This window comes from Girardinichthys multiradiatus, chromosome 4, assembly GCF_021462225.1.
Source record: "Girardinichthys multiradiatus isolate DD_20200921_A chromosome 4, DD_fGirMul_XY1, whole genome shotgun sequence".
Lineage (NCBI taxonomy): Eukaryota > Metazoa > Chordata > Actinopteri > Cyprinodontiformes > Goodeidae > Girardinichthys > Girardinichthys multiradiatus.
In genome coordinates this window covers 46,713,678-46,857,856 of record NC_061797.1, presented here as the reverse complement: position 1 = coordinate 46,857,856, position 144,179 = coordinate 46,713,678, and the positions used below count along the sequence as shown (strand labels likewise).

At 40.2% G+C, this 144,179-nt stretch overlaps 4 protein-coding genes and 1 long non-coding RNA gene across 12 annotated transcripts in view; 2 read left to right on the top strand and 3 right to left on the bottom strand.

The window, feature by feature from the left end:
• Positions 1 to 1,473, top strand: part of tspan4a (tetraspanin 4a) — a 228,052-nt gene extending 226,579 nt beyond the window's left edge. For all 6 annotated transcript variants that reach the window (XM_047364104.1, XM_047364106.1, XM_047364103.1 and 3 more), the window contains one exon: positions 976 to 1,473. In XM_047364104.1, coding sequence (XP_047220060.1) covers positions 976 to 1,044 — 69 coding nt within the window. In that variant the 3' untranslated portion in view covers positions 1,045 to 1,473. The remainder of the gene's footprint in view (positions 1 to 975) is intronic.
• A 26,430-nt stretch (positions 1,474 to 27,903) lies between these two features.
• LOC124867381 lies at positions 27,904 to 31,295 on the bottom strand. Its single transcript, XR_007038035.1, has 3 exons — positions 31,159 to 31,295; positions 29,539 to 29,689; positions 27,904 to 28,861 (listed from the first exon to the last, which is right to left on the bottom strand). It is a non-coding gene; the product is annotated as an uncharacterized LOC124867381 (long non-coding RNA).
• Positions 31,296 to 38,854: 7,559 nt separating this feature from the next.
• ddb1 (damage-specific DNA binding protein 1) lies at positions 38,855 to 105,165 on the bottom strand. Its single transcript, XM_047362891.1, has 27 exons — positions 105,000 to 105,165; positions 103,310 to 103,458; positions 97,567 to 97,683; positions 97,155 to 97,376; positions 94,980 to 95,094; positions 94,184 to 94,281; positions 88,902 to 89,060; positions 87,659 to 87,742; positions 86,240 to 86,356; positions 83,030 to 83,132; positions 82,318 to 82,393; positions 82,117 to 82,225; positions 77,211 to 77,389; positions 73,416 to 73,579; positions 62,903 to 63,010; positions 60,500 to 60,707; positions 60,192 to 60,287; positions 59,856 to 59,967; positions 57,027 to 57,150; positions 55,341 to 55,505; positions 54,742 to 54,836; positions 50,979 to 51,149; positions 50,118 to 50,227; positions 49,264 to 49,433; positions 43,436 to 43,538; positions 42,791 to 42,914; positions 38,855 to 39,411 (listed from the first exon to the last, which is right to left on the bottom strand). The coding sequence occupies exons 1-27, from the start codon at positions 105,058 to 105,060 to the stop codon at positions 39,328 to 39,330; spliced, it is 3,423 nt and encodes a 1,140-aa protein (XP_047218847.1). The 5' UTR covers positions 105,061 to 105,165; the 3' UTR covers positions 38,855 to 39,327.
• Positions 105,166 to 106,598: 1,433 nt separating this feature from the next.
• On the top strand, positions 106,599 to 123,962 carry cfap70 (cilia and flagella associated protein 70). Of its 2 annotated transcripts, none has more exons than XM_047362328.1 (26): positions 106,599 to 106,746; positions 108,776 to 108,959; positions 109,138 to 109,233; positions 109,391 to 109,476; positions 109,881 to 110,072; positions 110,206 to 110,388; positions 110,617 to 110,711; positions 110,850 to 110,922; positions 111,058 to 111,195; positions 111,357 to 111,515; positions 111,620 to 111,709; positions 111,919 to 112,010; positions 116,038 to 116,098; positions 116,213 to 116,395; positions 116,490 to 116,621; positions 116,695 to 116,823; positions 116,981 to 117,114; positions 117,381 to 117,496; positions 118,519 to 118,692; positions 118,902 to 119,041; positions 119,300 to 119,452; positions 121,371 to 121,532; positions 121,821 to 121,910; positions 122,133 to 122,234; positions 122,616 to 122,663; positions 123,219 to 123,962. In XM_047362328.1, the coding sequence occupies exons 1-26, from the start codon at positions 106,666 to 106,668 to the stop codon at positions 123,336 to 123,338; spliced, it is 3,213 nt and encodes a 1,070-aa protein (XP_047218284.1). In that variant the 5' UTR covers positions 106,599 to 106,665; the 3' UTR covers positions 123,339 to 123,962. The 2 variants fall into 2 exon arrangements, with proteins under 2 accessions (XP_047218284.1, XP_047218283.1); XM_047362327.1 differs by having other exon boundaries at positions 118,519 to 118,725.
• Positions 123,380 to 129,096, bottom strand: LOC124866513 (transmembrane protein 138-like). Of its 2 annotated transcripts, XM_047362330.1 has the most exons (5): positions 128,162 to 129,096; positions 126,547 to 127,100; positions 126,272 to 126,443; positions 125,989 to 126,064; positions 123,380 to 124,282 (listed from the first exon to the last, which is right to left on the bottom strand). In XM_047362330.1, the coding sequence occupies exons 2-5, from the start codon at positions 126,672 to 126,674 to the stop codon at positions 124,170 to 124,172; spliced, it is 489 nt and encodes a 162-aa protein (XP_047218286.1). In that variant the 5' UTR covers positions 126,675 to 127,100; positions 128,162 to 129,096; the 3' UTR covers positions 123,380 to 124,169. The 2 variants fall into 2 exon arrangements, with proteins under 2 accessions (XP_047218286.1, XP_047218287.1); XM_047362331.1 differs by lacking the exon at positions 128,162 to 129,096 and having other exon boundaries at positions 126,547 to 128,155.
• Positions 129,097 to 144,179: the final 15,083 nt, after the last annotated feature.

Sequence of the window (144,179 nt, the reverse complement as noted above, 5' to 3'; positions counted from 1 at the left end):
AGACAAACAGCCACAAACACACTCATTCACACCTAAAGGCAATTTACAGAGACCAACTATCTTAACAGTCATGTTTTTGGACTGTGGGAGGAAGCCAGAGTAACCAGAGAGAACCCACACATGCACAGGGAGAACATGCAGAAAGACCCCCAGCCAGGAGTTGAACCAAGAACCTTTTTGCTGCAAGGTAGCAATGCTACCAACTGCCCCACCGTGCAGCCCTCATTGAAGACATTTAAAATTTAATATACAAAAGAGCAAATGAAAATATGTTTTTCTTGTATCTGTCTTAGAAAACAGGGTTGAATTAATAAAAATGTGCAACGTATCGATTAAATGAACATCCATTTCCTATTCTCACTTCCCAGCCTGGACAGGTCATCAGCCTATCACAGGGCAACATGGAGAAACACATGACAAACACTCACACCTAAGGGCTATTTTAGAGAGACCAATTAACCTAACAGTCATGTTTTTGGACTGTGGGAGGAAATCTGAGTACCAGGAGAGAACCCACTCATGCACGGGGAGAATGTGTGAACTCCATACAAAAACACCTCAGGCTGGGATTTGAACCCTGGAACTCCTTTCTTCAAGAAAATAGTGCTAGGACCTGTACCACTGTGCAGCCCAAGAAATAACACAAAAAACATACAAAAAAAATAAAAAAATTGAGAATGACAAAGGTTCTCTGGAAATACTGGACCAAACATTTGTTGTGATGAAAATCTGTATGATATACAATAAGTGAATACTTCAGAGATTTGTGTGGATGGATTGGCCTTTTATTGTTATCAAAGTAATGGGTTTTTGGATGCAGCACTTTCAGAAAATGATTTTGTTTTGTCATTTATGGCCAATCAGCAACATTATGAAATAGAAAATGATTCGAAGAACTCCTTTTATTTCTACTGCTGCCGTCTTTGGGGACATGTTATTCCATTATTCTCTGTTTTTTTGTGTGTGTTTCTGCAGATCCTCGGTCTGGTCTTCTCTATGACAATGTTCTGCCAGGCAGTGAAAGTAGAGACCTTTTACGCCTAGCAATCGACCCCCCTGCCCTTCAGCGTGCTTGGATTGTTTCTCATCTGAGAGGGACTCATGACCCTCCGCAACCTCACATCCTTCTTCTTCATTGAAAAACGTTTTTTGTTAACCTTGTCTTCTCTATGACATTTGCTCTCAGATGTCACCAGTATTCCTGCTAACTATCAACCAACACAGTGTCGGTGTTATCACTCAGTCATGTTTTGCTCTGTGTTAAAAGCTAATTTTTTGTGAAATATTTTATCAAATAGTATTACGAACAAGTATAAAACAATGTAACCATTTTTTTAATATGCGTTTTGTTTAAATTATTTTAAGGTTTTTATGTGTTTTGAAAATAGGAGTTCCAGCTGAGAAAAGCGCACTGGGTTTAGTGCTGCAAGTGCATGTCTCCTGCGATGATGTGAATTAAATGTTTTGACTCAACGGATCGGCACACATCATGTTTTCATTCCTAAAGCAGGAAAAGCTGAAGGTCTTTAATGAGCAGTTCTGTTGTACCCACAGCTGACAAACAACAATAACTGAAAATTCTCAGGTAGCATCTCTTAAAATAGTTAATTCAGTCCCTTCTGCTGAGACACTCTGCATTCATTAAAACACTTTGTAATTACCAGACTAATCAGGCATTAATTCAATACGTTTAGCACACTTAATCTGAATCCTGTGGCTTATTTATTAGCTGCACTTACATGGAACATTAGGGTTGCACCCAGATTTAGTCAAAGAATTTCAATGATCTGTGCAGTGGCAGGAACCTTGAGACTGGCCTGGGGCAATTTTCTCCCCAGCACCAATCAGAGTCAAAATGACAAAGACTCATCTGCAGTCTTTGAAGTCTCCTCTGGCTATTTTAGTGACTTCTTAAGTTTCTTTTTTTTTATTTCCTATCTTGGGCCGTCAAGGATAATCCAGCCAGTGACTACCCCAGAGATGCAGTCTGATGGCCCACAGGAGAGAAAACCCTTTAGTGTTTTCTGCTGCAGTTAGAAGTCCAAGTACAGCAGGTGCTGGAAATCTTTCTGCATTTCTTGAAGGTTTCCTTCAGTTGATTCTATCCTTTCATGCCTCTAAACTATATGGACCTCAAAGAACAGAAGTTCAAATGCAATCAAACTGTGCAAACTTTTTAAATTTCACCCTAAAGTCAAGCTGAGTATTTCTAGTCTTTTGGCAGAAATGAAACAAGGAACATTCCAGGACTTTTTCTTACTTTAAAAAAGCAAAGGGAAAAGCAGGGAGTTGATGGTGGGGGACTAATAAACCAGAACAGAGGCGAACAAAAACACAGAGAAGTATTTAACAGAAATCTTACTGGGGGCACTAGTGGCTCGGCTGGTGGAGTGCGGTCACCTTGTGTAGAGGCTGTAGTCCTTGACGTGGTTGTCCTGGGTTTCATTCCTGGTCTTGGGCTTTGCTGCATTTCTTCCCCTTCTCTCTCCCCCCTCTTTCCTGTCTGATTACTGTACAATAAACGCCACCTGTGCCAAATAAGGAAAATATAACTAGAATGTACAGTACACGAAAAACTAGAATAAACAACGAAGCTAAACATAAAAATGAACTAATATGGAAACTCCTAACAACAATGAGCACAAGGAAATGATCAGAAAAGGGCAAGACCTAAGAGAACATAAACAACAGGGCATGAAGAAAACAGGGACACAAAAGAAACCCAAAAGCCTAAACACTTAAAGATCATGACACTGCCATGACTTCTATGTGTATCAGTGAATGCTTGAGCAAAATATGAGACCATTTCAAAAAGAATCTGGAGCAACTCTTCCTTTCGAGATGACAATACCCCAAAAAATTCAACAAGGACCGACTGAATTAAAACATTCAGAAAGGAAAAGCATGGTCAAAGCCCAGATCTTGACCTTACCGAGAAGATATATTAGCTGTAGGGTAAACACTAGCTTTTAGGAGGTAGGGTGTCTTAACTTTCCCTTAGTTAGAAATTGTATTTTTGTTTATCTGTTGTTTTAGTAAAAAGAGGTTGATTTTTTATATTATTAAAATGCAATTACGTATATGTATTTTCCAGAGATGAATTATTGGGGCGACTGTGGCTCGGGTGGTAGAAGTTTGTCCTGTAACCATTTGGTTGCTGGTCTCAGTCGTTGTGTCCTTGGGCAAGGCACTTCACCCACCTTGCCTGCTGTTGGTGGTCAGAGGGCTCTGTGGCGCTGATTGTATGGCAGCTTCACTTCTGTCAGTCTGCCCCAGGGCAGCTGTGGCTACAATGTAGCTCACCACTGTCAGTGTATGAATGGGTGAATGAATGATTGTAGTGTAAAGGGCTCTGGGGTCTCTGGGAACTTGATAAAGCGCTGTACAAGTGCAGGCCATTTACCATTTCTCAAAAGGACCGACATACATAATGGGATGTTCTAAACATCTGAGTCTGTTTTTATTATTGTTAACCTGTGTGAATTCTAAGAAAACCACAGTAAATTTAAAGAGTGTGATTCTGGATTTTTAAAAGTCCTATTTATAAAGTAACTAGTAAGTTATCACAATCAATCAACCCTGGAAAAAAGCAGGTAAAATGCATTTTTAAAATCCAAAAATTAAGATTAATATAATTGACATGATGAGTGGATTAAACCTCTGAGCAGGACTGTAACATTGATGTTGGAGGATGGAGTCTTGCATTATCTTTATCAATCTCAACGCATATTGTTCACCAAGCACAGGCATGTATTTAGAGACTTTCCCCTCTGAGCCAATATGGCTTCCTGCTGGTTACCAGTTTACAAGAATGACCCAAAAACACTGGAGCTCCTGCTGCTTTTGCTTTAGGGAGTTTCCATTGCGCCCTATGATCAATCTGTGATTATGCAGACTATTAATATCACTGATAAAAAAAATCCTACAGCATTATGATACGTGTTAATGTCTTCTTTGTTATTTGTTTCTGGAGGAGTAAATTATCCTGCAAAAGAGATTATTACCATTATGTCAAACTCCAGTTTTTCCACAATGTCTCCAACAGGCTTGAGAATAATTTATCCTATTTTTAAGCAAGTCTACGGTACATTGCAAATTACTCATACTCTCATTTTGTCACATTAAAACTATTTCAGTGTTATTTTACTTCACAGTTAATTATTGTGATTTTATGTGACAGACCAATGCAAAGTAGCACCTAATATTGGAGGGAAGAAAGAAGACACAGATTTTACATATTTTTACCAGTAAAAATCTAAAAAGTGGGGCATGTGTTTTAAGCTTCTCTAAGTCAACACCGTGTGCTGTAGTTACAGTTGCCAGAGATCTTTAACCATTTTTGTTCGCAAAATAGCTAAATTGTAGTCAGATTTAATGGAGCATCTGTGCACAGTAATTTTCATGTCTTGCCACTAACTGGATTTAGGTCTGGACTTTGACTGGACCATTGGTATGAGTCATTCCATTGTAGTTCTATGTTTAAAGTTGTCCTACTGGAAGATAAACCTCCATCCCAGTCTTTAGTGTTTTGCCGACAATTTTCCAGGATATTTCTGTGTTTAGCTTTATTTATCTGTCCATCAACTCTGGCCAGCTTTCCTGTCACTACTGATGAAAAGTATTCCCATATCATGATGCTGCTACCACTATGTTTTACTGAGAAGATGATGTGTGTAGTGCAGTATTGGTTTCCACTATAAATGGCATATATACAGTACAGACCAAACGTTTGGACACACCTTCTCATTCAAAGAGTTTTCTTTATTTTCATGACTATGAATATTGTAACTTCACACTGAAGGCATCAAAACTATGAATTAACACATGTGGAATTATATACTGAACAAAAAAGTGTGAAACAACTGAAAATATGTCTTATATTTTAGGTTCTTCAAAGTAGCCACCTTTTGCTTTGATTACTGCTTCGCACACTCTTGGCATTCTGTGGTAGCCATGCTGGTTCAGTATGCCTCCAATTTTGAATACATCCCAACAGTGTCACCAGCAAAGCTCCCTCACACCATCACACCTCCTCCTCCATGCTTCACGGTGGGAACCAGGCATGTAGAGTCCATCCGTTCACTTCTTCTGTGCCGCACAAAGACACGGTGGTTGGAACAAAAGATCTCAAACTTGGACTCATCAGACCAAAGCACAGATTTCCACTGGTCTAATGTCCATTCCTTGTGTTCTTTAGTCCAAACAAGTCTCTTCTGCTTGTTGCCTGTCCTCAGCAGTGGTTTCCTAGCAGCTATTTTACCATGAAGGCCTGATTCACACAGTCTCCTCTTAACAGTTGTTCTAGAGATGTGTCTGCTGCTAGAACTCTGTGTGGCATTGACCTGTTCTCTAATCTGAGCTGCTGTTAACCTGCGATTTCTGAGGCTGGTGACTTGGATGAACTTATCGTCCGCAGCAGAGGTGACTCTTGGTCTTCCTTTCCTGGGGCGGTCCTCATGTTAGCTAGTTTCTTTGTAGCGCTTGATAGTTTTTGCGACTGCACTTGGGGACACTTTCAAAGTCTTCCCAATTGTTCGGACTGACTGACCTTCATTTCTTAAAGTAATGATGGCCACTCGTTTTTCTTTATTTAGCTGCTTTTTTCTTGCCATAATACACATTCTAACAGTCTATTCAATAGGACTATCAGCTGTGTACTGTATCCACCTCCTGCACAACACAACTGATGGTCCCAACCCCATTTATAAGGCTTGAAATTCCACTTATTAAACCTGACAGGGCACACCTGTGAAGTGAAAACCATTTCAGGTGACGACCTCTTGAAGCTCATCAACAGAATGCCAAGAGTGTGTGGAGCAGTAATCAAAGCCAAAGGTGGCTACTTTGAAGAACCTAGAATATAAGACATATTTTCAGTTGTTTCACACTTTTTTGTTCAGTATATAATTCCACATGTGTTAATTCATAGTTTTGATGCCTTCAGTGTGAAGCTACAATATTCATAGTCATGAAAATAAAGACAACTCTTTGAATGAGAACGTGTGTCCAAACCTTTGGTCTGTACTGTATATATACATATACATATATACAGGGGTTGGACAATGAAACTGAAACACCTGTCATTTTAGTGTGGGAGGTTTCATGGCTAAATTGGACCAGCCTGGTAGCCAGTCTTCATTGATTGCACATTGCACCAGTAAGAGCAGAGTGTGAAGGTTCAATTAGCAGGGTAAGAGCACAGTTTTGCTCAAAATATTGAAATGCACACAACATAATGGGTGACATACCAGAGTTCAAAAGAGGACAAATTGTTGGTGCACATCTTGCTGGCACATCTGTGACCAAGACAGCAAGTCTTTGTGATGTATCAAGAGCCACAGTATCCAGGGTAATGTCAGCATACCACCAAGAAGGACGAACCACATCCAACAGGATTAACTGTGAACGCAAGAGGAAGCTGTCTGAAAGGGATGTTCGGGTGCTAACCCGGATTGTATCCAAAAAACATAAAACCACGGCTGCCCAAATAACAGCAGAATTAAATGTGCACCTCAACTCTCCTGTTTCCACCAGAACTGTCCGTCGGGAGCTCCACAGGGTCAATATAGACGGCCGGGCTGCTATAGCCAAACCTTTGGTCACTCATGCCAATGCCAAACGTCAGTTTCAATGGTGCAAGGAGCGCAAATCTTGGGCTGTGGACAATGTGAAACATGTATTGTTCTCTGATGAGTCCACCTTTACTGTTTTCCCCACATTCGGGAGAGTTACGGTGTGGAGAAGCCCCAAAGAAGCGTACCACCCAGACTGTTGGATGCCCAGAGTGAAGCATGGGGGTGGATCAGTGATGGTTTGGGCTGCCATATCATGGCATTCCCTTGGCCCAATACTTGTGCTAGATGGGCGTGTCACTGTCAAGGACTACCGAACCATTCTTGAGGACCATGTGCATCCAATGGTTCAAACATTGTATCCTGAAGGCGGTGCCATGTATCAGGATGACAATGCACTAATACATACAGCAAGACTGGTGAAAGATTGGTTTGATGAACATGAAAGTGAAGTTGAACATCTCCCATGGCCTGCACAGTCACCAGATCTAAATATTATTGAGCCACTTTGGGGTGTTTTGGAGGAGCGAGTCAGGAAACGTTTTCCTCCACCAGTATCACGTAGTGACCTGACCACTATCCTGCAAGAAGAACGTCTTAAAATCCCTCTGACCACTGTGCAGGACTTGTATATGTCATTCCCAAGACAAATTGACGCTGTATTGGCCGCAAAGGAGGCCCTACACCATACTAATAAATTATTGTGGTCTAAAACCAGGTGTTTCAGTTTCATTGTCCAACCCCTGTATATATATATATTGTTTTAGGGGTATCTGAGTAAAGATGGCTGAATAATAAACACACTTTTCAGCTTTTAGTCATAAAAAACTTTGAAGACCAGGCATCATTCTCTGTCCACTTTATGGTTATATACTTCTTTGTATTTGCCTATTACATAAAATCACAGTAAAAAACACTGAAGTTTGTAGTTGTAACTTATTACTGCGCGGCACAATACACGTTTTTACTAAAGCAATAACCCAACTAATGCTTTTTTGCTTTAAATGTCATATTGACCACACATCTCCTGAATCTCAGATGCACATCTTCGGTCTTTACTGCAGAGCAAAGCATAGTCTCTGTAGGAATCTGGCATCCATGTATTAATCAAGTCCTGCCTCATGCCCCACCGTTTTATCTATCAGAAATGCACTACACACATGCACACATTTGTCATGTACACATGTTTACTCCAATGGAGCCACAAAATCTTACAACATATGTCAGCCTCAATTTTTACACACCATATGATCAAAAGAAGGCAGGAAAGACACCAGCATCGCTGACAGAAAGTCAAAGAAATGCAAATGTAACATGTCAATAACAAATTCACATAGCAGTAGAAAAGAGACCCATGATTAGTCAAGATCACAGCTGGATGTATTTTGTTTAACACAAGAAATGTATGCTTTAGAAACAAAGAAATGTGAGAGGGTGAGGAATCATAGCAATCATTAGGTTTGCTGTAGTGCAACTATAAAAACTCTTCGCATTGCTGTTGCTTTGTGTCACAGAGCAAGACAAATCCCTCATGTTGCAATCTGTACTGAATACCAAGGCAGCTCACTCACATTGACTGCCAGTTTGCACACATAGATTTTAGACATTTCATTAGACATACACTTTACACCCTTGCTTCCTCAGCTCTGTCTCAGTTGTTCTTATTAAGAGATAGGGTTGGTTATGTTAAAGCTGCAGTGCAGGGTTTCACAGAGTCAACATTAGGAAACAATCCAAAATATGTCATCTATAGGATTAACGTGGAGGATAAGAAATGCCCCACAAAAGTTGATAACAGAAAACTAACTACAGCTTGGTTTGTGCTATCTGTCACTGTGTCCCCTTCTTGTAAATGATAACTCAGTTACTGTGATCTGACAGAGGAAAGAAAAATAAACCATTTTGGTGGTGAGAATCATCCTTGAATGCCCAAGAAATGGATAACAGAGTAAAAAAAATGATAAGAAAGGTACACGCTGGCCTCAGTTAGGGTTTCAAGACAATACAATCTGAGGATGAATGGATTTTTGAATGTCTCTAATGGACACATGCTTTTATTATGTTTTCTGTGCAGTCAGAGCTCCTTTGAGGAGACACAATGTGAGCAAACTTAGGTGCAAAATGATTGCTGAGAAGGGAAAAATTGCACAAAGATATGAAAAGGAATCACAAAATGCACACTGACTACTGCAAAAAGATGAAAGATGACCACAGAGCAAAAACATTCTCATTTAAAAAAGATCAATTAAATACAACAAGATATAAACATGTTAAAAGAAAGAATATGATTGTTTTGACATTGTTGCAAACATAAAGACATTAAACACTAGGAATATGTATTAATCCAAAAGAGGCACCAAAACTGTTGACCCCATTCATGCATGTTTGATTCTCGGTATGGTGTTCTTTATCTAAAATGCTGTGTTAGTTTTAAGCCAGCTGTAACAAGACACACATCTTCCAAAAACGTCCCCTTTTGTCCTGTAAGTCCACAACATATTTTCTCAAAAGCCTCAGGGATCTGTAAGATGTTTTTGGCACATGTGAGATGGGCTTTTGTGTTAATTTTGATTAGAAGTGGTTTTGACAATGGAACCCTCCCATGGCAGCAAGTGGAGCCTGAAGTGCTTTAGATGTTGTTCTGGGCTCCTTTGTGACCCCTTGGAATAGGGACACACTGTGTTGCATTTAGAGATCTTTTACTACTTCATGTTGTCAGATAATTTCTGTTTAGGTGATTCCTTGATTCTACAGGTCTTGCAGGAATCAAGCCTGAGTTTAAATACAGAACCTGAGAAAAACATTTATTTTTATTTTTATTGATTAATCACAGTCAGTCAGTCATCAGTCATTTTCTACCACTTATTCCATAGTGGGTCGCAGGGAAGCTGGTGCCTATCTCCAGCAGTCTATGGGCAAGAGGCGGGGTCACCCTGGATAGGTCGCCAGTCCATCGCAGGGCAACACACAAACAACCATGCACACACTCATTCATACACCTAAGGGCAATTTAGAGAGACCAATTAACCTAACAGGCATGTTTTTGGACTGTGGGAGGAAGCCAGAGTACCCGGTGAGAACCCACGCATGCACAGGGAGAACATGCAAACTCCATGCAGAAAGACCCCTGGCCGGGAATCAAACCCAGGACCTTCTTGCTGCAAGGCAACAATGCTACCAACTGCGCCACCGTGCAGCGTGTGATTAATCACAGTTAATGTTAAATAGACAGAATGTACATAGTGATTTTCTAGTCATACCAAGCACTCAAAGCATTTTATATTGGAGCCACATTCACCCAGACACACGTGCACACATTCATATACCAATTCGGGGATTGGTAGGCATCTTGAGGTTTTCTGCCTTGCCCAGGGGCACCTGTACATGTGGCAGGAGGACTACTTTTTTCCAATAATCACAGCCACCCCAGTTAATTAATGATTTAATAATGGAGAGATCACCCTTTACACTGGGCCAGGTATGTTTGGATAGTGGTTTCCCTTAATAAGAAATCTGTAACTGGCCAATACTTTTCACAACACTTCACAAAAATGGGTTATGAATAGCTTTTTGCTGTAATGAATCCCTATTCATGATAGGTTTAATGATGTGATTTGACAAAGGTCTCTTTATCCATCCGTGTACAGGCTCCTTTTGAGTCACAGCAGTTTCACAGACAGTGGAAACCAAAACATTGCATTCTTCAAATCACCTCAACAACTGGAAAATAGCAGCCCACCTCTCAAATGTGTGCATCAATCATGAAACAAGCATAAAACGTCTCGCAGAGGCCACTGGCTTATGAACCGCAACTGCTTACATCACAACAAACTCCTTTCCAAACATTGGGCTCCTACTCCCATCCCTCTGTTGCTTCTCAAATTCACCTCACTGCTTCAGCAGATCTCTGTTTCCTTTCCACAACGCCCTATGCATTATTCACAGGCGTGTTTGAAGGCTTTCTCCCTGTCTTGTGCTTGATCGATAAAACATACCTACGTACTTGCTCCCTCACCTCTCCATCCTCATATCGCTCTCCAACCCAAACCGGGAGCCTGTGCCAGAGGGATTAAGTGCTTAGATGGATGGGCTTTTCAAACTGGGAGAAATGGATTTAATACAAGTCATCATATGTCAGCGTGAGGTGTGTTTTTAATTCGGAGAGACAGGGAGTCCCTGTATTTCCCACTTTGGTTGATGTTTTCCCTGAAAAGAAACTTCCAAAAAAGTGTAAAAAACCTCTAAAAGATATGCTTTTTTGTGACCCAATGTGAGGTGGAAGCACTGCATAGAATATTAAATCAGCCAGAAGAGAACTAACAGTATCAGGTTCGACAAATGTTTTGGAAATGGCAGAACAAATTGAGCCCTTAAAAGATTTTCTACAGACCTGTAAGGTATTTCATCAGATCCAACAGACTTGGCTAAATTAAACGACATATTCTTTCACCTTTGCTGTCGATATCATGTGGTTAATGGACCATTTGCATTCATATTATGATCTTTGTTCATGGAAGAAATGTAAACCTGGCAAACCTGTTCATTTCTTGAACTTTATATGCTGGTAATGAAATCCCCCTGGGGGGTGTTCTGTAACTAATAAAAATGGCCATCTATCACCAGAGAGTCTGGCATTTTAAATTCCTTCAATCAAAATGAGTAGAAACTGAGAAAATCTCTGTTAAGAGTCAATTTGTAGTAATGGGATGCCTTATTCGGTAGGATTCAAAGTAGGATAATAATGACAGATTAATGTACAAGTAGTCACTTGAGCTGAATTTACATAAACTTTACTGGTTTATGCAGGTTCAGATGAGTCAGATTCCTCCCACATGGATCTCTGAGAACTTCAGTCTCTAATTACAAATTATTTATCTATTATCTGCTGATCATAATTAGGGACACAGAACTTTCTACTTAATTCTAAAGTATAAAGGTCCTGGTTTCATGTGAAGTCCACTTCCTCACAGCTAAACATTGTTTATTAGGTGCATCCTGTTCTTCGAGCACTTCCATCAGCTTTTTTAGTCTGTAATTTCTTTTTTTAGCAAATGCCTTGGCAGGAAGAGCACTGCTGGAGCAGATAGGTTTCAAAAAATGACTGCTCTCTATTTAAAAGTGGCAGTTCATCTGTTAGTACTGTGTTAAATCTTTCACAGCTCGCTGGGATGGAAATGATCCAGGCTACATGTTTCTTTTTCGTATTTCTGCCTTTATATGCAACTGTCTGAGTATAAAAAAAAGGTCAGTCCTTAAACGGTAGATAGTGAAATAAATCCACCGATAAAACTTGATTTATTCAGAGTTTTTCTTAACCTCCATCAGATGCTTTCTCAAAGATGTGTTGTAGCAGATGTGAGTGGAAGGCAGAAAAAAAAAGGTAGACATATTTAAACCACCAAAGAGTAGTTTGGACTTTACAGCTGCACAAGGAAGGTTTTGTCCTCACTAGTGCAATGGACTATTGTTGGACCATTATTAGTCAGCACTGTATCTGAGCATGTGATTACGCTCACCAAAACAATAACATGACAGTTTATGTCTGTATTTATAGCGTTAATTTGGCAGACCTTCACAATAAAAGCTTTATCAAGCCCTTAAGGGCTCTGAACTTAAATTAGCATGAAGCTAATTAAAACTGCTTACAATATACTCTCTGCTAATAACTTTAACAGTCTGTGTGTTCTCTCTAATATATCCCTGATAGATATCATTTCATACAGAAGGCATTCTCAGTGTGTCAGTGAGAGAGAAATCAAATGATTTTTCTTAAACTGTGCTTACTTGTCATATCGCTGACCCAAAACTAGGAGAAATGGACCTCTGTATCACCTATTATTTACACCCCAGAGAACCAGGAAGTTATGGATTAGTAGATACAAGTTCATGGAAACACTCATTAAATTAAAAATAATAGAAAAATAAATTAAAATGCTGCATTAAAAAGTTTATGAATGAATATGATCAAATTAAAGGTTAGATTTTTTTCCTGACCTTTCAGTTTGAGAGTTCACTGCTGCAATACAAAAGGACTTTGTTTCAAGGCTTTTTACAATTTTTACACCAGAGAGGCCAATAACTGCACTTAGAAAAATATAATCAATCCATCATATTTTGATTTATGGCCAGTGGCCGGGCCCTTTACCATTCCTGGGTATTTCACTAACCTGGCGACACGTATTATCAGAGACCTTCAGTGAAATAGACTGTAGAAAAGAAACCATGGAACAAAAATGTGAGTTAACCTTCCATGTCGAAGCTTTCGTCTTCTTTACCAACAGTGAACCAAGATATTTCAGTCATCTGTTGTCATCTGTTTTGTCTTGTCTACACCAAAGTTGAGGTCATAAGACTACGATGAAAGCCTTAAGGCCTCAGTTGGTTAGTTGCTTCTCTTCTCCTTTCTCTACACTTATCAGACCTGCTTTTAAAACATGTGTTGTCGAATCCAAACTGTAAACCTGTTCCAAGCAAAAGTATAAATTGGTGCAATATAGTGAGGGTGTGAACATTTAAAACAAAGTATTTGAGTGTGACTGCTGGATGCGTGGCAGTGCTGGTTATAGATGAATGATGACAGAGCTCAAAGCTGGAGTTGTAAAAACACAAGGAACCAAATAAGACAAGGAACAAGTAGCAACAGTGCACCAAGTAGGCCTTTCACACACAGCAAGAGCTAAATCAATTATAATTTAGCTCTTATATAACAGGTGTAAGGGCAACCAAAGACTAGAGGCCAGCCTACTCCATGAACTGTAGATGGTGAGCTCAAGTTCAAAATAAAGTGCTGAAGTTTCATATCATGTGTAGCATGTGTAAATTACACCACATCCTTTGATAAATGTCACTCAGATCTTTTTCTACGGCTGGACCCAGTCCAGCTAAATGGACGGCACAGTTATCGAACCAAGTTGTGATTTTAGTGAGTTCTGTCCTTAGTTCAATTCAATTCAATTCAATCCAGTTTTATTTATATAGCGCCAATTCACAACACATGTCGTCTCAAGGCACTTCACAAAGTCAGGTTCAAACATCCCAATTAATCCTAACCATTGAACAGTGCAGTCAGATTCAGTTATTTATTCAAATTGGATAAAAAGTTTTTCTATCTAAGGAAACCCAGCAGATTGCATCCAGTCAGTGACTTGCAGCATTCACTCCTCCTGGATGAGCATGTAGAGACAGTGGACAGTCACTGGCGTTGACTTTGCAGTCAAGTCTGAACGACTCTGAAATTGTTCACTATCCTAATAAATGACTCCTCTCAGCACCCACAAAAGCAAAAAAAAAAAAAAAACATTAACACACGAATAACACTTTGAATTGCAATATTTAAAGAAAAAATGGATTTGCTTTTTCAGTTTGCAATTTTCACCATCCAAATAGATGTTTTGCCTGTCTTTCAATTGTATGTACTGTTTGTTTGCATTTCTTTAATAGCTTTATTTTTCCATCTATTCTTTCAGAAACTCATCTTCAACCTGAATGCAGACAACACTGCCTGCTATTCAATTTATGTATAGTATCTGAACCTCTGTTTGTTGCTTTTTCAAATAGGCCCAACATTGTTATATTTTATGTTTATTGAACTAAATTAATTTTTTGCTGAGTGCCAACCTTTAATGCCTGAATATGCATTTAGCTATAAGAGCTCTGACAGACTAAAAGATATGAATAAAACATTTTGTTTTCAAAGCTCCAAGAAATATTCTCCTTAGCTTACAAAGAAATCCATGCTTACAATTTGTCAAATTCATTCTGAAGAAAATTACTAATTTCCTTAAGTACTAAAATGTTTTGTTGTTATAAAATTCTCAACAACAAAGCAGGTTAATGCATGTCAATCAGTTCTATTTTGATTTTTCAGCCAGCATCATCCAGAAAAATCTAAATGTCAGCCTTGTTTTAAAGTTTATCCAATCAGAAACAGTGTGAGGTTGGGAGCTTATGTTCACTTACATTTTACAGTCACCAGTTGAACCAACATGTTTTTATTTGGACTTTGAGATGGGAGAATATACAAACTCCAGAAAGAAAATGCTAGTTAGATTTAAATGGTATCACTGTTGTAACCACTGTTCTGAATTATACCAAATGGTCAAAATGCTTTGGAAGATAATGTGCTAATATATCTCAGTAGAACAAGTTTCTTAACGTTTATTGTGTGTTCCCACATTTTATAATGAACTAAATTTGCTTCCTCGCCTGGTTTGACATTTGAGTGACCGTGCATGAAGGAAAGTCAGACTTGGTAGCTGCTGATGCAGGTCGCCATCCATCAAACTCTGACTGCTTTTGTTTAAATATCCCAGCAATTAACTGACACAGCAAATTGCAGTACAATTTGTAAGCAGTAGAAAAGCACTTCTAGTTGAATTAAAATGAGATTTTTCAAGGCAAGAGGCAGAAAACACGACAGAGTGCTTACCGCATTAATAGTCTTCTAATTGTTTTTCCACTGTGTGGTCTTGGAACAACCTTTTGTTCAAACACTTCAGACTTATTAACTCTCCTTTTTTATGCTCAGGTGTGATGTCTACAACAATAATGGTCATGTTGGTGAGCTCGACAGGGCGCCATGGTCTGCTGAAAATAGAAGAGGCTTTGGATCATTAGAAATCTCCCCTGAAGTGTCAAAGGAACCTCTTCTACTTAGTTTTCTTGGAGACATTGTGTAACAATAATAAGTGCTGAAAGCGATTAAGCAGCAGGATTCTTATATTGTTGTTGTGCTTTCTGTGGTGACACTAATGTTTTTGGTGACATAAAAATGTGATTAAAGAGAGGATTAGTAAATATTAAACTTGCTGTTTTTGTAAACTCAGATTATTCACTTAACAAACCTCTAGCTTGAGTCAATATCAGACAAAAAAAACAAAAAACATATGCCTTTCATTTTGTGGAAGGTTAAAAACTGTGAAAATATCTGTCAGAGAAATATTTTGTTGTCACTTTTCTAGTTCCTTGCAAAAGCACCCTTTAACTGTGGTCAAAATTGGTGACAATTGATAGATTCGGTGTGACAGAAATCTGCCTCACAGTAGTGCATGATTGTAAAGTGGAAGAAAAATGATGAATGATTTGCAGAATTATTTACAAGTAAAAACCTTAAAAGTGTGTGTGTGTGTGTGTGTGTGTGTGTGTGTGTGTGTGTGTGTGTGTGTGTGTGTGTGTGTGTGTGTGTGTGTGTGTGTATTTAGTCCCCTAGAGTGGATACTTTCCACAGTACCTTTTTGCTGCAATGATACTGGTGGTGCAAGAAAATTGTAAAAGGACTGAATGTCCATTTAACTACATAATCACTCAAAGTGCTTTCAACAAGAGTCACTTTCACCAAATCAAATTCACAAATGACCACAAATTCAAACACTGATACACAAATTGGTAAGTAACTTGGGATTAAGTGCCTTGCACACTGACATGTGGCAGGAGGAAGCTGAGGTGGGCAATTCCAGTTCTCAAGCGCTGGTGTTCTGCAACTTTAAGATGTGTCCTTGGTCCAACACAGCTGAATCAAATGTATGGCTCATTACCTGTATATAGATTCACAAGTTCTAGTTTTAGAAATCATGCATCCATTTTCTTGCACTTCTCATTCATCCACCGATTTGTGTGGGTACAGTATAGGTCCTTCTCAACAAATTAGCATATTGTGAATAAAGTTCATTATTTTCCATAATGTCATGATGAAAATTTAACATTCATATATTTTAGATTCATTGCACACTAACTGAAATATTTCAGGTCTTTTATTGTCTTAATACGGATGATTTTGGCATACAGCTCATGAAAACCCAAAATTCCTATCTCACAAAATTAGCATATTTCATCCGACCAATAAAAGAAAAGTGTTTTTAATACAAACAACGTCAACCTTCAAATAATCATGTACAGTTATGCACTCAATACTTGGTCGGGAATCCTTTTGCAGAAATGACTGCTTCTATGCGGCGTGGCATGGAGGCAATCAGCCTGTGGCACTGCTGAGGTCTTATGGAGGCCCAGGATGCTTCGATAGCGGCCTTTAGCTCATCCAGAGTGTTGGGTCTTGAGTCTCTCAACGTTCTCTTCACAATATCCCACAGATTCTCTATGGGGTTCAGGTCAGGAGAGTTGGCAGGCCAATTGAGCACAGTGATACCATGGTCAGTAAACCATTTACCAGTGGTTTTGGCACTGTGAGCAGGTACCAGGTCGTGCTGAAAAATGAAATATTCATCTCCATAAAGCTTTTCAGCAGATGGAAGCATGAAGTGCTCCAAAATCTCCTGATAGCTAGCTGCATTGACCCTGCCCTTGATAAAACACAGTGGACCAACACCAGCAGCTGACACGGCACCCCAGACCATCACTGACTGTGGGTACTTGACACTGGACTTCTGGCATTTTGGCATTTCCTTCTCCCCAGTCTTCCTCCAGACTCTGGCACCTTGATTTCCGAATGACATGCAGAATTTGCTTTCATCCGAAAAAAGTACTTTGGACCACTGAGCAACAATCCAGTGCTGCTTCTCTGTAGCCCAGGTCAGGCGCTTCTGCCGCTGTTTCTGGTTCAAAAGTGGCTTGACCTGGGGAATGTGGCACCTGTAGCCCATTTCCTGCACACGCCTGTGCACGGTGGCTCTGGATGTTTCTACTCCAGACTCAGTCCACTGCTTCCGCAGGTCCCCCAAGGTCTGGAATCGGCCCTTCTCCACAATCTTCCTCAGGGTCCGGTCACCTCTTCTCGTTGTGCAGCGTTTTCTGCCACACTTTTTCCTTCCCACAGACTTCCCACTGAGGTGCCTTGATACAGCACTCTGGGAACAGCCTATTTGTTCAGAAATTTCTTTCTGTGTCTTACCCTCTTGCTTGAGGGTGTCAATAGTGGCCTTCTGGACAGCAGTCAGGTCGGCAGTCTTACCCATGATTGGGGTTTTGAGTGATGAACCAGGCTGGGAGTTTTAAAGGCCTCAGGAATCTTTTGCAGGTGTTTAGAGTTAACTCGTTGATTCAGATGATTAGGTTCATAGCTCGTTTAGAGACCCTTTTAATGATATGCTAATTTTGTGAGATAGGAATTTTGGGTTTTCATGAGCTGTATGCCAAAATCATCCGTATTAAGACAATAAAAGACCTGAGATATTTCAGTTAGTGTGCAATGAATCTAAAATATTTGAATGTTAAATTTTCATCATTACATTATGGAAAATAATGAACTTTATCACAATATGCTAATATTTTGAGAAGGACCTGTATGTCACATAAAATCCACTTTTACCAGTCACTGTATGTTTGTTCTGTGAGCCAACTGGTGCACTGCAAATGTAAACCTCGGGTACCCTCACCCTATGACCTCAGCAGTGGCAGCACTGAATGATTCAAACATCCACTCATCAGTCAGCAGGATGAAGAGTGACCTGCAGGTTGATGTTAGGTAAGAGATGAGTGTGACCTCTTATCTAATATTGACGTGGTTGTGCTCCTGCAGACCGCTTTACAAATCCACATGCACAATTTAAGACCACTATTAAATTATTTAAAATGAGAGGGGGTCATGGCTTTTGTCACAACAAATTCATCACTGTAGAAATGGCTGAGTCAGAGAGATGTCACTGTCCACACATAAATATCAAATTTCAACAGCTAGTGGACAGGTTGTACACTGGACATCCAAAAATAGTTCATAGACTTTGAATTATTTATGTCTTTTGGCTCCACGATTTGTTACTTAACAGAAAGGTCCTTTCGAAGCACCTCGTTAAAGGTAGATGGGGAAACTACATGCTCTCCTGCAAGTTATAGTTAGTCAATTAACTTTTGTTTAAAGGGTTGGTGCAATTAAAGGTTTTCTATGAGTGGCTGGCCAGTTAAAAACAAAGTGAAAATAGAAAAATGCTCTTGTGCAGCAGCAATAGATATTAACCTGTAAAAATCTATCAAAGATGTAATATACTGATTAAGACAAGGCTAGTGGAGATGTGGCACATTTGCAGTGACTTTAAAAGACACCTTGAAGCTCACTACCATGTTTAAATGTCCTATTTTGCTGATGAAATAGGCATGGTTACTTTATGAAACAATAAACTCTTAACTGTCATAACTGATGTACCTGTATTAATTACTCGGTTTGTCCTATGCAAACAAAAAACATTCAGCTTAAAATGATCGCGCAATAAGACGGTTGCTATCTGGGGTTTAGGTGCGCAGAAGTATCTGTCTATGTAAATATCATCCTCTGCACAGTGAAGGATTGTGAGCCTTCAGCCAATGCAGACAGACTTGTGTGCTGTTCTTAAAAAGGCTTTGTTGCTGAATGCAAAGAACAAGAAATTACTTCATCAAAAGAGGACAAAAAAACACAAATTTAAAAGTAAGATGCACAGCTAAAAAACATCCAATTGCTGCACTAGAAGTTTTTTGTTTTTTTTCTGATAATGACAATGACTCTTACTAAGCAAAGTAAAATAGCAGCCAGGTTCACCAAGAGAGGTCCAAATCTAAAATAAATGTACATATTTCTGACTCAAAGCAGGTACATTAGCACAGGAGGTGAGGGCAACTGGGGCTGCAGTCAGAAACTTCATAAGAAGAGAAGCTAGTACGGATGTTGTTGGCTGCAGCACTGTGAGCTATCATACTCTTGAATGATTTTTACCAATTAAAACATAAACAGAGAATCATTTACTAAAGCTCACAGGGAGCAATACTACATCTAATAATTAACAAAAATATCAAACCTAAATAACTGCTAAAACTAATAATGTATCAACATGACGAACATGTACACATTATGCAGACTGGAAATATTTGGGAGTACCTGGGAGTTCAAAAAATAGATTCTAAACTGTTTTTATTTTTGGTGCAAACTTTTGTCTCTTGGACACAAAAAGGTGCCTACTAGAGAAATAGTAAATAAATATGTTTTGCAATTTTTTCCTCTATCCCTAATTCCAGTTTTAGTGATTAGATTTTTTTTCTTATACAAAAAACACATAAGGTATTCTTTTCCATCACACACATTGATTTGGATCATTTTAAGTCAAAAGAAATTTATCAGAAATGTGTCTTTTTTTCACCCCACAGATGGAAAATGTAGACTACATGAAAAAACGAGTGTATTCCTACAAGGCACTTTGAAACAGTCATTGGTACAAAACAGTGCCAAGAAGACACATATTACTTGATTTGGTCACAACCATCAAACCAGCTTAAGTTAAGCAAAGATAGAACTAAAAAACACAAAATCCAGGTCCAGATGCCCTGGATTGTTAAAAGAAGCCGGTAATTATTTACACAGGATGTAGAGGAAGTAGGCGGTGCTCACTGTTGTCATCTCCTTAGTGAGGAAAGTAGCAGGATGAGGAGTCCTGTTACTTTCCTCAGGATTCTTCGTCCTTTTAGTGAATTTTAGTGCACAAAAATTTCAAAAACTTGCTAATAAACTTAATTTTCATAATTTGTCACGTGGGATCAGTAAGCGAAAGATTTGCACATGTAACCCACATAGGAAAAGAGATCTGGCCCAGTTCTGGTCTATAAAATGCAGTTACACTTGGCCAATATGCCCCAAAGGATGACCTCAAAGATCAGGTTTTCCAGGGATGGTCCACACATATGCCAGCACATCGGCAGCTTAAAACAGAATGGTGGTCCTGTACTGCCACAGAAGAGCACCTGCACTGGCACCAAATACCAGTATCTCACAAAAGTGAGTACACCCCTCACATTTTTGTAAATATTTAATTATATCCTCTCATGGGACACTAAAGATGTGACACTTTGACAGAATGTAAAGTAGACTGTGTCCAGCTTGTATAACGGTGTAAATTTGATGTTCTCTCAAAAAACGTAGCACACAGTTATTAATGTCTAACAACCAAAGTGAGTTTGAATTTACACTGTTATACAAGCTGTACACTGACTACTCCAAATAAAACCACAACGTTGCCAAGCTGTGAAAACTGGTGGTGCATCACCAATGATCACCCTGTGTGAGACTTCCACTGATAATGGAACCAGTAGAGATTTTTCACTTGGACCAACTAACTTTTAGAAAAGCAATGTGGTGTAAATGTGGCAACAGTTATTACAAAGTTGGTCAGAGTTCACTTTCAGCACTCAGACTATCCATTAGCTTCAGCGTTCTAGACCAACTGGTCTGAATGTATACTATATGATGACTCTAAGTGAATTACTTACTGCAAGTAAGATATTAACTGCTTATACCTTTTTTATTTGAATTGCATTTCAAAAATCCTGAAAATCTTCTTGAGGCAGAGCCATGCAAAATATAGAAGCCAACACTGGTTCTACTTTCCAGACAAAGAAGAACCTGTAAGCTCTGAAAGTGTTTTTATTCACATTTCATTGGATCACTGAGTTCTACTGCATTCTCAAAAGTTTGTGAAGACTGATTGTTGATACCACCTGTGGCTCAGGCTCATCAACACTGTACGAAGTGTTATTGGGAAATATTATAAACATCACATTCTCCTTAAAGCATGAACTTGGAGAACTGTATTGAAGAGCATTGTGGCTTTTACTGTAAAGCCCCAAGAGTGGTCAGCACTACCAGAAAAAAGCTCTTATGTTGATGAAAAGCTTTTTATTTACAAATCTGACTAGGCTCAGTGTGCACTGATTTTCTTTGCCCTGTGAGTAAATGTGCTTTTATTGTGCCAGAAGATATGTAAATTCTCCCCATGTATAATAAATGTATGTTTGGACTGCCAGATTAACATCTCAACATGGTTATCAGAGAGGAGTGTTGGTATCACATGCTCGCCTCCAGTGTGTTCAAAAAATAAAAAATAACATTCAGCGCCTAATGTAGGGCACCTCGACTTGAATATTTCATGCTGTATGCAGGAGCATCAAACCCAATCCCATCTAAGTTAACGTGATTACAAGCACTACATTATTAAAACAATTGTGTGGAAATTATGTACAAAGAGAGCATTGGTGATCTCAAGATCAGTTTTTCATCAAATGTAATCTTCATGGTTGAGTAATTTTGGAAAAGGTGTGAGGGTCATTCCTGTCTCTTATCTTAAAAGGAGAGGTCTGCTCCTCTTATCACCAACACACAGAGGAACACTCAGTTTCCTTTTCAAAGAGATGATTATGCACCCATGCATTTTGAGTCAAGTCTGAAAAATTTCAATCACTGTGTCAGCTCTCATGTGTCTTAATCTTCCCTTCTTATTATGAATAATTGTTGGATTGGAAAGACAAGACAGAAAATCTGCACTCTAATCCTACAGTAATACGATTTTTAAGAGTTCCAAAGGGTATTAAAAGTCTAAATTTATTACTGCAAATAGACAGTTTTTCTTAGACCAGAATGAAGAATTATTTTAATATTTTCATGCTCAAATTTAAAATTGAAAGGAAGTTGCTCCAAGAGACATATAATCATGCAAACAAAACAAGAAGAGAATGCAGTTTCCTTCCCACTGGGCCAAGAATATTTTAAGCAAATGGAAAAGACAAGACCTGCTTTAATGTATCTTCAGCTTGCAGCACAGCACTGAGACAGGAGAAAGACATCCCCTCAGCTGCTGCAGAACAAGAATGGAAGTCGCAAATTATGTGCCAGAAAGCGAAGACTTCCTGCCAGAGCTGAATGCATTAACCATGCTGTTTAGACTCTATACAAAAGTCCACTTGTTTCCTTGAGGGAAATGCAGAGTTCATCTGGACAAAATGGAGGAGTTCTACACGTTTGAGTGTCTGACAAAAAGCAGAGAGACACACGAAAGTTCAAGGAAACATTCAGACACACTTTCAGTAAGTGCCAGCTCTAAATCTGAGGAGTCAGGAGGCGACAGCTGCTGCAAAACAGGTTCTCCAATGAAAAACCACAGGGGAATAAAAGGTTTGATGTTTGGTGAAGCGGCCCCTAACTTTACGATGAAAAGTATCCATGACAAACCGTATTAAAACAGGCTACTACGAGTGAGATCTACAGGGAGTAGAAACGTCTTCACCTTGACTTATACCAAAAAATAAAACTAAGCATATCTGAACCAGTGACCATTTATGAAATATTTGTGTCTTTGGTCAAGGCCCATACACTATAGATTATTAAATATCTGGTATTAAACTAGAGTTTTGTGATCTGTATGAACTTTAGTTGGGAACAGTTTTTGAAGCTGAGCAAATGGATGTTTCTGTCTTCTAACAGTCATGTTAAATAGGTTTAAATGTGTTTCTAGTTTACTTTCTTACCTTAATACGGCCTTCTATTGTAAACACTTTGGTGAGTAGTTTTCTTTGGTTATGAGTACAAAAATACACAACAGATTTCACATTGTCATTGTTTATTAAACAAACAAAAAAAGCCAAAAATGGAAAAGCCAGTTTCTGTACTGCTTACCACAGAATATATTCAGTTGGATGTCTGGGCTTTGAGTGGGCCATTGTACATTGATTTAATTTTTTCAGCCCTTTTGTTATAGATTTGCTCCTGTGTTTGAGATCACTTCAAGAATACTTTGGTATGCAGATAAGTTGATGTTTGATTGTATAACTACATGGAGCCCATGTCACCCCAACGGCAAAAGAAGCCAGAATCATCAAGATTCCACCACTATGCTTAAATACTTGTTATAAAGTCTTTGAGCTGATATTCTATGCTTGGTTTTCTCCAAATACTGCACAGCACATTATGGTCGAACATCTCTATTTGGTCTCATCTGTCCAAATGACATTGTTTAAGAAGTCTCACTGATTATCCAGATGCAGCTTGACAAACTTATGTCAGGCTGCTATAAGTTCTGAAGAGAGAAAAGGCTTCTTTCTTCAACCAACTAAGCAAGTTGTAGTTTGTCTGTCTCTAACAAATTGTCCTGTTAGAAAATTTAACCCGCTGCCTGTGCAGAGCCTGAGATGTACCGTACTCTCACGTCACCTTTGCTTTCTGCCAGTTCATTTTTCATTTTGAGCAATGATTTTAGTTCCTTTCCGGATGTTTTATATCTAGTAACTTTTATTACCCAACAAAATGGCCTCTCTCTCTATATATATATATATAGATATATATATGTATACATATATCTATATATATATCTATATATATATATATATATATATATATACAGGGGTTGGACAATGAAACTGAAACACCTGTCATTTTAGTGTGGGAGGTTTCATGCCTAATTGGACCAGCCTGGTAACCAGTCTTCATTGATTGCACATTGCACCAGTAAGAGCAGAGTGTGAAGGTTCAATTAACAGGGTAAGAGCACAGTTTTGCTCAAAATATTGAAATGCACACAACATTGTGGGTGACATACCAGAGTTCAAAAGAGGACAAATTGTTGGTGCACGTCTTGCTGGCGCATCTGTGACCAAGACAGCAAGTCTTTGTGATGTATCAAGAGCCACGGTCTCCAGGGTAATGTCAGCATACCACCAAGAAGGACGAACCACATCCAACAGGATTAACTGTGAACGCAAGAGGAAGCTGTCTGAAAGGGATGTTCGGGTGCTAACCCGGATTGTATCCAAAAAACATAAAACCACGGCTGCCCAAATCACGACAGAATTAAATGTGCACCTCAACTCTCCTGTTTCCACCAGAACTGTCTGTCGGGAGCTCCACAGGGTCAATATAGACGGCCGGGCTGCTATAGCCAAACCTTTGGTCAATCATGCCAATGCCAAACGTCGGTTTCAATGGTGCAAGGAGCACAAATCTTGGGCTGTGGACAATGTAAAACATGTATTGTTCTCTGATGAGTCCACCTTTACTGTTTTCCTCACATCCGGGAGAGTTACGGTGTGGAGAAGCCCCAAAGAAGCGTACCACCCAGACTGTTGCATGCCCAGAGTCGAGCATGGGGGTGGATCAGTGATGGTTTGGGCTGCCATATCATAGCATTCCCTTGGCCCAATACTTGTGCTAGATGGGCGCGTCACTGCCAAGGACTACCGAACCATTCTTGAGGACCATGTGCATCCAATGGTTCAAACATTGTATCCTGAAGGCGGTGCCGTGTATCAGGATGACAATGCACCAATACACACAGCAAGACTGGTGAAAGATTGGTTTGATGAACATGAAAGTGAAGTTAAACATCTCCCTTGGCCTGCACAGTTACCAGATCTAAATATTATTGAGCCACTTTGGGGTGTTTTGGAGGAGCGAGTCAGGAAACGTTTTCCTCCACCAGTATCACATAGTGACCCGGCCACTATCCTGCAAGAAGAATGGCTTAAAATCCCTCTGACCACTGTGCAGGACTTGTATATGTCATTCCCAAGACGAATTTATGCTGTATTGGCTGCAAAAGGAGGCCCTACACCATACTAATAAATTATTGTGGTCTAAAACCACGTGTTTCAGTTTCACTGTCCAACCCATGTATATATACACATCTATATGAGGTTGCCAACTGGACCAGCCCCCTAATGGCAACTGCCACTAATATCTGTGGCGAGGACTTTCTGTCTCCTCTTTCTCTCAGCCTCAGTCTGTCTCTCTGCTCCAAGACAGGAAGCTCATCACCCATCACGTTTGTCTGCTCTGCTCTGACACATATTTAAAAATGCTGAACTATCCTTAAGATCAGAGGTATGTGGACTCACATATGTGTGAGTGTTTTGCCATCCCATGTTCTTTTATTTTACTTAAGAGCTTTCGTAACTCAGTGGAAAATAGGTCAGATCCTACGTTTCAAGTACAGGTGGGCCAAAGCTGAAACACATGGTGTCAGGATGTGATATTTTGGACTTTGTTTTGTGGTTTTGTGTGTTGTTTTGCTAGATGTTTCTTGTTTGTGGTTTTGTATTCATGTTTACTGCTTTCTGTTTTCTGACAGTTCTGGTTTCCTTTTGCCTCCCAGTGTGTTCTCCTCTCGACCTTAGTTCCCTTGGTGTTTCTTTCCTATTTATGTACTTAGAATGGTTTTATTATTATTATTATTATTATTATTATTATTATTATTACAGTCCTCTGGTTCCTTAGCTTTGCTCTCGTTTTATGTTCATGGTTTGTATTGGTTGCTTTGCACTCTCCTATTTATTAGTTTCTTTTCTGTTACTCCTCTCGTCAATAGTTTTCCTCTTTTAGTTATTAATTACTCAGCTTTAGTTCTCTTTACATTCATTGTCCCTCTTTGCTTTGTTTCCTCTAGTTTATCTTTATTCTCCAGTCCCTCCTTTATAGGTTAGCTTTAGTTATTGTTAACTTTTATTCTAGTCCTCGTTTACTCTGCTTCATTCTCCGTTTGTTCTATCAGTGTTGTTTTAGGTTTGTTTACTTTTGTAGTCAGGGTTTCCTTATGGTTTCTATTTTGCTAAGTTCTTAGGTTGTTGTGTTCCCTCCAGTTTCTCAGTTTCCTTCCGTTCATGTTTATTCTTGATTTTTATGCTTTAATTTATCTTGGTCTATAGTTTTATTTTATTTTAACATATATATATGCTTTAAGAGGCGTTCTTTAAGAGGCGAAAGAATTTGATGTTTTTATTGTGACTTTGCTATAGACCGGTGCACAGTATTGCATAAATTTGAAGTCAGAATAAAGTGATACATGGTTTCCAATTTTTTTTCAAAACCAAAACATCTGAAAATTGGGGTGTGCATTTGCATTTAGCCCACCTGGGTCAACACTTTCTGAAACCATATTTAGCAGAAAGTCTAAGGGCATGTCTTTACTGACTTTGCACGAATAGAAATTGACATTTTTACCCATTTTCTTCCTCTGTGAATACCAACATCCAGGTCTTGCCATAGATTCTCAATTGGATTTATGTCTGGCCTTTGACTGGGCCATTCTAAGCCATGCACATGCTTTGATCTAAACTGTTCTATTGTAACTCTGGTTATAGGTTTAGAGTCATTGTCCTGCTAAAAGGCGTACCTCCATCCCCGTCTGGAATCCTGCACACTATAACAGGTTTTTTTCCAGGATTGCCTTGTATGTATTTGTCTTATTTGTCCAAAAGACGTTCCTCGTTAAAGCTCGGAGAATCTGTCCCCCCAGCTCCCCTCACTTGTGGAGTTCCCCAAGGATCCATTCTTGGACCCATTTTATTTTCCATTTACATGCTGCCCTTTATGCTCAATCTTTAGAAAGATATATATCATTCATAAGCAGACGATACTGTGATGGCACCCTGCTGGTGTAGTTGGCCTGGTATTTATTTGACTTTTATCAGGTACCACAGAAGAAGGTGGATGGGGACCACAGCACACCAAACATTTACACTGACAACATGATTATTCTTTACTTTAAATAAATACCTTTGAAAAGAATTTAAACTATTTTGGTCTTGTGTCCCCCGTTTTTGTTTGTTACGGCTTTTGGGTCGAGTGGTAACAACACTCAGATCTATTTTAGTTGAAGCGTAATCATCCATTTTTACTGATTGACTGTCTGACCATGGTAAAAGCTTGGATGGCCTCGATTTTTCTAAACTTCAGTGAAGATAAAACTGAAGTTATTATTTTTGGCCCTAGTGGAAATCACAGCTCTTCTCCTCCAGATCTTGGTGGCCTGGAGCAGTTGTGATGCAAAAAATCGTGGGGTGAACCTTGATTCGAATATTAACCTTGACTTGTTCAGTAGAAAAGATCTTTTTTAAACTGGGACTTTTATCTAATGTGAAACCATTTTTATCATTTAATGGTTTTGAATTGATGATTCACACCTTCGTTTGCTCCCAGCTGGATTACAGTAACTCTCAGTATGTTGGTGTTACCCAGGCCGGTCTCTTACAGCTGCAGTTAGTACAGAATACTGCAGCTCGTCTCTGAACACAAACAAAAAAGCATCAACATATCTCCTCAGTGCTCGCTTGCCTTCACTGGCAACCTGTTCATTTTGTAATTGATTTAAAGTTTCATTCATTACCTTTAAGGTCTGAATGGGCAGGCTCCCGTATACCTATCTGACCTCCTGTGGCCTTGTGTGCCCTCCAGATCCCTTAGATCTGATGATCATTTGCTTGTAGTTGTCCTGAGGTCCAGGCTGGTCCACAAAGGTGATCGGGTCTTTTCAGCTGTAGCTCCTAAACTGTGGAAGCAGTTCTGCCATCATAACAGACCTTCTTCAACTCTTGCTGTTTTCAAATCTTTTGTAAAAACACATTTGTACTTATTGGCTTTTAATACAGCATGAGAGTTGACTTATAGTTTCATTTTGTCTTGTCATGTTTGTATTTTTTTTAAACTTAGACCTATTGCTGTAATTTGTTGTTTTGTGTGCTGCATTTTCCAACGGCAGTTGATTTTAAATGTTCTATGAAAAAAAGTTGATTTAGTGATTTAATTTGATCTTTAGCTCCAAACATATCCCACAAAATGTTAAAAAGGGAAATTGTTTGGTAATGCTGTTTACATAACTGCATTGAAAACATTTTCAAAAGTGAAAAAATTTAATTGTGGAGACAGTAATTTTTAATTAAAATCAAACATTTGAATTGATTTTTAAATAAGTTTTACATCGAGCTGTTATTTGTTAATTAATCTAACTGTAAACACACATCTGCTTAAAACCAGCACTGTACACAAATCTGATTTAACCTCATTTTTCCAGTCATTAGAAATGATGACCATCTTCAAGCATGGGCAAACTGAATCTGAGCCTTAAGAGGCCACAGGCCGAGTGGAAACTTGGAGAGCATAGTCTAGAACTCTGACACAGACTATATTATTTTTGTTTTATGGGGAAAAATATGAAGGTATGTTGCAGTCAAGAGTTTGTCATTTGATATCTTGAAGTTGCTGGAAACCAGTGGCAGCTGTCAGGCTTGTCAATCTGGGAGAGGCATCAGTTCTTCCTGCACCGAACTTCCGATAAACGTTTGTGTTTATCTATTCAAAATTCAAAACAGCAGCTATAAAAAATATATCAGTAAGCATGCATAAAGAACCTTGCACTACCTAAAAATGCAGAAATATGCAGGCAGTTTTCAGACATTGGGTTGCAAACTTCAACAGGACAAAGCTGGTGGTTTTATGTGATCTGACACAGTAAAATATACTGATAGGAAAAATGTTTGGTTTTGGTATAAAACGTGACGAGGTTAAGAAATCATGCCATATTTCTCATTTAAAAACCGTTTACCACGTGCTTCTGAGGATAGCTAAAGACTTCAGCATGGTGTGCTGCGGTGGGGAAAATTCCACCTTTTCCCTGAAGAAACACAGTATAAATGTGCATTTGAATTTAATCAGGGCAGGACTCTGAGTGCAGTTGCTGATGCTCTCTGGTTGGGCTGAAGGTTTGAGGCGCTAACATCAAAGACTCCATCACTTTCAGTGCCAGGAAGAGCCAGGAGGGTCGTCCGTCTCAGGATAACTGTAATTAAAAGATGTGAGGTGGAATGAGGGGGATCCAGGCCAGGCCGGGTTGAATAACTCTTGACTCAGTTTACACCTGTTTACTCTAAAGATAACTGTGTGTCAAACAACCTGAGGAAAAAGTACTTGCCTCAGCCTCCCAGCTGCTCCTGCAAAGCTTCTTGATTTAATCGACATGCAGCATTTTCCAGAGGAGGCAGAACATGGCAGACATCCCCTCTTTAAAGCAAGGGACTCTTACTCATCTGTGATGGCTGATACTTTGGAGGGTTTATTTTAATTTATTACTATTTTTCTGCGATTTTAGATTGTGCAGCATAGCATTATTTACCTCCCAGTTACTATATACCTTGAACTACCGCACATTTTGTCATGACACAACCACCAATTTCAATGTATTTAATGGGACTTTTTGCGATAGATCATTAAAGAGTAGTGCATAACTGTGAAGTGAAAGGAACATGGCACATTGCCTTCAAAATCTCCTGCAGGTAAAAATGTGGCATGCATTAGTATTTTGCCTCCCAGAGTCACCTATGTTCTAAAACTGCCTTTGACTACAATTATTGTAAAACCCTCCCTACAGCATGATGCTGCCACCACCCTGTTTTACAATGGGAATGGCTTGTTCAGGGTGATGGCCAGATTTATGACAGGAACTGAACCAAAACTGACCATTGTTGGTACTTGTGTTGTTGGAAACAGGACAGATCCACACTGCAATGAACAATAAGGTCTGCAGACAGAATCATTGAGGCTGACCTTCCCTCAATCCAGGACTTGTGCAGGAAAAGGGCAGCTAACATCTCTGCAGATCCCACACATCCTGCAAAAAAAACAACGGTTTAGACTTTAATCTTCAGGCCGGAGTACAGAGCGCTATTTGCAAAAACCACACACCACAGAGACAGTTTCTTTCCCCTTGCTGTCTCTGATAAACACCTAACAGTCTGAATGCCCAGATCGAATGATACCATTACTATTTGCACCAATTCAACCATGACCTTCTCTTTATGTAAAAAAAAAAACTGTATATATATATATATATATATACACATGTTTGCAAAAATATATATATATATTTTTAAATTTCTGAAAACAAATTTCCTCATTGACAGCAAGTGCAAACAAAGCCAAATTCGTTGTTTGTGTGCACAAGCTTGGCAAATTGAGCTGACTCTATTTCTGATCTTGGTGGAATTTTTCATCCCACTAATATGTCAGTTTTCCTGGGCAGAATTCTAAGTAAGCCCTCTCCTTTGTATGAGACAATTATTTATACCTCTGCCTTCCTCCCTGTTGGATGGAGTAAGGGGGAGTCAGGTTTAACCTAAACCGGCTCAGTTATGGTTGAGGTGAAAACACACCCTCCATTTCTGTTACCTGTATGACCCCTTCTCTTTTCCAGTGGTTATAATCAGTCTGACAGAGAGAGGTATCCCAATCCTTGTGGTTTTTAGTATAACAATGATCATCAGTGGGCTCTACATGGACAAACTTTATCAGTTTATTATTTTACTTAGTACGCCTACACATAGCCCATTCTAAAATGGCCAAACCTTAACACTCAGTAGTTTATTCTTACCTCCCCAACAACTCTACACCATTCCAGACCCTTTGTGAAGTGCCTTGAGATGACATGTGTTGTGAATTGGTGCTATATAAATAAAGCTGAATTGAATTGAATTAATAAAAGAAAATTGGGTGGTGTGAAAAACTGTTTGCTCCCTTATAGATTTGTGATAGATGTGAATGATTTTGTTTTTAACTGTTTAATATTTTTAGAGACCTTATAGCCATTAGAGGTTCTATTTAAATGTTTTATTATACCTACATGTTAGGTAATATTCAGACTTTTGTTTGGCTTCTGAAATTGAGCTCAGCTTTTTAAAATATGTTGTTTAATCAAAGTTAATTCATGACTGAACAAGTTCAATTATTGTTATAATAGGTCCTGGTTGGTTTGGATAGCCTTTTCAACTTAATGAATGAAATCATCATTTGAAAACTGCTTCTTGTACTCAGATTATTTTTATCCAAGATTATTTTGAGTATCTGAAATATTTGAGTGTGACAAACAATCAAAAACAGAAGAAATCTATCAGGGGGAAAACACTTCTTCACAGCACTGTAACTTTGTATCAGTTCTCTGCTGTTTTTATACTTCCTTTTCAATTTCAGACTATCCTTGATGTTTTCCGTGGATCAACGTTGCATGTTTGCTGTCCTACCTGGCACAAGGCCACTGTCTAAAATTTCTCAGGTAACTGTTCCTTCAGATGCAATTATACCCACCTGCTTCCAGTGGTGAACAAGCTCTGCACTGGTGGTAAGATGATTCTTTAGTTTAGGGGTGTCAAACTCCAGTCCTTTAAGTGCCAGTGCCCTGCAACGTTTGGATGTGTCGCAGGTCCAACACACCTGAATGAAATGACTGACGTAATCCTAGTACACTTAAGTTCTGCAGAGTCCTGCTAATGACCTAAATATGTGATTCAGGTGTGTTGAAGCAGAGACAGATCTTAAAGTTGCAGGACACTGGCTATCGAAGACTGGAGTTTTACTCCTGTGCTGCAGGGGGTTTACTGGACACTTTAGAAGTTCTTGAGGTTCTGAAACTCTTTCTTTGGAGGTAACTGCTATCTCAAGTAGTAAATGATTTAAAACATAGCTGCTAATTTCTAATCATTCTGTTGGTAGTTTCAGCACAGCTCTTTTCAGCAATGCTTATGATATGACCAAAATTAAAATATATTAGCTGATATTTTGTGCAAACATACTGGATTTGATTTAACCTTTTAAGCCAATAAAGCTCTTTATGATATATTCATATTCATCTGATCTCTCAGGACAGTAAGCTAAAACCAAAACTTCTAAAGTGTGTTTGTAATGACTGAAACAAGAACTTTTGGCTCCCTGTTTTATTTTGGTTTAATACTCATTTTGAATTAAAAAAAAAATTATTTTGGAACCCTCTTCTTTTTGACTAGGTGGCTATTGTTCTTGTTTCTCTGCTGTGTGAATGTCATATCGTGCACTTTGAGCTACTTGCACCTTTTAGCGTATAGAATCATTACATTTAGGGCAAACAGGAGCTTTAATTACACAATTCTAACAATCTTCTATGCAAGGATGGGATTTTCACGTGACTGATTTTTCAATCTTTCTGCCATTATGTTATTGCTATAAAAATGTTAATATTTGAATGTGATGCTGTATTGAGTAAAAGACTTTAAATTATTTCCTTTCAGATGTGGGAAGAAAAAAAAACTCCCCTTTTGTTGATAGCCCCTGCAGACCAAGTGTGGCCTGAAGTCACAAGGTCCTACTGAGAAGAATCAACTGTGGCTGTCCCTCTGTGATGTGAACCCCCAAGGCCAACTCAAAGAACTCTGTGCCAGTATTTCCCTGCCTCAAGAGATGGAGGTGAGGTGCAGAAGCTTGCTACCAATGTGACCCTGGAAAGAGAAGAGACTAAGATTTTCAGCCACACAAGTGATTGTTAATGTTACTGACCACAGTGAGTCAATGAAAAAGAAATCCACTGGGATGGTACTGTACCACTCTTTTCTTCCTACGCTCTGGGACCCATTCTTTTGAGAAGATATCAGATAAGAAGAGAAGAGTTTTCCACATGTTCCTAGTAAGGTCTGATAAAATCTTAGAGCTCTTTGAGCCCAAGTGGTTTGATAAGTTGCTGAACATTCATTCATAATCCCACAACTTTATATCCTGAGCTGTAGATTGTTTGTTTTTCTTTGTCTTTGCTGTGTCCGATTTGTTACTCCGGTTTCTTTCCAGTAGATACCAATAAATATAGATTATTTAGATCGATAATAACTTTATACTTTCGGTAATGGCTCTTTGTGATTTTTCTGAGTGATCTGTTCTTATCTCAGATAGAAAAAAACTACAGTGCTAAGGCACAGAGTAAATTCCTGGATTTTTTGAATGTGTAATAATTATTCAATCAGTGGGAAAGAAAAATATTTCACCTCAAAATGATAATTATATTTACAGGTTAAATACATAGTACATAGATTTACCTATGAATCACGTTCTAGTACAATGTAAAATAGCACTAATTAAGTACAAACATGAAATCTAAATGTGTTACAGCAATTTTATTATATTATCACTCAAAAGAAACTTTTTTTGTCGCATCAGCTATTTATTTTGTTGTAAATCTGGAGTATATAAAGAAATGTGGTTAATTGACAGGGTTATTTTAAACAGTTCCATAAAGAATAGAGACCCACAATTCCTGTTTAAAAAGAAAAAGATTACAATTTAGTATAAATTAATATCTTTTTTACGGAACACATTTTTTTTCTCATTTTCAATTCCACTTCTTTTTAGTTACAACATGCTTGTACCACAACTGAGCTAAGTTTGATTTAGCCAATTTGGGCTTCTAATGGAATAATGTCCACTTATTGAACCTGCAGAGTACCACAGCTAACTGATCCCCAAAGGATCAGAGCCAGCGCTCTTTCCGAGGCCTGCCAAAATAAAACGAATTTGATTGAGCAAGTTAATTCCATTCATTTTGTGTTCAGAGCTGCTTCAGATCAGCTGCTGCCAGCTCTGCCACATGTGACTGGTGCTCATTAGGATCAAAGCAATCACCCTGTTCTCCTTCAGCCAGCATCACTGACTCCTGCCAACACTGTGTGAAGGAACAACAAACTGAAGGAATGTTGTTGGTGGGAATGGGATCTGAATGTACTCTCTAAACTGGATCTGGGTCCACAGCTTGCTACAGATGGGGCAAAAGCAGTAGTGCAACATTCAGACATCAGATACATGAAGCTGGAAACTGGAAAAGGGTGTTGCTGCTTGGATGTTTTTAAGGCCAGTACCCTTCCTGCTTTTTGGATGAATGTAGTTTGAAATGCAGATTTATTTTGTTAAGAGTTGCACCAGCTAAGTGCTGTCAGTTAAAAAGTGGAAGTGCCTTGCAGCTATTCTTTTTTCAGGATGTACTGGAGTTATTTCATATTTTTGAATGCAGCCATGCCCATCCCACATTCCTTGAACCTTCTTGTGGTGCCAGTAATAATTACCACCACCACCTACCAGTCAGCTCTGTACCGCACCTCAATATTCCTCCACATGGGAGCTTCTTCAGGCTGAGAAGTGATGAGTTAAACACCAAGAGCTTTCTGGCCAAATATCTCCACTATTCTGGCTCCTAGAGGGTGGCCACATTTCAAGCAGAGAGGTCCAGGTATCTTGGTACCTTGTTAGTGAGTGATGGGAGGATGGAGTGAAAACGCTTGGATATATTGTGGCCTCCTCTGCAGTAATCTGGCCACTTCTCTAGTCTGTTTTGGTAAAGAAAGAGCAGAGACAAAAAGTGAAGCCTTTGATTACAGATTTGTCTGGATCTCTTAGCTCTACAATTCAGTCTAATTTGGAGAAGTAGGAAGACAAAAGATGGAGATACCCTTCCACCCGATAGTATCTTTGAGAGAATGTGCTTAACATATTCTTTTCTGCAACACGTGTTTTATAAAGAACAAATATTGCTAACCAATTATGGAATTTTATTCCCATAAACATTTCTTCCATTTACATAACGATAGATATCTACGGTACCATTAATAATGTCCAAAAAAAAGTTACAGCCGTATAAGGTTTTATGAAATACTGTACTACTGAGAAATGTTGGAGACTGGGATTATCGTCATCCATTTAGTTTATATACCTGCTTCCTTGCAGGGTAACAGGGGTGCTGGTCCCCATCTCCAACAGTCAATGAGCAAGGTACACCCAGTTCATCACATAGCAACACAGAGACTGTTGAGAGAAAAAAAAAATGTTTTTACCAAGACAGAGACCAATGATTGTAACTCAGAATCAGTTTATTAACATCTTGCAAGAGAGAATAATTTTTACAGTATTGGACATGTGCCCAGGAGTGCTGCCAAATCATTCTGCCTACGCAAAGCAAACTTCTCCTTATAACAGCTTCAACAGCTTTCATGGTAATTCCTATAAGACCCAGACTCACAGAGGAGGGACCTGTCCACAACAGAAACTGAACTTTCCAGTGTGGCATACGTGTTATCTCTGGAGAAAGCTGAGGAGCCATCTCTCTAAGACTTAACAGAACCATGTGTCCTAACCCTTGCCATTGATCAAGTTTGTAACACAACAACACAGATGGGGTTTAAATCCTTTTATCAGGGCTTGCAGAGTATTAGGTCATAAACCAAGGATTTTAAGCAAGGCACTAACATTTTCCGTGAAACAACGGGGCGCGGCGTCAGTGGCATGTTGGGTTAAGCGCGCAACCCATGTATGGAGGCCTCAGTCCTCAACACAGGCTGTTATGGGATTGAATCCCAGCCAGTTGATGGATTCTGTACTCCCTTACCACACCATTTCCTGTTTACTCCCTGTCAAAAAGCACTCTGAAGAAATAATAAACACCAGTAGAGCCAAAATAAATAACCCTAAAAAACTAAAAAACAGACAGTATAATACGCACACTCACCACTGCACAAGGAGAACATGCTCCACATAGGCTTTTGAACCAAGGACCTTAATGTTATGAGGCAACAACTGCTGCACCATGCAGCCAGCAGTTAAAATAAAAAGGCTGAAAATCCACTTTGGACTTTAGCTTGACTGTCCATCCAGAACTTGTTTCTCCAAACGTAGACGACTCTGAGTGCTTTGAACTGTAAGATACTGATAGCAGAACTTGGAACTATTGCTGAATATTGAGATGACTGTAATTAATTTAATTAATCCACATGTTCTGACATTTAGTTTTTCTTCATGTCAACATACTCACCATTTTATGTGAGCTTTAGCATCTCAGCCACTAAAATGACATATCAAGAGCAAGTATTGAGGGCAGTAAAAACCTATTAAACAGGTCTAGTATTATTATATTAAAATCAAAATATTGCATTCAAGCAGTCCTTTGCCATTCCGACACTGAACACAGGGATTTGCAATTAATATTTTGGGAAGCTTTAGTTTAGTTTCATGGTATTAGTGTGAACCTTTGCTATGATCTTTAAGGTAATTAAGAGAATACTGCAAAGAGTCTTTAGCCAGTTTTTGTCTTGTGTAATGTTAACAGAATGATGTCCAGAAAGATGGATTATACATCTTTTGACAAAAAAATATAAAGTCAAAATGAACATTGTTTCAATTTCTTCTTAAAATATATTTTTTTAAAGTGCTGTTTTGTTTTTTCATCTATACATAGAAAACTCCCACGGTGTTTCGAGCTAAGTGGGGTTGAATCTTGTTAAAGAATACAGAAAATGTCAACATACTGTAAAACTGAAGGGATTTCTTAGAACACGGCCTGGATGCTATTTGTCAAACCCCGCCGTGTTAAAAAAAAACATATAATGCTATAGGTGTAGTTGGCTGGTATATCATTGGTTAAGCATCACTACAGAGGCCACTGTGGTCCAGAGGGTAATCCAAACGTTGTGGGTTGGATTCTATGCCCCTGGGCAAGGCACTTAACCCCGGGTTACCTACAGGTCTGCCTATGACTGTTTGTGTGATTGGGTGAATGTGGCTCTTATGTAAATCAGTATGACTAGGAAAGTGCTACATAAATTGAGTCCATTTACAGAGTGAGTAAACACACAAAAGAAGAACTGCATTTAGATCATGTCGAAACTGTAAAATGTAAAACAGTTTACTTTGGAGTTTCAGAGAATATAAATGTATTCTAACATCAGGGGAAATATTTTTCAAAGACTGATTACCTATCCCATATTTATTATTTCATTAAATGGTAGCACAGTTGGTAGCACTGTTGCCTTGCAGCAAGAAGGTCCTGGGTTTGATTCCCGGCCGGGGGTCTTTCTGCATGGAGTTTGCATGTTCTCCCCGTGCATGCGTGGGTTCTCACCGGGTACTTCTGCTTCCTCCTACAGTCCAAAGACATGCCTGTTAGGTTAATTGGTCACTCTAAATTGCCCTTAGGTGTATGAATGAGTGTGTGCATGGTTGTTTGTGTGTTGCCCTGTGATAGACTGGCACCTCTCGCCCATAGACTGCTGGAGATGGAATAAGCGGTAGAAAATGACTGACTGAGGTTTAAAATGTTAAATGTAGATACAAAAAAATCCAGCTTGAACTGGAGACCTCAGATAAACAAGAGCCTCTGTGCCTCAGGATGTAGGGAGGACAAAAATAGCTCTGGAGAACTGGCAGAGGACCTGGACTGCCAGTCATGACCAGTTTCCTTCAAATCCCCTGTGCATTATTACTGAAACTGGATTTCACCGTCACTCTGTCTGTCGGATCTCTGTTTGCTCAGAGAGAGGGTGCAGATTCTTGGTTCGCATTGTTTACTGCAGATGAAATGAAATATGTACACAACATAAATTAATCAGATTCTGCAGAAAATAATGTGGTTTCTGGAATTTTAAAAAGCCTGACTCACAAAAAAATTTTCTCCCTTCTGGTGGTTGTTCATTAAAGCTGTGTGGGCCAAGAGCAGCAACCCTGCATCAGCTGCAAATCAAAGATCCTGATTTAATTCAGTAAATTAGGTGAACTGCAGTAAGTGTGTAGGCAAACTTTAAAAATACTCAGCATTTAAAGCTCATATGAAGAACTGGAAAAATAAACTATTTGACAACTGGCAAGCAAGAAAAAATGTTAGTGCTGTCAGTTTGGAACTACATTTATTTTATCTGCCATCCAGTCACAAGTTTACATATACTGATCAGTGGCATGAATGCCATTTATTTGGGCTTTTTATGGAATTTGTTTTTTTTTTTTACTTTGTTTTTGGGAGTAGTCTGTAAATACAACTTTAACTATGAATTTGGGGGCAAGTTGGAATTTATTTTAATCCAAACAGTGTTAAAAAACATATCAACCAACCTATACCCCTTAATATATCGATCAATGTTTCTAGCAAGTTGCAGGAAGACCTTTATGATGCTATCAAGATCTTAGCAGACTTCTGGCTGGATATTCAACCACTCCTCTTGGGTACAGTCAAGAAAAAATGTTTGGTTTCCTGAGAGTTACCCACTGTTAACACACTTTCAACGTGGCCGAGGTTGGGCTTATTCCAGAATGTTAACGTTTGCCTGCTTTCTCCATTCCAGCACCAATGTGGGGTCTTTTTCCTGCTCTGGTGAAGTTGAAAGAATTTGGAGGCAACCTTCCTCTATTATATTAGTCTGTGCAATGGAACAGGACCACTGGCACCAAAGCAGGCGTGCAACGTGATCTTGTCACCGCCATGCTCGAAACTTGGACATTGTGTGTTCCAACAAATCCCAAGCACACGTCAAAACTGGTTTTGGAATGTAAACGTTAGGTTCTGGAGTGACCCGGATCTCAATCCTACTGAAGATTTATGGACTATGCTTAAAAGGCGGGTTCATCCCAGGAAGGCAACTGTGTTAAATACGTTCTTTCAATTCAGGCAAGAAGATGGGTCAAATATCCAGCCACAATTATGCCAAACCTTGTACTTTCTTTGCAACCTGCTGACCTTTATCCAAACATAAGTGGGGCTGTATGTAAATATATAAATTTGTCTAAAATACTTAAACCACTTTATGGATCAGAGAACACCTAGAGACCCAGTTCTTGTTTCCATTAACACTCCACTGCAAAAAAGGAAACGGTTCAAATAAATCTCTACAAGCCCAAAATGCATTCACATTGTGAGGGTATGTAAACATATGACTGGGACTGTATATTTGAAATGTTTCTTTAGCCTGTGATCCTAACATTTTTGTTAATTTTGTGTTAATTTATGACTACAGCCAGATTAATCTTGCAGCCTTTTTCAGGGTAAAAGCAATATTTAGACCTAATATTACATACATTTTACAGGAGACATTTCAGTAATTTCAATAACTCTGGATACATCAAGTGATCATTTTGGATCCATTCAGAAGCTCTCAAAATAAAACTGTGGTCTGAAAAACACGGCAAAATAATGAAGATTAATCCGGAAAGGATTAAAGACCGAGACACGGAACAGTACTAAAGCAAAGTTTATTAGAATAAACCAAGAAAACATCACAACAACAAAATAGCTATAAATCTATCAGTTTCCTCATTTTATTTCTTATACAGTGTGTTTATTTCAGACTTCAATACCAAACAGTTGATACTGTGATTTGAAGAGGATCGAGACAATTATCTGGGAGCATGGATTTGGTGGGGAAAGCTTTTTTTTTTTTATAACCATATCCTATCCCCATCACACAGATATGAACACACACTCCAACTCACTCAGACCAAGCTCGTTACCATGGTCGTCCGAACAGGTTGGTAAGCACTTCACCTGAAGAGCTCTCATCACGTAGCACCTTTCAGGGTCTTAACAGCCGACAGCTCACTGGAAGGTTGAACACTCACACACTGTTTATAATTATTTACACATCTGTAAAGCCCAAAGCGTTGTTGCCCACCAGTCCTTCTCAGCAGGGGTCTGAATGGTGAGAGGAGCTAGTGGATCCTCGTCAGCTCCTCTACGATCTTAATCACCTCGTCCACTGTGGCTTCACGCTTCATGCCGCTGCCGTCATCGATCTAAAAATGAAAGACAACAAGCTGAGCTGAGACAAGCCCCACTTGTGAGTAGATACACGAGCAGGAGCAGAACCCGTCAAAACATATTTAACTGAAATTAAATGTTTTTCTCCTTTCCTTTGTTTCTGTTGTTTTGAAGTGTAAACCTATATGCTGGAAATCTTTCATCCTGCCCACACAAACAGACTGCAGCTTTGTCCCTCCAGTTTATTTTCTTATCGCACCAGAAGGTAAATACAAAGACTCTTCCACAAAGACTGAAGCTATCCATAATTTAAGCAGTCAACAATCATCATCATTTAAAAAAGTCAGCTTAATTTAAATGTAACCTTATTATACCTGTAAATGAATGTTAATATGGATTGCTGTCTGCTAACTTCCTCCTGAAAACAACTAAAGGGTGTTTAATACCCAATTTTAAACACATTATAGTTCAAATATAGCATTAAAATTTAAAATATGCATAAATTCAGTTTCTCTGAGATGCAAATGAGCTACTCCAGCTATATTTAAATCAATGCTCCATTTTAAATGGCTTTGAACAGGAATTGTCTGGAAGAAACATTAAAAATGTTTGACTTAGGAGCTGTTCTTCAACCGAGATATTTTTAAGGCAAAATGATTTAAATAGGTCTTTTCAGTTTCAAAAATTGAGTTGAAAAACAGGGAAAATAAACTGTGTGCCCTTACAGCTTCCACTGGATTTCAGGGAAAAGTATGAGCCAAGTCTTACTAATCAAACGGACTACATTTACTCATTACAGGTGTGACCACATCAAGAAAAGCAGACGTTTGGGTAGTTTGCTGCTCTGGAGTGTACAAGTGTGTGTTAACACAATGTCAAGTCGTAAAGACATCAGCAATGGCAATGGAGAAGGCTTATAACTAGGGGTGCACCGATTGCAGTTTTCTAGCCGATAACGATCTTTAAAAAGCCTGACCTGCCGATTCAGATTTTTGCCAATTCAGATTTATTTTTATGACTGACACCGTCAGGTGTCATAAGGTCACAACACACCTTGAATGTTCCATTGTTAAGTTGTCAACAGTTGTTAGCACGCACATGCATTTGTGACCTGGTGGCCAGGTCTGTCGGTCAGCCCTCTCTCATGCCAGAATAAAAAGGGAACAGTGGGTGATTCTCAGAGCTTTGACCAGGTTTCACATGAAAGTATCCGCCAATCACAGATCACACAAAATGAAGGAAACCGGGGCTGATTCATCGGCCAATCAATCGGTTAGTTAGTTATAACGCCAAAGTCACACACATTTTAAAACACACCATTCTACAGTGAATAAGATAAGTCTTGACAAGTGAGAAACATTTAAGTGAGCTGCCAAACCTGTGGCTCTTCCATAAAATTTCTTAGGAGAAAGCCTTCTCTCTGTAAAACATACCTTCTCAGAGTAATAGTTAAAAACGGAGCCAGAACAATGAAGATTCTTGGCTTGTTCTATCATTTGAGGACCTGGAAAAACAACTAACAGCTGCAGCTTGGTTGAAATTAAGCCATGAAACAGGACAATGTTTGCAAAGACAGCAACAAATCCACAACAGAAAGACTGAAATGAGGTGTAGCAATGGCCCAGTTAAAGTCCACCTGAATGAAATGGCGTGGCAGCATCTCAAGAGAGCCGTCCATAAATTATTGGCACCAAACTGCCTTTCCACTACAATTAAAAGACAACACATCAGTAGTTTGTTTTGTCATGTGTGCTCACATAACTGACTGATGCAAAACTTTACATTCATTTAACTTTAACTTTGTCCTCCATTATTAACACATGATGTGCCAATTTAAAAAATGTTTTACTGTACAGGGTATTTAAGAGTCTGGGAATGCTTCAACTACGCTCAAATCTGGTTTCTCCACACGCTCAAGCTAAGCTGTAACCAAGGCAAATATAGGAAACGATGTTTAACAGAGTTCAGTTTTATTTGCCGTTCAAGATACGAGAGGAAACGAGGATAGAAAGAGAAACCTCTAGGAAGCAGACTTCAACAGAAGCTTCAAAGTCAAGAAAGAAAAGCAAATGAACGCTCAACTATTTCCTAAATTGGATATAAATGGTTGCCAGAGTCTAGACAGCAGTGTCCACTTCAGCAGCTCAGATATCAGGGAAGGATAGAGACTAAAATGACTGAAGCTCTTAACCACTAAAGAATAACCCAGTCTTTAAATCTTCCCCCACACTTTGTTTAAGAGAAAAACCACACGACAGAGACACAAAAAAGAAATTTAAGAGAAAAATATCCGAGCAAAAGCAAATAATCCTCTTAGTGGGTGACTGACAGTCAGTCAGCCTGACAGACAGACAGATAAATAAATACCCCTGGGAGACAGAAATATCCCCTGATTAAGAAAAAACCCCTCTGTTTATATATAGACACCTTTTTATCTGTCAAGTCACAAAAGAAGGAGAAAAGTATTTGTTTCACAGTTAAGAAACTTTTAATCCTCAGATTTTGTTGCGTCAATTAAGGGCTTCAAAAGTCTTTCACATTAAACTGGGAATGCTTGTTTCCCTGCAATACAATTTAAACTGGACAGGATGACTAGAAACCATTTAGCATTCACTCCAAGTTCCATTCCTGACAATGAAAGCAGTTCAACTTGAACATGAAAGAAAACACAGACCCATGAAGTTCAGGAAATGTATTTTATTCAGGGTTCCCACACAATTTCAAAGTCCCTGTTTAGCCTCAAATGTGTATTGAATTATGTAAAAATAATTTGCTATGAGTTTTAGATATTTGGGATGCATGAGTGGCAGATGGACTGAGTGCAGGAAAGTTAGTTGGATGGATGGATGGGCAGAAGACACAGAGGTGGAGAAATGGACAAATGGAAGACTGAATGCTGGATGAGTGGACAAAGTTGAAGCAACTATATTTTAAATTGGAATTTTGATGTTTCTTTTTAATCAATGACTCAAATAAAGTATAAACATAAATTTTCTTTCCCCCTTTTGCAGGCAGGGGAAAAAATGGGTTGGTTGGATGTAGTGGAAATGGACTGGACAGATTATTACTATCAACAGGGGAACGATGTTTGTCCCCAAGAAACCTCTTAAATATAGAAGACAATTTTAAAGAACTACGAACAAATAGCACATTTAACATTACTCCTGGAATATTTTTAAAATGGCATTCTGTCCAAAAAAAGGAAAAAAAAAAAACTGTTGTGCGATTTGAAGAAATATAGAAAGGATTTATGGGAAGTAAAGGCATTCAAAGCTGAGTAAAGAGCAGGAGATGTTTAAAAAGCCTGTGATAAAACTAGCAGAGGACTAGAATTTACATGTTAAATACAGGATGTTTATAAGTGGAGGACCCTGATCGGTGTGGTGATTTGAAATGAGGAGAAACTGCTCCCACCTGCAGAGTGCTGACGACCTCCTGCATCTTTGCCCGACTGAGATCCAAGAAGCTTTCAATCAGGTCCCCGTCGATGAACCCGGTGGCTTGCTCCGTCTTCCGCTCCGTGTGGAAGGACCTCCAGGTGTCACCCGGTTAAGGATAAATCATTACCAGGCAGCTGCTTTAGCCCGAGGGTGGCCCTTTGGGTGTGATCATGCAAACTTTACCTCAGGCAGAGTCAACAAATATCCAGCATGTGATAACATGCTCAATGCACCAGATAGCTGGTAATAATAATGGCCCTCCTGAGCCAGTTTTCATAAGCTGAGAATATACAGAGGGCATAATCGGCCTTTGACTATGAAATAAAAGGAAAACAACTGTTTATAAAAAGGCAAGATGAAATTAAATCACAGGGTTGCAGAAAAACAGTCATAATTTTTGTTTTTAAAAATGAAAAGTCCCTTTCTTATAACACCATGCAGCAGAATGGTCACAAACCAACTAATTGAGCAATAAAAATTACCTTTAAAGTCAGTAAAAGACATCATTTTTGCTTTATGTTCCTTTTTAGGGTTTGCTGCCATCACCAGAACCAGCACCCGTCAGTCCGGGTCACCTGACCTACTGTCACAGATAGCCGCTGTACGCAGAAAAGGATATAAGCTGTGCTCGATCTTGCCCACGCTCTTGATGACCTTTGTGAGGCGGTTCTGTAGGTCAAGCAGGAGGCTGTACCAGCCCTCAGACAGAGACGTCACCAGACCTACAAAAAGCACACAGATAATCATTTATTACGTGTGAAAGAGCTGCTCACTTAATTCCTCAAGGCTGATGACAAAGTATAACAGCCAAAAACTATTTAAACGCTGGCAACAGGCCCCTTCATGCAAGCGTCACACAGGTTTCACAAGTCAGTTTCAAAACTAAAGCTTGAGTGTTGTTGGCATGTTTACAGTACTAGACAAATTCAAGGGATATAACCAACCAATTAAAACTCAAAAGGCTCTTAAAGATTTTTGTCAAATGTAACTTAAAAAAGAAATTATTTTGTACGGAATAAATTTAGGGCGGGTGCATTTATTACCAGTTAAAATGGCTAAAATTACACACAGGTGGCTCCCATCCGGTGCACATTAGAGGATCATCATTAGCATTTTAAAGGAGGTTTTCCCTGTTTAAACCTGACTGAGCTCCAAACTGTTGAAGTGAGAGTGAACACCGCAGTAAGAAACGCCAGACCTATTCGATTCCGTTAGGAAGAAGATTGGAAACAGCTTGGTAAGGAATATAAATAAATCACCAAAGAACCAGACATCCACCATGGAAAACGTTAAAAACAGCTGCCAACATGCGTACGTCTGGCCGCTCGAGCAATTTCACGCTGAAAGCAAACAGCAAGATGCTAAAAGAAGTCTTCAAAACCCTAAAACGTCATCATGGCATCTACAGCAGGATCTTGTAGCTACTGTTGATGTCAAAGTGCATGCCTGTACAGGAGAAGAAACCTTCAGCTCTGTAAGAATGGTCAGGACATGTTTGGCATAAACCAAACAGCGGAAAATCCCAATACCACCAATAGAGGTGGAAGGGTCATGGTTTGGGGGATAATTTTGTTAAAGTGTAATCAAATCAATTCCTTTTCCCGAGATAAAAAAAATATACCAGACATGAATATGTGAAGATATTATAGAAAAAAAACGTAATAATTACTGGGTGTCCTATGTTTTTATGTTTGTTTTTCAAGTGAAATAGCCAAAATGGCATACAAAATAATTTACAAAACTTCCTTTAAGAATAGTTTAATTTATCTGTATCTTTATTTTACCTCACAAATTCATCACTTTTAGTATCTCTTTAATCAACTTAAGTTACAGAAACGCACATTTAACTGTGCTGCTTTATCTCTACAGCTCTTTCTACATTTTTGCAGATTAACAGTAATATATACCATCCCATTATGAGACAGGTAGATCATCTGCACCTTCAGCTGATTCATAATAACTGTAGCCGGTATCTGATTCCATAAAGTTAAGGCACCCAACTTTGCAGCAGCTATACTGAAACCAGACTCGCGTTGATTTCTATTAAAATATGGAAAATGTTTGTTAAGCAAAACCTTATTCCAACAGTTATGGTGTCAAGCTTTATAATGAGGTGCAGACATTTATCTTTAGCTAATTACATCTATATGTTCGAGATTATTTCGTTGTCTGTATTTGTTTGGTAAACTGCTTTTTACCATCTTTTTTTGTGCTTGCTTGCATTTTTCGCTTGTGTATTTGAATCTAGCTTAGGTGACAGTCAAACTGCAAGTTTGTTTTCTTTTTTAGGCATTTTTTTGGTGATTAAATGAAACTTGGTACAAATCCTACAGTCAGTTTAGAGGTAAATCATATCGTTCTGTTCATATATGGAAAAAATCTGGGAGAAAACACTAAAACACAAACAGGGTCCTGTTGATCTGCAGAGTTTGTTTTTCTGCATGACACCATGAGGGCGCTTCAGGAAACCACGTTGTTATTTAATAGTTGGGTTTTTAAAAAGAACTAATGATTGAATCCCATTTTACACACACATCACCTGTTTGTCAAATCTCTTTGTGGGGACTAAAATTTCTACTGATATGTTTTATTCATTTCATTGTTCTCATTTCGTTTGCATTATTCATTCTTTCAGCCCTTTAAAATCGAGACAATCAAGGCTACTCTTTATAATCAAGGGAACAGTAATAGTAGGGTGCAATTTTTTAAGACCTTAGAAACAAATAATACTTTGCTGACGTACATTTTTCCAGGAAAATCGCAAGTAAATGGAAACTAAACCTTGGGATCTGTTCGAAGAGACAAGAGATTTCCACATCAGCCTTTGTCATTTGAGGCTTTGATGCTACCATAATTATGTTATTAAACCCTCTAATGACACACGGGAGGTGGGTTACCCCTAACAGCTGTTTATCTGGCAGCATCTCAGCAGTAGATGTTTGCCTCCAAGTTCTGCGCAGCTGAACTGAGCAAAACCTTCTCACACATCCACATTATTCACATGCTTGTCTTGTTTTTGTCATGCAGTAAAATCTGCCAGTTACTGACTAAATAAGAGGATTAAAAACATCTTGGCTTTCAGAAACTCACTGATTGCATAAGAGCAGAACACAAACTAAACTGATCTTTGCCAAGCTTGAATCTGCTCTATTGGCTTGATGACATAAAATAAATTCAGAATTACACAAACTTTTTTAGATAAGACCAAATAATTTGGCATGAAATACATTTCTGTGTCACCACGCAATCTTCACTGATTGTGATCATTTCTAGATCACGATATCTGAGCGTATACAAAGAAAGGTCTTTGGAACGTTGGTCTGCATCTCGGTTAGTTATTTTTTAAGGGGGAAATAAGCCCATCGCTTTGCAGCTTTTTCTAAGAAACATCTCATACATCACAGCGTCTTGCAGAGCAATGAGATCGGCAGTGGTGTTTTATCTTCATTAGATGCTGAAGCTCATTTTGGTTTGGGGGCTGGAGAGGAAAAGTTCCAACAGAGAATGACGACTGTGGTTTTCATTTCCTGTGAAACTTTCCGCTGAGACTTTTTAAAGAATCACAGGAGGAGCAGAGGTGAAATAATGTGCTGTGTTGTGGAGCTCTGGGAGTGCTGCTGTGTCCAAATGATGAGCACTTCCTCTTTTTCATCTGCTCCATCTTTAAAGCCAGGCTGAAAGGTACTAGTTTCGAGTCTAGTGATGAGAGGTGAAAATGCGACTGCCTTAAGTTTTACGTCATTGACCGGAAAGTAAATGTTTGCTTGAAGGAAATGGCTGGGAAGGATCTTTATGTACTTGATTTGCCTTGAGAGCTTACTGCATTTAATTTATTATTTAAAGAAATACTTTATACATTACTTCCAATCATACACAACGTATCCTAGGGTCAGATTTTGTCAATACATTTCAAGACTTCTAAAGGTTTCCAAGTAGATTTTCTGTAGCCAGAAAATGAAAAATATCCACCAGCTGAGGCAAATAAACTTCAGAGATGTTTGGGATACATCCTGAGGAGGTTGGACAGTCTTAGGAAAGAAATAAAGTTGTGAAGTTTACAGCTCCGCAGACTAAATCCTGCTCATATCCACTGAATCAAGACAGAAATGAGCAGAAGTCTCAACAGTGAATGTCACAGCATAAAATCAATAACTGTCTGTGTGTGAAGACGCCACTGAAAGAGGGAAAACAAACAAAAACCCCGGAGTTTAAAGACAACTGTTTTGGGAAATCTTGAACTATGCAGCGGAAAACAACTAACCATTAGCAGGTCCAGCAGCACTCAGGAAAAATTAAAGCATAAGAGACACGTAGAATGTGCAAACAGAGAAGAATTATGGATAAAATCTGTAGAAATTTAATACATACCTTGAACTGAGACATTTTTGTTGCTCAGCTACACAGACTAACATTACTTCTCCGTGTCTATGTGAGAAAATTAACCTCACAGGTTTGCTGGATTTTCAAGACATTGGCCAAATCTTCAACGTGAGAGGAACCAATTTATAGTTTATTAGATTGCCTCAGCTTAAACTGATTAAATAGACCTGATTTTTGTACTTTGTTAATCTGACAGATTATAATCAAAGCCAGTGGTGGTTCACCAAATCCTTCTCTGTAGGTTTTTACTTTTGTGAGACCTTTTCTGAACAGTTTCCATGAAGAACTTCACAGATTGTGTAGGACAGAAGTTTGGACCCTTCATTTTAATCTCCTCTGCCACCAAATAAAAAGAATCTCGAGCCATAAAGCTTTCTCCTTCTGTTGCAAGTTCATGAGTGGAATATGAAACCAACCTAAAGATCAGGAGGGTTTGTGTCTTTAAATATTTGGATGACAAATTTCTGGCTTCTTATGGTTTGTTAGAATGACCAAAATAAATGAACTAAAATACATCATACTGTACTATACAGTACTATACTGTACTTTACTCTATTACAATTCTATAATATGCTTTACATTGCTTTAGATCGCTGTGGTGTGGGGCTATACTATACAATACTATAGTATAAAATACTACAGCTGCTTGGTCAAATACTGTACTACAATATACTGAGTTGTATGGCTGTTAGAGCTCTGCTATACTAAACTATACCATGCAAAACCTTACTGGGCAATACTGTACTGCTGTTGTGCTATATTACATGTTGGTACACTATACTATAAAGTACTATGCTGTGCAACACAATACTGCATTATCTTATACTATATTAGCATCACTATAGTGTACACTGTGCTATACTGTACTGCAATAGGCCACACTATTCCCTGTAAAAACTATCTGTACTATATTTTATAGTACTATGCTGGTTAATGCCATGCTGTATTATACTACACATTAATGTGTTACACTGTATTGTGCTAAGCTGCACTGTACTATGCTGTGCTATACTATATTGCACCTTGTTATACTATATTGGACTACACACCACTACGTTATGCTGTTCAGCACACATACAACACTATTATACAATAATGTACAATACGTTTCTAAACTATACTGTACTATGTAGCTTACTGTACTACCTTTTATTTTATTTTTTAAGTTTGTGGAAAACCTACACTACCAGTCCAACGTTTTAGAACACCTTTCTCATTTAATGGTTTACATAGATTCTCACTGAAGGCATCAAAACTGTGTATGAACACATATGCAATTATGCAGAAAATGAAAAATTGTAAAAGAACTTTGAATACGTTTTATATTTTAGATTCCTTAAAGTAGCCGTCCTTTGCTGTGATGACTGAAATATTAACCTCTGGCCGTCTCTCAATGAACCTCTGGGAAGTTCTTTCAAGACTCTTTGGAAACCATTTCCCATCAAGTAAGGAAGTTTATCTAAAACCTTTGACTGGTAGTGTATAAACGTCCAATGCACTTATGCTGCACCTATGTTGATTTGGACAGTTTTTATTAAATGCTGTTTAGATAAAAACAAGAACGAGCCGCTGCAAACTTAGTGTAAAAACCTATTGTGATTAAAACCAGAAAACCCTGAAATGAGATGTCTGCAGAAAACGTCCTACGTAAAACTTCTTAGCACAAAACAGGGGTCCAATAACATTATAATGTTACAAAGCCTAAATTAAGGCTCTTTTCCACACTAAACCACATGTTTTTGAGTTGTAGGAAAATGAATATGATAGCTAACAAAAAAACAAAGAATCTAAACTTCATACTATCATTTTTATATTACAGTTGGTAAAGTGGTAATTAGTAAACTTCTAAGGTACTGACGGAACGAATCCTCCTCTTTTCCCTTTTTATGCCAAGATAAACTAAGAGGATGCTGGTTTTTATCTGCAGCACAGACATGAGTTTGAGATTCAGCTTCGTATCTAGTGTCTCTCAGCAAAAAAGAAAATATTAACATTCATAAAATGTTTGAATATTTTTAAAAAGACAATAAAAAGGACCGTTTAGACTGAAGTTACACAAGCACTTACCGATCATCCCATTAACAGTGCCAAAGAGCACGGATCCCTGGGTGGGTGTGGAGCTCTCCCCCAGGTTCTGTAGCACCAATGAGCCATGGCAGAAGACATTTACAAACTCGCCGAGGTGAAAGACTCCAACCTCCTGCAGATGCTGGCGCTCCTCATCGGTGGTGGCCGCACTGACCACGTCAAGGACAAACGAAGACAGAAGGAACATAAAGACGAAACGATGTCAAGGGCACAACTGGAACTAGTTGGGACAAAACTCGATCAATCAAATGGAAAACGAGAAGAGCAAAGACATGAGCTGTGTTGGAAAAGGTCAGAGAATGATAGAGAGGTAATGGCTAAAAGACTCAGAAACAGTGAAAACAGCAACAGAGACGTGCTACAAAAATAAAGGTCAAAAGCACTGAGAGGTCCAGTCTGACATATTAGATGGATAATGAGCAAAGGCATAGATGTAACACAAGCTCCTTCAAACCACATCTTTCTTCCTTTTCCTTAAAGCCAACACTCGTCCAACAGTGAAATTACTACAGAGAAAAAAGCAGGAGAGTGGCTAAAAGCTCAGCTGCAAGATGAATCATAATTTCCAACACAAACACAAGGACAACGCTGCTTCACCGCATTCATACCAATGATGCTGGTCTAAAAGCTGTGTGTGGATGGAACAGCATCCTAATAACAGCATCAGTCTGAGCAAGCAAGTATTGGAGACGATTTAGGGAAATGTTTAGTAGTTCTGATCTGCAAGAGCAGCTCTGGGGAATATAATGATTATGAGAAAGAAAAAATTCACATGCGAAAACGATCCCTGAGCTTCACCATTTACATACAAGGAGAGTTTATGCTTTCCTCACCTGTCCTTTTGACAGACGAACAAGTTAAAGGCGTTCTCTGCTCCCAGGAAGTTGTCGTCGTCCAGAATTTCCACGGCACTCATCCAGTTCGGATTAAAATCACGAGCAATCTGTGGGAAAAAGAAGCTTACTTTTTACACATACAGGATCGTCTGCCAAGTCGTTTTAATGCTAACGAAGCACAAAGAAGGGTGCAGGAGGCACTTCACCTACTGTTTAAATTCTACTTGGTTTCTACTCGAGCTTTTTGGGTTTTTTCCCTATACACTACTTTTATCATTTCTGGTTCTGTCTTTTATGTGGCATTGTTCAGGAGAGTCAGTTATATAAAAAAATATCATAGCAGTGTAAAACTGCTGTTTTCTTCTGTGCACATTACGATGAACTCCTTTAATGTTGAAGAGATAACATTTGACAAATAATCAATAGTTTAGCCAAAGACATGCTCTGTAATTACCCAGGGAGCCTGTGATGGGCACCCGATATGTGAGGAGACAGAAAGCTCTTTCATCGTCTTCCCTAATGAGTTAGTAATGTGGTCAGTTTGTTAAGTACAAAAGCTTGACTGTAAAATGACAACTTGAGTTCAGTTAGTTGCTAAAAATGTATATTTCAATCAAAAATAGTGTGAATAACACTAAATTGTGTTAACATGGAACAAAAAATTAGCTAAAATGATTTACTTGCCTCACCTGCAAACCAAAAATGTGAGTTAAGGCCATAAATTTACACTGAAAAACCAATCTTAAAACATACAATAAACCCCTGTGGGTTGAAAGTGAAAACTGCTTGCGATCTTAAATCAAAGCAGCAGCAGAGTCTTCAATTTCAACTCTTCAGGAGTTTCCCCTCACATCTCACCTCTTCAAAGTTGCCCTCCATGGGTTTGTAGGCCAGCAGCAGGACGGACCTCATCAGGTCTCCCACCAGGATGAAATCCCCTTTGGTCTTCAGGTAGAGAGCCATGATGTTGTTGTAGTGGTTGCACTCGGTCCTCAACTCCTTCTCAGCCGTCCACTCGTACAGACGGACCTGAGAAACAAAGGGCAGCCTGATTTTAGAGTCATTCCTTTTAGCCTGATTTTTAACATTTTAGAGGTTGTTTTTGCAGGATTTTGTGAATCAAACAGACATTTTAGTTTCACAATGATCCATGTATCTAAGCACGTGTGAGGTGGATGTGCTGATTGGCTTGAGCTACCACCTGCTTTATGAATGAAATGTTAACAGTTAATGAGCCCAACATGTCATGCTGTTTGTACTGTTCTTTTTTAAAACTTTTAAAAATAAGAATGTGATGGAGAGGCTGGGGTGTGACCGATCTAATTGTTTTTACCCTGCTGTTACCAAGGTGTCTTGGTGGAAAGGTATGAAATAATCCCTTACATGAGTGTGAAAGAATGATAAACCTGGGTTCCTACACATTTCCCCCTTGAAAAAAAAGTATAAATTCTACAGTTATTTTCACAAACACCGACTCATTTTCTTTCAGAACTATTAGAAACTTTAGGCTTTAAGTGTCAATATGCTCAAAACAACAGGAATAAAATCCCTGAACTGTACACAAAAGCCTTTGTAATTAGCTGAGCCATACATACTGTACCTTTAATAGCCGCAGAGCTATATGATGTTGTGGGATCTGGATCTATATGTTTTCATAAAATGGCTCCACAGAGACAAGCCCCTGCATCCAGCCAGTCACGTAAAAACATTCGAGTTAGCCAGTAGCAATGTGTGGTTAATTAGCAACCCTCCAGCTGTATTGTTATAGAGATGCGTTGTATCTGCAGCCCTTCACTTCGCATCTACTCACCAACTCTGCTCTATTACTGCCTTGATTGGCAGCTGACAGGCATCACAATGACTTAACTTCAACCCTCCTACTGTAGTTATAAACACACACGACATGACAAGAAGGTATTTCAAGCATGGCTTCCAAGTGTTATGAAAGGGTTTTAAAAACCCAAAACACACTTTACTAATAGATCAATAATGCATGCTCAGTATGAGGGATTGCTGCAAAGTCAACACCAGTGACTGTCCACTGTCTCTACATACTCATCCAGGAGGAGTGAATGCTGCAAGTCACTGACTGGATGCAATCTGCTGGGTTTCCTTAGATAGAAACACTTTTAAACCAACTTGAATAATAAATTAAATCTGACTGCAGTGTTTGATAGGATTAATCAGAATGTATGAACCTGACTTGACATCTGTATGATTATACTGAATTCACTAAAAAAAGGGCCTTAAGACATGTGTTGTGAATTGGGGCTATATAAATAAAACTGAATTGAATTAAATAAAATATTTAAAAAGACTTGACGAGTCAGCTGAAGCAAAAGGTGACATCATCATGACTGTGCCCATCTTATATATTTAATTAAGTCAAGTCAAGTTTATTTATATAGCGTTTTCAGCAACAAGGCACTCAAGGTGCTGTACATGAGGAAAAACATTACAATGATACAGAAAATCTAACAACAGAGGTAATTAAAAAGAGAACAGAATGATGGATAAGAAAATGAAAGGAAAGTTGGACTGAAAACTTAACTAATAATGTTTAGATGGCCCAGTCAAAGGCCACTCTAAACAAATACGTTTTTAATCTTGATTTAAAGCAACTTAGGGTTTCGGCACTTTTACAGTTTTCTTGGAGTTTATTCCAGATTAGTGGAGGATAAGAGCTAAAAGCTGCTTCTCCATGTTTGGTTCTGGTTCTGCAGAGTAGATCTGAGCCAGAAGACCTGAGAGGTCTGGGTGGTTGATCCACTGACAACAAGTCTGTAATGTATTTTGGTGCTAAGCCATTCAGTAATTTATAGACTAACAAAAGTATTTTAAAGTCTATTCTCTGAGCTACAGGGAGCCAGTGTTGGGACTTTAGAACCGGGCCGATGTGCTCCACTTTCTTAGTTCTAGTGAATGTAAAAAGCACCAATTTATGACCCTAAAAAATTATTGGGGAGTTTTGAATGACAAATATTTCATTTATCCTCCACTGGTGTAAAAATTATACTTACTGTAATGGTAAACTCGAAAAATGTTGTAATTGATTTTGTTTGCAATTTTCCAAAACTAAATGATGCATTTCGGGTGTTAAAAGTGTCTCGTAAGGCAAACTATTGTATTTGTTTTGGTTTTCATACTTGGAGAATAGGATGAAAAACTCATCTGATAAAAATAGAAATCAAACAAGCAGCAATAAAAGCAATAATAAATTCTGCATTTTTACCAGCATTCTTTGACTATCTTGAGATCCCCCAAACCAAGATGTGAACATTTTCTTCTCCCACCTCATTTAAACCTTTTTGTGTTTTCAAATTCTGCTTGTTTCTTTTGTTATGCCTTTTATTTATTACTGGGAATGCTGCACCAATATTGTTTCCTCTGAAATGTAACAAAATGAAGGCACGTGAGGATGAGTACGTGCTTGTGCATAAATGTCAAAGTGGTCACACCAAAGACTAGCAGCTAAAGTTTTAAACAGCATTCATTCTAACATGATCAGACTGCCGTGATTCAACAAGCAACAAGGATTACGTTCAGTTTAACGGATTTATGAAATGCAAAACTGTGGAGACCATGATCAATGGTTTATTTATATGAATTTGAACAATAAGAATTTATTAAAGCACGGCTAATTCAGAGTAAAACTGTTTCTTTCAGCAGAGGTAGAGATAGAAACTAAAGCAGTTGGAAGTGAGCTCCAGAAATCTGAAAATTATATTCTTGATATCTCAAGATAAAGCTTCCTCTCAAGTTATTAATCCCTTTAATCTACCTGCATCTGATTGTGGATGAGTGGGTGGATATTATAGGGCAACAGTTGTTTCATAATGTTTATCAGGTGATTTCACACCAAAAACACATGGGATGGAAAACATTTTGTCGATGCAAAATAAAACTGTTCAAAATCTGAACTTTAACAGGTCCAACATGCAGATGTTTTGCCACGCCGGGACAAGGCAGGAGGACGTTTAACGACCCCATTTCAAACAGAACCAGATGGTACATTCTGGGACTCTTTGTGACTCTAAAGATTTTGTGACAGTCAGAGCTAAAAATCAATCAAACAACTGAGTAGATTTAGGTGCAACTTAAAGGGCACATATCATTTTTACAGCATTTCATTTTCAATTGTGTTCAGGCTCAAAGCTCATGCTAGGTCTTTTCATTTCTATGACGGAGAAAGCGAGAAATGTGAAAGAGCAAAGCAATCACAAGGCAGCTGAAAACGAGAGTCGAAAGTTGCTGAAGAGTAATATAAGTGACCACAGATGACATTTTGCCATCAAAAAAAAGTCTTCTTTGATTAAGAAAAAATACTTTTTCCTAAATATAACCACGGCTCAAAGGACATTGTGGATCCAGATGACAAGTCTTCATCCATACATGGGACTAATTTCCTGATTTTTAGAGGTGCTTCTAGACCTTAGTTTTCCACTTCATTAAACAACAGACCGGTTGATGATGATTTAGTCACATTTCATACTTACAATAATATAAAATTTGAAATTTCCCTTTAAAATGATTTTATATAATTTTATTTTAGATTTTCCAACAGTGCTATAAAAATAAAGCGAATAAAAGCTTTTACTAAGAGTTCTGCAACACCACTTACTGTGCTATTTATGCTGGCCAGTAGTTTTCCATTGAACTCCACCATAGAATAAACAGCCCCTTTCACCTCTTTCTCAGCCACGGTTTGCAGCTTCCCTGCAGGAAAGATCAGTCAGTCAGTGTTCAGTGAGCATTCAGGGTGCGACACATGCATTGCTGAGTTTAATTAGCGCCTACAAGGTCCTGGTGAGAACAACTGGCAAGGAGATGTGAGAAAATTTTGAAATTGAGACAGTGAATACAAGGCAAGGGTAAAATGAAGCGCTGGAGTAGGATAAATGAAATACAAGCAACACATTTTGTCAGGAACAGTGTGTGAAAGAATAAAAAACAGTGCTGGTGAGAAGAGGGATGTTGGAGAGGAAGTGATAAGAGAATGATTGAGTGAGAAGGGAAGCGAGAGCATAGCAGGACACAGTGTCTGTGCCTAAAATACAATAGAGTGCAGGGAGGAGAAAATGAAATGGGGTGAAGGATGAAGAAAACAAAGCAGAATGATCTGGGTGAGAGGACAAACATGAAAAGATGAAAAGAATCAATGAGCGCAGTCGAGCCTGTTTGCTGATAACGTGGTAAGCGAAGAACAGCGTTGCTACTGACCATCAGTGTAATGGAAGACAATGATTCGCCCCTGCTTGGGCTCGGCCTCCTCTGGGTAGACCATGGCCGTGCCGACGATGAAGTAAACAGACGGGTCTTTTCCCAGACGACAGGACACAATGCTGAGGGCATACTCGCTGGGGAGGAACTGATGGGCATGAAGAACTGGCAGGAAACACAGAGCAGAGTGTGAGAGCAGCACAGAATCTCTTTATGAAGCTTTTTAGAAGCAGTAACACTGGGGAATGAATTACCCATGAAAATTATAGTGATATAGATACTTCATGGAAATGTGTCCTCGGCCATATTGAAGGACCACCTGCTCATCTGATTCCACAAAGCAAACATGAAACAGGTAAAACCTGAGTGGTCCATGGTTGCAGGCTGCTGCACAGGTGTCGTTTGCATACAAAACCGCTCAACTACCGTTAATATAGGTCGCCACAATTAAATGTTGGATAGCATCTATTTTTCTATCTAAAACAACCCACACGTAGACACATCTTTATTCATCTTATTATTTTCTATAGGATGAAAATGAACACGGTTGTGTGTCATGCATTGTTTGTACCCTTTGATTTTTTTTTTGTGTTCACAGTAAATTTAAATCAGAAATTTAAATGCAATTTACGTAACAGGTCAACAGAAAGTAGAGGTTATATGATGCATGTTTATGATACAAGTCTATGAAGTGTGGAATGCGTTGATATTCAGCCTAAGTGAGTAGAACCATCTCTAAGGGGTATGACTCAACACAACAGTTCAAACTATGTGGAAAGAAATCTTGGTAAAAAGGAAGGAATTCTACGTTTAGTCACTGACCATGAGCTGTCAATGTTCATGTACCATCAAAATGGCAAAAAAACAAATCTTCTGCACAACACATTTTCTCTTCTTCAGTGTGTCTGGTCAGGTTGTCCCTCTTTAGGTGGTCAGTGTGTCTCCAAAGAGCCAAGAGGAAAATTAAGTATCAATAATAAAACTATCCCAGAAGGAATGTGGCTCATATTTGCCGTCAGTGAGGATTTGTTGTCGTTGCATTGATTTTCTTATTATGCAAAGACAAATTCATCTTCGTTTATCAAGATCTTCTCCGAGATATTATTTATCAATCTCGCCTTCCCTTCTCTGCACCTGAGAGGCTTTGTAATGGGTTTATAGCTGTTTTCTCATTAAGCTAGGCAGTTTATGTGCTGAGTTAACTGACAAATAAGGTAGCACACCAATCAGAACCTAACCACTCTCCACCAGAAAGTGTCTCACATCAACCGTACCTGTCTGCTTTGGATACATTGTGCTGAAACAGTCACTTATTTACATATTGCCAACAGGTAACATAGGCTAATTTATGTGGGTATAGTAGCAACCAGGCTTTTAAAAGAAAGTCTTGGTGTAGAAAAATATCTGCAATGCAAAACAGAATGGAAGAAGAAGCAGTCACATCCACTTGGCTTTCCTATAAAATGTGCACCATCATTAATTTGGAGACTGCATTTACATAATAACACATAAGTGTTATAACTTGAAAATTAAGATGTAACAGATTGAATAAGCATGTGTCACGCCGAATGTATGCAGTTGATTAAAATCAGACAATCCTAATGAGATCAACTGTTCCTCAGAAGCTTTAAATGAATGCAGCAGCTCTTTTGAGTTCAAATGGAAATGTAGCCCCCACTGTCTCACCTTCGAAGGTGTGTTGATCCACAACGAGCAGACTGTGAACCTCCACCTCCTCACCAAAGGAGGTCTCATGTGGAGAGGTGCTGCTAGGGAAGAGCTTGCTGGAGCTCACACTGCTGGAGAGCGCCTGTAAATGTATGAGACAGGACGCAGAGAGAAGTGAGGACAAAGACAAATGTGGTGTGTGACCAAAAAAAAAAAACAACAACTACACAATACACAACGTGTCTGCGTGGGAAGCACCAACAGCACAGTCGACACCATCTGCAGCACCAGATGTTCGGCATTCGAAATCAGGTAAACATCATTCTGGTCATCATATGTGAGAGGCTCTACGGCGGTAAACGCAAACACATGAAAGTACACACCTATCCCTTTTGGAGAGTGTACAGAGGTGAGCAGAACAGGTAACACAAGCAGTCAATGTAAACATGGCTGAGAGGACTTTCTAATGAACTCGCCAGCAGACCTGAGTGCTTCTAAATGCTGCCGACTAATTTCTTTAAAAACATTTAGATTTCCAATTTGCTTAATTAGGGAGAAACACTTTTCTAGGTTGCTTCAACTGTATCCATCGCTCTTCATTCACACTGAAGCAGTTTTTTTAGGTGCTACTGGCACAAAAATAACATATGGAGGATTTGGACAGACTAGCTGATTATTTTAATAGCTGCCTAAGTATATGTGGCATGTCATTTAGATGCAAGAGTTATTTACTAAACCATATGCACCTATTTTTCAATGTAATTACAAAAACAAATCAAGTCTGTTCCATGGAAAAATAAGAAATCATGCCTGATGGATGGTAATACACCACAGAAGTAAAATATGATAATTAAATGAGAGCATTTGCAGGATGAATCAAGAAAAACACGTTGCATACACAAAAGCAGCACATTTATTTTCATGAATCATTCTCAGACTAAACTGTGAACTTCATCTAGTTTAAAGGGACCAGGTGGAGGGCTCAACTATTCAATAAACACAGTTTGACTGACTCTTCCTGATGAGGTTACATGTCATTTTTATGGGTTCTTTGGCTGTTACTGAGGATGCTGCATGATAATTATGAACATGACCTTCATTATGGGGTGTCTACCAAATAATATTACAATATATAATTCAGAACAAAAAAGGTTTCAGACTCTGTCATCTCAAGATTAAAATTCAACGTGGTCTCTTTAGGTACGGCTACCGTCGCCGTTACCTTTGAGTCCTCTGCTTTATTCTCCACCATGGAAAGTATACTTTGCTCAGTGCTGCTGTGTTTGCCCCTGGCTCCATCTGAGCGAACCACTGACAAAACGTTCCGTGGTTCGTTTTGTCAGGAAGACCTGGTCGAGAAGCAATAGAAAGTACTCTTGAACCAGTGCTGTTGTGTTTAGCTGGTTGAAAAAGGTTTTGTTCCCATTACCTTCTTGTTATTTCATTTCCTTAAAAGTACTCCTGGTTGTCATGTTTTCCAGTGTGTCCTTCCTGTTAAACCCCATGTGGAAATGGTAGATTGCATAATGAACCTGGTCGCATTTCCATTTAAAGAACTGGTTTCTCTTTACTGTCGCCACATGCTTGTTTTGAAGGAAAGTCAATGAGTCGTTGCAATCAGGGTGGGCTTCCTTTTTACTATTTAAATGTTTATGAACAAGGTAATTTGACTGGACTGTATTAAAATCAGATTTAAATTAACTGTATGGAATTGGATTCAAATCTGACGACACTATTGGACTGGATGAGAATGAAGAGCATTTATCTGATTTCAATCGAATGGATTCTGTTTTCTGTTTGCATTATTTGCCGTTATTTCAGCTTTTAACTTTGTTCTCTCTTTTCTCTTCCTAGAAGCTACACCTGGCCTGGCTCTGTGTCTGCCTGTGACACCTTTCTGGAGAGGGGCATCGTCCGAGCTTCTGCTGACAACAACTTAATGCTCACCCTCTACAGATGATCCACATAGCCCTGTCTTTTAGTGTTTAACCCTTTCTCTCTCCTAGACATGGAAATTGACTGAGCTTCTACTGTGACTAACTCTATGTGCTCTCTTTCAGACTCTAACCTTGAAAACTGGCTCAGAGTTTATCTGTTCTTTCTTTCTAGATGAAACAACTAAAGGAGCTACATCCATTAACATTTACTTTTCCTTCCCATAGAAAGTACTCCTGGATCAGTGCTTCTGTGTTTTCTTTGTGTCTCTGCTCTGTTCTCTCAAACCCCCAGTAGGTCGTGCCAGATGGCCGCTCACACTGAGCCTGGTTCTGGTTCTGCTGGAGGTTTCTTCCTGTTAAAAGGGAGTTTTTCCTCTCCACTGTCGCTACATGCATGCTCAGTATGAGGGATTGCTGCAAAGTCAACGCCAGTGACTGTCCACTGTCTCTACATGCTCATCCAGGAGGAGTGAATGCTGCAAGTCACTGACTGGATGCAATCTGCTGGGTTTCCTTAGATAGAAAAACGTTTTATCCAATTTGAATAAATAACTAACTCCGCCTGCACTGTTCAATGGTTAGGATCAATTGGAATGTATGAACCTGACTGTTGTGAAGAACCTTGAGACAACATGTGTTGTGAATTGGCGGCTATATAAATAAAACTGAATTGAATTGTTTAATTGGGTATAAACTGAAAAGGTTCATACCCAATTAAGACGACATTTGTTTTGAAATAAGTTAATGTAGATAAACTGAAATCGAGACGGAATTAAGACTTTATCAGCAAGTCTAGACAAATAGTCTCTAACAGACCTGCAAAGTGTATCCCAGTTCTCAGTTTAGCGTATAAAAGTATGTTTTTTAGTCAGCCGGGTTGTTTATATAAGACAGTGCTAAGATGCAGTACCTGTGTGCTTGCACTGGGCCGTACGGCAGACGTGGAGCCGCTCACATCCTGAATCTCCACCCGGCTGGACAGAACCCCGAAACACTGCGAGACCTCCTGGTAACAGATGCGCCTAATGGTGATATGGAAAGTGGAAATAAAACAACAAAATTACATACATAGATGGTAAAAGCTAAAAGAGAATAAATAATGAGTTGAGCCATTTTTGTCATTTACAAGGTTGGAAACAAATTAAGATACTGCAAATAAGAAGAACATAGAACAAATCTGAGATAAAAGCTGTGAAACATATATTATGAGTTCTTTTCTAACACATTGTGTGAATAGAGGACTGACCTTGGAGACTCATAGAGGGGAACCGTGCGAATATGGAGCTTCTGAATTTCATCAATGGTGCCGATGGTCAGTGTGCTGTTGTTGGCCAGAGCCAAGCTAAAAGAAATAAACACATTTTATTACAGGGAAAAACAAGGAAATGCACTATGCATGTCCTATCAAATCAAACAGATGGACTGCATAGGTTACTGCAGAAAACAAGTGCAGAGAGCTGTGTAAGGTTAAAAACAAGCGCTCAAACAGAACGCTCTGAAACAAATAGGAAGGGAGGAAAAATGCTGTCGTAACAAAAAAGTTTCATTGCTGACCTGTCTGGGTAGCCCTCAGAGTTGAGTGGGCACATGTAATTGACTTCCTTAAGATTGACGTTGGAAAACACCAGCTTGTGGTTGGATGAGTAGATAACAGTGGGCCGGTCGGAGCAGGCAAAGACGTTGGAGGTGGAGAGCGATCTGAAGGTCCGCAGCACAGTGGGCTGTGTGCCAAGAGTGACCTTCTTACGTTCACTGAGGGCGCCTGGGGAAAGGAAATGAGGTTAAGGCATATATTTAACTCCAGGTTGAAAGGTGGATGTACCAGTTGTTGTTAAGGTCGGAGAAACAATTTGCAGCGATGTTTGTCCTTGTATGCTCAGCGAGCCCTTGAGCTTTGTTTAGAAGCACCAGCCTTTCCTTTTTTTTAATCTCGTTTTTAATTTTGCAGTAAGAGCATCTATGGCATACTCAGCATGGAGCCTAGCTCTTTTTTTGATGTTCTGGTCTTCTCTCCCCTCTAACCAACATACACCCCATTTCTGTGATCTGAGCAAATCAAAGCTAATGAGCACATTTATATGCATACTCATACTGCAGTTGTAAGTCCTGCCTTGGTTTTATTCAACTCAAGTTTTTACAGGGTAGTGATCTGATTATTCTCATATCCCTGTGTACTTTCCTGAAGCATTATCCCAGTCCTGGCTTGGGTTTGCGCAGAAGTTTCTTGTACTGTCTGCAAACAAGCGGATTGTTTACTTGGCTGAAAGAAAATTCATCTGCAGCTCTGATATATGATGGATTGTTGACAACATAGTCAAAATTGCAGCAGCTTTATTCAGTCATGTGGCAGAATGGTATTGTAGACCGATGATCTGACAATACAATGTCATCTTGTGCACTGAGGAAATTATGTTATAATCTGTAATGACAATAAGATGCATCTCTAATGGACTAAATTTTAATCCTTGACTGCACTTTGAAATCTCATCACTTGTTAATGTCCTGATGGGTAAATAACGTTTGATGTAAGCTATGTACCATTTAATGTGCAAACAATGAAACAAGAATGCAGAATTAGTCTGGATTGCCCAGAGAAGTTCATAACAGTTCTTATAATTAAAAAAGCAGCCAATCGGATGGATTCAAACAACTCGAAGTAAATTTACAGTCGGTGAAATCTGTTGTAAAATAGCTTTTCGTCTACGTTTTTTCCAATTATATGCAATCAAGTGGGTATTTTGACAAGATGATAGTGACATCATAAAAAAAGTCTGGCTTCATGCAGGGTACATGGTGTCTTCCTGCAGAATATATTTTTCCTCGACGTAAGTTAAAGTTACCTAAAGAAAAGTAAGAAACAAAAAGAAGAACAAAAAAGCTGGGTGGACCAATGGAAAAAGTTTATACCTGTGTCTAAAATGAAGGAAAACAGAAGCCTGATTTTAACTGCAACTGTACCTTAACTAGCCATCAGGTTACAGTATTCTCTCAGTGAGATGGGCTTTGAAACTAACATATGTTAAAACTAGTAACTTTCATTAATAATTTAAGAAACATTTTTTCTTAAACCAGCATGTTGAGAAAGTCTTGTCCTATGGCAGCTAAGCAACAAATATGACACAGTTTGCGATTGTCTGCAGGATGGACTTGAGGATTAAACCCCTACCTTTCATGTTTCAGATGGTAAACCCCAAGCACAAAGATGGACTAGCACTGGCCTTCAATGCTATGAATTATTCATAATGTTACTCATCTGTTCCTGGATGTGTAAAATAGAAAAGGTTTTTCCAAAATGTTTGCAGCAAAATTTACAAAGGCCACGCAGAGAATGGAAATCAGACAAAAAGGAAAGCGTTATTGCATCTTGGACGCGTCTCATATTTCTCTCTATAAAAAGGGGCACTTCACATACAGCTTATAACATTACAAATGTAAAGAGTAAGCGCAGGTTTTCCATGTTCACTGTATGTTTTCCTGCCGCTCTGCATTTATGAATTATTTACAGTTATCACTGCCGTTAACTTCATGCTCATACACCGCGTTTTCTTTATATAGAAAGCCTGCCTGGCTCAAAGGTTCAGAATTAAACTCGGTCTCTTTTCTGGATAGAGCCTGGGTTAAAGCTGCCACGGACTTTGTGTAATATTTATTTTTCTTTCCCACTGAAAGTACTCTTGGCTCAGAGTTTTATTAGATTCTTTATAACTGGATATGAATTTCACCTGTTTGTCTTGTGCATTTAGATGACATTGGTCAAGAACTGGACTTGAAACAGATACAAAAATGGATTGATTTCTACAGCCCTAAAGTTGTTTTTATGGTAATAGTTGTACAGGTGGGTCATGCGGTTCTGGTTGAAAAAATATACGTAAAAAACAGAACAAAATAAAAGTCTAAAATCAGTCTAAGACAACTGCTTAGCTCAGATCTAATGGTTAGTGGTGAGAGGGAACCTACCAGTCTGTAGGTCGAGACCCAAGTAGAAGAGGGCTCCATCTCCCAGGGCACACAGCAGGTAGTAGCTGCCTTCAAAGGTGGTCATTAGGATGGAGCGTGGGATGATCTCTGAGGACATAAAACAACAGCTAATTTGGTTTTCTTTTGCAATAATTAGTTACATCATCAACAGTGCTAAATGACTGCAAATCAGTCTTTGTGAGAAGAATCTGTAAGGGTTTTCTTACTGATTACATGTTGCAGGATAAACACTATTCTTGTAAGAATTTTTCATATTTTCTTTGACTGGGAGCCTTTTTACATCTGTGCAACTTTCTCTAGAAATTAGCAGTTTTTTTTTTTTTTTTTACTTCAAAATAAAAGGGATTTGATCCTTCTAAGGAAATTTAAGTGTGAGCAAGTTTGCAACATTCCCCAAAGAAAACAAAAAACACCATCATTGGTAATAAAACCAGCAAATAGTAAAGGTCTTAAAACTATTTGGGAAAAACTTTTCATCTTTCAATAAAATAAAAAAGCCAACCTTGCAAGCATAGCATAAACCTTTTATTTAAAGTTTTCCTGTCCAGGTTCTGTAGATAATTTAAAAAGATTAAGCATTCAACAAATGTCATTCGCATGCAGATGGGAAAACTGCATCAGAGTGTGGGAATGAGTGGGGAGGAAGCATTGGAACAGAATGGTAGAGTCCAAACAGAGTCCTTTTGAGCAGGTTATAAAATCCAATTTTATGGAGTTCCTACTGTTTGTCATCTCTATTCAATCAAATTATACAGACAGATTCTACGTCAAGGATTCAAGGAAGTACAAGTCACGTAAATTCATTAAAATTGATTCTAGTTATCAAACAATCCAGTCATATTCGGTTATTTATTCAAATTGGTTAAAAAGTTCTTTTATCTAAGGAAACTCAGCACATTGCATGGAGTCAGTGACTTGCAGCATTCATTCCTCCTGGATGAGCATGTAGCAACAGTGGGCAGTTGCTTACATTCACTTTGCAGCAATCCCTCATACTGAGCATGCATGTAGCAACAGTGGAGCGGAAAAACTCCCTTTTAAACAGGAAGAAACCTCCAGCAGAACCAGGCTGAGTGTGACCAGCCATCTACCACGACCAACTAGGGGTTTGAAAGAACACAGCAGAGACACAAAAAAAAAAAAAAACCACAGAAGCAGTGATCCAGGAGTACTTTCTATGTGAAAGGAAAGTAAAACGTTAAAGGCAGTAGTAGCTCCTTTACTGGCTTCATCTAGGAGAGAAAGACAGCCAAGCAGATGAACTCTGAGCCAGTTGAAGTCTAGAGTATAAAAGAGAGCACATACAGTTAGTCACAGTGGAAGCTCAGCCAGTAGCTATGCTAAGAAACAGGGTTAAACACTGAAAGACAGGGCCAAGTGCACCATCTGTAGAAAGAAAACATGAAGTTGTTGGCATCGGTAGCTCAGTCGGTCCCCCCCTATGGGACGACGTCACAGCTAAACACAGAGCCGGGCTAGGTGTAGCTTCTAGGAAGAGAGAAAACATAGAGAGAACAAAAGGTTTAAAAGGTTGAAACAACAGTAAATAACACAGAATTTGAGAGTAGAAGGAGAATAAGTGAGGGGAAGTGGTCATTATGTCCTCCAGCAGCCTAAGCCAATAGCAGCATAACTACAGAGATAGCTCAGGATAACCTAAGCCACTCTAACTATAAGCTTTATCAAAAAGGAAAGTTTTAAGCCTAGCCTTAAAAGTAGACAGGGTGTCTGCCTCACGGACTAAAACTGGGAGCTGGTTCCACAGGAGAGGAGCCTGATAACTAAAGGATCTGCCTCCCATTCTATTTCTAGAGACTCTAGGAACCACCAGTAAACCTGCAGTCTGAGAACGAAGTGCTCTGTTAGGAACATATGGAACAATCAGATCTCTGATGTATGATGGAGCTAGATCATTAAGGGCTTTATATGTGAGGAGGAGAATTTTAAATTCTATTCTGGATTTAACAGGGAGCCAATGAAGGGAAGCTAAATTGGGAGAAATATGATCTCTCTTTTTAATTTTCATCAGAACTCTTGCTGCGAGATTTTGGATCAGCTGAAGGCTTTTAACTGCATTTTTTGTGGACATCCTGATAGTAAAGAATTACAATAGTCCAGCCTTGAAGTAACAAATGCATGGACTAGTTTTTCAGCGTCACTCCTGGACAGGATATTTCTAATTTTGGCAATGTTCCGGAGATGAAAGAAGGAAATCCTAGAAACCTGTTTAATATGGGATTTAAATGACATGTCCTGGTCAACAATAACACCAAGGTTTTTTACTTTATTATTATTTGAGCTATTGGAAGCATATATATAGTAAAGAGAATTGGCCCAAGTACTGAACCCTGTGGTACTCCACAGTTAACCCTGGAGTTCCCTTTCAGTCGATTCACTCAGTACAACACATGAGTACGGGATATCACGCCCTGCGTGTCCTGGCTGAAGCCATCTCTAATCACGCCTCCTAGGCAAATGATGTGATGACGACAGGTGACAGGCCCCGCCTGCACTATATACCTGTCCGTCATCATCGTCATTACTCAGTTCTTACGCTCTTCACCTCGCTAAGAACACCTCTTTGAGTCAGGCTAGCTAGCTGCTGCTGGTTAGCTCTGTGTCTCTTTTCAAAGGGCTACTTGGAATTAGTTCAATTGCTTTTGTTGGAGTTAGTCACTGCTGCCTGCTGGTAAGCGTGTCTGCCCGCGAAGCGCTGATTTCAAGCAGTTCGGTCTGGCTTTGTGGTTCGGGATGAGCACAAAGCCAACACAAGCGAAGCAGAAGTCTTCTATTCGTCCCTGTCCTCAGGGGTGCGGCTTCTCGCTTCATGAGAAGGACCAGCATGAGGCTTGTCCCGTCTGTCTCGGGATCGTTCACGCTCGCAGAGCGTTGGCGGAGCCCGAAGCATGTCCGTTCTGTCGCCAGCTTCGTCGCTCGACCCTGGAGAGGCGGGTTAAATTCCTCGAAAAGGTGCTGGGAGAGGCTGCTGTCTCACGGCGAGACCCACTGCTCTCCAAGGCGGGAAACCCAGTTTCGTCCGATTCTGATGAGGACGGCTTTTCGATCGAAGTCCCCGCTTCCAGCTGGGCGGACCATATGGAGTATATTGATGGGTTAGCCGATAATGCAGGTGCTCGGTCTCAGCTTCAGCTAGAACCCCTTCAGGGAGAAGAGGACGTACTGGACATCGGTTTGGATGTTCATGGTCTGTCCGATGATGAGGATGAGTCTCTGCCGAGTCAGGCTGCCGCTGCTGCGCCAGCAGACCCGGGCGACACGTCTTTCTTCTTTCTTTGCCGCCGTGCAGCTGATACACTGGACGTGGAATGGCCATCCCCACCTCCTGCGGAGAAGCCATCGCGATTCGCGGGGTTTTATCTCCCCTCGGAGCCGGCCGCAGTCAAGTATCATCTACCCATGTTCCCAGACTTTATCTCTGAGTTGACGTCTTCATGGAACAAACCATTGTCCACCCGCGTCACGGTACTGGGTTATGGACAGTATCTGGACCTGGAAGGCGTCGCAAAAGCCGGACTGGTGAATCTTCCGCCTATGGAACCGTCTTTGGCAGCATATCTGGCCCCATCCCAAAATCACGGTGTGGGTGGTCCAACATCGCTTCCGTCTAAGCACTGTACGTTCTCCGCTGCTCAATTGGAGAAAATCTACAAGGCTCCATTACCATGCTGCAAACATACCAAGCTATGCGCTTGGCGGAGCTTGGAGCCGCAACACCGCCGGAGAGTCCTGTGATGCCACTCTTGAATGAGGTGAGAATCACCGCTGACTACATCCTCCGTGTATAGCTGTGCAGCGCTATCACTGGGCAGAGGGTTGGCATCAACGGTGGTTGCCCAAAGGCACCTGTGGCTGACGCTCTCTGACATCCCGGATAGGGATAGAGCCGTCTACCTGGATGAACCGGTGGTAGCCGACGGGCTGTTTGGACAATCTCTCGACGCCATACAGGCAAAATTCGAGCAGAGGAAAAAGCAGACCGAAGCACTGCGCAGTATCATCCCCAGGCGAGATGTGAGACCCAAATCCAGCTCGGGCACTCGCAAACCAGCTGTACCGCCACCCCCAGCGAAGAGGATGACGCGACCCGTGTGCTTGAACCCTCAGACGGCACAGCCACAAAACCACGGCCAAGCTCCCCGAAAGACGGCCTGGAGCAGGGGTCCTCCTCCGAGGCTCCAGAGGGACTCGACGTCCCGAAAGAAGAAACCACAGTCCTCCTAGCTGTGGGACTGGGGACTCAGGAGTTTCGGGAGCAGGGAGACATGTTTGCCAGTTGTCGGCGGGTGCCGTCCAAAAGAGGTTTTGCTGGTGTTGTTCGGGATCCCAGTCCCAAGAGGCGCTGCGTTTCCCCCACACAGTCTCCCAAGCAAAATTTCCCAACAAATATATTTGCACTAAAAGCCCCCAGTTTGGGTGCGTTGAATGTGTTTCTGAGCACTGCAGTTGTTCCAAATGTTTGTATGGATGCTCCAAATGTTTCAATAAAGACAGTTTTTTCTATGAAAAAAAGTCAAAATCAAAGAGCTGCAGGCAACGGCCAAATGAGGCTGCACCTCTCTCGCACGTCGGGAGAGGGCAGCACCGTTCCACCAACAGTGCCGCAGGCCAGTCGCCTGGCTTCACGTCTCCATATGTGGCGCGCATGCGCACTCCATCCTTGGGTGGAGAGGACCGTTGCTATGGGTTACCGTTTACAGTTTTGCCGGAGACCACCCCGCTTTGTTGGCGTGGTAAACACGGCAGTAATGGCCCAAGCAGCAGAGGTTCTGAGAGAGGAGATAAATACACTGTTGGCAAAAGGAGCTATTCGTGCGGTTCCCGAGTCGGACATGAACAGAGGTTGGTACAGCCGTTATTTTGTTGTTCCGAAAAAAGGGGGCAGGCTTCGTCCAATCCTGGACTTGAGAGTTCTGAACAAATACCTCCGAACATACAAGTTCAAAATGTTAACACTCAAGCAGCTTCTGAGTGCTATCAGCCCGGGCGATTGGTTCGCCACGATCGACCTGACAGACTGTCTGTCTCTAGCGCCTCGCACATTTACAAAATGTGTAGAGGCAGCGCTAGCACCTCTCAGAGAGACAGGGGTCCGCATTTTAACTTATCTGGACGACTGGGCTTTAATAGCCAGTTCCAGAGAGCAGGTGACAGTGCAGCTGTCTCGGGTTCTGTCGCACATTCAAGCCCTAGGATTTTTGGTAAACTCTCAGAAAAGCTCGCTGATCCCAAGTCAGCAATTTTCATTTCTCGGTCTGGAAATATGCTCCCTTACAAGCAGGGCACGTCTTTCCGACCACAGAGTGGCCGCGTTTCACCGCTGCCTCGCTCAGTTTCAGTTGGGACACAAACTGCGTTTCCAGACCATCTTACAACTGATGGGTATGATGGCATCTATGATTGCAGTAGTACCGCTCGGTCTACTGAAGATGCGTCCATTTCAGCGGTGGACCCACTCTCACCGGTTGTGTACATGGCGTCACCGCAGTAGAAAGCTGACAATAACCACTGCCTGTATGTCACCTCTCAGCCCTTGGCGGGAACCAGGACTGTTGTGCCGAGGTTCGCCAATAGGGAGAGTAACCTTTCGCAAGGTGGTATCCACGGGTGCCTCCCTGAGGGGGTGGGGCGCGTTGTGCGATGGCATGGCCGTGAAGGGGGTTTGGACACTAGTACAATCCAAACTCCACATAAACTACCTGGAGCTCTTAGCGGTTCTGCTGGCTCTGCAACATCTCTGCCAGGTTCTGTTAAAACAACATGTTCTGGTCAGGACAGACAACACCACTGTGATTTCGTACATAAACAGACAGGGAGGGACTCGTTCACTTCCTCTCCTGAAACTATCTCACACCCTCTTACAGTGGTGCAGCATGCATTTTCTGTCTATCAGAACTACTCATGTCCCAGGATGACTAAATCTGGGTGCAGATTTGCTCTCCAGAGGCGGATCTCAGGTGAGAGAGTGGAGGCTTCACCCCTCCGTGGTGGCACAAATATGGTGTCTGTTTGGGACAGCAGCAGTAGATCTTTTTGCCACCAGAGCCAACACCCACTGTCCTCTGTTCTTTTCCATAACAGATCAGGATGCTCCGCTGGGAGTGGATGCCCTGGCCCATCCATGGCCCAATGTACTCCTGTATGCATTCCCCCCAGTGGAAATGATACTACCTGTACTAGAGAGGGTGCGCAAACAGGGTCTGTCCCTAATTTTGGTAGCACCCCGTTGGCCTGCAAAGTCATGGTATTCCGAGATAATCAGCCTGCTGGCAGCAGAGCCGTGGCAACTCCCCGTTTGCCGGGATCTCCTCACTCAGGCAGGGGGGGAGATATTTCATCCACACCCAGAGATGTGGAAGCTGCATGCCTACCTGCTGAGAGGTCCAGCTTATTAGCCAAAGGCCTCCCCCCTGATGTGGTGGCAACAATCCAGAATGCAAGAGCATCCTCCACTAGAGGCTTATACGCTTATAAATGGAGAGCTTTTGAGCAGTGGTGTGAGGACAAGCACATTGTTCCATTTCAGTGCTCTATGGTGGAAGTTTTAATGTTTTTACAGGATCTGCTGGATAAAGGTCTTTCCTTTTCCACAATTAAGGTCTACTTGGCTGCCATTTCTGCCTGCCATATTGGTTTTAATGGAGTCACACCAGGTGCTCATCCTCTGGCTGTACGCTTCTTAAAGGGGGTTCGTAGACTCAGACCTGTGATTAAACCCAGTTTTCCTTCCTGGGATCTCACATTGGTACTAGAAGCTCTTTGTGACCCTCCATATGAACCTTTGGAGTCAGTAGATGTGAAGTTCCTTTCATATAAGCTTGCTCTGCTTCTTGCTCTGACAACTGCAAAGCGAGTTGGAGACCTCCATGCTTTGTCTGTAAATCCTACCTGCATACACTTTTCACCTGATGGTTCCAAGGTCACCTTGCGACCCAATGCAACTTATCTTCCTAAGGTTATACCTTCGGACTACAGCTCCATGACTATGGAGCTTTCGAGTTTTTGTCCACCTCCTTTTGCATCTGAGGAACAAAGGAGGTTACACTTCCTGTGCCCTTTACGTGCACTGCGTAGTTACATTGACCGTACTCAGTCTGTGAGGTTGTGTGATCAACTGTTTGTGTGTATTGCTAACCCAGCAAGGGGGAAAGCTCTGTCCAGACAAAGACTCTCCCACTGGATTGTGGAGGCTATTTCTCTGGCTTACAGCAACAGGGGTCTCCCAATGCCACGTGGTGTGAGGGCTCACTCCACCAGGGGCATAGCGACCTCCTGGGCACTATTTAGAGGGGTGCCCATGAGTGACATTTGTGCTGCAGCCAGCTGGTCTTCGCCGCACACATTTGTAAAGTTTTATCGTTTGGATGTGACAACCCCTTCTGTGGCTCACTCTGTTCTTTCTGCTGGGTCTGAAGTGCTGCACTAGTATGCAGTGCATGATCCAGGTTTGATGGCTGCTCTGCGGGGCGTTTATATATGTCCCATACTCATGTGTTGTACTGAGTGAATCGACTGAAAGGGAACGTAAAGTTATGCATATAACTACTGTTCCCTGAAGGAGAGTAACGAAGTACAACACATTGCTGCCCCGCTGCTCAGCTGGGCTCGGTGAATAGCGGCTATCGAACTGAGTAATGACGATGATGACGGACAGGAATATAGTGCAGGCGGGGCCTGTCACCTGTCGTCATCACGTCATTTGCCTAGGAGGCGTGATTAGAGGTGGCTTCAGCCAGGACACGTAGGGCGTGATATCCCATACTCATGTGTTGTACTTCGTTACTCTCCTTCAGGGAACAGTAGTTATATGCCTAACTTTACGTTTAAAGATGATTTATCATTTACATGAACAAACTGGAATCTGTCAGACAGATAAGATTTAAACCAGCGTAGCGCTGTTCCCCTGATCCCTACAGCATATTCCAGCCTATTTAAGAGAATATTATGGTCGTCTGTATCAAATGCAGCACTGAGATCTAACAGAACCAGAACAGACACAAGTCCATTATCTGAGGCCATAAGAATATCATTAGTGATTTTCAGCAGAGCTGTTTCAGTGCTATGATGAGCTCTGAAACCTGACTGAAACTCTTCAAACACGTCATTGCTGTATAAATGCTCACACATTTGAATAGCAACTATTTTCTCAAGAATTTTAGATAAGAACGGAAGATTGGATATAGGTCTGTAATTTATCAAGTCATCTCGATCAAGCGAAGATTTCTTAAGCAAAGATTGAATTACAGCTAACTTAAAAGCCTGTGGTTCTGATCCATTTACTAAAGATAGATTAATCATATCTAAAATGGGGCTGGTAATCAGAGGGAATTTTACTTGTAATGAATCCCATAAAGTCATGGCTGCTGATAGCTAAGGAAATGGATGGCTCAGCAGAGCTATGACTCAAAGTTTGGCAAATGTACTAACATTCCCAACACTGTGCTTTAAAACATACAGCACTGAATTAAAGCAGGGAGCCAGCCTCATATGAATAATTACCTTCTTTTTCAGGGGGGCTACATTGTCTAATGCACCACACAGTGAGGAAGTTACACTATGTACAGAAACACGAATCTGTAAAATGGAAGGTCCAACACCAAGTGACTGAATTGCCTCCTCAGCTTGTAATCAAGTTTCACAGAGTAGGGAGAATGACTTCATTATATATTCAAGTACGTTGAAGTAGAAACACGTCTAAAAAGTTGTCATACATCTGCTTGAGGACTGGGGTGTGAGACCCTCGATTTAAAGGCTTCATTAATTGATTCAGCTGTTGCGTGTTAGAAATATTGTTAAGTTCAGAATAAATAATTCCCTTGCACAAACAAGGAAACAAAAAGATAGCAAAGGAAAAAGGAAGCATAGTTTGCAGGACTTTTGCAGTTAGAGGAACGGTGGCTGTCCCATCTGGAAGCTGTCAATAGCTGCCACCATATTCCTGAGGAGGCAGGTGGTGAAATACCCTCGACCGACTGATTCCAGATTACCTTCAATAAAACTTGGTGGCAGCAGCCAATCAGGTTTTAGTTTCCACAGTAAGATAAATGCTAAATGATGAAAGGCTCATTGTTCAAAGTGAGACATAAATCACTACTGACCCAAAAGCACAAGAAAAAGTCTGATCCAGTTGCCTCATAACTATACGAATAAGTCAAAAGAGGTTTTAAGATTCTGTTCAGTGGATCAATGGAAACTGGAATTTTTTGGGCCCGTCGATCAGCAGGAGGCAGAAAAACACCATACTTACTGTCAAAAAGCAGCTGGAATATCTATGACATCAGAGCTTTGCAAACATCGACTTTGTTGTTCTTAAGCCACTTTATAACTAAATTAATGGTGACTGTCAACTGTCTACTGGGAAGACCCAAGACTAGTCAGAGGACTCCTTTACACTACCATCAGTCATCCACACATTCACACACTGACAGTGGTAACCTACAATGTAGCCACAGCGCCCCTGGGCCCCTTGATCAGCATCAGCAGGCCAAGGACACAACGACAGACGGATGGATGGAATGTGGGTTCGAACCAACAACCCACCGGTTAGAGGACGGGCTCCTACCACCTCAGCCACATTCGCCCTGTGATCTGACAGTTTATGTTGATTTTGCAGTAATGTGTTCCTTCTCTTTATATGTCCCTCCAGCTCGTGTTGGTATAGGAGCCATTTCACTGTGGATAACAACACTCACTTATAAGCTTCAGCCAGCATCTTTAAACTGTCATTTGCATTTGTTCTGGGGTTGGTGTGCCCATTTGGCACCGAAACGTGTTCATGTCTTGGACACAGAACCCATCTCCTTCCTGAACGGTATGATGGGTGGACATTGCTTTGGTGTTTTTACTTGTTTGAGCAGATCAAAGCGACACTCTCAGAAATCTGGAAATTTTACCCAACGATGAACGAGACTTGTGGAAGTACATGCTTCTTCTACTGATATTTTATATGATTTCTTTTCATTTGTCAATGATGTGACAAAGGGAGGCAGTTTGTTTGTTTGATTTGCTGCCTTAAGATATGCCAACAAGTATAGCTGTCAAATGTGTGAGATCATCTGGAAAATATCAAATCATTTAGAGACATAGTAATGTTAAAGTATTCAAGCTTCTGACATTAAAGAAATTAATTAAACATATCTCTCTCTCATTTCTGGTAATCTTTAGGGACCTACAACAGGAAATATTCAGTCTGTTTAAATGTCAGAGAGAAAACATGGTTTGAGTCTTTTTACGCAGTATATGTAAATATCTGTTTAACTGTGTACTTGCTTTGTTTTACATCTTATATTTCAGTCAAATCTGCTATAAAGCATTTTCAGCCATTTGCTTTCATTGTGTTTTGCCTTGAATCTCTGTTTTTGCAGAACTTCGCACTCAACTGTGCAACAGAACAGATGGACAACATCTCCACCTGCCCTCGTGTCAGACAGATTTCCCTTTATCCAGTAAATTCAGCTATTTTTCCCTCTCTCACCTCCACCCAGCATCTCCTTGTGCAGAGCTGTGAAACAGGGCAGTCTGAGCACACGTGCTGAGATGTCTGTCCACAGTCCCACAGCGCAGAGCGTGGACTCGTTGCCACCCTCCCCCAGAGGCGTGATGTCCAGGCAGGCCACCTCATGCTCCATCTCTGTGGTGCTGAGGAGGAGGAGATGAGAAAGTTATAAGCGGCGTTCAATGCATGTTCTGTGGAGGTGTGATCGTGGCACACAGCAGACTGACATCGTTGGAAATAACTACGTCAATAACACTCAGCAACTACTTAGATTAATTTTTCATCTCATGTGAGCTGCAGTTTGTTAAATATTAAAACAATCAGCTGTTCAGTCGCACATTGAGGTCAGGTTCAAAATTTATTAGAGGACAATTTAATTGCGATCAAATTGTCTACTTTGGTAACATCTCTAATTAAGCAAAATACTGTCCCTAAAATGATACTGTCAAATGACATAAGTTGCTTCATTTAAAGTAGATGACGTAATCTGAGTTTTAAACAAATAACTGTGTAAACATATTTACACAGCTAGAGAGACCAAAACATTTGATGTACAAAGCAATAAGACCGCATCAGTATTGTTCCACTATTCCGTCTCATTTTGAATTAACCAAATTATTCCTATAAGCAATGCAAATATAATGAATATTTTCAATTTGCTGAGAGCATTTGCACTTAAATAGCTTCTGACAGGCGGGTTCAGTCTTCAAAACATGATTAAGCAAACTAGGCCTGAGTAACATTGAAAGTATTCTGTGCCTTGCAGTAAACCAGCTGGTTATTGATGCAGTCCAAACACCATTTCATAGCTCTGATGAGTCTCTTCTATCATTTTATTACTTACAAACACTCAAAGAGGAAAACATTGTGCTTCAAGCGGCCCTGTTGGCCCTTTTAAAAGCCATGTTTCTCTCTCCAAGAGAGCAAAAAAATTAAAAACAAATTTTGTACTTTCTTTTTACTGCGAAAGAAAACCAAAGACAGCATGAAGGTAAACATTTAAAATGCACCACAAAGGGAAACCCAGTCTGAAACACCTCAGAGCTGCACCCAGATAAAAACAACATCAAGGCGTGCCTCAGGACCTCTTACCAGGCTTTCAGGCTAAAACAAATTTCAATTTTCAAACTGTGTCAAGCTGAAGACAGGAAAACGCTCAGTAATCACACATTGAACAATAATAATACTAATTTATTTCCCTTTCACAGCAGGAAACCCTTTCTTTGGTTAAACTTACAGAGGTACACCACAGGGCATTGTCTGATCTTTATTAAACATCGTACACTAAAGCATGTGCAAACAGCAGTCCTAACACCAAATATCCTGATCAGAGACACACTTATCAGGCTTTTCCTGCCTAATACAGATTTCCACTTTTATTTGAGGTGTTTGTTGCAAATAATTCAGATGTTTAGTGACTCAGGACTAACACACATGTGAAATTAAATAAAAGTGCAGCAAGTTATTTGATAGAGAAAATAGTTTCATCTGAGTTATCAGATTATTCTCATTTAGACCCCTTGGGTCATCAGAGACCTCATCATAATTTGTTCCCAGGACCAGAACTAAACAAGAGGAGGCAGAATGTAGTTTTTGTGCTCTGAAATCAACTGCCTGAAAACCTCTGATGTGCAGAAACTGTTCTTCTAAATCAGGACTGAAAACATTACTATTCACGGCAGCTTACCCACTAAGGCCAATGGCTGCCTTATCCTTTCTATCATGCCATAGCTTTTTATTTGCTTGAATATTGTCACTGTTTGTTCTTTTTAAGTGATTCTGTCTCTTTTTTTGGAGCTCAGATCTGATCAAGGACAATTTGAGTAAAACACCAATTGGCAGTAAATCTCCTATTTTCTTTTTTTTTTTTTTATGCTGTGAGAGATATCATTTAATTTTAAAGCTAAAATTGATCAAGGAAATTATACTTGACCCAAAAAGAGAGAGAGACTATGAAGCCTTGTTCATCAGTAATAATGTGATTCAACAGCAGTTTTAGATATCAGGGCATACAGCTGGATTGTTAGATTGTAATTTGAAGTCGGGCATTCATGTTGATGACCTGTCTGCTAAACCAGCTCAGAGACCATCCTTTTTACGCAAACATGGACATTTAGGAGGCAGGTTCTATTTTTAATACTTTGGATAAATTGGTTATGTTTTTGATTTAATTGTTTGTATTTTACTGATCAAGTTACTTTTGATGTTATAATTTCTGCAGTGGTTTGGACAGCAAACCTTTTTTGTTTTGTTTTAAATGCTTCAGAAATAAACTTTCAGTGAAGCAGATCAGCAAAAAGATGTATTCATTTCTAAGTGCATCAGATCAAGCTTTTTGTATTACCTCATCAATTATTTTATTCAATAAGTAAACATTTCTTGGATCATTTTCTAAAGAGACTGTAATCTATAGTTTTTAGTTTTTTCTTATTTTTATTTTACTGATGCTGCATTGAAAATAATTTGTTGTTTTTGTAATACAAAGTATGTGACTGAATAAATGAGTAATTTGCATGATTTATGAGGAAGATTTTTACTGCAGTTGTATTACATCAGCAGCACAGTCCACATTGTTTTTCTCAGTTTCATGCAAATTTTAGAGACCAAAACAAAACGTTCAGTAGTATTTGCTATGCAGTTTCCATGCCTGAAGGTATACCTCGGGAGACATTTCTATTCACTTCTGGACACAGGTGCAAGCTGAGTAACAGAAATGGAGTCAACTGGTAAAGAGTTTAAGGAATAGTTGGTACGGGGGGTGAACCAGGCCTCACTGCTGGTAAAAGTCATCTCCTAAATAGAACCTGTCTGACAACATGAAGTAGACTAAAAGATTTTTAAAAAGTAACACATCACATCACAAAGTTATTGACATCAACAAGACTGGAAAGGATGACAGTCATTTCTAAGGCAGTGAACCACAGCGAGAGTTGTTGTACAGTGGTGAACCTTCCCAGAGGTGGTCAGCCTACCAACATTACTCCAACAGCGTATCAATGAACCGTCAAGGAGGTTACAAAAGAGAATAGAGAGAACCCATAATAATATCTGAAGCACTGCTGTGGCCTCGCTTGCCTCAATTTAGAAGGATTTTCATGATTCAACAATAAGAAAGAGATGGGGCAAAACTGGTAACCATGTAGAGGTCCAAGATCCAAACCTCTGATGACTGAAATAAACACAATGGCTCGTCATACAATTGCCAAAACACATCTAGATGATCCACAAGACTTCTGGGAAAATATCCCGCGGCCTGACAAGGCAAAAGCCTGGAACTGCTTCAGGAACCGGACCACTTACTGTAGTTGACGGAACCATTAATTCTGGTCTTTGGCAGAAAATCCCAAAGGATTGAAGCGCACTTGGGCTGATTTAACAGGACAATGATCTAAAGTACTCCGATAAGTCGACCTTTAAATGGCTCAAAAACCTTCCCATGTGGCTGAATTAAAACAACTCTGCAGAAGAGAGTGGGCCAAAATTCCCCCACAGTAATGTAAAAACTCACCGCTAGATATAAATGCTTGATGGCAGATATTACTAACAAGGACAACATGGCCAGTATTTAGGTTCAGAGGTCAATTATTGTTTAACATAGGGTCCGTTTGGTTCGGATCCCCTTTTCCCGTATAAAACTAAACCAATATTTAAGAACTGCTTTTGGTATTTATTTGGTTGATGATCTGAGATATTCAACTGTAAGCAAAAAGTAAAAACTGAAGAAAGCTGCAAGGGAACAAATACTTTTTCACAGCACCGTATGCTACGTCCCACCTGATCTGTTTGAGCTCTCCAGCTAGGATCTGTAGGTAGTAGAGCGCTCGCCCCACAGCAAGCACTACTTGTGTATGGTTGCAGGCGGCTACGCTGATGTTCTTGCCCTGTGGCTCCTTCCACTCACTGACCAAGGCCTTGCTGTCCTGAAGCACCAAGCGCACAGAGCCTGATGTGATCTGGGGGGACACAGAGGTGTTTTAGGAAGAACACATTTTCTGGAAGCAAACCTTAAAAGGAAATAAAGAGCATAGCTTTACTTGTGAAGCTTTAAGAAAGAAATCTTGAAACGGAGACCTGATTTTAATAGAGTTGGAGATAGCAAAATAAACATCTTTCTTTTCATTGACAAAGAGGCATTCAGGAGATGCAGAGACCATGTTTAAACAGAGTTCATTTAGTCTGAGCATTAACTGGGGAGAAGATGCACGTTGAAAACAAGATCAAATGTGGAGCAAAAACAAAGCCGACTCTGGCATCTTATTTAACAGAATCTAGCAGAATTTACTGTTTCTTGATGGAAAATCTGGAAATGAAATTTGCCGATTCATCAAAAACTATTAAGCTGGTTGGTTATTGTTCTGATAAAGAAATGTTCTTTTTAACGAACATGTTCAGGAGGAGTTCATTTCCATCTGACTGTGTTTGTAAAAGCTTGAGAATTCAGAACCTCCAGCTGAAGCAAAACACCCATTTATTATTATTTACTGTAACGATTTAAAAACAGCCAGAAAAAGGAGCCACAGAATCCTCCTTATTAGACTGCAGCTGGTATACAGAAGAGTGGAACTATAAATGGAGGCGTTGCCTGTTTGCAAGGCCACGTAATACGACTGCGTAATGAGATGTGAAAGCAGCATAAGTTCAATACGGGAGCCTTGAAATCAGCTGCACAAGGCGGATGACTAAATGGTCCAGTTTCTAAGGTTCGTTTTGGTTTGCAGAGAGCTAAAGTCAGTTCTTGCAAAGGCGTTTTAAATTTCGGTCAACATTCAAGTTAGGTTTTTTAATCCGTCCTTCTTTATGTTGGAACTCCCTGATGGTTTGCAACAGTATGCATCTTGAATTAATGTGGAGTTTTATTTTACGCTAAACTGCTGTGCTTTCGCATAATCATGCTTTAAGCAAAATACTTTGGTTTTCTGGCTCAGACTCTGAAAATAAACATGCTACACAAGCTGTTTCACATTGTGCACCACTACTAAAACTTGCTTTTTACTACACCCAATGTTTTTAATGAGTAGAAAGCATTAATCATGGCTGATTTTGCAGATATCTGGTAACAAAACAATTGCCCTGGAGAATGTTCAAAAAACAAGTTGGGCAATCACCAACGTGGTAATAAAGTGTTGTTACTTAGAATTGAAACACATTGCAGAACTTTTCTGTGCGAAGGATCCACCCTGGGCAGGGTATTATTAAAGTTGAATTCATGCCCCCCTAGAGTCAATACTTTGTAAAACCCCCTTTACCTGGAATAACAGCTGCAACTCTTTCGGGGTTTGCCTCTAAAATCTTTGCACATCTGTAGGATGAATTTTCCACCCTATTCTTTGGACGATTCAACCTCAATCAACTGGAAAGCTTCTGTGAAAAGCAAGTTACAATCCTTCCCACAATTCCCTAATTGGATTCAGTTCTGGGCTTTGACTAGGCCATTTTTACACATTATGCTTTGATTTACACCAGGGGTGGCCTCTTGAGTCCCTTGTAACTCTGGCTTTATAGTTGAGTGTTATATCTCTGCAATGGATCGGATGTTGTCTGTTGTGTTCCATGGTCTTCATGATGGTGTTTGTTCACCAATGTTGTCTAAAAACCTTCACAGAACAGCTGCATTCATACTAAGATTAAATGAAACATGTGAAGTCTGTTAGACAACGTCTGAAGGCAAATAGTTGCTCTGATGGTTATTTAGGGGTATCAAAATACAGCGGTTGCACATTGATAGTTCAGATTTTAATTTGCAGGTCCAATTTCAAACCATTTATCATTTTCTTTCAACATCACAATTATGTGGCATTTAGTGTTGTCCCATCACATAGAATCAAAATAAAACATATTGAAGGTTGCAGCTAGAATTTCACAAAATGTGAAAACGTGATACTGGTGCATGCCTCTAAATTTCACAAAGAGAGATAAATAATGACATCCAAATCACGAACGGAGATAGAATATCAAAAGTAAATAACCAAGAGAGTCAGCGTATAGCAACAACAATGTGATGCAGTTATGCTTTTTTCAAATCAAAGTGTAGATTTGTTTCTGATCAAAATCAGAAAGCTGCCCAGAAAGACCAATTAGTACAGAGCCCATTTAAAATAAACATGCAGCAAAGCATCTACATGATAGTAATACGTGATGGTTCACAGAGAATACAAATATCTCATTAAAGTTGTATTTATGACCAATTGCTCTGTTCGTTTCACATTAGCTCTGATTTAATCTGCTGCTCCCTTTGAGGGGGCTTTTCTTGATACTCAGCATTGTTTACAAGCTGCGCCTTTAGATTTCTGGCCTTATAGTACATGCTGAGGAAGAAGGCACATTCGGCCTGCATGGACCTGTTAACCGAATGAGCTGCACACAGTTTTTACTGCGAGGTTAATTAAAACAGCAAAGCTGGGGCAGGATGACAGACCTAAATAATGAGATATCCTGATGCTACGGGCTGCAGAATCAGGTGTTATGAACAATGCTTTCATCTTACAAGAAGTCATTTCATTACCAGTTTATATAAAAGCATGTGATTACATCTTTAAAGAGTAATTTCTGCAGTGTTTTCTCTTTTTATTAATTATAATGCTGCAAACACCTACTACACAGATTATCTGTTATTTTCAATATGGCAGCTAAAGGCCAAATTAATTTTCTCCTTGTGAAACTTAAAAGTTTAATTCAGATAAAAAAAACTTCTATCAAATTACTTTACATTAGCCCCGGAGGTAAGAGATGTGTTACTGCTTTTAGTTATGGAATAATCTAAGATTTCTGGGTAAATATTGCACACCTGCGAGGCAGCAGAACTATGAATATTTTCCCAGCATTGGAACAGGAGCAGAGCTGTCACAACAGAATAAATATGTATTTAAAAGAATGCCCTGCAGGAATGATCTTTTCAGAAATACGGCTCAAAGCTGAATTTAAATGGAGGACAGTATTCAGGCACGTGTAAAATCCATTATACTCTGGACTGTCCCTTTAAATCATTTAGGAATCTGTCCTAGCAAAAGGCCACAATTAAATATACATATTTTCTAATACATTTTTTATTGAAAGAATTAAATATATTTTAAACTGGAACATGTAAAAACTGCAGATATTTACATATTTCTACTGTTTTTGCTCGCTTGTCACATTTAACTGTTTTACATCATTTTTAAATCGGACGAACAGAAACCTGAGCAAACACAAACAGTACTTTTTAAAGTGATTTAATTTATTAAGGGAAATCAGCTATTCAAACCAGCCTGGCCCTATGTGAAAAAGGAAATAACTCCCAAAGCTCATAACTTAGCAGAAACAGCTCAGTGCAAAGTCGTCAAGCATTTCAACAACTGGCAATGAATCATTCATCGCTGTGGAGGAATTTTGGACCACTCTTTTTGTGCAACTGATTTAGTGCAGCTGATGGTCAGACATTCACTTTCAGGATAACTTCAGAGAAAGCAGAATTCATGCTTTCATCCATTGTGACAATTTGTCTAGATCCTGAGCAGAAAGCAGCCCCACATCACCACACTTCCACCACCATGTTTGACTATAAATAAAATTCTTTTTCTGTAATGCGTTACACCAGTGATTAATCATACTTTATTTATGATTTATCAAAGTAGAGCAGTTACTTTTTCCACATAATATGCGTTTTGAGGACGGGATCTAGAAGATTTGTCCTCCAAACAAAAATTCCCAGAACCTTTTCAGCTGCCTCGGCTGGTACTTGTGTGTTTTCTGCATCTGGCTGCTCACACAGATTTCGTCCCATGACGTTGAGTGGCTCCTCCTCCTATAAAAGTGTTTGCAGTGGTTTGGGAAAACAGATCTCTGCCCAACACAAAAGCAGAGGCCAGAATGTGATTTAAAAACTGTGAAATCCGAGCAAAGCTGCAAAAATCTCGGATCATTTTATAATGGTTATAGTCTAAAAGTTGCATACTGCCAGTCTAAAACGTGTGGAAATGGGTTCCAAGAAGGGATTTTAAATAAACTGCAGCGATTCCCACTTTGTGGAGGAGAAGAAAGCTCTGATCAGGATTACAGCCTGTAAAATATTCCAACCTTACCAGTTGAAATCTCCTAAAGTGCTTTAATGAGAGCCTTACTTTCTCCACCTCCACAGACACTGAAAGCAGATGTTCTCGCTTCATTTAATTCAATGTTTCCACTAAGGTTGGCTGATTCCATTTATGTATTTGAATGCAAACTCTGATATTCAGGAAGGGTGGTTGGGTTTAAATTTTGTGTTTGCAAATAAAAAAAACAGAACTCGTGTATAAAGTTTTGAGAAAACATGAATAGCAGAGGAGTAAAAACTGGGAGATGACTGAAACAAAATGCTGGAGAAATGCGACCAAAAGGAAATGTTTAGCAACCTCCCACTACAAAGCTCCTTTACTTCAGGGAATCTCAAAGGTACCACCTTCCTGCCAGGTCAGTTTGTACCATGGTACTTGGATTTATCGCAAGAGAAAAGCGGCCCAGCAGACTACCCTTCATCCTAGAAAAGGTTCCTCCAGTGGAAAAGCACCAGGTCGGCTTGGATAGCTTTTAATATTTACTCAGGTTATCATTGTCTGATAGTAAAACTTGTTTGACGATCTGAAACATTTCAGTGAAACAGAGAAGCAGAAATTCAGTGTGTAAGGTGGCAAAATGCTTTTTGCCAGCACTGTGTTTGTGTACGAACTTGAATGAGTTGTTGGTGTGCAACATTTCCACAGTAAAATGTTTGCTGGTTGTCCACAAAGCCTGGCAGCTCGGTCTCCTCAACCTCTTCTACGCTCAGCATCAACACTCTGGAGAAAAAAAAAAGAAGCTATTTTTACTAGATGTGTCCAATCAGACTTGATGCCATTAAAATCCGGCAGGCTGTACAGCAGACCCTCACCTTGTCTGACCCACGAAAGACAGTACCAGCATATCATCTGTCTCTCTGCCTGCCTCAGAGCGAAGGGGCCACAAACCTGAAGGGAGGAATTCAGGAATCAAATATAATTTCGGCACCATTCTGCAGGGATCGAGCTGAGTCTTTAACTATTCCATCAGTTAAATGCAAACATTTTAGAAGATGAACGGGCCGCGGATTCTTCTCAGGAGATAATCAATTGGCAAAGTAAATAATTGCCCCTCATCAGGAAGCCAGGGGGCAAGCCAGCAGCTGGGACCTTCAGGGCAGACAGTGTCAATAAACAGCTGAAGCCTAACAAGTGCAAGCAGACCTTTTAGTGGCCTGTGTGTTTTGTTTAAGCATCAGACAAATCCTTTGAGAGAAATCTAATTTTGCATTTCTCCACTTGACCGTTTACCACAGAGGACACCAGAGAGTTCTTCGGTTCACTAAATGGAAACAAATGTCGGCAAACTCAACCCTGGCAACTTTGCTGGCTCTTTGAAAGTAACACGTCAAGACCTATGACATGTTCAGCATCTGCACGATCTCCTGTGCCAAGCTTGGATAAGCAACAGCTGGCACCTTGGCCGCTGAGGCAAACAGATGTGCAGGTTGAAGCGTCTCCACTGGCAATGCAGCAGAAGATTAAGGGCATGATAAAGTCAGGACTTGGATGAGACTCAGGCTTCGACAAACAGGAGTCACAAACCTTTGATTCCCGGTAGGTCGATGCTGGCATGCTCATGAATCCCAATGCCGTTGCGGATGATCCGAAGAGAACCCTCCTTGAACGCACCAGAGCAGGTCACCAGCTGGAGACAACAGAAACAGAAAAGGACATGGAATAAAACGCTCCTGTGTTCCCAGCTCTTACATTCTAATAAAATCCATCACTGGCTTATCTTATAATAAAAGTGGAGATTGCAGTCTTTAATCACTGAGCAATAGCTTCAAATGTAAGAGGTTGGTGACATTAGAAGAAAGGCAAACAAATGGGGCAAATCACCAGCTATCAACCTCTGCTTTAGTTAAAGTGAATAAGACGACTGAGGCTAAATGTTCTCATTATACTTTCCTTTTCTGAAGACCTCACTAATTATACAAACATTTTCAAAAACTGACAGATCAATTCATGTAATTAGGTGCATCTCAATAAATTACAATATCATTTAAATGCTTCCTTATTCAATACACCCAGTGTGATAGATTTCAAGTGTTTATTGCTGTTATGGCTTCAGCTAAAGCAAACCCTAAGATTTAGTTTCTGAAACAATCTAAATCTTACATTAGACCAATAAAAAAAGCATTTTTAAAAATGGAAATGTCATGTTATGGTCTTGTTTTGGCTCATAAAAATCCTAGGGAAGACTGCAGACTTGAGAGCTGTGCAGCAGACACTCCTTGATTCCCTGCTGCATTCCTTGTGTTAAGCCACTCCTGAACCAGAGACATCAGACGCACCTTTCCTGGGGTGTTGCTCAAAAGGTCCAAAGTCCTACTTGTGTATTGAAAATCAAGGCCCCATAGTCTACAGGAGGAGTGGAGAGATACTGAATCCACGTTGTTTCAGGTCAAGTATGAAGTTTCCACAGTCAAAACACTAGCTTGGTTTAGGTCCACTGTGATTTCTCACATCCAAACTTGGCACAGACATCTACCAGCAGGTTTCAGAGCACCTCATGCATCCCTCTGCTGAAAAGCTTTATGGAGATGCAGCCACACTTGGCACCTGCCCATACCTCTAACAGTTCCAATAGCCGCTTTAATAAACATGGCATCACTGTGCTAACCTGACCTAAACCCCTAATAGAATCCATGGGGTACTGCTATTAATACAACCTGAGCTTCCAGTACACCTCAGCAGAACCGCCGGCTGATCGCTTCCATGCCATGCTGCACAGATTCATGCAAAATGAGCTCTGACCGAAGTACTGGGTGCAGATACAGAACATGTAGATACTTTAATACTTGAATAGGTTTTATTGCACCGATATAAAAATTTGGGCCGATAGCAATATCCGGTATTCATAATGCTCTTATGGCGGATAGCAGATCTGTCCAAACAAATACCACATGCCGCCCCCCCTCCCAAAACAAATACACAAACAGAAACAAGATGGAAATAAATATTGGTTATTAATATCGGACCAATACCGATAAAAAATGACTAATATTGGCCAAAACTGATGTTTATGCCGATATATTGTGCATCCCTAGTGTTAGTGAAATATTCTACTGTTGTGAGAATTTAGGATTTTCATTACCGATAATCCACGATCATTAAAATTGAACCTAAAATCTACCACACTGTGTGTAATGAATCTGTATAACATTAGTTTTACTTTTCAATTTGAATTACTGAAATAGAATCATTTTTTTCGAGGAGTTTCTACATTACTGACATGATAATGAAAAATCCTCAAAGCTTTACACTGAAACAATGTAAACTCTGCTATGTGTCACACAAATGCCTGTTGCTTTTATCTCAGCAGCTGTGTATGACTGGTGAATCAGTTCAGTGCAAAGCTTCTGAGACTGTCATTAAGAAACATGACAGCATTATGATCCGACATCATGGAGGTTAATAAATCTGCTTTCTGTGCAGCCTGACTGCAGTGCACCCGAATGTTATTTATTCATCAAGTCATGGTACACTAACAAGATTAATACAAGGCTCACCCTGCACCACCTGCCACCTAACAGTTTCATCCTGATGGAAACAGTCATGATGAACCTGGCAACCCCCCCAATATGTTCTCAAATGCCCACAGACTTGAAATCACTCTGATGCAATGTCCAGGGCTCTGATAATATTCTCATTTTTTATTATTTAGCGACAGTGAGATTTTATGCTGCACTGAGCTGCTACACTTTTTTTTTCTGAGAGGTCAAAATATGTTTTGGTTAGCAAATTGCGCCTCAGTCCTTTGTGTTCGACCCCCATTAACAGTTTTGGAATGCCTGTGCATCAATTAACTGGGCAACATACTCAGTGGATTTGCAGCAAATGGCAAATTAAAACAATTGGGATTAGATTTAGTTCTGGACCTCAGAAGAATGAAATGGGTCCGACAGTGTGTATGGATGAAAGCAGTACGTGGCTGATGGTGCGCTCGTCTCTGCCCAGAGACTGCATGCCGTTGGAACCAGATCCAGTGCCCTGAAGCCTGGAGTCAAACCCTGCCAACAAAACGTTCTGTGCAGCATCTCTATTTCCCTTGATTCCACTGCTTCATCTCCCCCTGCTCCACTGAGTCTACACAAAGTAAGACAGACGGTCTTATAAGAAACCTGTCTTCGCAAAACTATAAGATCTTGGTAGGGAAATATTATTCTAGGTTCACGCCAAAGCTCACACAACCCTTCAGTTTTCGGTTGCATTTAAAGATTGGATTATATTTTTCATATAGCAACAACAACAAAAAAATAGCTGCTTTTTAAATGAGACATTAAAATTCAATACAGGTTAGCCTTCCTCATTTTCACAAACACAGTTTGACATTTGCTGAAGGTGAACAGAAATGAGAAATCGTTAGAATACATGCAGATGACCAAGATGAGGTTACAGAGAGCGCTGAAAATGCCATAGCAATCGACCTAAACAGCAATCTTCCTTTCGCAATTGAACACGAAGAGCAATTCAGGTTGGAGCACTCAAAAAGCATTTCCCATGAAATAACCGCAATCCAAAGAAATAATAGCTGACCCAGCCTGGATCCCACAACATTAGGTGCATATTAATGCAGTGTACCCAAGTCACTGGCAAGATTCAAGGCCGTGAAAAAGATGAAAACAAAAAAAATCAATAAATGTGATTGGGTCTCGACCTTAAGAAGAAATAAAAACACACGCAGAACCTCAGAAGAACAGAACCAAAAATAAAGAACCAAAATAAAGAGGAAAGGATCTGGACATTTACCTGGCCCTGACCCTGCCTCTCAAGGTCGACTACACACATGTCCACAATGGGTCCCAGATTGGTGAATGTCTCCATCACGGTCACATAGGAGCCCTGCTCGTTGCTGTCCACGTTAAGCTGCAAATAACAAGCAGTTCTCTTAACACCAGAACATAAATTTACCACAGGATACCATTAAAATGTGTCAACACTTTATATTAAGTTCCAACACTGAAAGTCTAGTTATTTATAATGCAGACTCAATAAAATATACAGCTATGGTAATATACTCCAGATGGATAAAATGTGTAAATGTTTTAAGCTAAAAGGACAAAAATCCAAAACACTTTTAATCATGATGTTGCTTTTCATGTCTAAAGATCTCATCAAGTTCAAGGTCAGAGTAAAAATTTAAATCTGTTGACATATGGATATTTTTAGTTGAACGATAAACGTTTTAATTTGTCTTTTTTAAGTTCTTAAACTATCTCAAAGAAAATAACTAGCTGTAGAGTGTGTGTGCTGTATGTGTCATAGGTCACGCCGTTTTCAAACACTGATGGGGTCTATGGGTTGGGAGTATTAAAATCAGGGGTTTGGTCTTTGTCTGTGTGTTGTTACATGGTGAAGCCCATTTTCTGAAAATATACCACGTTGTGAGGACCCCACTGCTCCTTGTGGGGACCAAAGCCTGGTCCTCATAGGGGAAATGCTGTTCTTGGGTTTAGGGTTTGGATCAGGCCATATAACTAAATGAAAAATGAATGGAAGTCAATGCAAAGTCCTCGTAAGGATAGAAAAAACCATGTGTGTGTATGTGTGTGTGCCTGTGTGGGTTAATGTGTGCAGACTTTAAACAGCTTACTCTTTCTGCGATGCTTCTGCCTGATTTGACCACATTGATGACAAGTAGATCATTTTAATATCTTAGTGAATAATATTAAAACCAGACAAATTCCTAAATATTACATACAGCTAAAAAAAAAAATACAATTGATATCAATGTTGCACTGAAAATGTTATAGAGTTGAAATGAATACATTTTAAATAACAATTTAATGGGAAGCAGGTTCTTTTTCCTTTGGAGTTGCACTAATGGCAGAAATGAACCCCATTTTCATTCATTTCAGTTTAGTCTCATCAGATTTCACCTTTAAAATATGCTGAAAATCCAAGCCTTTTATTTTTAAATGCAATAAATAAATTCATTTTGTTTATGTTTCACGCTGAAGTTGACACTTTAAAGCTGTAGGATATTTGGAAATTTAGCATGTCTTAAACCTTTGTTTAGATTTTTGTGGCGTGCAATAAATGCTAAACCTAGCTACTAAACAGAAACTTGTTTCTGGTTTTTGGTGAGAAAATAGTTTCGTCAGAGGCAGCCCTAACGTTTCCATAAACCTAGAGAGTTATGTCAGACTTTGCTCTCTTGCTGCTTACCTTCACAAGCTGGGAGTCTCCCAGTCTGGAGCCAACAAACACCACACCGTTGTCCAGGTAGGTCAAACACTCCGCTATAGAGGTCTGCCAGTGATGAGAGATTTTTTCTGTTAGGTCAAGCCAACAGAATAGTACTCAAAAATAACATTTTCTCAGGTTTCTTTGTCAAAACTCTGAAAAGGCAAACCCAGACAGTTGGAAGGCTGAAAACAGAGACATCTTGTTTTCATTTCAGATATTATCCACATAAAGCTGACATTCCCCATTAATAAGAACACATCTGAAGCTTTACATTTATAAGAAGTGGGTTAAAAAAAAGATTATCTATGAAAAGCAGCATTTATTAATTTTAAAACGGAAGAAAATGACAAGGTCAGCAAAGCTCAATTTTCATCGTAAACTAAGTGGAAGATCATCTGATAAGACAATAACTAATATTTACTGTCCAGTTACCCAACAGAAAGATCAGCTCAGTTAACATATACTCAAACGAATGCACTGTAATCAGAATATGGACTAAAACGCAGGTCAACTGTTTGTCAGCTGTAGAATTGGGAAAACAAAGAATTTGTTGGCATAAAAAACAGGCAGAACTGTTTTTGCAAACCCAGTTTGTTTGGGAAGCTCATTTACTGAGCATAAAAAATGCATGATGTTATTGATGCTAAATAACTGCAGGCTTTTCTGCTTGACATTGTAATCAAAAGCTGTTCATGTCTGCACAAAATAGCTTACAGTTATATATTTTTTGAAAAGCAATCCATCTGTTGCTCAACACTCGGTCTGCTTGATTGCTTGCAGCTTCTGCATCATTCAGAACAAGAACCAAGGGTCTCTCCAAACTCACAGGAAGGTCGTTACAAGAAGGGTGCTACAAACTAAAGGCTGGATGTTTTTATGGTAATATTAAGCCTCGAGCACAATATTAAAATAGAGTCACTGTCTGAATCCACTTTTAGGAGATAAGTGACTTTTTGGCAAATGGCAACAAGAAGCTGGAATCATTTTTTCCCCATCTTCTGTACGAATGCAGCGGACCCAATAGCTGCTTGCAGGGCCATAATACCATTAAAGAGTCAATCGTAACAAATTAAAAAAAAGAGGCTACCGCGGTAGTGAAAATAAAAGGCAGAAGAGGAAAATCAACAAGCAAATTGGAGAAATGCCAGAGGACAGTGAGGTGGATAAACAGAGTGAAGACAGACCGAGATAAGGAGGCAGGGGGAAAAAGATAAATGAGCACCTCTCCAAGCAGCTCCACATGCAGGTCTTTAAGTGCCACGGTGCCGTCCATTAGCTCCTCTTTCTCCAGGAGCAGCATGAACAGGCGGCCCTCCATGTCTCCAAGCAGGTAGCGTGAACCATTGGGGTCCACCCGGTTGTGGCAGACGATGGTACTTTGCTGCAAGGAAAAGAGTGGATTATAAATATATCATTTATAAAGGAAATAAAAACCGGTAACATGAACATCCTTATTTTAGAGGAAGATAAAGAAAACGAATGAATTAAAATCGAGTGGACCTGTAAAGCACTCAATCAAGAAAGCAATCTTCAGGGCTTATCTTCATACATCAAGCTAGACTACAATGCCGACCACATTTATAGGCACCATGGTAAAAATGTATAAAAAGCCTCAATACAAGTTCATCTTTTATTACAATATCTTACAATGAGAGAAATAAGAAATATACAACTTCATTTGGGTACATTTATAAAACTACTGTGTTGACAGAATATTTTTTAACCAAAATTACAGAGGGAACCATTGCTGGTCCCTCTACGAATCCCTTCAAAATAAATAGCAGAAGGATTTCTAAATGTATAGTTTACTTGTTGGTTTATCAGAGCATCTAGGAACACAGAGGTGTGAGGGCTCATATTCCTCTTCCCACGTCTCACAACAAGGAGGATAGTAAAAAAAATCTCCCAAGCTCACAGTCAGGAAACTGCAACAATGAGCTGCATCTTTAGGTCACCAAATTTCCATAAAAACCTTTAGATTGTATCGACATGGAATGAGTGATTATCTCATTGTCAAGATTTCTGAAACAAAAGGGGGATTTTGAGTCATGCCCTCCGAAACAGGGAACATTTCCACATGCGACTGTAACAGCACCATCTTTAAGCCTATGACAACGTTTTGTTTTTTTACTTGACAAAAAAAGAATATGTCCACTGGATCTGTTACTGTCTAACCAAATCAAAGGATGAAGCAAGTGGACTTTTGGATTAAAGTTAATTGAAAAAACCCAAACGCTGAAGGAAGAGGAGTGTGTTCATGCCATGTCTAGGACAGATAGTTCAAACAGGCAGTTAACAGCCAGACCACCGAGACAAATCTGGGTGTTGTTAATGAGCCAGCTTTTCAGGTATGAGCTCCATGTTGCTATTACTATTATTACTGTTGTTGTTAAGCACTAGTGGCCTTTATTTTGTCACTTTTCTTTTAAATTAGGCAGACAGGAAATGGAGTGAAGAGTGGGGAAGACATGTAGTACAGGTCCTCGTGACTCGAATCCAGGGACCGCCGCGTCGGGGCCTCTACCGCTGCGCCAGCGCCACGCCCTGCAAATTTTATCTTTGAGGATTTTCAACTCAGGGTGGGAAAAGGAATTTAACTATTTTGAGCTACAAGCCCAAACATTTTTGAAAAGGAAAAGCTGAAAAAAAATTATGAAGCATGCAATTTAACTGGAGCCATGCACTTTGGAGCAATGGAATAAAGACTAGAGGTGACAAATGAGTCAATTATAATTTTACTAATGATATCTTGGAATAACGTTTTCCCCGTTAAATTAAAGTTTGAACATTTTCAAATGTTTGATAATGCTCCTGCAAAAATAAGCTGAGTTTATTTTAAGCCTTAGAAGGGATGTCAACAAATGCGGCTGGCACTGGATTTGTAACCAAGCAAAAAAAGACGGCATCTTTCTCTGTGGTTGGCCGATCGCAGTGGGAGTGCTGGTGATGCAATACCTTGTGATACTGGACCATCCATCAAATGCTTTCATCAGTGACTGATAGTGCACACCTTGGGTCAAACAGAAAGCTACTTATAGGATGGCAATTACGCACAAGAGGTCCATTATTCATTATAAGAGACCCTATGATCACGTTAGACTAATAATCCACGTTTCATTTGTGAGATAAAACCAAACCATAAAAAAATACTTCTTATTTCTTATTGCCCACCACAAATATCCCTTATGATGAGTTTCCATGCTAGGAACCATATCAAAATCATTTGATGAGAGAAAAAAACAGATCTCCATACTAGCCTTTCAGACAGCACTTCAGATGCATTTGGGTCTTCTTTAGTTCTGCTAGAACAAAGAAGCCTACATATGAGGTCATTCCTGCCCAACGCATTTTAATGTAACAATACTTTACTTTTTCCTTTTTAGTAATACTTTTTATTTCTTTGGTGATAACCTCAATTCAAGTACCTTCCAATCCAACTATTTTCTGAAACACAAAAGCAGTTATTTAAAGACTGCAAACGGCATACTCAGTCTGAATACAAAAATACTCGCTCTTAGAACTATCCAACCGATCTGACATATTTACCACGTCAGTGTGAGCCAAAAATCTACGACTCTTTAACGGAGAGTTGCCGCTCCTATTTAATGCTGAACAACTCGTAGTCCTTCTGCTGGTGGTGTGACATCCTTAAAACTACAATATTTGGCTTGTTCACTGTAGAACATCTTAAAAGCCACAAAGTAACTTTAGTGCCCTCTGGAGGACCAAGCTATGCAATAACACTACACATAAAGACAGAACCAGTTCTATCAATTAGAATATCGTCACCATGACGATCATGGGTTATAGCTGATTGAAACCTAACATTTAGTTAGAATATTACACAAAGCCAATAAAAAAAGGACTTTTAATATAGAAATGTGAGCTTACTGAAAATTTTGTCCATGTATTGTACAATAAATACGCTTAATTCTTGGTCAGGGCACTTTTTGCATAAATTACTGCCTCAATGCAGAGGGGATTAAGGCGACCGGTCTGCGGCACTGCTGAGGTGTCAAGAAAGCCCAGGTTGCTTTAATAACAGCCATCAGCTTGTCGGGCAGCTTTGTTGGCCAATCAAGCACAATGATACCACCATCAAGCAGGTATTAGCATTTTGGCAGTGTGGGTATGTGCAAAGTCCTACTAGAAAATGAAATTAGCATAACTGCAACGTTTTTAAGCAGAGGGAAGCATGACGTGTACTAAAATGTCTTGGCAGATGGCTTCCCTGACTTCCTACTTCATAAACAAATTGGACCAACATCAGACATGACCTGGCTTCCCAAATCCTTACCAACTCTCCACTCCTTTTCTCCCAAACCCATATAAGATGCTTCAGACACCGTCTCTGGTTCAAAAATGGTTTAAACATTGAAAGCAACAGTTGTGGCTAATGTCCTGCATGCAGAGCGGATTTTGAGACCAATATAACTTGCCTTATAATAATAATAATTTCTCTTTCAGTCGACTTTGTTTGATGGCAGCTGTAATCGGGTAAGACTGACTTTCACAGAGATTTGAACCAAACCAGACCGGCTGCAGCAGAACTTTTTAGGAGCTGGAGCAGCCAACATCGGCCTTCTCCAAACCAACCACAGCATAAGCTGTCCTGCTGGTGAGCACAGCGTTAACGATAATAATCTGAGCTTGCTCCACTTTATATCGCTGTTGTCTCTGCTGTAAAAGCCGAGACATTGTCTCAAAATGTGATTTCTACCTACCTTCATGAAGAATGGTTATGAAACACGCATCCACTTTTATTCCGATGGCTTTCCAAACCCCTGACACTCCTCTTGATTGAATCAAAGTTAAACATTGTATTTATAAGTGACGGCACGTAAAATCACTCACTGGCTTCTTTAGTCTCTTTTCGCTTTGATGCTCCAAGACAACATTTTATAATTAACCTGCCAAAGGTATGGTTACAGTGAGCTTCAAGCATTGAAGAAAACTAAAATAAATTCACATCTTTCAGACATCCTAAATGAGATCTCACAAGTCAAATCTACCACTCAACCCCCATGTAACACATCCACAAATGAAGCTCTACCAACACTCGTGTGGAGCTGTAACAGCTGGATGATCCCAGAGCCTGCTGGAAGCTTTTAAAGACAGAATACATCTGCAAGATGCCAATTTGAGTTCACGAAACAACAGATGGTTCAGATGGGCTTGAAGCATCACAGTCCTGTCGAGATCTTTCTAAACAGAATTTCAAGGATTGGATGAAAACAATAAAACAAATATATAAAAATAAAACATGGCTGCCTCATGTGTTGATTTTACATCTATATATTTACATACGTGCATAATTACATAAAATAAATCAAAGTGACTAAATTGAATGCATCTCCTTCCTAAAACATAATTAACACAAGCAGTAGGTCAATGAAAGAACTCCTGTAATCTGCTGACACAAGAAACCACTTTTTTCTCTCAATGTCAAATGTGTGAAATCATAGAAAGGCTGTTGCTGCATGAATGAATCTTCAAGAGGCACAAACCCCCTCACTACTAAGTCAGACTGATAAGTTACTAAGCAGCACAGCCAAAGGCTCCAACACAAAGACAGGAGGATAACAGCTGCGTAACTTCAAATTCTTCTATATCAGAAGAATTTAAATGTTCTTTCCAAAATGTATGAAAGCCTGGCACTGCAGCACATAAAGAGAACAGTCTCTAATTATAGAAGCAAGCGGCTGCTGAAGAGCTCCCCTGGGCGTTGAGGATGTGTTGCGAGCGCTACAGAGTGCAAGTTAATCTTAAGAACACTAAAACCAGTGCGGGAAGTGGAAGCTATCGGTAATAAACTGCTTCTGGATGCAATTTAACACCAATTAACCGATCCTTAATGAGTAAACACATTCACTACAGGCAAAAAGAAGAACATTTTTCAAATAACACAAAAATATATCAGATAATTCTGATATTTCACAGCCTCCCCCTGTAAACTATAAATATGAACTGAAGTTTGGCTGTTCTAATGCATCTATGTAAAATAAAGACATTAAGCCTGATTCCATGTGGCAGTGAGTTAGATTAACTTCAAGAGGGATTTTACATTTGCAAAAACTGAATTTTGTTTTAACCTCTAACAAAAATGATTTTTTTGCCTTGGACCAAACAATATCAACCCAGTTTTATTGTGAAAATATTGGTATGGCCTAGGGTCAAGAATCAGTTACCTAAATTATTATTTGGAATAAATAAAACTTTTAAAACAACGGTATCAAACAGCTTCCTGAGCTGCTGGGCTTAATACTTTCTTTGGCTTTTCCTCCAGTCTCTAAGGGGAAAACAACACTGCTCCCAGTAGCGCTACACTCTGCTATCTTTTATTCCTTTTCATCTTATCAGATGCCATCTAGCTCAATGCATCTCTCAGTTAGAGGAGAGCAGAAAAAGAAAATCAAATGTGAAACATTTAGAAGGTAAAAGAATTCTCTTTTTACCACTTTACTAAAAACTGAATATATTTAACTCCATCTTGATGCTTTTTACCTTGATTGTTGGTGGTGCAATGGCCAGGTATTTGTCCCCATTGTGGTAGGTGATTGACTCTTGCCCTATGATTATAGCGCCACCAAATGGCTCCGGCACTAAAATACAAGCACAAAGGGCAAAAGAATTATTGCTAAATTCCAGAGTTCACACAAAACCTCAAATCTTCACATTTTCACCCCATTTATGATGTTAAAATGTAGAGCAAACAAGCCAGAATTTAAATATGCAAAGTGCAAATGCCATGAAACACGAAAAACCATCAGTAAATATGGAAATAAATAAAAATGGAACATGTTATTTCTGTCTATGAAGCAGCTACAGGCGCATGCATGCACTTATTTCCAAGACAATAACGCCTAAAGGAAATAAATGTGCTGCATAGAGGTTTTCTTGACAAGATTCTCCCCATTTATGCATCAAAGCATGTGTTCCTAACCTTTTCAGATTTTCATTAAACTCATTAAAACTGCATCAGAGTACTGGCTGGTGGGTCAAGCGTTAATTAACAAAAAGGTTTTTAATTTTGATGCATTTAATGAGATGAGAGGGAAAACAAAAAGTCAGTTTTGCAGTGTTTGACCCACCAATCATCAGTCAAACAATCAAGGGAAATTTGGCCAATTTCATAGTTCCTAAAGGACCAACTCATTTAAGGGAATTCAGATATTTAATTAAAACGAATAAAGTTAGTTATAGTCACATTTAAACCCAAAGGCTTAGTGTTTTGCCCCTGAAAAAACAACAACAATGAAACAGGAAAACAAGCCAAATGACACAATCAGTACAGGTTTACCTGGAATAACCATGGATGCCTCAGCCTCCACATTCTCCTGTTTCCAGGGGCCCTTGCTGAACTCCTTCTCCCTCAGAGAAACTTCGTAGGTCTTTACGTGACGTCCTTGGGGGTCCTATGGCACACAAAATATTACATAGACGAGTGGAAGACACAAATAGTGGAAACGTTGTTCAAGCTGTTTCAGAAATGGAAATAAAGGTGTGACTGAAGCATCCATCAGGCTTCAGTAAAGATGGATGGATGGATGGATGGATGTGGATGGATGGATGTGGATGGATGTGGATGGATGGATGGATGGATGGATGTGGATGGATGGATGTGGATGGATGGATGGATGGATGTGGATGGATGGATGTGGATGGATGGATGGATGTGGATGGATGGATGGATGGATGTGGATGGATGGATGGATGTGGATGGATGTGGATGGATGGATGTGGATGGATGGATGGATGGATGTGGATGGATGGATGGATGTGGATGGATGGATGTGGATGGATGGATGGATGGATGGATGTGGATGGATGGATGGATGGATGGATGGGGATGGATGGATGGATGGATGGATGTGGATGGATGGATGGATGGATGTGGATGGATGGATGGATGGATGGATGGATGGATGTGGATGGATGGATGGATGAATGGATGGATGTGGATGGATGGATGGATGGATTGGATGGATGGATGTGGATGGATGGATGGATGGATGTGGATGGATGGATGTGGATGGATGGATGTGGATGGATGGATGGATGGATGGATGTGGATGGATGGATGTGGATGGATGGATGGATGTGGATGGATGTGGATGGATGGATGTGGATGGATGGATGGATGTGGATGGATGGATGGATGTGGATGGATGTGGATGGATGGATGGATGGATGGATGGATGTGGATGGATGGATGGATGGATGTGGATGGATGGATGGATGGATGAATGGATGGATGTGGATGGATGGATGGATGGATTGGATGGATGGATGTGGATGGATGGATGTGGATGGATGGATGTGGATGGATGGATGGATGGATGGATGGGGATGGATGGATGGATGTGGATGGATGGATGGATGGATGGATGGATGGATGTGGATGGATGGATGGATGGATGGATGGATTGGATGGATGGATGTGGATGGATGGATGGATGGATGTGGATGGATGGATGGATGGATGGATGGATTGGATGGATGGATGGATGTGGATGGATGGATGGATGGATGTGGATGGATGGATGGATGGATGGATGGATTGGATGGATGTGGATGGATGGATGTGGATGGATGGATGTGGATGGATGGAACCGAACATTGGGAAAAACAAATGTTGTCATGCTCCATTTTCTGTTTCCATACCGATTCCAGATGTCAAGCCATTTTTTGTATTTTTTCAGACTTTGTAGGGAGCCTGTTGTACAGCTGGGAGCTGCAGTCTTAAACTTAAAACACCGCTATAAATAGTAAGCACAATTATGCTTCTGTTGGTTGGTGCATTGTTGTTTGTACTGCAATGGGAACACAGTAATATGTCATGTCATGTCAGAACATTGCGTAGCTGACACCCATTCAAATAGCACAACACTGTAGTAACATTTCCAATCAGCTGACATAAACTAAGAATCACTAGGATGACTACAATTCTGCAGTGTATCGTAACTATAGTGATTTTTTTTACTTAGTTTAATACGACCCCTGGCACTTTAGGGTATATTTTCACACTGTGACATCTGTAGGCCCTCCATTCCAGGCATTTGTGACTCCTTTTAAACTTGGTCAAGTGCTGGTAATGATCTCAAATGCTTCTTCTGTTGCTGTTTTGGCTCACTGTCAGACGCTCTGGCGACTGCCAGATAGCATATTAAGCCACTTATCATTCCAGATGTGGCAGCTCCTTGCACATCAACCTATTTTATCATGCATCACTCATCTGCGTTCGGACCAAATTACATCCAAATTAAAATGTTCTGGATGAATAACCTGGTTCTTGACTCCAGTCAGTGAAAATATGTTGAAAAAGATCTTGACGATGACAAAATGAGCAATTTAAGAAATAATAATTCAAAAAAGAAAAAATCAACGAATTCATGTGCCTATTTTGGAACCTAATCTGAATATATATATATATATTTTTTGTTTATAGAGTTAACCACTTGTAACCTCACAGTACCTGGTAGATGAAGCAGACTGTTGGGGCCTGGCAGCCGTACAGGAAGTGGACATCGATGACTTGCAGCTCCTCCAGCCGGATGTTGAAAGCCTTCAGTTCTCGGTTGTCCCGGTCCAATGGGATCACCTTGAACAATCCATCGTACAGCCTCACACCAATCATGCGGCATTCTGGGTCAACAATTCCGATAATCCCCGTTTCTGATGGGCGTCCAATTCGATCCTGGAAGACAGGTTTGGAAATGTTGAGGTTGGTAAAAATATTTAAAATGTTCTGCTGTTAGAAACATAACAGCTTGTAAACCTCCCCCAAGTTAGATACTTTACAGCAAAATGAAGAAAGGAAAGAAATACAATTATTAGAAATAACAGTGAAATAAAAAACATTAAAGTTGTACAGGTGCCTTACCCACCTGGACATTGCCATGGGCACGGGTGATGATGTCAATGCTCTCCCCATTCTGTTTGTATTCAAGGATGCATGCATTGTACTTGGATGTGAGAATGAACAGCAGGTCCTTGCTCTCACCCTGGAAAAAGGTGAAAAAAATAATCAGAATTTCCATTACTATGGTTTGACACAATGTAATAAGGGTTATCATGAGGTGTTGCAGAATTTCAACATAAAACCTTGTTCTCTTTCAACATTCGTTTCGGTATCTCACTATGGAACACGCCTCCAGCGCCTGTCTCCCAGAAGCTCTATTACATTACGCCAGTCTTGACTGGCAGGCAGAAGTGACGTCCGCTCCCATGGGAGGGACTTCCTCCCAGTATAGAAGCCGACGTCACGTAGGTGATCTTCAGTCTAACACCTCTTCTCGCTCCCAAAAGCACCTCTCATACGGGTTATTACAGTAACTTGAGTTAGCTTAACTGTTCACAGAGCGAACTAACAACTCGGTCGCCGAGCGCTTCTCAATAACTGTGCTCGACCATTCTGAGTCCTTTTCAACGCTGGTCTGTTCCCAAACAGCAGCGCTGCAACTAGCTGCAATCCTAATGGAGCTTACGAAGTTGTGTAACTTGCACTCGTTCTCACCATGAACAGAGTCAAACCACCATCTAGAACTTGCACATGTGGCAATCTCGTAGCTGGGGCAGATACCCACTCTGTCTGCGCTTCGTGTCTGGGGCTGCAACAGTCCCAGGATGCGTTAGCGTCACCGGCGAGCTGCGAGCACTGTGCACGGCTCTCCCTTAAATCTCATTGGCGCAAGCTAGCACACCAAGCTAGCCTGTCGGAGGTTTATCCTACGATGGGGGTAGCCAATCCCCCGCCACCGGAGCTTCCTGGTACTGATGAGAGAGAGCCCACTTTGGCTGGAGCCAGTTGGGGTGATCAGCTCGACGCTGTCGCGCCACTGACTGACCCAGAGGAAGACGAGGCCGCACTTCCAGTTTTCAGCACTCTTGCTAATGCAGAGTCCGAATCTAAAGTGGAGTCCATCGGTCTCGGGTCTGACGACGATGAGCTGGACTGCGGGCATTATGCCATTCCGTCGGCTGCAAAGCCCTCGGTGACGGATGACACCAGTCACTGCGGTTCCCCAAACCCAACTGCAACGGACCTGCACGATGTCTGCAGAAGGGCAGCAAAGAAGCTGGGCATCAAGTGGCCGGAAACCCTCACCGAAACTACCACATCTCGATATGAGGGGAAGCGGCTTCCGAGAGCCAAATCTTCCAGCAGACAGCTGTTGCCGGTCTTTCCCGAGTGCCTCAAGGAAGCAACCCGGTCCTGGAGCAATCCTCTCACCGCCAAGAACCCCGCCCTGGGAGGGTCGGCGCTGGACTGGACGGGCATGGAGGCCGGCGGTTTTTCACATCTGCCTCCTGTAGAACCTCTGCTGGCATCTCACCTGCACCCATCACAGAAGTCAGCCATGACAGCGGCAGGACCCACCCTTCCCTTCAAAGCTGATTCTTTTCAGTCCGCTCTGAATGAGAAAAGCTACAAGGCGGTGGCTGCATCTGTTAATGCCTTAAATGCTTCATCTCTTCTCCTCGCTTACCAAGCGGAGTTACAGGAGCAGATGACTGGCACACCGATGGCCGATTTGTGGGACGAATTGTGCGTGGTGACAGACCTATGCCTGCGTCTCCACAGAAGCGCTGTCCAAGCCTCTGGGAGAACCATACCCTGATGGTCACTCAGGAGAGAGCTAGATGGCTGAACCTGTCTAGCCTGTCTCAAAGAGAGAAGAACCAGCTCCTCGACACCCCCGTGGACCCCGAAGAGCTTATTCGGCCCCACCGTGGCAGCCATGCAAAAACGCTGTGAGGAAAAAAAGAGGGAAGGTGAAGCGCTGAAACTGTGTCTGCCCAGGAAAGCGCAGCCTCCCCCCCCACAAACACATGCCAGTGTCTAAAAACAAGACCTTCCCCCTTCACAACATGTTCAATAAAGTTGTTTTCTGGCACGCATCCAGGCCTGGAGCCGAGGGCGCAGCCACAACGAAAAAACATGAAAAATATGTTAAAAATAACACACGGACAGGACGTGGCCGTGCAGCTGCACATGAGGCCTCAAGGGGGAGGTCTCACCCTACCTCTAACACAGCAGGCTGCTTTTTCTGTGGAAGAAGCAGACCTGGGTGGAGCGCAGCTAGCAGTTGTAGCGGAACAGCAGATCCCTCAGCCGGTGTCGCGCAGTGTTTACACAGAAGCACCTTTAGGTCCACTGGCAAACAACACTCAGCTGTGGTGAGCGTGTGGAGCGTCAGATTGGGTGATAAAGACTGTATCGAAGGGATACAGGCACCAATTAGTGACAGCCCCACCCCGCTTCGAGGGCATAGTACAGTCATACGCTCTGGGAGAGTCCGCTCGCATCCTGCAAGAGGAAATAATTTCCCTACAGCACAAAAGAGCTGTCCGGCTGGTACCGCAGGAGCAAAGCAGAGAGGGGTTTTACTCCAGATACTTTCTCGTGCCGAAAAGGGGCGGGGGTCTGCGACCGATATTGGATCTGTGGGCTCTGAACACATATCTGAGACGGTATTCGTTCAGGATGCTAACACACGCAGCTCTGATAAAGTTTGTGCGTCAAGGAGACTGGTTTGTCTGCATAGACTTGAAAGACGCATATTTCCATTTCCCTATATACCCCCCTCACAGAAAATACCTCAGATTTGCGTTTCAGGGAAAGATATACGAGTATCTGGTACTTCCTTTTGGCCTCTCACTGAGCCCTCGTGTGTTCATGAAATGCACCGAGGCAGCCATCGCGCCTCTGAGGGAAAGGGGGATGCGTCTGGCGACGTATATAGACGATTGGCTGATTGCAGCTCAGTCTTTAGAGGAGCTCAGGACGCATGCCGAGATGCTTACTTTACATCTGACAGCTCTGGGATTCACAATAAACTGGGAAAAGAGCATTTTAACCCCAGTACAAACAATCACCTTCATTGGCCTGTCCCTGAATTCAGTCGAGTTCAGAACGCGCCTCTCAGCGGATTGAGTAAAAGCCTTTCAGGCCTGTCTGGCACTCTTTCGCAGAGGCACAAAGGTGAAATTCAGGTTATGCCTCAGACTGCTGGGACTGATGGCGTCTGCGCTGGTGGTCATCACATTCAGCCGTCTACACATGCGCCCGTTTCAGAGGTGGGTGGCGTCACTCAGCTTGAGCCCCACACGCCATGCTCACCGCAGCGTCCTGGTTTCTCTCACATGTGCACGCGTGCTGAGCCCGTGGAAGCACCCCGGTTTTCTCAACACCGGCGTTACCATGGGAACCATCCTGACGAGGAAGGTACTTACCACAGATGCCTCGCTGACAGGTTGGGGTGCCACTCACGAGGGGATGGTAAACGGCGTTTGGAGTCCACAAACACAGACGGCTCACAAAAATTGTCTGGAACTCCTGGCCGTGATGCTGGCACTGAGACACTTTCTGCCCTTTATCAAAGGGCACCATGTTTTGGTCAGAACGGACAACACAACAGTGGTTGCTTACATCAACAGACAGGGGGGTCTGCGCTCACGTCATTTACACGAGCTGGCATACAGACTGATAATCTGGACCAGCTCACACTTGCTGTCGCTAAGAGTGACTCACGTGCCAGGGGTAATGAACAGAGGCGCGGATCTGCTGTCAAGGGGCAATCCCCGCTACATGGAGTGGAAACTCCACAGCGAGGTGATGTCCCAGATATGGAGGAGGTACGGCCGAGCGGAGGTCGACCTCAGGGGAAAACGCTCAGTGTCCAATGTTTTTCTCACTGACAGAGCGACAGGCTCCGCTTGGACTGGATGCGCTAGCGCACAAATGGCCACTGGTCCTACTGTACGCCTTTCCCCCGCTGGAACTGATCATTCCTACTCTCGCCAGGGTGCCGGAGGGAAAACACTCACTCATTCTGATAGCTCCCCGCTGGCCAGGGAAACACTGGCTAGCGGAGATTTTTCAGATGCTACACGGCGAGCCATGGCGGCTTCCCCTCCGCAGAGATCTCCTGACGCAGGCACGCGGAGAAATATTTCATCCGCATCCAGAGCGCATGGCCCTATGGGCCTGGCCTGTGAGGGGTTAAATCTGGCTGCCAGTGGGCTTCCCCAGAGAGTTATTGACACAATTCAAAATGCAAGAGCCGTTTCCACTCGTAACGTGTATGAGGGTAAATGGCAGGCATTCGTGGGTTGCTGCGCAAAACCTATGGTGAGCGTAATGCAAAGCCCTGTGTCGGACGTTTTAACTTTTCTGCAGGCACTGTTGGATAAAGGCTTGGCTTTTTCCACTGTGAAGGTGTACCTGGTTGCTATTTCAGCCAGTCACGTTGGCTTTGGTGACAAAACAGTGGGGCAGCACCCCTTGGTGTGTCAATTCATGAAAGGTGCACGACGGCTCCGTCCAGTGTCGAGGAGCCTCACTCCTTCATGGGATTTACCTATGGTACTCGATGCGTTGTCACGTGCACCGTTCGAACCGTTGCAGCAGGTTGAGCTCAAAGTGCTGTCCTTTAAAACGGCCTTATTTATTGCTCTGGTTTCTGCTAAGCACGTGAGCGACATTCAAGCGCTTTCAGTTAACCCATCCTGCATGCAGTTTCTGGGTGAGAAGTCAAGGGTTTTACTGAAACCTAATCCTGCCTTTATACCTAAGGTTGCTACGGCTCTGCCATCCCTTGCCCTTGAATTAATGGTTTTCTACCCACCACCATTCTCCTCTCAGGAGCATGAACGACTCCATACGCTCTGCCCAGTACGAGCTCTGCGGTTATATGTGGAAAAAACAGCAGATTTTCATAAATCAGAGCAGCTGTTTGTGTCGTGGGCTTCATCACATAAAGGAAAGCCTCTCACAAAGCAACGTCTTTCGCATTGAGTAGTGGAGGCTATTATTATGGCTTATGAGAGCAGAGGCCTTGCACCCCCTGCAGGTCTGCGGGCTCACTCCACTCATGGTGTGGCCTCATCCTGGGCGTTGTTCCAGGGTATACATGTGGAGGAAATATGTGAGGCTGCCAGCTGGACGACCCCTAACACCTTCACTAGGTTCTATAAACTGGATGTCACCAGGCCCACACTGGCTCACACGGTTCAGGGCGTGGGTTCCACATTGCCATGAATGCAGGATGCAATCTGTTGGTCTTCGAGTGAGCTTATCTGGCAATACGGCAGCAGAAATATCCCATAGTGAGATACCGAAACAAATGTTGAAAGAGAACTTTAGGTTAAGGATTTAACCCCGGTTCTCTGAAACATGAGTGAGGTATCTCACCAGATCAGCCTCCTTGCAGGGAGCGAGGAAGAGGTGTACTTACTAAACTGAAGATCGCCTACGTGACGTCAGCTTCTATACTGGGAGGAAGTCCCTCCCATGGTAGCTGACGTCACTTCCGCCTGCCAGTCAAGACTGGCGTAATGTAACAGAGCTTCTGGGGGACAGGCGCTGGAGGTGTGTCCCATAGTGAGATACCTCACTCATGTTTCAGAGAACCGGGGTTAACTCCTTAACCTAAAGTTTTTTCTTCTTTCTGTGTCTTTCTAATCAAGAAACGACTGATTTTAAAATATCTCTTCTTTACAAATTCAAAGACAACGTATTGATAGCCCAGCCAAAAACACAATAATCAATGGTAATTTTAACATCCAAAAGACTAACTGAATAAAAAAAAACTTTAAATGACTCTTTAGTGTTTGTGTAATTCCTACCTTTGGACGGAAGAGCTCCATGACAGCAATTTTGCCATACATGCCAACTTCCTTGACAGGTCTGAGTCCTTCAGCCGTGACAACATAGATCTCCAAACGTGTGTTTTTAGCTATGAGCAAATTGAGGTCCTCAGCAGAAGTGAAGTGTCCTGCAAAAAAAAACACTGCAAAATGTACATGGTGGTAATAACATTTTGTTTAGGAGAGACCGTTGTTGAACAGTTTGTGACATGATTAGGGGTGCACCTAAATATAGCATAGTCACTTTAAATGTGCATTCATTATACATTCAAACAACCAAAAGTCAACCTGCTCAACTTTAGGAAAACGTGTGGTAATTGCAAAAAAATAATTGCAACGCCAATATTGATTATAATTAAGTCACTTATTCCTGACTTTTTACTTTCGGTACCTTCATCACGATGTGCCCACTATTTTTATGAGCTTTAGTATAACAGGAACTAAAAATATACATCAAGCGAAGGAATTGGGAGCAGTAAGAGCCCAACAGAAAGCTACATATATTACTGGCATGCAATATTTGCATGTATGGCATCCTAAATATAATACCACAACAAATAACCAAAACTGTAATAAAAATAATGCTTAGAAATAATTAGAAACTGTTAAGACACATTTGGAATGACTGTTAAAAGCAAAGGGATGCTTCATTGTAATATTTGAAAGCTGTTATATTTTATGTGTCAGTAAAACTCCTCTTTTCAAAATATTTTTTACTGTCCTTTATGACCACCCCTTCACAGTCAACCAGAAGCTAAATGTTTGATGAGCAGTGAGGAAAATGTGGGTTAATCACAATCAACATCATACCTGCAATATTCGACAATAATATCCAAATGTCATGTTTTCTTAAAACTGTGCAGCTGCAAATGCTACTTAAATCATAGAATGCAAACCTTAATTTATGTTTTACATAACTAATACAACTAGTAGGAAAAAGTATGAATATAATTTTAGGCTTGGCTTCCATTGCTTATGTATGTGATTTACTTATTTAAAAAATAAGAATACAATTTCATAACGTAACTTTTGTCATTTTTCTTGCTCTAGCACACAAATTCCTTATGATTTTGTAAATATTCTCCCCTTTAGTAACTACGTACGCCAGGTGATTCTCAAACGTCAGTGGGCTGAGTAAAATAAACCATTTGAAAATTAAAATGTGAACGTAGCCGATCGCCACAGGAAGAAAAAAGTTTAAATGGCTAAGAGAAAAGAAGTTGTACATACTCATAAATTACAAAATGTAAGATTGTTTTAATAGCACCTGCGTAGGAGCACTGTATCAGCTTTCATGTAGCCTATTTATGCCAAATGAGAGATTACCAACTGTTATGTGATTGTGAATAGTTAGGAAGTGAGCTGCTATGTGCAACATACTTTTCAGCTGGATAAGTCGTTGTTTATCTGATGTTACCTAAAAACTACTAGCCAAAATAATAGCCTAGATTTAATTGAACGTCTTTGCATTACTAGACTAATCACAAATATCAGTGCCATGCAGTAGACACATAGCACTCCGCCGAATATTAGAAGTAAACATGTGAGCTTCAAGCCAGCAGCTAGGTGCTACCACAGGCCTGTGTTTAGCGCTTCGGCTGCAGCGCGGGAGCTCCGCTAGCCCGCAGGTGGCCGACGCTTCGGTCCTGCACAGATCAGCCATGTTTACCTGTGATGCAGGCATTCACTGCCGTAGGCTTCTGCGCTGTAACCACGTAGTTATAAGACATCTTGACAGTAACGGACGACAAAACACCGAAGGAGTGTTTAAATCTCACACAAGTGACAAAATCATTGATAATAAAACTTCCGGAAACAGTTGGGGAAGTCGTTGAGGGTAACGACGTGCACTAACTATTAGGTGGAGCGCCCCCTATGTACTGGAGGGCGTTCTACAAGGCGAGCTTGCAGTGCGTCTGGGTCTTCCATGTACAGAAGTGTATAAACATCATACTTTTGTATTAATCTTGTCGTTATCTTTAAATTTAAAGAAAAAATAACGTTATCTTTAAATTTGTGGAGAAACTAAGAATAACTTTCATGTCACATTATTCATTTAGTTCAGAGAACATTTTACGTAAGAGCTGACTATTTACATTAAAGCTTTTTTCCTGATAATATTACATGTTTATTTATTCACATTTCACCTGTTGGCTTTTGACATGTGTAATATGGCTCGTTGAACGGATAATCCAAGGGGAGGGGGAGAGGCAAAGGTTTGAGGGCAGCTAAGCACTTGAGTATTTATTTTTTTATTTTTTTACATTTATCCCGGTTGCACCCCAAACAAATTTTCTGATTTAATGATTTAGTAAAAACGTTTTTTCATAATTTTCTGAGGAGTCGAGACTGCATTTGATCACTTATTGCTGAAAATCCAAAAATATTTAGACTTTTCAAACTTAAACTGGATTATACTACGCTACACAGAGATTATTTAAAATCAATAGGTTCTTTGGCACAGAAGGGTGTCATTCAAACAAGAACTGCCACTATACTTTAAATCTTTTCAGCTGTTTTTTAGTTATGTCGTTGTTGTTCTTGCTTTTTTGAGGTTCCAATAACTTATTGCAATTAATTAGGACGATTAGACTAAATGTTTGCCAATGCTCAGAAATATTATTTATACGAGAAAACATTATGGGGCTGATGTTTTTTTGCATGATTCAAATTACCTCTCAATATTACCAAATTAAATCTAATTGTGACGCGAGATTTTTTGTAATATTTGTATATTTATACTTAAAAAAATTATTCATGTAAGAATTTATTAAAATCTATAGCTAACAGCTATAGCTGTTATAACTTTCAACGGTTTTTTTAAGACACTAATACTACTCAAGCCCATTTCTTGTTGACCCTACCAGCTCGAATATGAGGTACTTTGTACAACAGTGACACCTGCTGTCACGTTTGTTTAATTACAGAAACATCGCCGACTTTGCTCCCTTTATCCTACAATACAATTGAAAAATGGGAATATTTCTTTTAAGAGAAAGTTACATAATTAATCTTAAATGGCTGCTGCATTCAAATAATTAGTTGTGGTAAAAACAGTAACAATCATTTTGTGTCTGTCAACATGAGGAAAACAGAACCGTTACCCCAAGATAGTAAATATATAAAACTAATGGTTATCAGCGACTTTGTAAATTATTGCGTGGTCCACTTTCATGAACTGTGATTTTCACGTTACAGGTCCATAGCGGGATTATCCGAGGTTCTTTAAACCCACCAGTAACTTAGACACTGTTGCCATGGACACGCGTTGATTACTTCTGCCATTAAAAGTGACAACTGAAATCATTAGCTTGTTGTCTTTAACTCCGCTAAAAATGTCGGACATAGAGACGCCTGGAGAAACGACAAAAGCAAATTTGGCGATAGAAATAACAGTAAAACGTGGACATAACCTGGTAAGATCGTTAAACATTATTTAAATTAAATAAACTAGCCACTTTGGAAAAAAGTTGGCCTTGATAGCAGCGGTCCAGATAATAAATCTCTCTCTCTCTCTACCTACCTATTGATCTATCTATCTATTGATCGATCGATCTATCTATCTATCTATCTATCTATCTATCTATCTATCTATCTATCTATCTATCTATCTATCTATCTATCTATCTATCTATCTATCTATCTATCTATCTATCTATCTATCTATCTATCTATCTATCTATCTATCTATCTATCTATCTATCTATCTATCTATCTATCTATCTATCTATCTATCTATCTATCTATCTATCTATCTATCTATCTATCTATCTATCTATCTATCTATCTATCTATCTATCTATCTATCTATCTATCTATCTATCTATCTATCTATCTATCTATCTATCTATCTATCTATCTATCTATCTATCTATCTATCTATCTATCTATCTATCTATCTATCTATCTATCTATCTATCTATCTATCTATCTATCTATCTATCTATCTATCTATCTATCTATCTATCTATCTATCTATCTATCTATCTATCTATCTATCTATCTATCTATCTATCTATCTATCTATCTATCTATCTATCTATCTATCTATCTATCTATCTATCTATCTATCTATCTATCTATCTATCTATCTATCTATCTATCTATCTATCTATCTATCTATCTATCTATCTATCTATTCTATCTATCTATCTATCTATCTATCTATCTATCTATCTATCTATCTATCTATCTATCTATCTATCTATCTATCTATCTATCTATCTATCTATCTATCTATCTATCTATCTATCTATCTATCTATCTATCTATCTATCTATCTATCTATCTATCTATCTATCTATCTATCTATCTATCTATCTATCTATCTATCTATCTATCTATCTATCTATCTATCTATCTATCTATCTATCTATCTATCTATCTATCTATCTATCTATCTATCTATCTATCTATCTATCTATCTATCTATCTATCTATCTATCTATCTATCTATCTATCTATCTATCTATCTATCTATCTATCTATCTATCTATCTATCTATCTATCTATCTATCTATCTATCTATCTATCTATCTATCTATCTATCTATCTATCTATCTATCTATCTATCTATCTATCTATCTATCTATCTATCTATCTATCTATCTATCTATCTATCTATCTATCTATCTATCTATCTATCTATCTATCTATCTATCTATCTATCTATCTATCTATCTATCTATCTATCTATCTATCTATCTATCTATCTATCTATCTATCTATCTATCTATCTATCTATCTATCTATCTATCTATCTATCTATCTATCTATCTATCTATCTATCTATCTATCTATCTATCTATCTATCTATCTATCTATCTATCTATCTATCTATCTATCTATCTATCTATCTATCTATCTATCTATCTATCTATCTATCTATCTATCTATCTATCTATCTATCTATCTATCTATCTATCTATCTATCTATCTATCTATCTATCTATCTATCTATCTATCTATCTATCTATCTATCTATCTATCTATCTATCTATCTATCTATCTATCTATCTATCTATCTATCTATCTATCTATCTATCTATCTATCTATCTATCTATCTATCTATCTATCTATCTATCTATCTATCTATCTATCTATCTATCTATCTATCTATCTATCTATCTATCTATCTATCTATCTATCTATCTATCTATCTATCTATCTATCTATCTATCTATCTATCTATCTATCTATCTATCTATCTATCTATCTATCTATCTATCTATCTATCTATCTATCTATCTATCTATCTATCTATCTATCTATCTATCTATCTATCTATCTATCTATCTATCTATCTATCTATCTATCTATCTATCTATCTATCTATCTATCTATCTATATCTAACTTGAAACAAGTCAAGCTCAGGCGGACCAGCAGTTTAAATGACAGGAGCCGTCTTGAAAGCTGTATTATAATCTGTTCATTTTGTTTTCAGCAAGGGAAGACGACACACAGTTTCCACAGTTTTCTGCAGGTTGCGATGGGTGGAGTGATGCTGGGAGAGTCAGATAAGAAACACGTCAACAATGTGGAACACGTTGATTATGACTTTACTTGCAGCTTTAATCCACCAAATGACGCCCAGACTTTCAGTGACATAGCCCAAAAACCAATCACAGGTAATGAATGTCTTACCTAAGATTATCCAAGACTACTATTAAAAAGTTTTTTCTTAGATCTGTTGTTTTTACGTGTAATATACCACTTAGATACATTTACATAGTGTTCATATTTGTCTGTGTGATATCACACAGGCGTAATAGTAAAAATTGTAATAAGCAATAATTCTGTGACCAGTTACAGTGATGGAGGTCCTGCATGAGGGTAAAAGAGGTGAGGCAAAAACAGTGGCACTGGGCCAAGCCGTGATTGACCTGATCCCACTCCTGCAAGGTACACTTTTTCCTCTAAGAAATTACAGGTTTTTGTGCTCTGGCATTTGAAAAGAGTGGGTCTTATTATACACCAGTTGTAGGTAAAGGAAACAGCAAGAGATTTTGAAAAGTGAGGAGGATAATCACTGCTGGAATGATTCTGTGTTGTCCCCCAGGTCAGTGCAACCTTTCTTGCACGGTCCCAGTGAATCCTGTGATCAGTCCTGGGATCAAAGAATCTCGGCAGGGATTCAACCGAAAGGTTAGTTACTGGTTCAACAATAATACTATAAATGGTGGAGACAGAGACTGAGGTCCTGTCTGCAGATTAATCACATGCTGAAAGTTTAACTTCCTTGTGTTAATACAGTGTTCCAGTTTACGATGTCAGCAGATCATTAACTTGCATTAAGTTGCTAAGTTCAAGCTTCATATTCTACCTTAATCAATAAAATACACATTCTTTATTAAATACCTATTTAAATTATTCTTTTGAATTTAAATACGACTGTAATTAGCCCATATTGAATTGATTTGTGGCATTTGTCTTCAAATCCCAGGAAACAAATCAAGTGAACATCTGACCTTTTAAACATGACTATAAAAATAAAGAAAAAAATACATCAAGTAAGGTATTAATGTGTCACATTATTTAATCCCATTTAGCAAACAACCCTGGATGTTTGTATCAGCGTGTTGGATCCCCTACTGTCTAAAGCGCAACTCTCAACCTGTACCTTCATGAAGGTAACTGTTGAAACAGCGTATTCTGTACCTGAGTCATGGACGCTGCCATCGGGGTTAGCTCCCAGTCCCTTTACATACACCGCTGCCCTGGAGGTTCCTCTAACTGCAGATGTGAGTTCAATAATCTTCTCCTAATGGGTTTAGTTAGAGCTATTCTACTAAAAAGAACAGAATCACAAATCTGTATCTTTCTGTGTTGAATAATTTTAAAGTGGCAGAGTATTTCTCTCTCTCTGTGTATTAGCAAGATCAGGTGCTGATGTTCTGTGAAGGACAGCTGAAGGCTGGAGGGCAGAGGGAGGTCAAAGGCCGTCAGAGGAAGAGGCCCCATCAAGCCTTACTGGTGCCAGGGAACCACTTCATACCCGGAGCCTTTTTTCATCCAGAGCCCATTGAACATGAGGATGGAGAGCTAACTGCCTTAGAGGTAACCACAGACACAGGTTAAACATGAGACCCAAGATGTCAACTGGAAAGAAATGCTTTTATTTTTCAAACACGAAAAGACTTTAAACTGAATTTTCATTCACTAATACTTTTAAACAATTGTAGAAACAAGCTTAGCTGTTTTTTGGGAGCTATATCCATCAGTACAGGGTTAGAACACACAAAGGTGAAGTCACATGGACAGTTGGAGATCTGAATGTCCCTACAGGACCGGTCATTTCGTACTGAGGCGGAGATTACAAAGAATAGGGTAAGCTGGGACACAGAGGTGCGATGCTTCCTGGATGCCGGTGGAGTTTCCAGGTCAGCTGGACATTCAGTTCCTTTTATTTGACTGTCATCGCATCATAAGTGTAGACATACTGTTTTACAAAGTAAAAGCCTTTCTCAATCCTTTTTTTCTCTGCTGTATAAATCTATACGATTACTATATATTTTCAGACTGCAACAGAGAATCAGAGAGAGCCGACTGTGGCCAGTGGAGATAATGAGGTCTTCAATTCCATTAGCAAAGGTAAAACATTTCCAGTCTGCTGTTGATACTTCATTGGTCCTAAAGCGTTACATGTCCAGGACAAACACAGTGGCAGCAGCTCAGGTAATCATACTACCGTCGAGCATCTGATGGATGTTTTAAGTGTCTCTGTAGCTAGGTGAGGACAACTCACAGATCCCCTTCCATGGTTTGGTATGTGTTGACATGGGGCGGCTGTTGTATCCTGGAGTCTCACGCATTCGAGGAGCATACACCTTTCAGCCTTTCTATGAGACCGAGCTTCTGAACAAGGTCACAAAAATACTGTCAAAGAAGACATTTCTTTGCATTGTCATATGTATAGTTTTTAGCGCTTAACAATTAACAATCTCTTTTAAGAGATTATTTAACATATCTATTGTCTTCTTTTACTTCCTGTTAAAGTGGACTTGGCATTAATTTTACACCTACAGGCCAAGCGGAGAGTCAGTGTGTTAAAGGAGCAGGCTAAGGCAGCAGCCATCCAGGCTAAAGCTCGGGCCAGCTCTGCTGTAGGGACTTCCAAAAAACCATGGAAGAACTATGATGGAAGCAACAAGGGAACCAAGGATCACAAAGATCAAGCTAAAAAGGTCAGACATGCTGATTGTCAAAGATGAGGTTTAATTCACATTTGCAATGAGAAATGTTCTGTTGTGTGTAAAATCTTCATGTCTGATCATTTTTAATATGGCAGCAAACTCTAAATCAGAACAGCCTGCCTACAGCTGATTGCACTCCTGAAAGCTTCTCTGACACTGAGCTGCCAGACAATGTAGAAGGAAATGTAAGTTTCTGCTAAAAAGGTTGTCTCACCAGTTTGGTGCTCCACTAGAACTGACAAGAACATGTTTTTAAATATGCATCGGTACAGATTAGGTGAGAGCAGCATAGCCACATATTCAACCGTTTGTTTTGTAGACTTTTACTTTGCTCATTTAAACCATCATCAAGGCCATTTAAAAAAAAAAAAAAATCTGTTTTTGCCAATGGCAGATGTATGTGGAGGCCAAAACGTATGTTATCATCGAGATATCCTTGAATGAACCACTGATACCAAAAACACCCCCTGAGGAACTGGCTACAAGGTAATTGTAGTTAGGTACTATAAGGTACTATAATTAGTGCCTATGTTATAAGATTATGTTTATTAAAAATGTTTCATATGACTTTCAGAAATATAACACTGTTTTTAATGTATGTTTACGTTACCGAAACTTACCCTTTGTGGTCCCCTGTGCACCACAATTATACAGTTATGTTGTCCTCAAGCTTTGTATCCCATAAATCTGTTTTGATGTATGGCCCACAAAGCTTTTGCAACATGAAAACAGCAACAACATCATGTAATTTTCCCAGAGTGAGAGTTTAACAGACCTATAAGGTAGCCATTAGTGATGTGAGTTTTTGCATCAGCATCTCGTCTTTAGTGAACCACCGCAGGTTCGTTAGAGCTTTGAAGTGCTTCAACTTTATCCTCTTTGCATTATAACATAATAATTCACTTGGATATGTCACTTTCACACAAACACAGTTCTGGACTCTGGAAATCTTCCTCCAGCTGTGTTGGGGTACAGAGACAATTAGTAAAAAAAAATTTAACGGCTACAAAAGTAACATCAAAAGGGGAAGCTGCCATTTGGGTTTTATTCTATTTTGGTAAAGGAAAAATGAGAAGAAAATCAACATTGATCAGTACAATGTTTAGTTGAATTTTTATATTTCTTTTATTACCTTTTGTGTCAAGAACAAAAAATTAGTTTTTTGTAATTTTGTCTTTTTGACTGTTTTTAAAACAAACCAGTAAAGTAGAAACTGTACTTTATAAAAACAATAAAAATAAACTGCTCCAACAGTCTTTAATTTTAAAAAAATTAAATTGCGAAATGCAAAATCTTTTGAGAACCCCAAAGGGAATTTGTCCAAATAAATCCTATTAATTAATAAAGATCAATATCGTAGATTTATTGCTTGGACAGTTTTTTTTATCGATTGTTAATTAATAACAATTTAACACCATTATACTTTTTTTCCTTTGATCAACATAACTCTCACAGACATCCTTAGAATTTCTTCTGCATTACAGTATATCTGTTTTTAACAGTTTAAAACGGGTCTGTCTGAGAGCTCAGTGAGCTCACCTGTTGGGACAGCTTCAAACCTGAACAATAAGAAAGTAAGAAATAAGAAAAGGGTAATAAAAAATTTTAATTTGTTAGATTCTTTAGATTTTCCAATCATTTTTGCTCTCTTTATTTTTGTTTTGGCAACAATTCAATTCAGTTTTATTTATATAGCCGCCAATTCACAACACATGTTGTCTCAAGACACTTCACAACAGTCAGGTACATATATTCCAATTAATCCTAACCATTAAACAGTTCAGTCAGATTCAGTTATTTATTCAAATTGGATAAAAAGTTTTTCTATCTAAGGAAACCCAGCAGATTGCATCCAGTCAGTGACTTGCAGCATTCACTCCTCCTGGATGAGCATGTAGAGACAGTGGACAGTCACTGGCGTTGACTTTGCAGCAATCCCTCATACTGAGCATGCATGAAGCGACAGTGGAGAGGAAAAACTCCCTTTTAACAGGAAGAAACCTCCAGCAGAACCAGAACCAGGCTCAGTGTGAGCGGCCATCTGCCACGACCGACTGGGGGTTTGAGAGAACAGAGCAGAGACACAAAAAGAACACAGAAGTACTGATCCAGAAGTCCTTTCTATGGGAAGGAAAAGTAAATGTTAATGGATGTAGCTCCTTTAGTCGTTTCATCTAGAAAGAAAGAACAGATCAACACTGAACCAGTTTTCAAGGTTAGAGTCTGAAAGAGAGCACAGAGTTAGTTATAGTAGAAGCTCAGTCGATTGCTATATCTAGGAGAGAGAAAGGGTTAAACACTAAAAGACAGAGCCATGTGGATCATCGGTAGAGGGTGAGCATTAAGTTGTTACCAGCAGAAGCTCGGACGATTCCCCTCTCCAGAAAGGTGTCACAGGTAGACACAGAGTCAGGCCAGGTGTAGCTTCTAGGAAGAGAAAACAGAGAACAAAGTTAAAAGCTGAAATAACAGCAAATAATGCAGAATTGGAGAGTAGTGTGAGAATGTAGCGAAGAGGGTGAAAGTGGTCATTATGTCCTCCAGCAGCCTAAACCTATAGCAGCATAACTACACAGATAGTTTCAGTTCAGATTATTTAGTTAAACGGCGCTTATTTACAACAATTGTGAACTAGTTTGTGGGCCCTTTTTTTGTTTTTGACTGGTCTACCATCTTTTACGCATTCAAAAATAGAAGTAAAGCAAAATGTGCTATATTTTAAAAACCATAACATTGAATCATTTGTACAAGTAAAACACAAAATTAATAAAAACTGTTTCACAAACACATTCACCATATGGTGATAAAACTCACTGTAAATGTTTAAAAAATCCCTAAACCTTTAAAAAACAGAGTTTAGTGCAGCCCTGTGGTAAAAATATTGGACCAGTCTCTGATTAATTCTTGCCATTTACTGTGTTCCTAATATCTCAATTTCTCTTCCACCGTTTTCTGCTCTCTCTCTGTCGTTCACAACATTTGTACAGCAATACTCCTTCATCATTACTTAGACAGGTGCTGTATCTGTGCCTTTTCACATGAGGAAGCACTTGCCACTCTGAAACTGCATTATCCCACGCTGCTCCAACACATCGGCTGGACAAGAGTCATCAGCAGTTTCAGTCAGGTGCCTGTGCTACGTCACGCCTCAAGCGGTTACCATGCAAACGCTGATTTGTCGAATGTGTAACGCAGAAAAAAAGTCCGGGTCACAACACTGAAAGGCTATACATTAGTTCTGCAGGCAAAAGGTTAAAATAAAAATGAAAAAAACACCCACTCGTCATGACATCTTGCCTTTGAGAATCACTGGAATAATCTAGTGAGTTAGCAACAATCAGATCAGAATCAGAATCAGAATCAGAAAAGCTTTATTGCCAAGTACGTTTTTGGACATACAAGGAATTTGTTTTGGCGTAGTCGGTGCAATACAGTACAAGTTAAACAGTACAAACATATCTACAATATAATATAAATATAAGTGCACAGTTTTAAGTGAGTGAGAGTAAATATAGAGCAGTATAAGATGAGTCCAGTATAAGAGAGTCCAAGCTGAGCGTTAATGTAACGCATAGTTACAGGTTACAAGTGTCCTGTCAGCAAAAAAAGGGGGGGTGTGGGGGAAAGGGAGAGTGTCAGTGTGGTTTCCGGGCTTTGTTAACCAGGCTGGTGGCAGATGGGAAAAAACTGTTCTTGTGGCGTGAGGTTTTGGTCCGGATGGACCGCAGCCTCCTGCCAGAGGGGAGAGTCTCAAAGAGTCTGTGACCGGGGTGGGAGGGATCAGCCAGAATCTTCCCTGCCCGCTTCAGGGTCCTGGAGGTGTACAGTTCCTGGAGCGACAGTAGACTGCAGCCAATCACCTTCTCAGCAGACCGAATGACACGCTGCAGCCTGCCCTTATCCTTGGCTGTAGCAGCGGCGTACCAGATGGTGATGGAGGAGGTGAGGATGGACTCAATGATGGCTGTGTAGAAGTGCACCATCATAGTCTTTGGCAGGTTGAATTTCTTCAGCTGCCGCAGGAAGAACATCCTCTGCTGGGCTTTCTTGATGAGGGAGCTGATGTTTGGCTCCCACTTGAGATCCTGGGAGATGATGGTTCCCAGGAAGCGGAAAGATTCCACAGTGTCAATTGTGGAGTCACAGAGGGTGATGGGGGCAGGTGGGGCTGGGTTCTGCCTGAAGTTCACAACCATCTCCACTGTCTTTAGAGCGTTGAGCTCAAGGCTGTTCTGGCTGCACCAGTCCAACAGATGGTCCACTTCCCATCTGTACGCGGACTCGTCACCAACTGGTAATGATAGAGTTTTATCAGTTACTGGTTGTTTACTCACGTTACGGAACTTTAAGATTGGATGCTTGCTGCTGCATTATTTTCTGAGACGAGTCACATAATCACTCAGGCTTAAAGAGTCTAGTAGGAACAGATTCACATCCATTTACTCTCTTATGTGTTTGTCTTTCGGTTCCTTTCTGACTGTGGACGTAAAGCAAGTTTGTTCATTTCTGGCAGGGTGAAGGCACTGATCCCTCCAAGACCCGAACGTCAGGCTGGTCCTAGCAGAGCAGAAAGAGTGAAAAACACCGACTCATTTCTAAATAAAAATATGTTCATATTATATTCATATGATATTCAGCTTAGAGATTCTTGCTCTCTGATTTCCCTTCTCTGACGTGTGCTCCTGCAGGCCGTGCTGGACTTCCACAGGCAGGTAGCCAACACAGTGGCTGCTGTCTCTGAGCAGTATGTCGAATCACTTGGAGAAAATAGCGAGCTGCTTGAAAGCCTTAGCAAAGAGCAAATATTGGCTGAGGTGATGGGAGGCCTCAATGTCTCTGGACGATATTTTACCTTCAAGGAGCAGATGAAGGTCAGATGAACAATGGACCTATGATATATGTTTTGTCAGGGATCCTCTTCTATCAAATGTAACAAATATACCTGTGTGTGTTTTTGGCGTGTAGCGGGCGGTGGTAAGGATTGTACGTGACAAGATGCAGCGGACAGAGCCTTTCAATGATCCTCAAGATGTGAAACAATTTGTCAACAAGCTCTATGTCTACCTGGTGGATGAAATGCATTTGGCCCTCAACAAGGTAACTCACTGACACCCATTTATTTGAGGTCTTTTTGCTATTTTGGCGATCTTTACCTTCCCCTCCTCTGCAGATTTCTTCCAATGATGTGAAAGAAGACTGCATAGAAGAAGTAAAGTTCGAATCCTGTCAGCTGAGACATTTCGCTAAAGAGGCACAATTTACTGGGAATTATCAGCAGGCGGCTCAGTACTACCAAGAGGTACAAAAGCAGGAAGAGAACAGATTTATAGACATTAAACACAGTAGGACTACAAGCTGACGACTGAACGCCTGTTTTGCACACGAGTCCGTGTGCAGGTTATCACTGGTTCTGGCTGGGAAACTGGTTACTGACATCTGTGTTTGGTTACCTGCAGTTAGTGGTGAGGCACCCTGATGATCCGTTGCACAGGTTTGAGTGGGGAAGCCTGTACATGTTGATGGGGGACTACGTGAAAGCTAAAGAGTGTTACCATGATGCTGTGTCCACCCAACAAACACACCAGCCCAGGTTAGAAATGCTTTATATGTACTGCAGGTATGAGTTGATTTAAACAAAGTTCAAGTTTTAATTCCATCTAATCAATAATTTACACTTAAAAAAAAAAAACAAGCAATTTTAACCATTGAGTGAGTTTAGTCAGATTTAATTAATTAGTAAAATGTATGAATGTTTCACCACTTAATGATCAAGTTGTAAACTAAAACACCCATCCACCGTTGTTATTGCAGTAAAGTTGCTACTATAGTTTGTTTCTATCTTGCTTATTTGTCCAGCCTGATGATGTGTGGGGTTGTGGCCGTGATGTTTGAGCGTTACAAAGAAGCCCAGACCTTCCTGGAGCAAGCCACCGGCATAGACCCACCCAGTGTGGAGGCCTGGACGTTGCTGGGTCAGTTCAGAATCAGGATTCCTCACTAATGTTTACATCACTAACACTTATGTCCATATCAGATAACATGCTGTTCATATATACAACAATGAGGTTAGGGCTAGCACTTCACAACAAATTTTGAATGATCTGTGGTGCGTATTAGCTAAATTCTTAAATGCATTTGCTTACACTTGTGTACTTCAGTCATTTTTAGTAATACAGTCCTACAAGTTAGAACTTTTCAATAGGCACATCTCTTATCACTTGAAAGAAATTGATTGACTTTGAGTCAGTACACCATAGTGTAAAACTGGAAAAAATTAATATATAGAATGCAAAAATTCTACATATTGAAGATCCAAAATGAGCTTAACCAACAAAATATGATCATGTAGCATTTATCTTTATTTTAGGAATTCATATTTCAAGTAAGTCATTTTGTTGAAGTTCAGTTTAAAGAAGGAAAACTGAAAGAAAATGTTGGAAATGCACCAAATATATGGTGTAATAGCTTTGTGATATTTAATAAATCAAATCTGTAAACTGCAAAAATGCCCTTAAAGGATCTGTGATGCATCATGATTTGTTTTAAAAAATGGTTGAATTTTTCCTTCTTCAGTGTGAGATTAACCCACTGTAATATATGATTCATTTATTTAGACATCTTTATTAATTAATTAATTAATTGATTAATTAATTTTGGGGGTACACTCCACCAATTCTTTTGTTATGTAAAGCAATTGTTAAACATGAGTTGCACAAAATTGCTACATGACACTTTTTACAGAAATACTGCTAAATAATATCTTAAATTAATTATAGTGAAGCACAAGTCAGTACCATTGAGGAATACTGTCCAGCAAGTACTAAAGTCCTACTGCAAAAATCCATTGTAAGAAAATTATGTCAAGTTTTACTTGAATCAAAAGCTAAACTTTTAACCTCTAACAGATCTTAAATAAACACCGGGGTGATGGAAACAGATAAATGTGCAACAGACATATTATAATTCTACATTTCTGTTGGGATCTTCTATCAAGGTTTGCTCCATTTAAGTATAAATGACCCCATCCTGTCTGAGAGAGCATTTCTGGAGGCCAAGAGGCTACTTGGGGAAGATGAAGCAAACAATAAAACAAACATAGACATTGAGAAGAAACAGAGTGAGGACAACATTAAAAATGTGAAGGTCCAGCAGGATGGACAGGAGACAGGTATTCTTGCACAGTTTCCCACAGTTGAGCAAGGTAAGGAGGTGTAACTTAAGAAAAAGCATCAAGGCATAAGTTAAGGTCATTGTTTTGTTTTATTATGTTATTAAGATCCATTTTATAGTTAAAGTGTTAAATTCATCTAAAGTGGACATCATGACAGTAGATTTAATCCTGAAGAACGGATGTCAGCGGATGTGTTTTTCGGACAGGCCCAGAGGTCTTAGACCCGGTCACAGAGCAGCAGGAGCCGTCAGCACAGAGTGACGTCTCCAGACCAATTCCAGCTAGACTCACCCATTCCATTTTCACACACACAGCGCAGTTCCTGCTGCAGAACAATGTCCTACAGGTATGTAAACCTAGACGGTTTAACAGTGGAAGGTCAGACACCAAGAGGGTGTTAATGGCTGTGAAATAATTTATGCTCTCCAACTTAGAGCTAATGAGAAAAAATCATGTTGTAATGACAGATTTTGGAAAGTCCAAAAATTTGTTTGGTTAGATATCAAACATTTGAAATCCCATATTCTGAGCACTAAATATTTAGTAAAATAAAATAGAGAAATATGTATAAACAGTTTTAGGACTAACTGTGTTCTGTTGGCAGATGGCAGAATATGCTTTGTCCCAAGAGCTGCTGTGTTCTGAAGGAGGTTGGACTGCTGCCTACCTTTTTAACCTGGCCCAGTTGCAGCTGCTCAAAGGGGAGTACAGCAGTGCTACTCACAGCCTGAAAGAAGCACTGTTTCAGGAAGATCTGGTACCTCCACACTGTCTTTGTGTTGATGTTAGGTTATAGCGATTTCTTAAATTATTTTATTTTAGATTTAACATAAATCGTATCACATTAAATAAAGTACATATCATAGTGTCTCGTGTGATGTTACTTGCTGCTGGACTGTCTTAGATACATCCCAATCCTTTTTAAGTACCCCAGCTTTTTGATGTTCAAGCCCCTTGTGACCTTTTGCAGATGAAAGTGGATTTTTGTTAAAAATGTATGAATCCAATACAGATCAAAGAATCTGCAATAAGGATTTTACTTACAATACATTTGTAGTTATAGTTTATGCCTTGGAATCTTGTTTAAATTATTTCAGTAGAAAGTTTGTGAAGTTGCTTCACAAATAATTTCTTCCCCAGTTGTAAAATGTTCTTTTACTGTTTCATTGTCCTCAGCAAGAACCTTTTAATTTTTTAGAGTGAATCTCCTACTTGATTTATCTGAGTAATATAATGTCCCTTTTAAAGCAAAAAATATAAAATCTCCTTCTACAAATCATTGCAGTGCTGCAGTTAGTTTTGTGGAAAGGCAGCACATTTAATAGTACACGTGTATCTGTGTTCCTGTTATAAAAAGGCATTAATTGGAGTTTTACTATATATAATTCTTAGAAATCAGGAGTCAAAACACAGTGCAGCTTTACAATGGAAATACATTAAACTATATTCAGGTAAAGTTGTACAATAATAGAAATGCGGTTACTGAAAAACTATTACTTCGTCTTTAGTTATAGGTTCATTGTAATGAACAGAAAATATTTTAAATCATTTGCAGTGTTAGTATAATCTGTTTGAGTAAGTTGCTCATTATATTTGTTCAGAATTGAGTTGATCTTAGGTTATAGTGCAACTAAGCCATTTATTAGAATTGCTGTTCCACAAACATGGAATGAGGACTGACTTAATGACTGAAGTATTTTTCTCATTTCAACAATATGTAGAGTATATATGTATGTATGCCTCATGTCAGTTTATTATTAAAAGGTCTTTCTGGCTGGTGCGACTTTTAACTTACCAACACTTGAAACCTTTTACAGCATGTAAAGCAGTGACATGGATAGCATTACCACTTTACATTTTATTAGTGTTTTCTGCTCGGGGATTTTTTTCATATTTGAAGAAATTTTCTGATGTTAAAGACTCTTCTCCTGTTTGTTGGCTTACATACAATTCTTACATTCAAGTCAACATAGTTACATACTAGTCAAAAGTACACGCATACTCAGAATGCCAGGGCTGACATGTCCCATTAAATGTGCACATCCAATAGATTTCTTGATAAACTCACTGCACTTTTCTGACATTGATTTGGTGAGATTTCAGCGTAAAGTTTCCTAACCTCAGCAGGAAAAACAAAGAAGTCTATTTTTTAGGTGGGAAAATCTGATTTATCTGATAAAACTGATTTCATGTGGCCACTTCGAGGTCCAACATTTAAGACTTTATGGCACAAGGGGTCTAACTTCAGTCCTCGAGGGCCAGTGTCCTGCAACTTTTAAATGTGTCTCTGTGTCAAAACACCCGAGTGACATAATTAGATCATTAGCAGGATTCTGTAGAACTTGAGTTCACGAGGAGATGATAAAGTCATTTGTTTCAGGTGTGCTTTACCTGGGACACATTTAAGAGTTGTAGGACACTGGCCCTTGAGGACTGGAGTTTGACACCCCTGCTTCATGGCATCTGGTGGTTAAACTGGGAAGTCAGCCATCTCAGTTTCCCTCCTCCAATCCAGCGGCATGTTGCATCTCTGTTCGCATTCTAAATTTTCTTCTAAAGAGAAAACAACTACATTTTACTTTTTACTTTCTGCACTGATCTAGCATGTTTCATTGTTTAAGACAAACACATCTACAGGCAACTAACCTTATAATAACTGTCTCTGATGTCATCAGAACCCAGATGTCTGGGCCTTGAAAGGTCACTGTCACTACCTGCAAGGGATATTTACTGAAGCCAAGGAGAGTTATGAGTGGAGCCTGATCTTTCCACAACCACCTTCAGACTCTCACATTGTTCTCCTTCGCCTGGGATCCATCTATCTTATGGAGAAAAAGGTTAGATATGTGTAATTGCCACAATTTAACAAGAACAGATTACTGACCTGAGCTGTGAAGGAGACAACTCATGTTGTAAAATATATTTCCTGCAGTTTTTTCTTTTTTTCATATTTGCAATTATAATGCTTTGAAGTAAATATATTGTATGTCCTAATGGCTATTTGTTTTTTGGTAAATCCAACTAAACTTATGTAAAATCATTATAACGAAATGTAGAATTTTTCATTTAAAGGCAGGAGCCTTTACCTTGTGAGCAACTCTATGTTTTACATTTTTATTGTTCAGTTTGATCAAGCTAAGGAAGTCTTCCTGCAGGCGTGTGAGCAGTCTCCGTCCTGCCTGACCTGGTTGGGCCTCGGCAAAGCCTGCTACAAGGTAAAAGTCCACAGCTGAAAAGTAGCTCAAGCTTTTTTAAGGAGCTTCATGAGAATTTGTTTTTTTATTGAACAGGCTTAAAATTCTAAATTAAAATGTGTTGGACTCTGTTTAGAGGAGAGTAGTTGACCATGGAATGCACACAGCTTAGAAATATTTTGTTTTGACCTAATATCAAACAGACCCTTATTTTAAGTCTTGGTCATGTATTTGTTTGTGTAGTTGGAGGAGCTCTGTGTAGCTGAGGAGGCTTTAGCTGTGGCCACTCATTTGAATGCAGAGAATGCAGAGGTGTGGGCTTACTTGTCTTTAATCAGCCTCAAGGTGAGTGATTACAGACACACCATCTCTCATAGTTCTGGTCCTGCCTCTGTGAGAGTTTTTATCTAGCACAAAATGTGCCAGGATGTTTTTGGACTGAATTCTTTTCCACCTCAGCAAAAACATGTTCTTACGCTAATGTGGAGGCAAAGCAGGTGTTTGCAAGATAAACCTTGGAATTCAGTAACCCGACATAGCAAATGGGGTTTATAGTAAAGTTCGAAACAGGCTTTAGAATAGTCTGATTAGGACAAAACATTTACTTTGCTGCAACAAATATATTCTCTAGTCCCTCACCCAAGTTTGGACTGAAAAGAAAATGGGGTTTTCCCCTAATCCTCATTGTCTGCAACTGCATTAAACATATACTTTGACTTTTTTCAGTCTGGGAGACAAGAAGAGGGAGATCAGTTTTATAAATATGCAATCAGAGTAAGTTGGCATTTTTTTCAAAATGATCTATGTTACTGCTTTTTAAAATGTGCTGTTTCAATGTGTTAAAAACACTTAGGACAGACGTATTTTTTTATTTAAATCATCTTAAAAAATATTAAAGTTATATTTCAAGATTTAAAGAACACTTCAGGGCTCTGAGCAGCTTTACATGAATAAACAGCATTCACTAGTTATAGTATCCTCCTTCATTTCTGAGTATTTCAAAGGTGTATCAGACTCATTGTGTGTGTGTGTGTGTGTGTGTGTGTGTGTGTGTGTGTGTGTGTGTGTGTGTGTGTGAAGAAAAGGCATGTCTGGTTGGATCTGTACAGACCTCATTACTATCAAAAAGTTTTCACTCATGAGAAACCTGAGGTGTTTATGATGTGCAGGTCATTTGTCTGGACTTATTCTGTTGTCATCTTTTGAAGTTTCTGTTTTCACTCATTTACGCTCAAGTTAGTATAATAATCCAGAACATCTGCACTGTTTTTTTAGCACAAAGCAGGAAACCAGTGTTTCAAACTCTTTTTTTTTTTCCTGAATTTACAGTTCAACCTGCAGGAGTCGTCCCTCCTCAGAGAGATCAGTGAGCTGAAGGATCAGATTCGAATGAGTCAGCTGGCATCAAGCTTCAGAACCAGTGCTGAAGCAGAGGTTGAAACAGTTTAACCAAGCTTTTTGTCAATACAACATTTTATCTGCATTAGCCATGTATTTCAAATAAAATTTAATTGTATTTTTACATTGGAATGTCTTAAAATAAAACAAATGAAGAGATGAAGCCATAAAAATTCAACTCAGAGCACAAACAAATGAATTGCTTTTTTTTAAAGAATGTAACAAAATAAATAAAAGAAAAAAAACATGTAGTTGCACAATATTAAATAACAAGTGACATTGTATATTAAATTATGTCCATGAGCACATTAAAACAGTGCAGTGCGTATGTTTTACATATTTTTATAAACACAAGATTCCTAACTTTGCGTAACCTTTCATTCAGATTCTGCTGTGACTCTGCATAGAGGCATGAAAGATTCACAAATGCTAAACTTGCAATGCAACATATTATTATACATGGTCATGATGATTTAAATGTTACCCTGTTGTGACAAAAAGCTATAATGCATATAGCATTTGTTTATCTCATTTTAAGGTCTCAACATTTTGCTGAAATACTGCAAAATTTGGCACAACTCTCTTAGAGAATGAAAATGTCATGGATTATATTTCTCAGCTGTAAAGTAGAGCATTTCCTCGTGTTTCAATAAATGCATTTCAGGCCTCCGTTGACGTTTTGTTACAGTTTGTGAATTTGTTATATCCTAAATTATAAATAGCTCCACATAAAAGTTTCCTCATTCTGAAAACAAGGTGAATTGAAACAACCAGAGTATGTTGAGATTTTCATTTCTTAACATCATTCATGGGTAATTATTTTACAGTGCAATTTTAAACTGGCTTGTGGCTCTGTGTGCTCTTTATGGATCCCTCTGCAGATCACTGTCGGGACCGAGCCAACATTTCTCTCAGCCAGGGTGAATCCTCATAGAGACGGGGGTCACCCAGATACTCTGAGGTCCTCTTGTAGAAGTAGTAGTACAACACAGAAGCTTCACAGATGGAAAAGAAAGAAGGTTAGGGTGTTTTAACGTAAGAGAAAAACAAAATTATACAGTAAATAATAAACATAAACATTTTAATTAATGTCATGCAGCTCTATATTTTCCTTCAAAATTACCATTTTTCAGAAGATGGTGCACCTAATATAAAAATTCTCCTAACACGTCCCTGAAGCAGTTTTGAGGACCTTTGTTTAATCTTCAATGGTATGACTCTTTATATTAAAACTTTGATTGGAATTGCGAACTTTGCTAGACATCCAGAGACAAATAAGGGCAAAATCCATTTAAAAAAAACAGGATTTAAAAGTGAGCCGGATTATACATAAGTACAGCTAGTTTCATAATAAACAGAGATTTATCAGTGTCCCATTCAGAAATCTAGATGGTTGTTACGCCGCAGACAAAACAGTTAGAGGTGGGGCTTAGTAAGGATAACCAGTTGAAAACAACTACAACTAGACCCTAAATAGTTTTGTTTCTAATGAGCTAATATCAGTATGAATCACCACCACACGGTGATGTGAGATTACAGCCTGGGGTCTAATTGTAAGAGATGGGACCTCCCTCACAAAATACTGAGACAAGTTCAGGTTTTTCTCTCAGTGATCGGTATTATTAAGACCAGAGTCAAAAACAAAAAAAATGTAAAACATTCACAGCTGTCCTTGCTTACTCCTTTGCCAGAGGTAAAAGGCAGATAGAACAATTGTAAGGTTTCACATACAGAGAAGCAGCATTTAACGAAATGTTTCAAATTTATAGGTTAAGTCCCTAATTTAAAGGTTTACGGGAAACAACTTACTTCATTCTCACAGCTCTGTGTAAAGTAGAACATGTATTAAGTTTGAACAAAAAAACATCGCTAAGATTGTTTCTGGCATGATTAAAAATTCCTCTCAATTACAGTTTAGGAGAGTTCCTTGCAAAAGTATTTACACCCCTTGGACTAAAAATGATAAACCAGCACAAAGCATTATTTATTGGTAAAGTCAAAGAATTTTTATAAAAAATTGAGGAAATGTGGTGTACATTTGTATTCAGTGCCTCCTCTGAGTAAGTCTTTCTCTGCAATTACAGCTGCAAGTCTTTTGGATGTTACCAGCTTTACACATTTAGAGATTAAAACTAGAGACTAAAACATAATTGTTATTATTAATAATAATAATAAGTATTCTCTATGTAGGTATGTTTCTGAAGGTGCAGCTAAAGGCCACGTCTATGAATTCTGAGCTTTAGTTCTTTCCATCTATTTTTTATATGGGTTCAGGGGATTGACTGGTCTATCAGCAGCTTTATTTTCTTTGTTTGAAACCAACTGAGCGTTTTCTTGGCTGCATGTTTTCATTGTCTCGCTGAAACATCCACCCCCTTCCATCTACCATTATCCTGGTAGATGGAAGCAGACTTTTATCAAGAATTTCTCAGTATATTTTTCCATTCATCCTTTTCTCAATTATACAGACCCTCACAGTGTTGTATGCTGAAAAAGAAGCCCCACGCCATGACGTTACCACCTCCAAACTTACATCTAATACAAATACAACGCTGGGGGGGTAATGTGACGAAATGTGAAGAGTACGAATACTTTTGCAAGCCACTGTTACTTCTATTTTTTTTGTACATGAGACCAATGTGGACCCAATGTTTGGATAAAATCTTTAAAATGCAGAAGAGTAAATTAATTGACATCTTACCAGATCTTTGAAACACAAACAGCACCTGAAGACCGTCTGTCCAAACAAATCTGTTTGTGTTTAGCCAGCGCAGATTCTGAAAAAATGTGTAAGAAAATACAATTAATACCATACTTTTGGTTAAACATGCAAATTATATATAAAAACCATAGTACATTAATTATTACTTAATTAAAATTATAAAATTGTATTTTTGTTTACTCAAAGAGTATTTTGCAGGGTCCCTTCAGAGCTTTTTAAAGACATTAAATTAGGCTTTTCTTGTACATATTTATATGTTTACCATAAGCCAGGAATGAAGTATGATACTGAAGGTCAGGTAGAGAGCGGAAAGCATTAGCAGGGCTCTAAATCGTTCCAGCAGGATGGCAACCAGGCCAACCTGGAACACGTAGGTGTTCAACAGCATCAACAGAATGATGATCAAGTTAAATAAGATGCAAATGTCCTGCATGCTGTGGAATACAAAAATATATAACTAGCAGGCTGAGACACCACATAACTGACATGTTTCCTCTTACTGCTGCCCTGCTGAAAACCTGAGAAAGTTTGACTCACATGAAAAGCACCAACTGGACAGCAGGTTCAGTCCTCAGCAGTTCGCTGAAGGAGTTGACAAACAGGTCAAACCAGAGCAGACTGAGCTGAATCAACAACACAAGGGAGTAATTGCTGGCATGGAGCATCTCCGACCCGAAGGCAGGGTGCCCGGGCGGATTGTGGTTCCACTGTGGATCCAAGGCTGCAGCACTCCCTCAATCCCACTACAGAGAAACATCAATCTGGACACAGCAGGTCTGATGGTGTGGATGCCTCAGTGAGGCATTCAGAGACTCCTGCCCTCCCAACTGCAGATCACGTCTGTTTGATTTAACATTAGAGCTTCATTCCATGCTGTTTTAAAGAATTCAATTTACTTTGGAACAATGAAAGCGCTCTCAAACTGGAAAGGAAGCTTTGGTTTGGAAATGAGCTGCCAGGAAATCAGAGATGTTAACATGTTACTTTTGATTGCTATAGATCCTGCAGATGCAGCTGTGCAGTGCAACCTGCAGACTTGCATATCAGAACCGGTGAGACATCAGGATCCTGAGGAAAAAAGGGTAGAGACCCTGTGGAAAGAAAGAGATTAGTAATTTACTGCAGTTAGAGCTTTAAAGTAGCATATTTTATATAAAACATCCATTATTTTTATATTTGTATGTGTTAAATAGAACTAATGTCTTTGCTGTAGTTTGGTATATTGTCTTGATACATTCTAAAGAAAAATAGAGAAAAGAGACCAAAACAAACACAAAAATATAATTTTTTTAAAACATATTTAAATTAAACAAATGTATAGAGATCACTTAAAACTCCAAGGCCAGAAAATAAATGACAATTAACCACAGGATGTTAAATAAAAATAAATGTGCTCCAAAGGGCAGTTTCCTGCTGAAATTAACATTATTTTCTGGTTGTGGAAAGACAACGATATCCTGATTTTTCCAGGAATAAAAAGACTATAGATAGCCTCATGTAGATTAAAGAGAAAACAAGTCCTTTCTTCAGTAATATTTCTGTTTCTAAGGTTGTACAATAAATCTTCTCCTTGTCTCTTCTTATGAAGCTACTATCAAGCAGGATCCATTGCACTGATACCTGGTGGATTTGCTCATGAACCCAGTATTTATAGCTCAGCACAAGCTTGACAGGTGTGAGAAAGATTAGGGCGCTTCTTAACACTCGGCCATGGAGGAGAAGACTACTTACTCTTGAAACATGGCCCACTCAGATTTTAGGTTAGTGGCATTAGTGGCTTCTTTGCACATTAAACTGCACACAAAACATGTGCGGGCAAATAAAGGCATCTACAGTTTTTCAACCCTTATTAATGCACATCAGGGATAAAAACTAAGCTGTTCTTATACTCTGACTTTGCATAACCCTTTTAATCAAAAATAATTTAGCCGTCCTGACATATATTTGTCACCTCAAAATAACGTAAAAGAAAGAATTGCAGTGTAGCTTAGCAAGCCATTGTTTTTGTCAGTGTGCTCACAGCCCGTAGGTTTTAGTACTGTTTTACCTAATCTTGTAAATTTTAAATGTCCTTGTTGCCTACAGAACATGTCATATCCTGCAATCTAAAATGATACAATCAAACCTCTGCCAAAACAACAAAAAAACAAACCTGTACTGGAGGGTTTATTTCAGTTGCTGAAGCTCTCTGTGTCTCTCTGAGGGACGCATGTGGGCATAAACAACATAGTGTGCTTGAGACTGACAGCTTGTGTCCTTGCAGCAGCTTTTATCCCTTCACCTCTCTAATAAACACGCAGGAGATTTGTGTCCTGATGTGCCTCAGAACTCTGTTTCTATACAGACTCATAGCAGCAGATGATGTTAAAATTCTGTCTATTTTATTGTCGCAATTTAAAAAAAGTTTAATTTGTTTTAGATTTCAAAATAAGACATAGAAAAACATGTGGCAACCATGTAAAGTCTCAAGCCTGGTTAGATTTCCTACCGATGCTGTTTGTGTTTCATTACTTTTATGACCCAAAATGTCCCTACACCATGGATTTCTTCTTAATTTCCATGTTTGTGCATCACATGGACTTGTTTCCTAAAACACACTATGCACATACTATGTACTGCTCATCTAAAGAAAGGTGAGCCTCTTTCTAGATCATTTCGACCACATTTACCTTCATTATTATGGTGATGATTCAAAGTAACTGCTGCCATCTAGTGGTAAATCTGTACTGATACACACAAAGAACACAACTACCAGGTCTTGCGCCTTCCTTTCCTTTTTGTTTTGTTCTTTAGTAACAGCATCATAGGTAATTCAGATACACCAGAGTGTGTGCTTGCTCACATATTTGGTGTTGTTGATTTGACAGGCTGGGTTGGCAGAAGTATGACCAGAATTGTCAAAACATATTATGAGATTTTCACAGTATTGGCCCAACTTTTCAGCCAGAGAATTCACGTGTACTTGTTAATATCACAATGGCCAAGGCAAATATTGCCTCAGTTTTATTCATATTTAGCTGCACAAACATTTGTGCTATTCAAGATTTGATTTCCTGGATATCAGGTATATAAAGTATTTAGTCTAAAAGTGTCACTGGGGTTAAAAGAGGTGTACTGCTGCCTGTCGTCAATACTGAAAATTTACGCCATCTTCACAGATGAAATCTCCCTGTATAATAACATTCATCTATCCATCCATTGTCTATACCCGCTCATCCTTTGAGGGTGGCAGGAGGGCTGGTGCCTATCTCCAGTGGTTATTGTTAAATTCAATTCAGTTTTCAATTCAGTTTATGTATATAGCGCCAATTCACAATACATGTTGTCTCAAGGCAATTCACAAAGTCAGGTACATACATTCCAATTAATCCTAATCATTGAACTATTGGATAAAACGTTTTTCTGTCTAAGGAAACCCAGCAGATTACATCCAGTCAGTGACTTGCAGCATCCCCTCCTCCTGGATGAGCATGTAGAGACAGTGGACAGTCACTGGTGTTGACTTTGCAGCAATCCCTCATACTGAGCATGCATGTAGCGACAGTGGAGAGGAAAAACTCCCTTTCAACAGGAAGAAACCTCCAGCAGAACCAGGCTCAGTGTGAGCGGCCATCTGCCACGACCGACTGGGGGTTTGAGAGAACAGAGCAGAGACACAAAAAGAACAAAGAAGCACTGATCCAGGAGTACTTTCTATGGGAAGGAAAAGTAAATGTTAATGGATGTAGCTCCTTTAGTCGTTTCACCTAGAAAGAAAGAACAGATAAACTCTGAGCCAGTTTTCAAGGTTAGAGTCTGAAAGAGACCACATATAATCAGTTACAGTAAAAGCTCAATCAATTTCCATGTCTAGGAGAGAGAAAGGGTTAAACACTAAAAGACAGGGCTATGTGGATCATCGGTAGAGGGTGAGCATTAAGTTGTTGCCAGCAGAAGCTCGGACGATGCCCCTCTCCAGAAAGTTGTCACAGGTAGACACAGAGTCAGGCCAGGTGTAGCTTCTAGGAAGAGAAAAGAGAGAACATAAAGTTAAAAACTGAAATAACAGCAAATAATGCAGAATTAGAGAGTAGTGTGAGAATGTAGCGAAGAGAGTGAAAGTGGTCATTATGTCCTCCAGCAGCCTAAGCCTATAGCAGCATAACTACAGAGATAGTTCAGGATAACCTAAGCCACTCTAACTATAAGCTTTATCAAAAAGGAAAGTTTTAAACCTAGCCTTAAAAGTAGACAGTTTGTCCATCTAGAGCTCACTGATGGTCATTGTTATACTAAAAACCACAATGATTGGGATACCTCTCTCTGTCAGATTGACCATAATCACTGGAAAAGAGAGGGGGTCATATAGGTAGCAGAAATGGAGGGTGTGTTTGCACCTCAACCTTAACTGAGCCGGTTTAGGCTAAACCTGACTCCCCCTTACTCCATACAACAGGGAGGTAATAAGATGGAGGTAAAAAATAAGGAAGATAGCTCAGGATAATCTAAACCACTCTGTTCAAGAGGCAATTTACACTCTGGACAGGTCAGGACAATAACATGTACAAACAAAACACAAGAAGTCTAAGGACAGACCCCTGAGGTACCCCACAGATTATCTTGATTGAGGATGACTACAAATGCAATAAAATATGCACTAATAGGAACTAGGAAATCTAAGTTTATTGGTTTAACTTTAGCTTCCCTCACCACATGTTAAAGAGGATAAAATACTGAACCCTAATTTTCCTACTGTTGGGACCCACAGCCATGGATTTCAACAGTAAACTCCGGTATGGACTTTTCTGGAACGTTCAAAATAAAGTGCATTAACCTTCTTCCGGCACAGCCAGGAAACGGGATAACAGCAGACTTCCTGTGACGCCACTACCCAAATAAAAGCACAGCTGTTGCTACATCCGCCCTCTTCCACTGGTGATCATCGGGATAGGGGAGACAAGCGCGTTGATGTCTCTTTGCTGGCAAACAGACATAAACTCTTCAACTGGATCCAAGGAAGCCATACGATCATCGATCATATGTAAAGATAAGTACGAATGAAATACTGTCTGTGTATCTGGTATTTTCATTCATAAACGGGGAAATTAAGAATACAAGAAGAATTGCTTACTTTTTCCTCTGAGGCCTGCAGAAGCAAACTGTCCCAGAGAAGTTCCCTACAGAGAAGCGGTCTCTATGAAGCCGAGTGGAGCGGTCTCCCAGTCTGGAAGGAAGACAACAGAGACCGCATCACCATACAGTGAAGTTGGTGGACAATGAGCCGTTCTTCATCCACAGCTGGAGTTTAGCGGGAAGCTAACCCTTTTGTTCACAGAACGAACGCACCTTCTGATCGGGAGAAGCTGAGGAGGTTGGCGGGAAGCTAACCCTTTGTTAATTGTGGATACCTTCTTCAAACTTCGTCCTTGGACAACGTTTCCTCACGAGGTTAAGTGTTTTGGCAGCAGGGCCGAGCTCGATTTGTGGCAGTGGCAGGCAGTACTGGCAGTTTCTGCAGCAGGCAGTGGCAGGAACTGCCAGTACAGCCTGCCGCAGGGTGGCAGTGGATTCCGCGATGATGCCAGAAGGTGCCAGACCGGCCGTAAATGCTTGCCACGGCAGTTGCCGCTGTTTTTGTGGAAGCTAATGCTGATTATCGGCAAATGGGTTGTCATTATTGTTATAGCCTGTTACCTTTAAATAATGATGTCATTAATGATTATTATTTAATAAACAGCTATAGACCCATAACATAAGGTGATGGTATTTACTTGACATGGAAAATAAATAGCACTATGTGTTTGTGTGACGTGTTGAAAGGATGACGAAGATTTATTGCACAAACAGCCGGTTTATTATAGAGCGGCTATTCTGAATTGTCACTCACAGAAAATTATAAATAAATGCTTAAAAACACGCTGGATGTCCCGGGACATAAGGCTGCCACAGGGTGCCGCAGGGTGCCAGGGGCTGCCAGAGGATGCCAGAGAATGCCGCAGGGTGCCAGAGGATGACGCAGGGTGCCACAGGATGCCGCAGAGTGCCAGAGGATGCCGCAGGGTGCCAGGGGCTGCCAGAGGATGCCGCAGGGTGCCAGAGGATGCCGCAGGGTGCCACAGAATGATGCCAGGGGATGCCAGAGGATGCCGAAGGGTGCCAGGGGCTGCCAGAGGATGCCGCAGGGTGCCAGAGGATGCCACAGGGTGCCAGAGGATGCTGCAGGGTGCTAGAGGATGCCGCAGGGTGCCAGAGGATGCCACAGGGTGCCAGAGGATGCCGCAGGGTGCCAGAGGATGCCGCAGGGTGCCAGAGGATGCCGCAGGGTGCCAGAGGATGCCGCAGGGTGCCAGAGGATGCCAAGGGCTGCCAGAGGATGCCACAGGGTGCCACAGGATGCCGCAGGGTGCCACAGGATGACGCAGGGTGCCAGAGGATGCCAGGGGATGCCAGAGGATGCCGAAGGGTGCCAGGGGCTGCCAGAGGATGCCGCAGGGTGCCAGAGGATGCCGCAGGGTGCCAGAGGATGCCACAGGGTGCCAGAGGATGCCAGGGGCTGCCGCAAGGTGCCAGGGGCTGCCAGAGGATGCCGCAGGGTGCCAGAGGATGCCACTGTCACTGCCAAGGACTACCGAACCATTCTTGAGGACCATGTGCATCCAATGGTTCAAACATTGTATCCTGAAGGCGGTGCCGTGTATCAGGATGACAATGCACCAATACACACAGCAAGACTGGTGAAAGATTGGTTTGATGAACATGAAAGTGAAGTTGAACATCTCCCATGGCCTGCACAGTCACCAGATCTAAATATTATTGAGCCACTTTGGGGTGTTTTGGAGGAGCAAGTCAGGAAACGTTTTCCTCCACCAGTATCACGTAGTGACCTGGTCACTATCCTGCAAGAAGAATGGCTTAAAATCCCTCTGATCACTGTGCAGGACTTGTATATGTCATTCCCAAGACGAATTGACGCTGTATTGGCCGCAAAAGGAGGCCCTACACCATACTAATAAATTATTGTGGTCTAAAACCAGGTGTTTCAGTTTCATTGTCCAACCCCTGTACTTGGAGTTATTGTGTGTTCTTTAAGTGTTCCCTTTATTTTTTTGAGCAGTGTATACAGGACTATGTCAAGAATCTATTGTCCAATAACAACTACAAATAAGTTAGATAGCTTAACTGAAAACTGCGTATGTTGTTGCTATCACTGTAAAAGCGGAGGTTTGATTTGTGGATTTTATGCCCCAGAAAGTTGATAAAAACTAACTGGTCTGTGAACATAAATGTAGCTACAGTTTTTAAAAACTGAAAGCCAAATGTTTGTGTATTTACATTTTCATTTAGTCATATTGACATATTTAATTCACATTTACATGTGAGTAGAGTTATTCTGATGTTGATCCCTTTCTGGCCTGTGCTGCTCAGTGTATCTTCAGTGAAAAAAAACAACTTGGAAACAATGATCACCTTTTCAGAAAGCACCTGAGAGAAGCATTTTATTTTTCTGACAACAATCAAGGTATGATTTTTATTGAATGTTATTTAAGTCTCTTATGGGATGTTATTGTTGTCATGTAGAGTATGTAATGCTTTTTTAACAATTCTGTATCTGTTTTTAAGAGACATTTGTGGTGTCCTGCTTCTGTAAGGAAGGCAGACAAGCATTCAGGAGTCACTACCATTGCCCAATGTGCAACTCTCTTGTAATCACACGGTCCTCGAACTTCATCCAATAATATGGAATTGATAGAGCTTTGATTATGTAAAGCAAATATGATAGTATAAAATTCAGGCTAATTTGCAGTACTCTAACAATATTAACAGGTAACAGCATCTACATACTCAATACCCTCAACAAACCGTCTTTTTTTCGCAGGGAAACTACATGTTGACTGACAGCCAGACTGCAGCTGATTGGTGCCAAAAACAACATTTGAGGGTAGAGTCACACTTACTTGACATGGACAACACTGAACAAACTTTTGTTTTTGAAAAAAAGGAGGACTATGAAAAATTCTGCTCAGAAATTATTGATGTACAAAATCTAAACAATTTTGCTAGGTTTGAGGCAGACTAATTAGTCTTTGTGGACACTAAAGAGTATAGTGTCGAGGTAGGAAAACTTTACTGGCCGTCAGTTAACTCTTACATTACTCCTCACCTCTCATCGATTCTTTTTATTTGGCACCCCAAAGGACAATCCTCAGTCAGAGATCAGTTGTACGTTTCCACAAGTTTATTAAAACCAATCTGAATTCAGAGAGGAGACATCACACTTACACTTAGTTTTAGCTACTAATGATAAGGCATTTATGTTTCCACAATTCCCCCTTTTGATCTCCACCAGGAGATCACTCCACATAGGGTGCAGCCAGCTCCAGCCCCTGAAGTCCGTCCGTCAAAGCACACATCCGATAAGTAGGAGGCTTAGATTCAGCACTATGTGGCAGTGATGAAGCGAACCATCAGAGCCCTGATGCATGGTACACAACAACAACCACCGGTAACAATAATGGCAACAAAAATAGCTATAGAAATCATTAATGACATGACCAAACCTTTCCATTTTCCAAACATATCAGTGAACCATTGCTCCAATGCATTGTCAATCCCTGAATGCTCGTGCATAGTTTTACTCAGAGTTCTCAGTCCTTCTAAGGCTCGGGTGACAGATACGTCAGGAGCGGTGTTATTGGGGATAAAAATACAACACATGTCTCCAAACATGGCACAGACACCCCCTTTTTCAGCTAGCAACATATCCAATGCCATTCTGTTTTGTATGGCCATGAGAGAGGTGGGGGCTAGTTGTTCTGAGAGACTTTCAACGGCATCCCGGGTTAAGTTGGCCAGTCGTAGTACATTGTAATGAATAAAATTAATGCGGTCTACATTCTTGTTAGGAGTTATTGGGAGAAACGCAGAGATTACGGGGATATTTTCAAAGCCGGCTACTACTTGATAAGCTAATTTATACTCATCTGGGACTCCTCTAGGCACTCCGATTGCATCAATATAGGTGGAAGAGTTCTACGTGAGATCGAAGGAGTTAGTTGCACGCTTCCTTAACACATGTCTGCGCCTCTGAGCTGTTAGGACAGAAGGTAGATGAGTATTAGTTATTTTTATGGCTTCACCAATTAACATCAGTGGTGCCTGTAATCTGACCATAGCACACACTCCCCAGGCTTCCTAAGGGATCCTAATCAAAAATCTCCTGTCACCACAATAATAGTATTAACCAGCTCTAGCCCACCTTCCAATGTTTGAACCAGGTTCAATTCTGTTACACCAATCCTGTGGGATTTCACCTAGAAGCACAATAGCATTTGGAGATGTAAAATTTAAACATCTGTAGCTTCCATTGCCTTTATAAGGGGTAAATGGTCCAGCGAGAGTTTTATTGTTAATGGGCGGAAAAATAGTAGCTACTGTGGTACAGTTAGTGGGTGTAGCTGCCTTGGTTAGATTTAGCATACAGTTATAGCCCCAAGTATCAGAGGGGTACAGAGGAGCAGGTTCAGTGTGAAGGAAGGGTCTTGCAGCTGCACAGGCTACACAGTCAGACATATGATTTTCTTGAGCAGTCTCAGCCATCCATTCTAGCCATAGGTTAGCTTCAGTAAATCCTGTTTCCAATGTTATAAGGTCCTTCACGGTATGTACATCTACATAATGGTCAAGGGACGGCACAGGACCGGAAGTAGGTGATGCCGTGTCCTTAAATACTGTATGCTGAGGGGAGGCAGAAGGTTTCACTAGTTGTACCTTAATAATGCCTTTAGGGTCTTTTCCTGATTTGTTGACACCTATGATAAAATAATACCCATTACTTGTCTTAAGAGATCATGGGGTGAGTTGGACATATGTCAGATATCGAGTGGTGAATATGAGGGGGTTCACAGGTCCAGCAGGTGTTGGTGTGGCTCTAATCAAGGATATATTCTTTTGCAGCTGTCCTAAGTTGTTCCTGCGGTCATAACGATGAGTGTAACTACCTGATCCCAACTTCCACACGAATTCCGAGACAATTCACTGGGGTGGCCTCTCAACACACACATATAGATGTCATAAACACGCCAACCTACCTGGTTGGTTCCACAATTAATAATGTTACATAAGTCAAGTTGTGCTACCGTGATTCCTTTAGTATTAGCATGAATGGTCAATTTGGCGCCATAAGGGTCAGACGGGCTGTGCATAACTATAGAAGGGGGCTGTTTAGTTTTGGTTCTCCCACCGGTCCCCTCCGTTTTGGTTATTAGTGCAGCCGCTAGTACTGTAATTAAGCATGCCTGACCAACAATGCAATGGAACTCGCTGAAATTGAATCATTCTGTGAACTTTAATTAAGACTTTCAGAGAGAAGATAAAAATGAATTAAACCAATATCAATATACACCTCTTACTCCAGAGGAGACAGAAGGATTCTTTTACATTAACTAAGCTTTAGGCCCTGCTGCCTCTGCCTCACCTTTTGGCTGAGGACTAGTGCATTTCCTGCTTCTGTAGTCTCAGTGTGCTTAAAACCTTCTGATCCTCAGCAGGGATGTCTTGACCCCTTCTAAGTGGAGGATGTATTCTCAGTCCTATTAATTAATTAATTGCGTTTCTTCATTAAAAACAAACAATGCCTGGGTTTAATCACTACAATCCTTATGCCCCCTGAACAGTAAGCACAACAATAGATGAATATAATAAAAGAGTAAAAATGTAAAAATATGTAAAATATAACGTTTGTTAAGTAAAAACCATAAATTGAAAATGTTATTTTATTTATTTTTTTGTGTTCTCTCATCCTTTCGTCCTCCGGGTGGCGCAGTCTCGCTGTTCGTTGGTCCCTTATACAGGTGACATCTTGTGCGCTGGTGTCTGTTGGTCTTCTTTCTTCAACAACTAAGGTAGACTGCCTAGTTGTCTGACACAGCTGAGGGGATTATTCTGCCCCTTGTGATGAAGCTGTGTTTTCTCCAATCTCCTCCAGGGGTCTCCCTGGTTCCGGTGCCTCGGCGCACTGGTTCCAATGAAACCACGTGTCTCCTTTGCCCTTCAGCCTCACTGTGTGGGATGTCCTCTCTGTCACCTGAAATGGACCGGTCCACCTTGGCTCTGACCACTTTCTTTTGATGACTTTCAGGAAGACCCACTCGGCTTCCGAGGTGGTGGTTCCGACCCTGGTCTCTGGTTCTGCTGGGATCTGCTTGGAGAAAGCTGTAAAAAGACTGTGGAGAAATCTGTAATAATCACGATGAGACATAGATTGTTCACACTCAGTGAGAAACGATAACCTCGTTTGGGGGCCTGGAAATGGTCTTCCTGTTTGCAGCTCATGTGGAGTTAAACCATGTTTCTGATTTATAGAACTCCGCTCCTGTAGCGTATGCGGAATTTGCGTAGATATTAACCTTTTGTCCTGCTCCTAGTTCCAGAGCAGCTATTACTGCCAAAACATCTGCTTTCTGCGCTGATTGTGCATCTGTCAGTTCCTCTGCCTGTACTGTGATCAAATCTGTCCCTGTGTCTTCCACCACCAGTACGCTGCATCATGCCTAAAACAACAACCATCTGTGAACAGCTGTCTCACCTGAGGTCCCTCAAGGGGGCTGGCTTCTAAATCTGGTCTTATTCTTTCTGTCCTGCTAACCAGCTCTTCACATCGATGTGGTTCCTCCTGTGTTATTCCATCCGCCATGTTGATTCCCTCGTGAGTGAAGGTTATGTTGGTGCCTCCAAGATTTTGCTGAGCCTGTGTTGTCTCAGAGCTGTCATGGTGAAACTTTGTGAGTTCACATATGCCACCACACTGTGAGTTGTTAAAACATTCAGAAGGTGTCACATCACTAAGTGAGCTGTTTTTTGAGTTAATTTTGCCAACCCTGCTGCATATTGTGTGTATTGTGGGTGGCGTTTTTCCATGTTATCCATCATTACTGAAATGTACATCAGCACTCTCCTCTCTCCCCTTTTTTTCTGAAACAAAACTCAATTTACTGCCAGTTTTGTTACAGAAACATCCAAATAAAATGGTGTGGTGTAGTCTGGGAGCGTAACCTCTGCCGCGTTGGAGAGAAGCTGTTTTGACGCAATAAAAGCGTCCTCCGCTTCCTGTGTCCAATTAAGGACATTGTTGAGATTTTGTATGCCCTGTTCTCTGACTAGGTCTTTGAGGGGCTGCGTGAGATCGGTGTTACCTGGGATGTAGTTCCTGCTGTAGCCTGTAAGGCCCAAAAATGACAGCATGTCTTTCAACCTTGAATCCATGTTTATGCAGAAGTCTCTGATGCCTTCCTGAGCTTATTTTTTGGGCGGATACTGTGGAACCCAAACAAGCGAGAGGAGATGCAACCTGAAAAGAAACTGGGGCGCAGGGGGTTAATCCTACATCTGTGGGCCCTTCAGCCCATAACTGATAAGATAGGCTCTGCAAAAGAGCTGCAGCTTTGGGATGATCTGTTTTTTCTCTTCCAGGATGATGTATGAGCATCTCATGCTGCAACAGAACTTCATCAGTAGCTATACATTTATACAGTATGTGTCTGTGTTCTTAGAATACCTTAAGTTGGTGACTGAGGTGTCCTGCCAGTCCCCAGCTGCCAGAGAGCTCTTTACCACTTCTCCCAATTCCTTAGCTTGATGCTCAGGATGCAAAGAAAGAGAAACACGAGGAACAGCTTCATCTGACATTAAATACCATTCTGCTTGGTCAGGTGTTAAATCAACTGTTGCAGCCACACCCTCAGGAGCCACATAAATATTTTTGGATGAAATAAACCATGTCCTACCTTCTACTGTTTCATTAAACAAATCCTGGTACCATTCAGTGTGACGACGGTCATAGAACAGAGTGACATAGGGCGGGTCAGGCGGAGAGGTGTAGGGGCTGAGACTTTGAATCCAGGGTTTCCACAGCTGATACACAGAGAAAATGCTGCTTGGAGAAGAAGGTTCGGTCAACAGTCTCCAGTAGATGTCAGCATATTCCTCTGCCACTGGCTGTAAAAAATATTGTCCATGCTGAAGCATTTGTCCACATGCCAAAGAGGAACCATCTGGAAAAGTTACTGTTAACCCATCAGTACCACACAGCACTGATGCTCCCAGCTTCACTAATAAGTCTCTGCCCTCAAATTAACAGGTGTGCTGGGCGAACACACAAAAGGGTGAATTATTCTCTGAGTCTGAGTCTCTGAGTGTGTTTTTCCTACTTTGTGAAGTCTGTTCCCTGCAAATCAGGATTATTTTTCATCTTTTGACACATGTCAACAGGAACTCCTTTTAATATGGCTTTTTAAACAGCTGTCCTATTCCTGTCCCGTCACCCTTAGGATTAACTCCTGTGTGTCTCATCCTCGTGTCCACTGCAGCACTAATGTGCTCTTTAGGATGCTGATTAGGGTCCCAATCGAATTGAGGGACTGCAATGGGGGCGGATACTGATTTCTTATGGCCTTCATAAGGCTGTCATTACACGTATCAGGGGTTGTCATCAGGATCCTTACTGCAATCAGCATTCTGTTCTATCTCCCTAGCCACCGAGGGACGCACAGATCGTCCCAAAATTGCTCTAAAGTCACCCAAGGCCAGTGTCATGCCTTTAGTCAATGTATCTAATTCTTGTAACCAGACACGTCCGCATCCTGCAATAGGTTGCAACTTATCCACTAATGCCTGTACATCTCCCAATGAAAAAGGGACATATTTTGTCATTCCAACTGATGAGGTCAACAATGGACATTAAAATCTGGATGGACCGCTCTGGCTACGAGTAGTCATGGTGTGTGTTCTTCCAGAATCTTTAAACTGTTTTTCTGTCATCTGTTGAGAAGCTTTCTCATATAAATCATGCACTTTTGATTCTAATAGTGTAACCCCTCTTAAAAGTCTAAGCGTTTCTTGTGCTTCTGTCTCTCTTAGGCCCTACTTCAGCTCTTTTGCTTCAACTTTACACTTTATTCCACCAAGTCGCCCTTTCTCATCAGCTTTAATCAACCAACTTTCTTTGTCCTTCAGATACCTCTTATATTCTCGGTTCTACCATCTACCTAACGGTTCCCTGTCATGTACTCCTCCTTCGACGATCAATCTCTCCTGCCATGTTGAACAACTTGTCTTTTTTTTTTTTCTTCACTCTATGGCAATACAGTTTGTAATATAATCACCGCTTCTACAGTCACTCACACTCAAGTGCAGCCATTCGCAGCCACTCATTTGTATTCTCTTCTCACTCAATTGCATAGTAAATCCAGTTAGACAAATATGAAAACACAACAGGATATATAGCTTGCGCGCGCGGAGGGCCTTTAACCCTTCCACTCAGCGGGACTTTTTCAATCTCTCCTGGTCCAACCGCTGTGATGCCAAACCCAGTTTGACACCTAGGAATCAACTCTCCGTTGACTCCCTGGAATTCCTTTTACTTAATCTTATTATTACAGTTTCACCATTTAAGTATCTCAACTGTCTTCCCTCACCTGCCAGTTCAGGGTCTCAGGGTCCTATCCCTGGCCACTTTGAGGCATCCCAATCCCTCGGGGAGGCTCTTACTAACCCCAGCCTAAACACCCCAGTCCTCATCAGGACTGAATTTGGATTGCCAAATCCGGAACTTATTTGCTTCAACACCGTCACCATTTAAGTATCTTTAGTGAAAAGTATGTTACAGCCTCAACATTTAAGTATCTCGGCTAAATATTTTTACGCACTATATCATTTCTTTACCGTAATCCATTATTTCAACCAACAAATATTTTACCCAAAACTGATCAAGACTGTAAATTTAAGAGAAAACAGATATCTATTCCACAACACCACCTACACTATTAGCAGGCAAAAGGAGAATAAATATAGATCTCCTTACCTTTTGTGTTGGGTCGACCCTGTGGTGTTGTAGAACGACGTCCGCCTCGTAGTCAATTAATTGTCCTTTAGTTAGTGCCAATCCGGGTCACGGCACCAAATGTGGAGGTAGGAAAACTTTACTGGCTGTACATTACTCCTCACCTCTCCCCGACTCTTTTTATTTGGCACCCCAAAGGACAATCCTCAGTCAGAGATCAGTTGTACGTTTCCACAAGTTTATTAAAACCAATCTGAATTCAGAGAGGAGACATCACACTTACACGGGTACCTGGAAACGTCTGTGTGTTGTCTCACTGGGGGTGTGCCACATTACATTTTATACCCCACGCTGCTATGCAGTACACATACACAATCATTCTGTCTGTGGATGTCTCCCCAGCAACAGTATCAAAGAAACAGAGATACATTTCATCATTTAATTAAAGAATTGTTTCCCACACGTCTTCAGAAATCTTCAGTGAGAGGAGTACCATGCCTCCCTAATACACTGCAAGCTTCTCACGATACAGACAGAAAACACCTGCAAGCTTTAACCTTGAATAATAAACACTCATTGTGTGACCACATTAGAAGCTACTGTTTAAGGATTTTTCTAACTCTCAAAAGCATAACTAAAAACTCCTAATAATAATCAATCTATAAGCAGCAAATCCCAAATATATCTTAGCTTTAGCTACTAATGATAAGGCATTTATATTTCCACAATAGCCAAAGTAAATGTACAACAGTGACCCTCGTGGCATCCTCTGGCAGCCCGTGGCATCCTCTGGCAGCCTGTGGCATCCTCTGGCACCCCGTGGCATCTTCTGGCACCCCGTGACATCCTCTGGCACCCCGTGGCATCCTCTGGCAGCCTGTGGCATCTTCTGGCACCCCGTGACATCCTCTGGCAGCCTGTGGCATCTTCTGGCACCCCGTGACATCCTCTGGCACCCCGCGGCATCCTCTGGCAGCCTGTGACATCCTCTGGCACCCCGTGGCATCCTCTGGCAGCCCGTGGCATCCTCTGGCACCCCGTGACATCCTCTGGCACCCCGTGGCATCCTCTGGCAGCCTGTGGCATCTTCTGGCACCCCGTGACATCCTCTGGCAGCCTGTGGCATCTTCTGGCACCCCGTGACATCCTCTGGCACCCCGCGGCATCCTCTGGCAGCCTGTGACATCCTCTGGCACCCCGTGGCATCCTCTGGCAGCCCGTGGCATCCTCTGGCACCCCGTGGCATCCTCTGGCACCCCGTGGCATCCTCTGGCACCCCGTGGCATCTTCTGGCACCCCGTGACATCCTCTGGCACCCCGCGGCATCTTCTGGCACCCCGTGACATCCTCTGGCACCCCGTGACATCCTCTGGCAGCCTGTGGCATCCTCTGGCAGCCTCGTGGCAGCCTTATCATAACGCGCCATCCGCGCTCATGCATTTTAACCCTTATATTAACCGAGGTATTTTAAAGGTATGTGTTTCTTTCTGGTGCTAAGCTACCCACTTCTTCGTTAGCTTAACTGCTAACCGGTAAGAACACGTGCTTGCTACTAAAGAGTATTTAACAGAAAGGTTGTTAGTTTTCAAGCTAGTAAATAATAGTCCCTGAACATCATTTACTAGATTTGATAACTAAGTAAACACCATTAAACCCCATTTCTCCAGAAAGATTTGGCTCTTTTCCAAAATACTCCCTTAATATTTCTTGAAATATTATTTTAATAAATAAAGGCAGCTAATGAGACATCGTTGAGAATTAGTCATCCAGAAGGTTGGTTTTATTCAGCAGATCATTCTTAAAACATTATTTTATTAAAATAATATTTTATCTGATCTTGCATTGTGAATGGTTGTCTAAACACTTGCTGATTAGTTCCTTAGTTAGTTCCAAGACTAATTTAACTTCATTTCCAGATTCTTCAAGATAATCCTTGGTTCTCAAACATAAACATTGCATGGTAATGTTGCATCACTCTTTTGGTCATGGTTTCCAATCATCTTTAATCAACTTGTTTATATTGTGCATAACCCATTAGTCTTTATTCTTTAATTCTGCTTAGTAGTTTAGTTGGATTGTTTTAGCATAGTAAAGAGTTTGTTGATTGAAATATGTTTGACTTTGAGTTGACTTATGTTTGTTTATAAATTCTTGTATTTTAAGAAATTGTGTGAATTCATTCCATATGTGTGCAGAGTTTATGCTGTTCAATAATGTCAGAGCTCGTCTCACACATTTCTATTTTGTCCGAATACCATCGCCTTATTGGGCTGGTATTCACAGGACAACCCTTAAGAGACCGAAATATTATTTGATAAAATATTAATATTAAATAATATTCTCATTCATAATCCCAACACTACTGATCTGCATATAAATGTGAGCATTTATAAGTGTGGCTGGGCCAAGCCAAGAAAAAGAGGACCACTTCTTGAAGGAAACTGGAACAGAGGGGACAGTCTCAAGCCAGGGAGATGGAGAACAAACAGGTTGACATCTTCCAGGAGTACAGGTCCTTCTCAAAATATTAGCATATTGTGATAAAGTTCATTATTTTCCATAATGTCATGATGAAAATTTAACATTCTTATATTTTAGATTCATTGCACACTAACTGAAATATTTCAGGTCTTTTATTGTCTTAATACGGATGATTTTGGCATACAGCTCATGAAAACCCAAAATTCCTATCTCACAAAATTAGCATATCATTAAAAGGGTCTCTAAACGAGCTATGAACCTAATCATCTGAATCAACGAGTTAACTCTAAACACCTGCAAAAGATTCCTGAGGCCTTTAAAACTCCCAGCCTGGTTCATCACTCAAAACCCCAATCATGGGTAAGACTGCCGACCTGACTGCTGTCCAGAAGGCCACTATTGACACCCTCAAGCAAGAGGGTAAGACACAGAAAGAAATTTCTGAACGAATAGGCTGTTCCCAGAGTGCTGTATCAAGGTACCTCAGTGGGAAGTCTGTGGGAAGGAAAAAGTGTGGCAGAAAACGCTGCACAACGAGAAGAGGTGACCGGACCCTGAGGAAGATTGTGGAGAAGGGCCGATTCTAGACCTTGGGGGACCTGCGGAAGCAGTGGACTGAGTGTGGAGTAGAAACATCCAGAGCCACCGTGCACAGGCGTGTGCAGGAAATGGGCTACAGGTGCCACATTCCCCAGGTCAAGCCACTTTTGAACCAGAAACAGCGGCAGAAACGCCTGACCTGGGCTACAGAGAAGCAGCACTGGACTGTTGCTCAGTGGTCCAAAGTACTTTTTTCGGATGAAAGCAAATTCTGCATGTCATTCGGAAATCAAGGTGCCAGAGTCTGGAGGAAGACTGGGGAGAAGGAAATGCC

What these genes read in the sequence shown, in the direction of transcription:
- ddb1 (XM_047362891.1), bottom strand. Translation starts at nt 105,060, where the DNA reads ATGTCTTATAACTACGTGGTTACAGCGCAGAAGCCTACGGCAGTGAAT. An exon ending in TCTTTCGTGGGTCAGACAAG is followed by an intron (nt 82,226 to 82,317) that starts GTGAGGGTCTGC and finishes TTTTTTCTCCAG; the next exon opens with AGTGTTGATGCTGAGCGTAG. An exon ending in GGATCAACACACCTTCGAAG is followed by an intron (nt 55,506 to 57,026) that starts GTGAGACAGTGG and finishes GTTTCCTGCCAG; the next exon opens with TTCTTCATGCCCATCAGTTC.
- cfap70 (XM_047362327.1), top strand. Translation starts at nt 106,666, where the DNA reads ATGTCGGACATAGAGACGCCTGGAGAAACGACAAAAGCAAATTTGGCG. An exon ending in AGACCGAGCTTCTGAACAAG is followed by an intron (nt 111,196 to 111,356) that starts GTCACAAAAATA and finishes TTACACCTACAG; the next exon opens with GCCAAGCGGAGAGTCAGTGT. An exon ending in CCTGAGGAACTGGCTACAAG is followed by an intron (nt 112,011 to 116,037) that starts GTAATTGTAGTT and finishes CATTTCTGGCAG; the next exon opens with GGTGAAGGCACTGATCCCTC.
- LOC124866513 (XM_047362330.1), bottom strand. Translation starts at nt 126,674, where the DNA reads ATGCTCCATGCCAGCAATTACTCCCTTGTGTTGTTGATTCAGCTCAGT. An exon ending in GTCCAGTTGGTGCTTTTCAT is followed by an intron (nt 126,444 to 126,546) that starts GTGAGTCAAACT and finishes TGTATTCCACAG; the next exon opens with CATGCAGGACATTTGCATCT. An exon ending in GTTTGTGTTTCAAAGATCTG is followed by an intron (nt 124,283 to 125,988) that starts GTAAGATGTCAA and finishes CCATCTGTGAAG; the next exon opens with CTTCTGTGTTGTACTACTAC.